This window comes from Pyrus communis, chromosome 12 (assembly GCF_041283825.1).
Source record: "Pyrus communis isolate YQ-2024b chromosome 12, ASM4128382v1, whole genome shotgun sequence".
In the NCBI taxonomy this organism is placed as follows: Eukaryota; Viridiplantae; Streptophyta; class Magnoliopsida; order Rosales; family Rosaceae; genus Pyrus; species Pyrus communis.
Window position 1 is genome coordinate 12,873,538 of NC_142576.1, and position 120,506 is coordinate 12,994,043.

General features: G+C 37.6%; 3 protein-coding genes and 4 pseudogenes across 13 annotated transcripts; 4 read left to right on the forward strand and 3 right to left on the reverse strand.

The window, feature by feature from the left end:
• Positions 1-30,201: 30,201 nt before the first annotated feature.
• Positions 30,202-33,055, reverse strand: LOC137746047 (protein PSK SIMULATOR 1-like). The gene is made up of 2 exons (XM_068486099.2): positions 32,737-33,055; positions 30,202-32,372 (listed from the first exon to the last, which is right to left on the reverse strand). The coding sequence occupies exon 2, from the start codon at positions 32,307-32,309 to the stop codon at positions 30,603-30,605; it is 1,707 nt and encodes a 568-aa protein (XP_068342200.2). The 5' UTR covers positions 32,310-32,372; positions 32,737-33,055; the 3' UTR covers positions 30,202-30,602.
• A 36,471-nt stretch (positions 33,056-69,526) lies between these two features.
• Positions 69,527-72,073, forward strand: LOC137744408 (AT-hook motif nuclear-localized protein 7-like; the record flags this gene model as incomplete). Its single annotated transcript, XM_088680918.1, has 5 exons — positions 69,527-69,965; positions 70,473-70,540; positions 70,691-70,819; positions 71,037-71,198; positions 71,494-72,073. Coding segments are annotated over 5 exons (1,101 nt in total), but the record flags the coding sequence as incomplete, so codon positions are not given.
• A 555-nt stretch (positions 72,074-72,628) lies between these two features.
• Positions 72,629-74,257, reverse strand: LOC148692360 (uncharacterized; annotated as a pseudogene). Its single transcript, XR_015953931.1, has 5 exons — positions 73,685-74,257; positions 73,490-73,571; positions 73,396-73,423; positions 73,054-73,114; positions 72,629-72,998 (listed from the first exon to the last, which is right to left on the reverse strand). The product of XR_015953931.1 is annotated as an uncharacterized LOC148692360 (transcript).
• Positions 74,258-74,457: 200 nt separating this feature from the next.
• On the reverse strand, positions 74,458-77,379 carry LOC137745197 (Tetratricopeptide repeat (TPR)-like superfamily protein). Of its 10 annotated transcripts, none has more exons than XR_015954337.1 (5): positions 77,105-77,363; positions 76,890-76,972; positions 75,211-76,810; positions 74,959-75,107; positions 74,458-74,844 (listed from the first exon to the last, which is right to left on the reverse strand). XR_015954337.1 is itself a non-coding variant. In XM_088681911.1 (4 exons), exon 3 carries the CDS (start codon positions 76,751-76,753, stop codon positions 74,996-74,998), a length of 1,758 nt encoding a protein of 585 aa, XP_088538037.1. In that variant the 5' UTR covers positions 76,754-76,810; positions 76,890-76,972; positions 77,105-77,379; the 3' UTR covers positions 74,458-74,871; positions 74,959-74,995. The 10 variants fall into 10 exon arrangements, 6 of the variants coding, with proteins under 6 accessions (XP_088538037.1, XP_088538038.1, XP_088538039.1 ...); XR_015954336.1 differs by having other exon boundaries at positions 74,458-74,871; XR_015954335.1 differs by having other exon boundaries at positions 75,211-76,972; positions 77,105-77,362.
• Positions 77,380-86,713: 9,334 nt separating this feature from the next.
• On the forward strand, positions 86,714-88,079 carry LOC137744410 (guanylate kinase 3, chloroplastic pseudogene; annotated as a pseudogene).
• A 1,217-nt stretch (positions 88,080-89,296) lies between these two features.
• LOC148692361 (uncharacterized) lies at positions 89,297-112,614 on the forward strand (annotated as a pseudogene).
• A 2,149-nt stretch (positions 112,615-114,763) lies between these two features.
• On the forward strand, positions 114,764-118,240 carry LOC137744411 (cytochrome P450 76A2-like; annotated as a pseudogene).
• Positions 118,241-120,506: the final 2,266 nt, after the last annotated feature.

Genomic DNA, 120,506 nt, shown 5'->3' on the forward strand with positions numbered 1-120,506 from the left:
GAAAATTTGTGACTAATCCAAATTGAAGGAGAGAAGATGATATAGTGACTAATCCATCTAACTCGTTCAACTTGACATAATTAGGACGTTGACTTTCAGTTCTTGCTTCGAGGTTGACTTCCAGTCCTAAGCACCAAAGATGCCCTTACGGTGCGGTTGAACAAGGGACTTCAAAGTCTATGGAACATGGCCGAAGATACTAGACACTGCATCAGATCAGGTCAAATTAGCAGTGTTTCGGACTTGATTGCTCTCAAGCCCAACTTCAGCTTCATGACCCATAGCCATCAAACGTTGCATAGGGAACATGCAACATGTTCTGGGAACTACTATTTTGGGTCCTCCTATTGTAGCAATGTACTGTCTTTGTTCCGTCTGGAAATAATGTTGGGCGGTCAGTTGTGTCTACACTACTCATCACCTGATAAAACACTATCACTCTAAAATGAGAAAGCCCCAAGTATAAATACCCACGTCCACCTTGAACAATCCTTATAACAAAAAAAAAAAAAAAAAAAAAAAAAAAAGGAAACTAGATTATAATCCCTAAATAAGATCTATTTTTTATTAAAGTTGGGTGTAAGAATAAATATTGATATTGATTTTGGTCCTTTGACTTTATATATCACCTAAAATTTAGCTAATAATTATTAACTTTTGTTTTGTTTTATCTTTAGTATTATAAATAGAATATTTTTACTTAATTTGTATTCAATATGGGTACAAAAATTGCTTAAGTGGTAATAGTACATATATGTTTATATGCACCTATATATGTGTATACATAATTTGTGTACTTGTGCATATGCACATAAATATATATTTATGTACCGATATATATGCACCCATATATACATTTGTGTATCTATACATATGAACCTATGTATATATGTTGCGTATATATATATGAACCTATGTATATATGTTACCTATAAATATGAACCTATGTATATATGTTACCTATATATATGCACCTATATGTACATTTGTGTACCTATACATATGAACCTATGTATATTTGTTCCTATATGTATCTATGTATATATTCATGTACCTTTATAATGTATATTGTTTATTGTGTCTGCATATTAATATTTGTTTGGTTTCGTGATTGTATGTATAAAATTTTGAGTATTTATCAAATATAGCAAAAAATTAACACTTAATTTCAAAAATGTCACTTTTTATAAAATCTTTCAAATATATCCAAAATTCCATCTAAATAGACACAAATACCCTCAAATTTAACAACCAAATAAATTAAAGACTTTTTAGCCAAAATGATTCATGACATTGACAAAACTCCTTAATCTGGTCCTTAACAATTAATGGTAATCAATAGTAGTGTTCTTGAATTTGTCTATTGTGAATCATTTTAGTCTTTCTTTGAATTTGTCTATTGTGATCATTTTAGTTTTTTCGTGAAAAATCTGTCAATTGCTCTGTTAGTGTGATGATGTGGGCGCCACGTGGGTCTCACAAATACAATCATATGACGACATGTGAATTAACTTTAAAAACTACTTTATATTTAAAACTAAAAATGATATTAGTAAGAAAAAAGGCGTTGAATGCAGGATAGAAATTATGCTGCTCTCACTTGCGGTAACTACGACGGCGCTCAATGTTGGTGGTGAGGGGGTCGAAGGGGATAAGGTTGTGGTGGTGGAGTGTAGAAGCGAATGTGAAGTTGGATCGGAGCTTAAGGCGATAGTAGCTGAAAAGCCTTTAATTTATTTAATTGTAAAATTTGAGGGTAATTGTGTCTATTTAAGTAAAATTTTGTATATATTTGAAAGTTTTTATAAAAAGTGACATTTTTGAAATTAAGAGTTAATTTTTGGCTATATTTGATACATACTCTAAAATTTTATATAGTTTAATTCTCATTAGCAAAATGATTTGAAAAGTCTTTCATTTTAAATTACTAAATTTGATATGTAGAAATAAAAATTTCTATTTTTAAGGCCTTATTGATGATTAAATTAGGTATCTTAGGAAAAAAAAAATTGAAAATAATAAAAGTGGGCAGGGTATTTAATATGATTGATAATGAGTTTTAATGTTAGGGATTAAAACTAGATTTACAAAAGCATCCCGGTTATAATGAAAAAATAATCTTCTTTAGGTCCTTAAGTCTAAATGCCGCTAAAAAAAATGTCTGAGTTCTCACTTCACATAAATATGGCTCCTTGATAGGAGCATATTTATGCGACTTTGTTAGCTTGTTTCTTTACATTTAGTTAGTTAGTTTCTATTTATTATAGTGATTTAAGCTATTTTCTTGTGTTTGTAGGTTTATGTGACAGCCCGTCCCAGACTTTTCATACCGTAGGGGTGAAATGACGGTTTTGCCCCTAGTATGGTTGTTTCGTTGTGTGGTCATTTTTGGGTTTTGATTGGTTCATTTTGGACCACACACATACCCACACTCATTTCTCTCTCTCTACCCTGTCCCGAGACCCTCTCTCTCTCATTTTCCTACCTTCTTCATACGGACAACACCCAAAACCCTTGGAATCTTCACGGATCGAGGAAACAAACTACATATTTGTGCTTGTGAGGTCCTTAGGAGTTCAACCATACCCATTTCAGGTAAGGGAACCTTCATTTTCACGTCGAACCCGAGAGGTGTAAATTGGGGTACTGTTCATGCACACGTTAATTCTTATGTTTTTGGGAATTTTAAGCTTGTAGGAAGCTTGGTGAGGTCCTTAGGAGGCTCGGGGTGGTTCGTTTGAAGGTTTTGGACGTCGGGATCGTGAGTTGCAGGTTTGGCCAGAGTTGGTGGTGTTTTCCCGGCGAGATTCTGTTGGTTTTAGTGCTTGAAAGTGGTAAGGATTTGTTCCTCTTGTTGTAAGCTTCATTTTGGTACCAATTTTGTGGAATTTGGATGAAAAACGAAGGAGATTTCAAGTTTTGAATTTTTCCCTGTTTTCCGGTGTCGGCGACGGCGCCCGAGGTTGGCCGGAGAAGATGACGGAATATTCCATCAATTTGGACGGAATATTCCTAACAACGTTAATGGAATCAGTTAGATTTAATGGAATATTCCTGACGGCGTTAACTGATGCCGTCAGTGTGCCAGGCACATGCCTGCGCGTGTGGCCGTGCTTTGGCCGGCGCGTGGGGGCGCGTACGGTGTCAGAAAATTATTTTAAAAATATGGGAATGTTCGTGAGGTTGAGTAGATCACGTTGGTGTATTCATACACCCCATTTGAGCATTGTATGAGAAGTTATTTCGTAATGTTGGTTATGTGCTTTAAAATTTATGTTTTTATAGTTGTTTCGCATATAGGTAAGACCTATCCCGAGGACGAGCGCGGTCACTCGAGGCAAGGGGGTTACGACCCTTCTACATACCAGTGAGTGGGCTTTTGGTTTTCCGTATATACCTATATACTTGTGTTTTTCCCAGAAAGTGAAATGAAACGTTTATATGATTTATATGCCATGCATTATGTTTGCCCGTTTAATTATGCATTATTAGTTGCATATATATACATATATATATATATATATATATATGTTTGGTGCTGCAGACGCACAGGTAAGTGCCAGGTAAGTTATGGTTTATGTTTATGTTTAGTAGTGATTTGAGATGCATAGAGAGCTCATAACCTGCACCCCCGGTGTTAGTGCTCCCGCCCAGAGTTGGGCACAGTCCTTCACGTGATGTTCACCTCCTGCACCACACACTCATATTGGATCCAAGTTAGGTGCACAGTCCTGTCGTACAGACCACTTTAGGTGGTTCCGACTCGTGTGCAGGTGTGGTTAGTGAGTTGGAAATCTGAGCTCTAGATTCAGCCATACAGGTCACGTTAGGTGACTCCGGCTGACAGATTATATGGCATTGATTGGCATTACCTGAGTACTTGCATCTTATTTTAAGGCATTTGACATGGCATATTTCTGAGCATGACTTATTTATATGTATATATTATATTTTCTAGGAAGTATACAGGTTTTACGGTGAGGGGTTAGAAATTTGTTTATGAAATGATTTTTGAAATCTTTCTTTTTGCCCACTCACGCTTTCTGTTTTGCGCCTCTCCAGGTTCTAGTTGGCTAGCACTTTTGGTGGCTCCTCAGAGGATTTTCTCGGCTTATCTGACAGATTATCACCAGTGTAGGACCACCTTTGGGTGTGTTTATTTAGTGTTGTTTCTCCCGAACTACACTAGGTCTTCCGTGCTCTGAACTTTGTTTCTCACACTTACGCTTGCGCATGTATGTTATTTACTTTGTGTATAGCTAGGTATGTTTTGATTCGTACTTTTATTATTATTTCGTAGCTTCCGCACTGTGCACATGGTTACGTCACTTCCACGTGACGGCCAACATGCCCTGATCTCAGTTGGGGTGTGTCAGTTTAAATGGCAAAAGAGGCAAGAAAGTGCATTTTGGTGCATTTTAGAGCAGTTTTGGATATGGAATGGATAGCATAAGTATGGAGCAAGGTGGATGGACGAATTTGAAGATCATGAGAGGCTAGGAATGTGCTTAATATCTGGAGAAACAAATTTGGAAGCATTGAAGATAAAGAATCAGCTACAAAGAAGGAACATTATCCAAATTACCTTATCTTATCCAAACCTTATCCAACCTTATCTTATCTTATCTTATCCTAATCGTATCTTACCTTATCTTCAGCTACAAGGGGGATTCCCTATCACATTAAACCACTTCCCCTCTGATTTAAGGAGTCCTAAAATCATGCAAACAAGTAACCCTTTCCCCCTAGGAATCTGCCGCACCTCTCTCTCATTTTCCTCTTTGGTTTCTGCCATATAGCTAACATTTTCCTTATGGATTTGAAGTGTTAAAATCCTTTTTGTAAGCTTACTTTTGTGTTGCACCTAAGCCTATAAATATATGTCTGTGCCGTATAATTCAATCACCACCCTCTACCATCAGATCACCACACCATCCACCACACCTCAAGAGCCTAAATTCAGAAAATCCCCATTGTGCCGTAGCAAGGAAGGAAGGAGGAGCCACTTGGAGCCGTGCTTGCCATTCAAGACGTTGGATTGTTGGAGCGTTTCTAGGTGTATTCTATTCTTTGTTTTCAATGTTTAAATTTAATTATCTTTGTTTTGCGAACATGAGGAACTAAATTCGTTTTGGCTAGAGCAGACTTTGAAACCATGATTATATTTGTATTTGTAATATGAATTGATTACTTCTAGTTGTGATTTCGTAAATTGTGAATGCAATTTACTTAACTGTTTGATTAAGAACTTATTCTTGTGTGTTGATTAAGAGGGCCCGCTTAGTTTGCATGCATGAATTTGATGCTAGAATATAAGAGAGTTTCACCTAATCGTTATGAACTTATATTCATAAGTAATGGAGGTTGCTAGTCACAATCGTGTTAAGTAAATTCCTGGCAGGAGTATCATGTTGTTTATAGTTACGAATGCCTTGTCAATGCTTATGATTTTCACAAAGCTTAATGATCTTTGATTGTATCTCTATTATGATGTTCATGTAGGGAGCTATTGAAGAATAATTTGGTTGCCAATGCGTATTCCATCCAATTCAATGACTTAAGGAAAATATGAGGGTTAATTAGTGTTGTTCACGGTTAATCTGGGGCGTTGAGGTTCATGGTATATTGGAAAAGCAACTGGAAATCGATTTGTGTTGCATATGTGTCATGTGTGGAGAAGAACCCTCTAGCTAGCTTATCACCCATCCATTCATCTAATTTCGTGCTAACTTTGTTTAAGTCTTTAATCTATTTGTTTTTACTTTAAATTCGTCAAAAACCCAATCCCCTTTACTTTGTTGTGTCAAATTAGTTAGAATCTGTCCAACCTTGTGTTTTTAAGTGTTTTGAGTCAAGTTAAAAGTAATTTTCGTCCAAATCATCCTTTAGTGTCTAGTTTGAGTCTATTTGATTGTTTTGTGTTGTTTTGAGTCATTCTAGTTTGTTTTAAGTCAGTAGAGTCTAGATAAGTGTTTTTAAGCTTAGTTTAGTGTTTTTAAGTCAGTTTCAAGTAGATTAGCATCCCTTCTAATCCCTGGCCTAGAACGATCCCTACTTACACATACTACAATTATAAGGTTTAATTTGTGTGCTATTATATATCACATCACTCCTTCCCCGGAGCAATATTCTAGACGAGGCATGATCCGCAACATGGAGAAGCCGAAAAAGAATGGGTTACATGTGAAGTGGAGGCTTGTCGGAGGTGGTGAAAAAAAGCCACCTCGGGATGGAGAAGCAGAAAAGGAAGGTTCGTTGTAAGAGCGGGTTTCCTGAACCACCCAGTTTTACTCCAACTGCTAGATCGAGCATATGAAGAGTATGGTCATGATAGCCCTGGCATTTTAGCTATACCATGTGACGAGTTTTTGTTTGAAGATATAGTTCACTCACTTGGAGGTGGAACAAACAGCAATCAATTCTTTTGCCCCCTTCATGGCTTCCTGAGAAGTTCATCACACTAGACAGATTATTACAGCGGTGGTGGAAGCAGCAGCAACAGTTATCTGCGATCGCTACTATTTCTATTTTCGTAGAAATACCATTATACCAAGCAAGCAGTAGATAGAAAGGTGCTAAATTAAAAAAGTGCATTAAGAATTTTAAGACTTACTGAAAAAAAAAATACGTATGCGTTTTACTGGCCGTTTTCATTTATTTGCAGGTGAAGATGCAATCTCTTTATGTATAGGGAATAAGAAGTATGAGGTTTAACATTTATCCTTGCATATATACCTTTCTCAAGTACAGGATTACACAACAAGGCACATTATAGGATTTAATTTAATATAAGAAACATATTGTTGCCAAAGCCTACTAAGTCCTGGAGGGGTGCAAAACAAAATGTGTGAACGGGCTAAAATAAAGGTTTTTACAAATCATTTCTCATTCGAACATACTAATCCCTTGTTGTAATAATAGTCAAAATCATAATACATGTAGTATAAAAAACCAAACACTAAGGTAGAAGAAGTTCTTCCAAAAAATCGGGTAAAACTCGTGACTTCTCAATCTAAAATCTTCAAGAAAGATCCAATGGGTGGAATCATATATTCAAAGACCAAGCGAACCGACTTAAAATCTTTACTGAACTATGACCGGCCATTATATTAGTGTCCCATTGTGAATTCGTAATACTAAAAAAATAATAAAGTACCATGACAATAGTGAAAATCACATATACTGAAAAGTAGGTATATCACAAATCATCAATAAAACAGATATGGTATGTTTGCTCATCAAACAATGCAAACACACATGCTCGTGTGGAGATATTCTAACATGAAACATGTTGGGTGTATAATGTTTACGTTATAGTACTACAAACATGTGTAGCTGGCGTTAAGCACTCAAATACAAGTCCTATTTTCCTAGTGTAATCGAGGGATAAGCTGGCACCTACAATATATCCAAAGTCAACATGTTCCCCTTCCAGGGGAATTTTGGCCGTTTCACGCCTTCGAGAATTGAAATATTCTAATTTCCAAGATGGGCTGTAACATTAAGTACAAATTTTTATTAGTTTTCTAGTCTAGCTATTTATTTTGTTGCTTAGAAAATTAAGATTAAATAGTGAGTGACGACTCACAACTTTTATAATTGTACTTCTAAAATCCAATTTTCAACTTGTCTCTTTTTGGGTCTTAGACCTCATTTGAATCTGGAACAAAGAGGGGTATGATTTTGACACCACTTTTAGCCAAACGGTCTGCAAATTAAAAAGAAAAAACAATATCCTGTATAAATAGGCAAAAGTGAGAGAGAGAGAGATAACATTTGCTAGAGATAAAAGTAGAATGTGTGCACTGTATCACACTATTTATTTTTGTAACTTTATTGCAAGTAAAGAGGGGGGAGGGATATTGGTATTATTGATTTCACTCTTGATCTTGTGTGTTGTTTGATCAAACGCTACATGCTCTTCATATAGAGCCTTTTACATGTAGAAGTCTACAAGGGAAATTAAGGTATGTTGAAAACCATGCCATACAAGTTGAAAACCATGTCGTCCAACAAAAAAAAAATGATAATACCACCATTTTTAGTCATCCTTTCTTTTTCACTTTTGACTAAACCGTGTGAGCATTCAATTCCCATAGTTTTCACAGCACTCCCCCTTGAATGCCCATATATCAACATCAGTTGCCTCATTAAGACCTTGCTAGGAAAAACCAGTGGGAACAAATTGTAGCGCAGGAAAAAAGTACAACTCTGCTTGGATTAGTGATGTAGTGTTAAGTATGCTTATGTTGCCTTGTTAAAACCTTGATAGGAAAAATCCAGTGGGAAAAATAATAATCGAATGAAAAATAGTACAACATGCATGTGTTCTTGATGCTCCCCCTAATGTGTATCTCCTCCTGATTCTGCATTCTTCAATTTGACGAATTGATAAGCCGACGTAATCCGATGCCATGCACTAGCTTTTGAAACCAGCACTTTGGTAAAGATTTGGTGAATAGGTCTGCCAGATTTTCATTGAACAGATTTATGTGACTTCAATAACCTTGACTATCTGAAGCTCATGTGCATTGAAAAACTTTGGAGATAAGTGTTTAGTCTTATCGCCCTTGATGATCCTTTACACGCTGCATTAAGTTCATGAATGATAGTTGAAGTGTCTGTCTTTGAAGATAGACCATATGGATTCCAAATATGATGGATCATTGATCTTAGCCAAGAAAATTCACGACATACTTCATGTAGAGCAAGTATTTCCGAGTGATTGGAAGACGTAGCAACTAATGTTTGCTTTGTTAAGTGCCATAAAATTCATGTATTTCTATACATGAACACATATTCAGTTTGTGAGCAGGCTTTATGCAGATCAGAGAGAAAACCAGCATTTGCATATCCAACAAGATTATGGTCATTTGTGAATTTCTTGAAGTAGAGGAAGCCCATGTCAGTTGTCCCACGAAGGTATTGTAAAACATCTTTGACTCCCTCCCAATGCCGAATTGTTGGAACAGAGCTATATCTTGCTAACAAGTTGACTAAAAAAGCTATATCTGATCTAGTACATTATGCTAAATGCAATAAAGCACCTATTGCACTTAGATATTGTACTTTTGGACCAAGGACTATCTCAACATCTTTTTTTGGACGAATGGATCTTTCTTAATGTTAAGAGACCGAACAACCATTGGCATGCTAAGTGGATAAACCTTGTCCATGCCAAATCAATTTAGAACTTTTTCAATGTAAGTTGATTAATGCACCAAAATTTCATTAACACAATGTTCAATTTGCAAGTTGAGACAATATTTTGTTTTCCCAAGGTCTTTCATTTCATATTCGCTTTTCAAATATTCAGCAGTCTTGTTTAGATTTTCAGGAGTTCCAACTAAGTTCATGTCATCGACAACTAAGTTCATGTCATCAACATATACTGCCACTATAGCAAATCCAGAGTTTGATTTCTTAATAAACACACAAGGGCAAATGACATTATTGGTATATCTTTCCTTGATTTACTTAATCAGACAATTATACCACATTCATCCAGATTGTTTCAGCCCATATAATGATCACCTTAATTTGATTGAGTGCATACCTCGTAATTTGTTAGTCGTTTCAGGCAACTTAAGTCCTTCTGGGACTTTCATATAGATATGAGAATCTAATTTTCCATATAGATATATATGTGGTGATGACATCCATGAGTCGCATATCAAGTTTTTCTGAAACCACCGAACTTATTAAGTAACGAATGTAATTGCATCCATTATAGGAGAGTATGTTTTCTCACAATTAGTTCTAGTGAAAAACCTTGTGCAACGAGTCCTGCTTTATATCTTGCAATCTCATTTTTCTCATTGCGCTTTCTTGTGAATACCCATTTGTAACTTACAAGGTTTAGCCAGGCGGGGTTTGAACTACTAGTCCAAAAACACTTCACATTTCCAAGGAATTTAATTCTGCCTGGATTGCATCTTTCCACTTAGGTCAATCTTGTCTCTATTGGCATCAATAAAGTGAAGCTGAATATCATGTTTAATATGATTTCAGTGGCTACTGCAAATGTGAACATGTCGTCGATGATTATTTCATTTCGACCCCATAATTCATTATTACATGCATAATTTATGGATATTTCTTTGCTTTCATCTACTTTTGTCTCTTCAGGGACATGTGTCTCATCAATGACATTTCTTTTTCTGGAAGTACAGAATCATAAATTGTGGATTCGTCATTCATTACCTTTTCATGAATGATTTCATTTGGATTTTGATGTGCCTTCATCTTTCTCTTTTGAGGAGCTGAATCTTTTGAACGTGATGGTCTACCATGCTTCAGGCATACATTGGATGAATCGTTTGAGGCCACTTTGTTTTTTCCAATAGGGACATCAATTCTTGCAGGTGCGTTTGCTTATATCTGATTTTGCCACTTTCGTTGCATCATTAATTGTATATGGAATTTGATTAGTAATACTTTAAAGATAAACAATTCTTTTCAATTCATTTTCACATTACGTACTTCGTGGATCGGAATGAGACAAGGTGGGTATATCCCATATTAATTTTCGCTGTTCTTCTGGAACAGTCTTTACTCCCCTTAACGGCAGGAAAACTGTTTCATCAAAGTGACAATCCGCAAGCGATAAAAATATCAACCGTCAAGGGTTCCAAATATCTAATAATAGATGGTGAATCAAAACCCATATAAATACACAGTCTGGGCTGGGTGGCGGTGCAATAGGCACATAAACAACATAACCAAAAACTCGTAAATGTGAAACATTTGGCTGATGCCCTAACACGAGTTGTACTGAAGAGTATTGATGGTTGGCAACAAGTCTCAATCGAACTAATTGACACACTCCAACCCCAATAACACAAGTTATGAGGCCACGATGTTCTGGCCGAAACTAAATTGACCATATGTCCCCATCAGAAGATGACGTCACAAACCAACTTAGTGACAAAGCCATAGTAAGATATTTATGATGTATAAGAATCTAAACCAAAAATGTTCATTAATAAAATCCAAAGCTTCTACATAGTTTACTTATCATCCTCCCCACTTGGGGACACAAATTATCTCGAGGTTTAAGTCCCGTTATTATCTCATCACACCAGAGCAGCTAGAAGTTTTACACAATAGTAAACACATAAACGTACAGTGATATGCATAATCAAAAGTGCGATCATGCAATATTTTACAAACAGGATAAAACTGCAGTAAGTAAACCATCACCTAAAGTTTAGAGGATAAAAGCCTCATTGCCAAGCCCATTCGTAACCACTGATGTTTTCCTTACTCTCGTTACGTTCTAAAAGGGTCGATTAAACAAAACATGAGTGGACTAGTTTTATCACATTTAAAATCATTCAACATAATAACCCCTGTTTCGAAAACACAGTGTTCTAGAAATTGGCCTAGGTGGCTACCTAGGCGCTCCACAGCTGGTTGTCATTCCGATTAAGGCCTAATTGTTAGAAAAATCGGATCACCCACTAAGTGGTGTTAGGCGGGGAACTAAGTGGGGCAAGGCAGCTTTGGGAGGCAGCAGATCAACTAAGTTTTTTGAGATGCACCATTTCATCTTCTCTGCCATCTGGGAAAAAAAAGGTTGCGTAGGTCGAGAAGAGAAAAAGATGATGATGAATAGTAACCTTTTAAAATAACCTAAGGTTAAACGACGTCGTCAGTTGGTTTTTTTTTTAAGTGAGAATTTAATGGGCTTCTGCACACTTTAGTGGGTTTGTCCACCCAAATAGTAAAGTCCAAAATAAACCTAGTCAATTTGTTAATGAGAGTTGTCAATTAATTGTTTATTATACTACCTATTAATTAAAGAACATTTTTTGTGAACTAAAAACTAATGAAAATGGAACTATAGGCTTTTATGAGTAAATATGACATATAATAATAAATAATAAATTTACTTAAATCCGCGTAGGCCGCCTAGGCTCCGCCTAGACGTCTAGGCGCTAGGCCCAGTCCACCGCCCTACTAACACCTAGCGTTTCAATCTAAATTCAAAAATCATACCTTTACTCAATCAGTTACACTAGCATCCACTAGCATAAGTATAACATGCAGGATATACTAGCATCATCTAGCTAAACTCACTACCGATAATAATCAATAATCCTAGCATCTACCAGGAAGAAATATTACCTGCAAATAATCTACAACCAAACATAGCTATACAACATTATATAAGAGACCATGTGGTGAAAATAAATCATCAACGATCCAACGATATTGTCAAATATCATCATAAGTCTCATCAAAGACCGACATAGTAATATGCATCCTCATATAAGACATATGTAAACATATATATATAACGTAAAAATGTTTGGTTCTCGAAGAGGTCCACTCACAGGTAAGTAAAGCGTCCTTCGCCAATAAACTCCTTGTCTAAATCATTTCGATCTTCTAGTAACCCTGTGATAATCATAATAAGGTAAGTTAATTTTCGATCAACATTGACACAAGAGGTCACCGTGACAGTTTACCCGTGGCATACAAGTTAGTTCTCCCAAAATACAGACTCTGTTCTTTGTCAACTGGCTCAAGGTTAGTAGGAACATTATTAGTTTAATTGTTATTTGTTTATTACCTTGATGAGTGTCGAGGCATTAAGAGTTTGGACCAAACAAACAAATTAAATTTAGACTAACCTGGATGTTTTAAATAAAAAAGAAGATTAGATAAAGGCACTACATTAAAGCCTAATCTGTAAACACCCTCCTGAAAACCCTAATCTGTAGTTCTTTCTGGTTCTTCTTGATGAAAAGCTGCCTAAAATTATGGCCAAAGTTGTTGACCCACGAAATCAAGTACTCAATTCTAACCACCTTTTACCTTTCCAAACTAATTATGCTTTACACATGTTTGGATCTCTAATGGAAGGGAAAGAAATTTGTTAGGGACTTCCCTGCCAAGTGGTAAGCTGGGTACGACAAAGCGTTGTTCAATTCAAACATATAATGTATGACAATTTGTTATTTATAACTAGAATTTAGTGAACACGACAAATTTTTAAACGGACGCTACATGCCACTCAACTTTGTCACGTAAGATGGAAGCAAAAATAATAGTTCAAGGGTGGTTCCTAGAATTGTAAGGTTAGATAACAAAAAACGGGGCACTGGCTGAACAACTTACCTTAAATCTAGTGGCTAATCCATCTAGCTATTCAACTTGACATAATTAGGAAGTTGACTTTCATTTCTTGCTTCAACATACCTTAAATCTAGTGAGCTATCAAATCCAATCCTAAGCACCAAAGATGCCCTTACGGTACGGTTGAACGAGGGACTTCAATGTCTATGGAACTTGACCAAACACACTAGACACCCCATCTTTTTATACTGAAAAAGGAGGAAAACTGGTGGCAAACCACGATTATCCACCCCTTCCGATCCCGGAGAGGCTATGGGAAATTTAACCCTGCCATTCGCCACAATCAAGCAGACTCACCAGCTCAAAGTATTGAACCCAGGACCTCCCACATTAGATCAGATCAGATCAAATTAGCAGAGTTTTGGACTTGATTGCTCTCAAACCCAATTTCAGCTTCATGACCCATAGCCATCAAATCTTGTACAGGGAACATGCAACATGTTCTGGGAACTACTATTTTGGGGCCACCTTTTGTAACAACGTACTGTCACAGTTCCGTATAGAAAAAGAGTTGGGCGGCCAGTTGTGTCTACAAATCACATAAAACACTAATTTTTTTATATAAAAAGCCAAATCAGTCTGACACATTTTACCTGCTATTATCTTCATAATATGCAATTAGCAGTTATAAGATACATTACCTTATTGTGTTTGCCCTTAGGCCTTTGCACGGTAAATGAATAGATTGTAGAAGCAAAAATCGGAGAGCCCCAAGTATAAATACCCAAGTCCACCTTGAACAATCCTTATAAAAAAAATGTCTGAGTTCTCACTTCACATGGATATGGCTCTTCCCACGGAGCAATATTCAAGACGGGGCATGCTCTGCAACATTGAGAAGCCGAAAAAGAATGGGTTGCATGTGAAGTGGAGGCTTGCCGGAGGTGGTGAAAAAAAGCCACCCCGGGATGTTCCTCCTGGTCACTTGGCTGTAGTAGTAGGGGAAGCTAGAAGAAGGTTTGTTGTAAGAGCAGGTTTCCTGAACCACCCAGTTCTACGCCGACTGCTAGATCGAGCATATGAAGAGTATGGTCATGATATCCCTGGCATTTTAGCTATACCATGTGACGAGTTTCTGTTTGAAGACATAGTTCACTCTCTTGGAGGTGGAACAAGTAGCAATCAGTTCTCTTGCCCCTTCATGGCTTTCTGAGAAGTTCATCACACTAGACACATGATTACAGCGGTGGTGGAATCAGCAGCAACAGTTATCTGCGATCGTTATTTTTTCTATTTTCAAATTTTTCATATAAATACCATTATACCAAGCAAGCAGTAGATAGAAAGGTGCTAAATTAAGGCAGTGCATTAAGCATTTTAAAAGACATTGAAAAAAAAAATGCACTATACAGGCCGTTTTCATTTATTTGCAGGAGAAGATGCAATGTCGTGTGTATAGAGAATAAGAAGCATGAGGTTTAACATTTATCCTTGCGATTGTATCTTTCTAAAGTACAGGATTAGAGCAAAAGGCACATTATGGGATTTAATTTAATAAAAGAAACCAAATCGTTGCCAAAGCCCTATACCCGATGAGAGTGCTTACAAACAACACAACGCTCACAATCAGCTGTCGTTTGGAATAATACATTTTGATGCAGCAATGCCCTGGTTAACTATATATAAGTATAAAATACTCTGATGCTAAAGGCAGGGGTAACTTTACCCGAGTTTTCTGTTGTTGTATGCTGATCTTCATTTACTTTTTTGCTCAAAGCTTGTTGGAGAATCCGAATATCTAATAGATTCCAAACATTTTCAACAATACCACTTGATAGAGTATGATGCACTTGTTTTGCTGTAATACGATGTGCTTCACTAAACAGCTTTCTACGAGCTTCTTCAAGTTCTAATTTTCCAGTAACCTGCAATGCCATTAACATAAAAAGGCACAGAAATTATACTAAACTTATATATTTATTTGTTATTTTTAATTCAGTGCAGATGTTATGACTAATTAACAGAGACTAACACTAGCAACTAAAGCACTGATGCCCATTTTATGCTCTCAGTACTAGATCACTTATTCGACATGTCTTCCTAAAAGCTTCGCCAACAGCTGAACAAAGAGTTCAAACTATAGGTTACATGTGACGTTTTATGAATTTCCTATCTACATCCTATATAAATGATCATATAACTAAAAGTTTTTTTTTTTTTTATAATTATTATTAAGGAGGGGAGGGGGAAGGTTCAAAACTATTATAATAATTGAGGGAATGAGGGAATTTCGAACCAGGATGCATGGGTGCAAACCGTACACCCTATCCACTAGGATATTAGACCACATGCTCATATGACTAAACGTTGTTACCACATAGCAGGCTCGGCCCAAGTCTAGTGCCACCAGAGTGGTTGTCCAGGGCCCAAAATTGAAAGGAGCACCAAAAAAAAATTCAAATAATTAGGAATAAAAAAAAATTGTCCAGAGCCCAAAATAGGGGTTGGAGGGCAAGACCCCAAGTTTGACAATAAATGGATTGGCCCAAGTTTTGGGCATTAAAGAAAAAAATAACTTAAGGGGGACCACTCGTCCCCCAATTAACGATAAGTTCCTAACACATCTAGCCTTTTTCCCGATTCCCCACCCTACTCTGTTTCCCCACTGCCCTACTGTCTCTGTTCTTTTCTCTCAATTACATTGGCTGCAAGTGCATCATTTTAACTCCCAAAATTCATTGTTTCCCAATTCCCGACTACAAGCTGCTGAGCTGCAGCTTCCAAGCCTAACAGGTCCTTCTCAGCGCCATTCACCATTTAGTGCATTCACCAACCCTTTTGAGTTTTGAGGTAAACTAATTTTTAAAATTTGAATTATTAATTCATAATTTAGTATAAAATTTTGCAAGTGACATAAAATTATATGATAATTGATGTATAGAATTGTTGTTGTTGATGATGAATTGAATTCTTGATAAATTGAATTATTTGATGAGTAATGCTATTCATACCATGTTTTTATATCACATTTCAATACCACCTTAGGTGGCATCTGATGTGGACAGCCACATCATTTGAAAAATTTGCAAAACTCATGAAAATGAAAGAGAAAGACTCCTTGTATACCACAATCATCACTTAATTAACTAGTTTTTCTTAATTATTAGTTTATTAAATAATAAACTAAATTTAAAAATCTAATTAATTCAAATGATGTGGCTGTCCACATCAAATGCCACCTAAGGTGGTATGAAAATGTGGTACAAAAACATGGTATAAATAGCATTACTCTTATTTGATTTCATTTCAAACCCAATTTTTTGGTTCAATTTTATCAATTTTAATAATATCTTAGACTATGTGTTTGTGCTTTTATAATATATATAATAGATGTTAGTGTTTTTATAATATATAATATGTGTTGGAATGATAATTTTGATAGAAAATTTTTATTATATCATATCTAGGTAATTATTGTGACATCCCATCCCGAAATTCAATGTATTTTATTCCCGGTAGCAATGAAATTTCTAAAATGCCTTTGAGATGCCACGTAAGCCATCCACGTGGATCTCAAGTTTCCTTCCACTTTCGTACTCTTCTTTTACTATTTCTGAATAGTACTTATTTTTACGAACAAGTGGCCACAGACATAACTCAATTCGGAATTATAACAACCAAATTATTTTCAAAACTGTGTAAAAATTACCTGAGACAAATTCAAAACTTGGAATTTTCTTTTTGTGTAGCATGCACCACTGCATGGGTCCTTTTTGGGACACTGAATTTTGCCTTCGTGCAGAGATATTGCTGCATGTACTGACCACTTGGGTTAGTGTGTGCAAGTGGACTTCAAAATAATGGTTTTAATAGGTTTTAAAAACCTATTTCCTCTCACCCAATCCTTTAGACATCATCTCCCCGAGAAATTTTTCCATGTACTTGGAATAAATGCCGACTTGGAGTTCCATAAATAAAAATTTGACACGTACATATTTTTCTTATTAAAATGCCAACTATTTCAGAAATTTTCACTAAAAAAATCAGAAGCTTACGAGAATAAATCTGAGACGCTGATTAACCGCCCAGTGCACCAACCTTCATCACCAGCCGGCAATTTAACTTGCGTCATCTATCCCGCTCTCTGTACTTTCTTTTTCTTTCCTCTCTCTCCCACTCTTACTTCTACTACATGGAACCTAAGTATTCTCGGTGAAACTCCAATTCAGATCCGATGTCGCTAATCCCGATCTATTAGCTGTTGGAGCAGCCTGCGTGTTCTTATTCTGGCGCACAAAAAAGAAGAAATAAAAAGGGGAAGGGAGACGGAAAGAAATAGAAAGGGAGAGAGGTGAGAGGTAATGGTAGAATCGGTGGGGATGGTGTGTGACAGCGAGATGGATGGCGTTTTACCTTCTCCTTTCTTTTCTTTTCTTTTTTTATTATTTCAATTATTTTCTGAAAATGAATATATAATGGTAAAATGAGTATTTCAATGAAATTCATTAATCACAGTGCCATTTAAAAAGTGGTGAGACAAGTGTCAGGCAATTATTATTGGGGAATTTCAGGTCACCTTGTGTGACCGGTACGTGGAAAAATTTCACCATCTCCCCATCACCTTTTCCTTTTCTTTTTCCCTCTCATTTAGCCGGATCTCTCTCTCTCTTCCAGCTTTCTCTTGTCACTCTCTCTAGAGCTCCATGAGCTCTCCTTCTCATTCCTCTTCGAACCTTCAACAAATCAAGCTCAAAAATATTATTTTTGGAATCCTTGGAGCTCAAGGAACCCAACCATGGCCTTGCATGCGGCATCGGTGCATGGTGCGAGGTTCTACCATTGAAGCCAAGAGCTTGAGCTCTCAATCTTGAACCCAAGTGATGTTTCTGTCACTATCTTTGTGTTCTTGAGTTTTTCTGTGTAGTTTACTAGCATGCATGCAAGTTTCCACGCGTTTCGAAGTATGGTTCCTAACACACCATGTTTTCCGACGAGTTGTGGATTTTTCCAAGCTAAACCCAACGAAACCTTGTTGTTGTGGTTGAGTTTAAAGGTGCAGGATGACTTCCCACTACCCCTAGGCCACAGGTTTGAGCTTGCATGTCCAAAACCACTTCGAAACTAATGAAAATAGAGAACTCCAACTCGGGCCATCACTTTCAGGCCATTTTCAAACGATCTTCAACAAAATTTTGGCCTTGAAATAGGTAAATCTTATTCCTCTCGTCCTAAGCTTCGTTTTGATATATTATGGGCAAATTTTGGTTGTGAAATGGCTTTGAACAGAGGGTTTGAAACCTCCCCAGATTTTCAGAAAATCTGCAACAAACCAAAAAACAAAAACAAAAAAAAAAGCCCCAAATTGGAAACCGGCCCAAGCCCATACTCGGATCTGTGGGCCAGATCCAACCCGGATCCATTTTTGAAATAGGAGGGAATATTCCGTTAAAGTTAACTGTTGACAGTTAATGGATCAAAGTTGACTTTTTTGAAAAATTGCCTAGGACCCTCCCTAGGGTATTTTGACGCGCTGACTCCGTTTCCACACTCCAATTTTCCAAATTCAATACCAATTGTCTCCAAATTCTATTTTGAGCAAACTAAGGGGAAATTAGGTGTTTTGCATCAATTATCATTAGTTTAATGATTAGTATAGTAATTTTCTATATAGGAGAGGACCACCGAGAGGAGTACCGCAGGCAAAATAGGTTGGGCGGCTACCACCCTGCGACATACCAGTGAGTGGGTCTTTTGATATTAAATATATATATATATATATGTGTGCGTGTGTGTGTGTGTGATTTTTTTTCGCATCTTTTTCTTTACATAATTGATGTCACATGTGATGGTTATCTTCATTTTAAATTTTCTACGCTGTATATTTTTATTAATTCCGAGTATAAAAATGTGGTATGACATCTTTATTTATTATATCTGCTCATTGTTACATGTTTGCACGGTGTTCATTAGTTAGATGTACTGTCATAGGCCAAGGACTAGCTTCATGTGTATGTTCACATGCACCGTTACGTTCGCTTTAGATCCAGAGTTATGTGCCAGCCTGTCCCTAGGTTTGTTGTTTGGACTCATATGTGATGCGCGTAGTGTCAGCTTCACATGATGTAGTACTAGAATGTAAAACCTACACCCAGTGTGACGACCAGTCCCTAATTTTACAATTTTATTAATATTAAAAGAGTGAATTGACGAAAATGCCCTAGAGGTGAGATTGTTGACTTTCGTTGATCATCTTTTCATGGTGTGTACAAGTTACTATTTTATTGTGTTCTTGAAGTACTCAACGGTGCAAACGCGTAAACGCAAGCGGAATTGAATTCGGAGGTACAATGAAAAATTTACGGAACCATGAATCTGGCAAATTATCTTTGTAATAAAAAAAATTAAAAAAAAAAAAAAAACTATTTTAGTTATTTTATTATTTTTATGTTATTTTATAATATTTTCTGATCAGATAATTGTGGCTATGGGGGCCCACATGCCTTACTCACCTACTCACTCACTTCCACGTGACACTTTCTTCCCCACATTACCAAACCTTCCCTCTCAGCTCTTTCTTTCTCCTTCTGGTTTCTCTCTCGCTCTTCACTCTCTCTAAATCTCTCTTATCTACCTCCCCCATTCTCTAATAGTAGACCACACCACCATCACCACTCGCCATTCAGGCGAACACCACCCACGAAACCTCCCCATCACGAACCTAACCCAGGTCGAGACGCATCGTCTCCTCGATGCACAGTACCATCATTGTGCAAAACTCTGATCCAACAATGTTTTTGAGACGGTTTAGTGGTGTTGGACATAGGAATCATGTCGGGGAGGAACTTCCCTAGATTTTCCAATGGACCATTGTGTTGCTGACCTTTTTTTGGCCATGACTGAGACCCAAAACGGTATAACTCGAATCCCTACACCTCCTAGCTTCATTTTGGTATTTTAATGGTGGATTTTGGTTGAGTTTCAAAGTTAAAGGAAGCCGGAAAAGTTTTCCAGCCAAAAATTCGGTGTTCTCCTTCACTGGGTCTGGCGGGTGCAACCCATGAGCCCATCAGGTCAACCCAACCTGGTTAAAAATAAAATAAAATAAAATGCCTTAAGCCCAAAACCTGATCCAAGCCCGACCCAAACCTTTGGACCATTCATCCATGACCCATTAAACCCAGTTGGCCTATTTACCAAATGGAGCTGGAATATTCTCTAGAATTTTTTCTTTGAAATATTCTCTGGAATATTCCTTATGCTAACTTTTTCGAAATTTCTCAAAAACCCTCATAAGCTAATTTCGAGATCCTGAGTTCGTTTTTGACATCCATTTAGTGAAATTCTAAAGTTTTAACGTAGTTGACAACCAAGATGTCTCGATTAACTTTTTACAAAAATTGCCCGGGTCCTTCCTTAGCATATTTTGACGCGCTAATTCCAAATCCGCCGTCTATTTCTCCAAATTCAAATGTTTTAATTGATTTTTACTAATGGATCTCAATATTATGCTTATGTGCGATTACTATCGGAGACTCCGGCTAGCCTAGTTCGAACGACTATGACCTCGCAAGTAACTGTGAGTGAGTCTTTTCTTTTATATAGTATATATAATTGTTAGTTTCCATATATACATTTCATAAAGAGTTTTCTACAATACATCTAGATTAGCATGACGTTTATAAGATTTAGCACATTGATGGAAATTATGAAGTTATGCTATGTCCTACGGGATGCACAGATATGCGTATTATTATTGATGCCAAATTATATTTACTACTATGAATAATATTATGTTGACTAGAATTATCGAATCACTGTGGCATGACTATATTTATGTCATTTGCTCATCATTTGCTACAGCGATGTTAGTACTCATCGGGACTAGGGCTAGTCTTTCACATGTATGTGCACATCGCACCGTACACTCACTTTGGATCCATTGTAGATGCCAGTGATGTCCTAAATTGCTCTAGGCAATTAGGACTCATATGTGCTGCGCATAGCGCCAGTCTTCACGTGATTGTAGTACTAGAGCGTATATCATTGTTACACCTAGTCCTGTTCATGTCAGAATATCTCTGCATGAACTCGTGTGTCAGCATGTGTCAATGAGCACTCGATATGATACAATTGTTTATGTGAGATTATGTGACTATCGAACGTTACATGGTTATTTACGAAATATATTGTGACATATGGAGTTCTTGAGATATTGCAGGCTACAGTAAGTACTTTCATACTATACGTAGTATGTATATTTTGGAAACTATACTTGTTTTACGGTGAGTGGTTATTATGTTTTCGAAAAGGTTTTTACAAAACTTTCTTTTCAGACCCACTCAGCCTTGTATATCGCCCCTCCAGGTATTAGTGGCTAAGCTTTTGTGTCGACAAGGATTCTTGGTAAATCTTGGTATTGGAGATTACCTCGATGGTATAATTTTCATCCTCCCTTACTATACTTTACTTATGCTCTGACAGCACGTGTGAAATGGGTTCATTCTCGCTCACAAGCGCACTCTTATATTTAGGCACTTTTAGGTTTAAATTTATTCACACTTCACTTTATGGCTTCGTCACCCTCCTAGTGTCGGCCAACATAGCTCGATTCGGAGTCCAGGTGGACATTTCGGGTCAAAGTGTATCACCCAGCTTGTTCATGCAGTTACTTTCTGTATGACTTGTGTGCCTACATAGATAATGAGCAGTGATTTTCATAACAATGAATTTTTATTAACTTTCATAGGTGTGATTTTATGATAGCTATTCGTGGGAGTACGAGGTTTCAGTCAAAGTAGCTGACTGTTCTTTGGTCAAAATAGGTTGCTTATGTACTGAATAATCATCCTTTATGGATGAGACATCTTTTATATTTCTGCATTATGCTTTGAACTTCATGTTTTGTAATAAGGGTTACCACCCAATCACGTGTGCACTCTGGTTTATTTAAAGTTTAAAGTTTTCCTCACTTTTGCGCATCAACCTTACTTTATGGCTTTGTCTTGCTCTAAATGTCGGCCAACACATCACAATTCAGATGGACACGTGGACATTCTGGGTTGGGATGTGTCGATTTTTGCAAACAAATTATCGAAGCCATGTCTTTTAGGAAACAACTCTCTGGTAATATGAAAAGGAAAAAAAAAAAAAGGCAAAGGACAATGAAATTACCGAAAGTTTAAGAGTATCTATTAATAAATTTTTTTCTACAAAGAATGAGTCGGTTGAAAATTTGAGAGAAAATGATGTTGGTGAAGAGTCACAAAATGTTGTTGGGAAGTCTCATGATCGTGAAATTGGTGGTTATGTGGAGAACGATGTTAATGACGACTCTCATGACCATGAAAATGGTGGTGATTTAGAGGAACATGTTGGTGATGAGTCTCAAGACCATGAAAATGGCGGTGATGTGGATTTAAATGTTGATGATGATTATATTGGTGTAGAGGAAAATATTCAATTTCCTAAACCTATTTTCCATTTAAACATTTATGATCCAAGAGTTTGGGATGGTCTTAATGCAAAAATGAGAGACTTACTTGTAGAAAAAGGACCAATTCGAGGAATCTCACTTATCCTAAGGACAAATTCTTTAGAAAATTTTCCTCACACTACTTGATAAAAAAAAATTACGACTGGGTGAAATTTATGATAGAAAATGGCTCGTGTACTCAAAAGAGTTGGATAAAGTCGTTTGCTTTTGTTGTAAATTGTTTAAAACAATTGCCTCAAAAAGTGAGTTTGCAAAAGATGGAATTAGTGATTGGAGACATCTTGGTGACAAGCTTGACCAACATGAAAAGAGTAAAGTGCATCTCACTAATTCGAGAACTTGGGTTGGGATGAAAAGTAGATTGACAAAAAATCAAACAATTGACAAAGAATTTCAAATGTGAATCAAGAAAGAGACAAATCATTGGAAACAAGTGATGCTTAGTGAAATGTCTTGCCATACGTAATTTAGCATTTCGTGGAACAAATGAAAGACCTTATGAAGACTCTAATGGCAACTTCTTAGGTTTACTTGAAATGATTGTGGAGTTTGATCTAATAATGCAAAAGCATTTTCGACTCATTGAGAATAAAGAGATTCATCATCACTATTTGAGCCATAAAATCCAAAATGAGTTAATAGCTATTTTAGCTTCAAAAGTCAAAACTGCAATCATTAAAAAAAGTAAAAGAAGCCAAATTTTTTTCTATCATTCTTGATTGTACTCCTGATGCAAGTCATGTGGAACATATGACTTTAATTTTGAGATGTGTTCACTTGTCAAGTAGGTCAATAAATATAAGGGAGTATTTCATGAAGTTTTTAAGTGTGGAAGATACATCAGGACAACAACTTTTTAATGAGTTGCATGTTGTCCTAAAGTCTCTTGATCTTGATATTGATAATGTGAGGGGACAAGGTTATGATAATGGATCTAACATGAGAGGGAAACACCAAGGTGTCCAGAAAAGATTGCTAGACATAAATCCCATAGCCTATTACATGCCATGTGGTTCTCATTGTCTTAATTTAATAGTTTGTGATATGGCAAGTTCATATCCTAAAGAAAAATCGTTTTTTGGAGCATGTCAATGCATATATACGGTGTTTTCCAACTCTACAAAGTGTTAGAATATTTTGCTTGAACATCTTGATGGTTTACTTTGAAGTCATTGTCAACTACTCGATGAGAAAGTCACATTGAAAGTGCTAAAGCAATTAAATCCCAAGTGGCCCAGGTTAGAAATGCTTTGTTTAAGTTGGTGGAAATTACTGAGAATCTCCAATTAAGTAGGGATATAGGATGTTTAGCATTAGGAGAACTTTCAAGTTTTGATTTTGTATTAAGTTTAGTTATTTGGTATGACATTTTGTTGAAGATTAACGTGGTGAGTACAAAATTACAATATGAATACATGCGTCTTGATGTTGTTGTAAAGGCATTGGAATTACTTTTTACATTTTTCGAAAACTACAGAGAAACTGGTTTTGCTTCTGCTATGAGTGATGCTAAAGAAATTGCACTTCATTCGAAAATTGACCCTGTTTTTCAAACGAAACATCATACACCTAAAAAAAAACATCATGACGAAGTTGATGGTAATGACAGGGAACAACAGTTTGCTGAAAAATCATTTTGAACATATTATTTTCTTGTTATAGTGGATATTGCTATTTCTCAACTGAAACACAGGTTTGAACAGTTAAAGCCTTTTGAATCTATTTTTTGGCTTCTTGTTTGATGCACCGAAGTTAATTTCATTGGATGATCAAGCGCTAAAAGAAAATTGTTTGAATCTTGAAGCACATTTGAAACATGGAAACACCATGGATGTAGATGGAGCCGACTTGACGGTACCCGTGACCGTGGCACCTACAGAAAGAAGTTTTTCAAAATTGAAATTATTGAAACCTTACTTGCGAACCACTATGACTCAAGATAGGCTAAATGGATTAGCAATCTTATGCATTGAAAAGGATGAGATTGAAGACTTGGAGTATGATGATATAATTGATGATTTTGCTTCAAAAAATGCCTGACGACAATTTCTTAAAGGTTGAAATTTCAAGGAGCTTTGCTAGGAGTGCTTGTATGTGATTATACTTTTGATTGTCAGGGTTTAGGTACTATGTCCCCTTGTTGTATATTTTCTCAAGTAATATAATGTGGACATGAGGGCCTAGCCCCCCAGCTTCGACTGGGTTCTAGCCCTCGTTAAATTTTTTTTTTTTAACATATGTTTCTGTATTAAAAAAGGGCACATTTTGAGCTTTCGCACTAAGCACCAAAAAAATCAGGACCGGTCGTGACAGATAGAATTGGACACTTTCAATGTCAAGGACCCTACATTTAGCAATAAGAAAAGATCCGAATTTTTATTCAACTGAAAAAAAAAAAAAAAAAAAAAAAAAAAGTAGATTCTGATGTAAAAGAAAAATAAAACCAGAAAAAGACAAACAAATCACTATATATTACGTCAAATTTCTGAAGAAGCAATATAATTTTGGAGGTATGAAAAGTCTCAACAAATGGTACTTTGAAGGACAGCACAGGGGTTCTTTATAAAGGGATAACTCATAGCTAACAGTTTTGTATAGCTGTGTTTTACAGTTATAATTTTAGTTGTAACAGTTTCTGTAACTAATCTCTATGATTAGAGATTTAATTAAGCACAATTAGTCACTAAGCTTTATTAGGAAAGTGTATAAATACTGAGTTGTATTTTCCTTACTCATTAAGAAAGAAATAATACAAGGCTTATTTCTTACATGGTATCATCGCCTCTCTGCTTCACCGTCTCTCGATCCTTCTTCCTTGCAATTTCTTCTTCGATTGGTGCATCTGCAAATTCCTCTCAATTTTTTTTCGAACTTTGATCTTCGATCATGGTGTCTTCGACTTCGTCTCATGTGCAACCTAAAGTTATTGCCCTAAATCTTGCAATTCATTCCCCTAATTTGGCAACGATGAACCCTAATTCCTCAAATTCCTCAATCTCGTCAATTTCTTCCATCACTGTTTAGAATATCAATTGTATGGTTCCTACGAAGCTTAAGTATGACAATTACCTTGTCTGGAAAGCTATCTTCGCTCCAATTTTCTGACGATATAAACTTACCAGAATCATTGATGGATCTGAAGTTTGCCCGCCGCCTTATGTGCTTGATCAATCTGGTCAAAACTCTAGAATTCTGAATCCTGACTTCGAATTTGGTATAAAAAAGATCAGAATATACTGATTTGGATGAATTCTACTCTCCTGAGAAGATTATTCCATTCACCGTCGTATCACATCATCTCGAGAACTCTGGCTAAATCTCAAGCATCGATTTGGTGGCGTTTCTACTACCTATATTCATCAGCTTCGTTCTCGTCTTCACTCTGTTCACAAAGGCGATCTTCCTATCTCAGATTATTTGCAAAGAATTAAAGGCCTCTCTGATTCTCTAATAACTGCTGGAGCTTTTGTCTCTGATCATGACTTGATTGCTATTAGTTTAAAAGGCTTACCTGATGAGTATGAGTCGTTTAATGACTCTATCATGCTCAGGATTTCCACCACAACACTGGATGAACTTCATGGTTTGCTGATCAATAAGGAAGTCTTCATGAATCGCAAAAAGAAATGTGTTGCCTCATCTGGTTCTGAGCCTTTTCAAGCCTTTGCCGTGCAGTCTCAACCTCTTCTTCCTACACCGCCACAGTATTACAATTCTCTTCATGCTTATGTTGATCAACAGTTTAATCATAATGCTCCACCAAAGTTTCACAACAACAATCGTGGTTGAGGATCTTTTCCACACAATAATTGTGGCAATTTTCACAAGAACTTTAATAATCCTTAAGGTAACTTTCACAATTCTAGTGTTAATCATGGCAACTATAAAAACAATTTTAGAAATTGTAACAATTTTGGTGGAAATCACTCTAATTCTTGTGGAAGAACTCCCTGTCAAATATGTCATTCCTTTGATCATGAAGTTGTTATAAGAGAATGAATCATGCTTTTGTTGGAAAAATCCCTCTTGCAAAACTTGCTGCTATGTGTGCTCACACTAACTCTGAGCAATCTCCTTCTATTTGGTTGATGGACTCGGGTGCTACATTCCATATTACTAATGACATATCTACAATTCAATCTCCACATCCATACTCTGGCGAAGACAAGGTGTACATTGGTGATGGACAAGGTATGGTTATCCATCACATTGGTAATTCTATCATTCCAACACCACATGCTAATTTTGGATTGAGTAATGTCCTTCATGTTCCACTAATGAAATTCAATTTACTCTCTACCTATCAATTCTTAAAAGATAATCATTGCTCTTTCACCCTTGATTCTGATGGTTCTGAAATCAAGGATCGTTCTTCGGGGAGGATGTTTTTTCGAGGGCCAGTTAAAGCAGGATTTTGTCCCTTTCGAGGTCTCTCCAATGTGCCCTTCTCACATTCTGCTATGTTCAGCACTAAAGCATCAGTGAAGACCTAGCATAATAGGCTCGGTCATCTTTCTTCTGTTATGTTTAGAAAAGTATTAAATAAACATAAACTTGTTCACAATGGCGACAAGTTTGTATCTTTCTTTTGCACAGATTGCACCATAGGCAAAAATCATAAGCTGTCATTTTCTTCCAGTACTAGTTCTATGTCTACTAGTTTAGAGTTGCTACATTGTGACGCTTGGGGTCCATCTCCAGTTTCTTCTGTCGGTGGTTACAAGTTTTACTTGTTGATTGTGGATGAGTTCACCAAATATACTTGGTTGTTTCCTATGAAAACTAAATATGAGGTGTTCTCTATATTTGTATCTTTCAAAGCTTATGTAGAGAACATGATTGGCAATAAATAAAAATCTTGCGATCAGATTCAGGGGGTGAGTTCACTAGCTCTGTGTTCAACTCTTTTTTTATCAAATAGTGGTATTTCTCATTAATGTAGTTGTCCTCACGCCCCAGAACAAAATGGATGTGTTAAGAGGAATCATAGGCACCTTACAGAGACTACACGGACTCTATTGGTTTCTTCTCAAGTCTCACACAAATTCTAGGTTGAAACCTTCTCTACTGTCCTTTATCTCATCAACAGATTACCAATTTCGAGACTGGACAAATCTCCATGGGAACTTTTCTTCAAGACAATTCCAGATTATTCAAAATTAAAGGTGTTTGGCTGTAGCTGTTATCATTGGCTTAAACCTTATGCTTCCTCAAAATTGGAAGACAAAAACAAGCATTGTGTCTTTATTGGTTATAGTCTTCAGCACAAAGGATATCGGTGCTTAGATCTTCAATCTCAGAAAATCTACATTTCAAGGCATGTATTGTTCAATGAGGGGCATTTTCCCTTTCATGATGTACAGAAGTCTTCTACCTCATCAACACCACAGTCTCCAGTGCATGCTTCTTCCACATAATTTAATCTTTCATTTCCTATATCTTAGCATGTTTCACCATTTTCCACAGTGCCTACATCATAGTCAGCGGCATCTCCATCACTTGCAATATCTCAGCCACCTTTATCTTCACAAGTACCATCTCAGTTCTCTCCACAAGTATCCTCAGCATCTCATTCATTACCTTTGCAGCTAGATTATTCATCTTTAATTCAGCAATTGATTTCTACCAACTCTCATCCCATGAGTACAAGGTCTAAAGCAGGTATCTTTAAACCAAAAGCTCTCTCTGCCACTAAACATCCAATTGATATTGATACTTTTGTGCCTACCACTTATCTACAAGCCTCAAAGCATGCTCACTGGAATCAAGCCATGCTCGACGATTTTCAGGCTCTCAAAAAGACAGGTACTTGGACCTTAGTACCTCCCTCTCCGCATCAAAACATTGTAGGCTATAAATGGGTGTTTCGGATAAAAAGAAAACCTGATGGTACAGTTGACAGATACAAGGCTCGCCTTGTACCCAAAGGATTTCACCAACAAGAAGGTATTGAGTTCATAAACACCTTCAGTCCAATTGCCAAACCAGCGACCATTCGAATTCTATTAACTCTTGCTGTTCAAAATGATTGGTTTCTCAATCAGTTGGACATTAGTAATGCATTTCTTCATGGTACGCTCAAAGAAGAGGTGTTTATGCAACAGCCTCCTGGTTTTATTGATGTTTCTCAGCCTTCATTTGTTTGCAAGCTCAATAGATCTCTTTATGGTTTAAAGAAAGCCCCTTGGGGTTGGTTTGATAAGCTTGGTCATACATTACTATCGCTTGATTTCACTAACTCTCAATCTGATTGCTCCTTATTTGTGCATACATATCCTTCCATTGTGATTGTATTGGTCTACGTTGATGACATCTTAGTCACCAGTCCAAACTGATTGTCAAGCTTTCATTCATAAGCTCATTTCTTGTTTCTTGTCAAAGACTAGTGATATTGACAATCTTATATACTTGCAGGGCATAATCAAAGAAACGCTAAGATTGCATCCACCAATTCCATTCCTAGTACCAAGAAAGGCAATGCATGACACCAGTTTCATGGGGTACTTTGTACCCAAAGACGCACAGGTGTTTGTGAATGCTTATGTAATTGGAAGAGAACCAGATGTGTGGCCTGAAGAGCCGACGTTGTTTAAGCCTGAAAAGTTCGTAGGCTCAAAGACTGATTATAAAGGGCAGAATTATGAGTTGATTCCATTTGGAGTTGGAAGAAGAATGTGTGCAGGTGTTCCTCTGGCTCATAGAATGCTGCATCTTACATTGGGGATGTTGCTTCACAATTTGATTGGTCACTTGATGCAAATGTTACTAGAGAAACTATGGATCACTTGATGCAAATGTTACTAGAGAAACTATGGATTGGAAGGACAAGTTGGGGATAACAATGACAAAATCTGAGCCATTGCTAGCAGTGCCTAGGAAGTTGGGGATGCAAATGTTATTAGAGAAACTATGATTGTTGCTAGACAACAATTTGGTGTTCTTGAATGAGTGATCTTAATCGACTTGTTTAATATTGAAATATCGTACTGAACGTCAAATGTATTCATTGAATAACATGACAGTGTTTCATTGATTCAAATTACGTAAAATACTAACGCAAGCATTGCCCACCTTATTTGTAAACAAATTTGGTGAATGAATTTGATGATTCGAACGTTAATGCTAATAGTGTTATGTCAAATTGTTGCTCAACTTATGTGCTACAGCAACGTTGTATTACAAAATGTGTGAAAGCTATTAGTTGGGGAGGGGGGGAAGTCATAAAGAAGTATGTTGTATGGTAATATTAAAGAAACATTGTGTAGAAAAAGGAGATCAATTGATTGATCAAGCATCGTTTTTGATTAAAAATTTACATAAGAAAAAGTTAATCATCTGGATTTTTCCATGTAGTTGGTATTATAAGGGCCCAAACAATAGGGATGACATGATCAACACAGACAATTTTCTGACCGTTGATATATATGAAGAACATAATTCATTGATACTATTACCAAGAGAGGAGTGATTTCTGTCTTTTCACCTCTTTGACTCCCTTTTTTTTTGTAGTCACTAGATTGAATAGATCAAATGAGTATCAATGGATAAAATTAGGAGTGCAAGAGGTCAAAAGGGAGTGCAGCGATATGTCCCCTTCCGAAAAGCAGAGGACAAAGAGGAGAAAATAACTAAAAAGAAGCAATCAATCTGATTAAATGAAGGTAGCTACGGACATGTCAAAAGATCAGTGCAAATATACCTATCCGTGATGCCACAGTGTTTCGTATTACAAGATAAGCTTTACAAGAAACTGACCGTAGGCCCCCAATTCATCCAACATATGAACAAATGAAAGAATCTTTGAGTTCCAAGAAGAAAAAGTAAACAGCAAAACAGAAGCTAAACGTGTTAATTTGATGCGTTAAACATCTCAAGAGTGGAGTAATTCGATTTCCGATCACTTATAACTACTTCTTGGAAGCGTTGTCTAGTAACTCACGCTTCTTTAAACCACTTTATTGATGAATATCTCCATCTTATAGACCTGTGCAAGTCCAAAATCCGCTAATGCCATCTGCAGAATTTGTTAAGCAATTTCATCCTGCTTGAGCATATAATCATCGTATGGCCGGCTGCCACCAGCATCTCGCATTGCCTTCCTATTAAGTTCATCAACCATGCACATATAGTTCAGACCAATGAGAAGCTCTGTAATTGCATCTTCAGTTTTAGCCTGACTTGCAAAGTAGAGGGTCTGGACCAGAAGCACATTTGTCTTGGAAACTTTCTGCTGCTTCACAATATTGTGGTCAGAATGCCACTGTATCATGTTATGGGCGAGTGGAGCAAGCCATCCCAAGATCTGCTCCATTGCTCGATTCCACTCTCCCGCAAGGGCAGGATTATACACAGATGAGCCCATAGTTTTGGCATATGACTTTAGTCTAGCTCTCATAGCAGCTCTTATGGTTGTGGTCAACATATTGTAAAGATTAGATCTTTCGTCAAGGCTGATCAAGTGAGGTGATGAAGCTATCTTTTCAATCAAAACTATCACATATGCGTAATGGAGAGCTAGAGCAGCATCGCCAAGGGTAGATGGTGGAGCATTTAATAGTGTGCATTTTGAACTGAACAGGGACAGTTTAGAATAGATGCCGTGGCTGAAAGATTGAGATCCCATATGTGTGTACCTTAAGTCATCAAAATGTTTGATACTGGTACTTCTCAAACTCATAGAACCACCCATATCTGGCTTGCAGCTCTCAAGAACAGGAGAATTGCTTCCACCCGTCATACATTCTTTAAAAGGCCGAACATGAGCAAACCGTTTAGCTTTTAGTTGGGAAAAACTTCCATGGTGGATGGATGACTGGTGATGAGCTTGCCGCTGCTTGTTTGTTCTATTCTTGCCAGCATTAAACCTCGGCTTTGTAAGCGACCTCCCAAGAGGTTCAGAATATAACCCACATGGATTACCATCAGATGGATGAACGGAAGAGTGCATAGGAGCAGAAAATGAATGACTGTGGGAAAGACAAACAGAATTGATAACTTCAGAGCTATCCATTCCCTCTCCCAAAGCCATTTGATTAAATCCAAAGACCAGCTTTATCCTCTCTAACATTGTGAAAAGGGATCTTGCCAAAAGTCGGACAATGTAATCATACGTTCTACTCCATGGAGACATATCTTGTAAAATTTTCACTACTTGACGCCGCCACATTACCTTCTGTTGAAACTCAAGCAATTTTACCCGATTTACTTCAGGATTAGCACGCATTCTCCTCAGAGTTTGCTCAAGCTCTGCCAGCACTTCCAGCTCCTGCGATAATTGCATTGTAGCGTCAACAAATTTCTCCATTTTCTTCACTTTCCTCTCCATTTTGCTCCACCTGTAAGCCCATCCAAGCCACTGAAAACCATTCTCGACAGGGTCCTCGAAAATTTCTTCAAAACAGTGATACACAGGGTCAGTGCACTTCTTCCCAAGCCTGACGACAGACATTGCCAGATATCCCAAATCCTCAATTATCTCATTCAGTGCAAGTTCCATCAAGTAATCATCGTTGTCAGACACGAGCCTTCTGACCCCAATCAAGTTAACAATCTCTTCCCTCAACCTAAGCATCTCATTCTCACTCACACTATTCCATAAATTAACCATCTTTAACATCAACCCCGCAATTTCAAATGCCAGAATTCCAATCACCGGCTTGTCAGCCTCCGCCAAACGACTCCATGAGAACCTCAAACTACCAAACCAGGACCCAGACACTATCTCACCCCCCATTTAAGCACATACACCGCAAAGTGCGAAACTAACCCTAAACAGAAACCTCAGTAGATCCCTTTCCTGTCCCAGAACAAGAAGTACAACTATATTATATTGTTAAACAAAAAACAAAATCACAATTTCTTGACCCCGAAAAAACACAGGAATTTCATGGAATTAACCCTAAGTCCCAAAATATATCTTAGCTCAATAGTAAAACCATACACATGGCTCTAACCCTTCATTTGGTTGCTCGGAAAGACATTAAATACCCAAAAATCAAATAAAGAAATTGATAATTTCCCGGGTCCAAAACACAAGAATGACAACATTTTCTTACCAACCAAACAGCCCTCACAGATTCAAACAACAATACACTAACACAAGCATATACACTGGTACTAACGCTGTGCATACATACAGTTACAGTAGGAAGAACACTCACCGTTTTACTCGAACAAGGTGGAAGCTTGACATTGATCTGAAGCGCAGAATTAAACAAACATGGCTGAGCTATAGAAAGAGAGGAAGGAGGAGGAAGGTTTGGGGGTTTGGGGGTTGGAGTGGGAGGGAGAGCGTAGGTTTTGACCGTACGCGCGACCTGCGTACAAATAGCCGCGCCCGCAACGCGGAGAAAAACAAGCGAGACAAAGCTCAAGTCGTAAACAGTCCGAAACGAGTCGTGACCGGTCCAATCGAGGTGAGAAACAGGATTCCCCTTGGGGAATACCACCAATGGTCCATTTCTTTCCATTTTTAGTATTATTTTTGTAAGAGCAATTCCACACTTAAATACTCCGTACGCTAGAGGCAATTTAATTCCTTTAAATGGACGGTAACTATTTTTAGTGAACAGTAATTGCTTAAGTGTACTTTTATTTTTAAATTGAATAGCCTAGAATATTAGTATTAAAATATTACTATTATTTAGTACAAGATAATTTTATTTTTAATTTTGAATAATAATAAAAGATCGGTTGAAAGTATTTGAAAATATTGAAATATGGTGTTATGTCACATCTCGGCCCAGGCCCCCACCACATCCCGGGCTCGACTCCACTGTAGCACGATATTGTCCACTTTGGGCCCTGACCACGCCCTCACGGTTTTGTTTCTAGAAACTCACGCGAGCAGAACTTCCCAATGGGTCGCCCATCCTAGGAATGCTCTGGCCCCCTTTCTCGCTTAACTTCAGAGTTCGTACAGAACCTGATGCCAGTGAGCTCCCAAAAGGCATCGTGCTAGGTAGAGATGGGAATATACATATAAGGCATAGAGCATCCTCACCCCTGGACGATGTGAGATCTTACAATCCACCCACCTTAGGGGCCCGACGTCCTTGTCGGCACACATCCAGCTAGGGATTGGCTCTGATACCAAATTGTCACATCCTGGCCAGGGCCCCCACCACATCCCGGGCTCGGCTCCACCATAGTACGATATTGTCCACTTTGGGCCCCGACCACGCCCTCACGGTTTTGTTTCCGGGAACTCACGCGAGCAGAACTTCCCAATAGGTCGCCCATCCTGAGAATGCTATAGCCCCCTTTCTTGCTTAACTTTAGAGTTCGTACGGAACCCGAAGCCAGTAAGCTCCCAAAAGGCCTCGTACTAGGTAGAGATGGGAATATACATATAAGCATAGAGGATCCTCACCCCTAGGTGATGTGGGATCTTACATGTTAGGTGGAAGAACATAGTTAGGTATTTATAGAAAAAAAATATATATAAATAATTTTTTTCCTTTTTTTGTATTTTAATTAAATTTTTGGATTTTTAATTATTTTTATATAACTTTTTATAATTTTTTAATTGTGGCTGACGTCAGCCTTGCATCACATAGCCTAGGGGCTGGCCTTGTCGATTTTTACCTAGGGGAACAACCGGGAGCTCAGTTGGTTTTTTTTTTTTTTATTTTATTTTTTTTTAAAAAAACGATATTATCTACACTAAGGGATAAGGGAGTGGGCAGCTAGAGGGGTTTTTGGGTGGGGAAAGGGATTTAATTGACTATACCCCAAGGGATTTTTTTGGGCCAGTGCTCAAAGAGAGTTTGGATATTTTTTAACAAACAATATAATTTACACTAAGACCATATTCAACCCTTTGAATTTTAGGTTTTAAACTAACCCAATTCTTCTCAAATGGTTGCGCTTAAAATAAGTTTTGAGTTAAAAACTAAAATTTGAGCAAATATAACCCATAATTTAAACTAGGAATAAAATTGCATGCATTAGCATTCCTAAACAACTCTTATATTAAAGATCAAAGGCTTATTCTTAAATCATTGAATGTGGCCACAATTCTTAAACCATTGAATGTGCCCACAATATCAATAACCGAAGGATAAGTTGAACAACCTAAAGACACGAAAATACGTATCCAATATTTAGATACTTGATGTCATCTTTTATTCTATGATCCTAACATGTCCTTATTTTTTATGAGGAAAAAAATAAAAACATGAATGTTATTTATATAATAATGTGACATTGTCAAGGCAAAATTAAGTATTTTTTTGGATGATTTGGTTGGTGGGTTGATGGGGACGTGTAGTCGCGAGTGGCTGTTCTTGGACATGGGTGGTTTGTGGTTGGCAAGAGCATTGGGAATTTCACTGTGGGGTTGCGTTGGGCCGCCAGTGATCGAGGCCGACAACAACAAAGAAGAAACAAAGAAAGGGTGTTTTGCTTTTGATGAATGTTGAATGTTTTTGTTTGTGTTAGTTTGTTGGTTTTGTTGTTAGTGAATTGTGTTTGGGGTATTTCCAGGCGCATATACTTGTCACCTAAGACAAAATTTGATTAACTTTCCTCTTCTAAACTGGAGATATTATAAGGATGAGGATCCTTTTCAGATCCTCTTTGTGAGGATTTCGGGGATCACGTCATCGTATATGTTCATCGTACATCGTGCGGTCAGTTTTCATTAGGTAATGTTTGTGATGAATTTTAAATAAAAAAATTCAAAATGATTTATAGCCGCAGAATGATAGATGAATGAAAAAGATGAAGTGATTCCCACAATCCTCACAAAGAGGATCCCTATAGGATCCCATTGCATATTATAAGGAGAGGGTGTGAAATGGATTTTAGAGAGAGAGACTTCTCATATCAGATGGTACATTTGTTTTGTTTCGCACTTGGTTAATGAGGGATAATCGACTGAATTTAAAGTTTAAGGAGAAATTGACAACGCCTTATAAGTTCAAGATGCAAATCAGCAAATACTTCTTTTAAAAAAACACAAGTTTTGTCGCGATTTGAGAAGCTTCGACCCTTCTTTCATAAGCCTTTCCCCTAAGTTTTATTGTTTTGGTACTCTTAGCATGGTTCTTAGTTGAAGCACCATACCAACTAACCCTTTCTCAAGGAATCAACCCATAACCATAGCTTGAGGAAGCTCAGTTTAAAACACAACACTCTTTGTTTGAAGTGATGCGTTTGACCTTGTTTTACACTTATATGTATGATTTGATTTACCTTTTTACATTTCCAAATTGTGTAAAGTCCATATTATTTAGTTTTCTTTTTGCATCATCATCATTGATTGATTGCACTTCTCTGGCGAGACAACAGCAAAAGCAAGGGTTACAAGAAGATCTTGCAGCGGAGCGAGTTTCCAATCGGATCCATCATTTCTCTCATCTCATTGCAACTATGTACTCCATATCGCCATTTCAAATGGCGCTCTCACATCTGTATGATGTCGCCATCGTCTCTCTCCTAGGTCTTCTTCGCCATCATCTCTCTCCTAGGTCTTCTTCCTTAGGCTTTTCTTGCTTCTCGAATTGAATCTACGGCCCCAAATCCTCTTCATTAACTACAAAAATCCATGTTGATATATAGTTTTTAGTGAAGACATAAATTAACCACATTGAATAGGAGAACAACACATGGAATTTTAGCTTAATATGACAATTTTATCCTTGACATTGTGAGCAAACCACACTAGAGCTCAAAGGGCTAAGTATTTTCCTACTTTATAAGTCTTGGGTCTTCGGTCCCATACACAAATCAAGGTGTTCATTGGGCCCATGTGTTAGAAGTACGCCCATAAAGCACTTATTTTATGCAATAGCTTTTGAAATACTTATGTAAAACTATTTATTTAGTTTAATGGAAGAGCCATATTTATTGTTAATTACTACTTGATGTATTATGTGTTTAATCAATAATGCAATCCAAGGAATGTAATCAACCCGAGAGATAAGTAATCTAAGTATGTTAGATCAATAAGACCTTTCTCTTATGTTCAATCCCAAACATTTGTAGCCATAGGATTGTCAATTAGGCATTGACAATCCGCTAAGGCTAATATGTGTGATGTCAACTCAATTAAGTGTATGACTTGTCTTAAGTCAGTAGCGTTGGACACTAAGATAAACACATAGGTGCTCAAAAGGTTGTTGAGTACACTGAACAATGATCAACAAAGAGTTCTAACAAATATTTCATGTAAGAACGTATAAGTTGCAATTAAATAGTTTAACTATGCGATTTAGTGGGCGATTACAACTAAATAGTTTAATTGTGCATAGTTAAGATTAATTAATTAGTTAATTAATCATACGAAGAATTTCTTATTGCACATTAAGTTAGCTTTGGGTTTCATGGCCAAAATGAATTTTGGCTTATAAGACCTATTATGCTAAAGTTGTATGACAACTTAAACAAAATGGACAATTAGCCCAATGACTAGAGGGAGGCCGTTTATGCAAGGAGGGAAGGCTTAATTTCAAGTTTGCCACTCACTTGTGAGTGAGTATAAAAGTGAAGTTTGAGCTTTAACCTCATTCAGGTTTTTTTGAGACAAATAGTAAAACATTTTCTCTCTTTTCTTTCTAAGGAGGGCGGCCACCTAGAGGAAGTATAACTAGAAATCTTTCTTCTTTTAAGTCATTCCATGTCCTCTTCACATCTCACCTTGGTGTGGAAACTTAGAGACTTTTCAACCTTTGAAGCTTTGGAGATCGTTTTCACCAAATCCTTATAAAGCAAGGAGCTAAGAGACAAGGAGGAAGGAAACATCCAAGGAGCTAAGAGTGAACTTGAAGGTCACCCATTTCCATGATAACTTTGTGAACACAAGGATGGGCTTCAAGAGTATGAAAGTTCAAGTCCTTCTATTTGACTTTGTAAAGAATCTTGGTTCACCATTCACTAGGCTTTGAATTTCATGGGAATTAGAATAGTTTTTGAGTTCTTGCCTGCTTTAATAGTTATTTTGTATGCTTGTATACTCAAATGCTCTTAGTAAGTCAAAAGTTTTCCTTCACCATGATATCCCACTGCTGCCACTATTTTTTGAAGGCCCAAGAAGGCAGGGGTCGATTCTTCGAAGTTTCCTTTAGGTGTCCCGCACTCTAGTGCCACTACATGCCAGAGTCCTCCCATGGACTTCCTATATCTATATGTGGGGATTGGTCTGCATCATGCTAGCTGAACATAGCGATCTGCCTAGTATGGCATGCAAACTCACCTCCCAACTAACTGGGAGGATAATCTCTTCTATAAATAGCCAAGTCCAATATAGAAATCGGTTATCACCACTTACTACTTAGAATTCTCTATGCTCTAGTTTCTCTTAAACTTTTTTGATTTAGGCATCGAAGGCCCTTGGCGGATACCCTCCCCTTTTTTCTTTGGTGTTAGTCAATTAGGCTAAGGGAGTTTCGTGTTTTGTAGGTGTGATTTCATCAATTCAATCCTACATGAAATTTGCATCACAAGATTGATACTCCAACTATTTATGTAAAACGTTTTTGGAAGCAAGAGTATATGGTACAACTAATGAAAACTTTGCATTCTTGATGGACTATATAGTTGCCTTAGGGCCTTAGGATGACTATGGACCTTCAATTGGATTCGACATGAGCCTAGTGTTGGATCTCGGTCTAGGGATGGTGGTTATCTTTAATTACGCATTTAACCGAATTAGGGTATTTTTCCCTATTGTGCGTTGGATTGAACTACTCCAGTTTGCATGCATATCAAATAAGACACAAAAGGAGTACTTTAGAGTAAAGAAGAGCTTATGCTCTTTTACACCACATTTGATTAAATCAAATTACAACCAAAATCAAATCTACACATTTTCATGGTTCAAACAATTTTGAGTGACGACCAATCACATAGCTCAATTATCATATGCTTAGGTTCATAATCACTTTTTCTTGAATTAATCAAACACCTTAGCTAATTAAACTAGAATGCAGCAATGTCATTTGGTTTTTGTATGCTAAATGAAATGAAAATCTTATTCTCATTCAAAGAGGAAAACCTTTTTTTTTTCTTTTTCCTTTAGCTAATTTGGGCCAAAATGCAAAACGCAAACTTTTGGGGTCATTATGTAGAAACACAAGAGTCCACAACTTCATGTAACTACAACTAAAACCCAAAAATTTCAATAATTTAAAAAACTTCATTAAAGGAACAAAACAATTTGTTCTTTAGTGAATTTGGGCCTGTATGCAAAAACATAAACTTTTGGGTCAAAGTGCAAATACACAAAAGTATCAAAACGTTATTTAATTGAAAGAAAACCCCAAAAAAACACCCTACTTGTTGAGGTGGCCAGATCTTGAAGAGAGTGTGTGTCAAAAATTCAAAATTTTTTTAAGTGTGAGGGAAGAGAGGAAAGTGTGACAAGTGTAAAAGTACTAATCTAATCACACAAACCAACACAAACAAAGACTAAACAAAACTCAGTAATTTTGCGTCAAAACTTCCCAATTTTTTGTTCTTGCTATGAACATGAAAAACACAACAAGAACAATGAAGAACATTCATGAAAACCCATAAGAGCTTCATGCAAATTTTCACCCAAAGACACCCAAAACTATCTTAAAAAAAAGGGGTTTAACTTATTAACATACTAGGGTACTTAGGTTCCTAATGTCACTTTCAAACTCTTTTAATCCACCCATGGATTTGGCCGAATTTCCCCAAACAAAAGGCTCCAACTTTTAGTTCCAAAACTTATGCTCATTTGAACTACATCTACAACTTTTGAGATGACAAATTTTCATGCAAAATTTACATTCAAAGAGGCAAGAATAAAGCTTGTAACTATTACAACATTCAAATCTTAAGCTATGAATAACAAAACCCAAAAGGGTTCACCAACTAGACCTAGGCTCTTAATACCAATCGAAGGAAAATATTTGACAAACTGAGTTCATTAAGCAACATAATGTATGCATTTAACAATTAAATGGCGGAAGCATGCTTGTATGCACTTTAAATCAAAACTTAAACCATGAAATTCAAAGTCTAGTAGGATGGTGAACCAAGACTTCACCCAAATTGACACAATCCGACCCGGAATGTCCACTTGGACTCCGAATTGAGCTGTGTTGGCCGACACCAAGAAGGCGACGAAGCCATTAAGTGTGGTGAAGTGGAAAAATGTGAATAAATTTAAACCTAAAAATGATTAAATGCAAGAGTGCACATGTGAGCAGGAATGAACCCATTTCACACGTGATGTTAGAGCATAAGTAAAATAAAGTAAAAGTAAAATAAGAATTATACTATTGGAAGTAGTCTCCAATATCAACATTTGCCAAGAGTCATCGTCGTCGTAGAATTAAGCCACTAAATCCTGGAGGCGCGAAAAACAAGGGTGAGTGAGCTTGAAAATAAATTATTGTAAAAACTTTTTCGAAAACGTATAACCCCTCACCGTAAAACAAGTATAGTTTCCAAATATATATACTACATATAGTATGAACACACTTATCGTAAAATGAACATATAATATCATGTGCTTATCGAAATATACTGACACACGAGTTCGTTCATGCAGAGGTATTCTGACATGAACATGACTGGGTGTAATAATGATTTACACTCTGGTATTATAATCACGTAAAGACTGACGTTATGCACGTCACATACGAGCCCTAATTACCTATAAAAATCTAGGATAGGACTGACACCTACAATGGATCCAAAGCGAGTGTATCGAAGCAATGTGAACATACACGTGAAGGTTGGGCCTGGCTCGGGCAAGTACTAGCACCATTGTAGCATGCACAATGAGGAGTTAACATAAAATCCCATAATAGTACGTTGTGCATCCTGAAGGATTTACAATGATTTCATAATTCACATCATTACGACATTACCTATAAACGTTAATTTAATTATGCAACGCATATAACATTCCTTATTAAATATATATATATATATATATATGGAAACTAAATAAATATATACTATTTAAAAAACAAAGACCCACTCATATTCATGTTGTCAGGTCATAGCTCGCCTCACGGACTCCAAAAATTCTTGTGATGTGTTTCTCCTAGAAACAAAACCATTTCCGTAAATATATAACATACTGATGTAAATTCATGTATTCGTACAAAGTACGGCTAATAAAGGAACTATTTTAAAAAGATCGAATTTCGGAAAACGGAGGGCGGATTCGGATTTGGCACATTGAGAAACCTAAGGAAGGACCTCAGGTTCCTCCACGCGTCACTGCACACCCTGCCACAAGGTGGATGTGCAATCTATTAAGCACCGCAAGTGCCGAGCCTTCATGTGCCTGCGAGTACAACTGTATTCGTCTCCTTCACGAAATCTGCAGTTTTTGCAGGTTGCAGGGCTAACTTTCAAAGCTCAATTTGAGCTCATTTCTCAATCAAAATCAATGATTCAAAAACTTAAATGAAGTTAGAAATGCAAGGAATAAGTCTATACCTATTTGAGGTCGAGTTGTGGCCGGAGTTGGTTGAGGGGATGGCCTAAAAGTGGTTTGATGTCATAGTCCAATTTCCAGAAATCTGGGGAAATTCGTCCCCGAGTTCATTTCGTGCTAAGCCTTCACCAAAATGTGTATTCAAGGTCAAAATTGAATCCAACAACAAAAAGGGAAGTGATTTACGAGACCCCGAGGCTTACCTTAATTGGGAAAGTCAAGAATCTCTTCGGAAAAATATGGAAGTCTCAATAAGGGTTCGTGTTCGTAGTTCGAGGTCCTATTTCTAGGCTGGAAAGGTGATAAACCTCATTGAATTGGAGAAATTAGGTGGTGGTGGTTTGATTTGCTGGTGTGATGAACCTCATAGAGAAACAAGAGAGTTTGAGAGGGAGGGCTTAAGAAAGATTACAGAAAAGAGGGGGGAAAGTGAGAAATATGAGAAAGATGAGAGAGTCCCCGAGAGTTCTGGAGGAATGGGACATGGGGACAAGGAAGGAATGGGGTGTAGGCCCTACTTGGCACACAGCCCAAATCCACAAAAGGAAAACAGAAAAAGATCTCTCAAAAACATGAATTTACCAAAACGCCCTTCCCACGTGTTTGTATCGTTGAATACTTTGAGAATATATGTGTGTGTGTCTTTGGGTCAAGCCCAATCAATAATTAATTAAGCATGAGGCCTAATTAATAAAATAGTAATGTAGACGAACTTACTTACCCACTTGCTTAAGGAACGTAACGAATAAGTCATTGATATTACAGTCTGCAGCCCGTAATACCGACAACTCACTGTTGTCTCGATAAATAAGTAATAAATTCCTTATGGTAGAAAATTACCATTTTTCCCCTCATTGGGAAATGTGCATAAATCATCTGATTTACGCTCTTTCACGCTCACGTGTTAGTAAGAACATGCACCACCTAAAATATGTGCAAGGGAACAAAGAGTCATAAGGACTTAAATGTCCACGAAGGATTTCCACCTGTCAAGGGCATTTTCATAATTTCTTGAAGTTAGGCAATAAAATAAGTATAAATTCGGGACGAGGAATCACACAAATCACAAAGAAAGTTGAGAAACTTTAAACATTTGAAGCATATCTTTGCTTAGCAAAGGTTAATCACCCATGGGAGAGCCTTCATTCCATTGCATCCTTGCACCTTGGATCCAATGGATGGATGAACATTGTTTCTTGGCTCCATGTTTTCTTGGATTTGGATGGAAGAAAGGATTCTCCAAAAGCCACCAAAGTTAGAGGCCTGTAAGTTTCAACACCAAGGATGACGGAATGAAGAGGATAAGTGATATAGGAGGAAGAAAATGTTAGCTTCTCTTGAGAGAAAGTGAGAACTTGTGTTCTCTCATCTTTCCACAAAGAAACCATAAGGAGGTTAAGGCTATAAAGTTGCATTTACACCTCTTTCCAAGTAAGTGGCAAACTTGTAATAAGTCCAACATCCCACTACCTCTAGCATAGACAGTTTTGGAGATTATTATTCGGCTAATTCCCATTTAATTTTAGTTGTCATAAAACTTAAACTCAATGGGCCTTGTGGACCAAAATCTATTTGGGCCTTAAAACCCGAAACTAACTTAAAACCTAATACGAACCTTTCATATATTAATTAATCTTTTCCATATACAATTAAAATATTTAGTGGTTCTTAATCAACTTCGTTATATCCTTCAATCATTACCTTACATGGTGTGCAATCCAAAGGGTTCCTTTAGGCGAGGTAGTTGGCAATTAGAACTCTTACTAATCGATTGTGAATTGAAACTTACTTTCAACTCTCCCTTCAGTGATTATTCATCTTTAGGGATTCATCTTTCTAACTTCCTTATATCACATTCTCTTAATTATATATTCTTTGGACTTATTGTTTAAGCGTATAAAATTTAATGAGACAGCTCTAAACAATAATCTTTGCCCTTACATTAAAATAGATTAGTTTAATATGTGAAATGTTCGTAAAGCATCATCTTCTGATTGTCTTTAGGGTACTGCAAGGCAAGTTCAATTTGCAGCAAATTTCGATATGAACAATAATTTTGTACAAAGAACCTTCACCTACACCAGGTCTAATGTAAACTGGCTACCCCATTTGTCTTAATCTAGGATGTTTCGCTGTTATGCCATCCAAAAGTCAAATTGTTATTTAAATAAAATGGTAAGGAGATAACTCAAAAGAAGAAATCTTTCTCCCTAGTCAAATCCCACCTCACTATGTGTGGACCACCACTTCCTTATGTTCTAGTCCTAATTGGATAGGGAAGAAGTCCCAACAGGACAAGAAGAAGAAAAACTTCAGCAAGTGGAAATGGTAAGGCTTTCCTGACCAAGTCACATGTTCTTCTCCTTGGTGGTGGTATCCATTAAGTGACGCATGGGCTTGACATGTAAAAAAGGCAATATTGTGAAGGCATCGGATCCATGGTGCACAATAACAAGTAATGAGCTTGGGAAAGTGTGCAACTTTGACTCCGACAATAACACAGTCATTCTGAAAAGTATAGCAGAGTTCCAACATGAGATGAAATCTATTGGGCCATGTCGTCCCTAGAAAAGGGAGCATGTCATCCCTAGAAAAGGCATAAAGTTCAACTCCGGAATTTTGTCTCAAGTTCCATCGAGGTTCCGAGCTCAAATGTGAACCATGACAGTTCTATAACGCAACATCTTGTTACAACATTACAAAAATGGAAGAGTCTCATTTTTTTTTTTTATCATTATCATTATTTAATTTTCAAGTATCGTAGCTTACCTCTATTTGGTATGAGCCATGACTAATTTGATTGTTGATGTGTTCTTGTTTACAACTTATCTTGTGACTCCAATAGAGGATGACCCCATGACTTTGAGAGAAGTTTTCTAGGCCAATTCGCCAAACATGGACCTAGTTCACAAAGAGTTGACAAGCCAAGAAGCGAAGACAAGTTTGGCTCCGTGCGAACCAACACCTCATCACAAGTTTGGCCAGTAGACCTCACATCTGAAGTCTACATGTAATTCACAGTTTGAGTCCTCAAACACTCCAACTGGGGCGGGTGCTCGCATACTCTGGGGGCACTTGAATGATTTACAATGAAAAACTAATTCTTTGGATGAATATTGATACAAGGCCAGTCGAAAATGAAAACTAAAACCGTCAAGATTGTTGTGTCAAAGTTTCATATTTTTTACAAAGCCAATCCTTCCAGGTTTTGGAACAAAGACAGCCGAAGCTACATTCCTATCAGAACTATGTAGTTTTAGGAAATGGATGATTTCAAGGTCTTTCTATATGCTTGGAAAGATAAGAAGTGGACAATATTCCTATTATTTCAAAATTTTCCAGAAGAAAGAACGGTCTCAAATCTGGCAAGTAAAGCAACTCAATAACAAGCCAACTCAAGTAGCACATCACAGCAACATTGCCTACTTCCCAGAATAAATTTTACCTGCTTAGAGCAAACTGGATTTTGTGTCATATATCATCACGAATATACAAATGTCATCTTTCTACAGAATTTTGCGGTACTCAATTACGAGCTACGTGGAAGACGTTATCGTTATTTTACCACTCAGAGTGTAGGTTGGAATTCTCTGTGGGATTCCTCAAGTGCTTCCTCCGAACTCATATCAAACGATGTACAAGGTGCCGTAACAACCCATGAGTTCAGGATATGAACATTCATGATTAAGTTAACGATTAACCTAAGGGTTCCAACCAATTCGAGTTTACTATGATGACCTAAAAACAAAAATCACCCGCAAGCACTGCGTGACAACTCTACACATGTCCTCCTCCACTACTAGCTTGTAATGGAAAAAGACAGGGGCATATATCATATAGAGTAAGAAGAAAAATTTCATAAATCCAAATGACACCTACACCACATGCCAGTTATGGATCCAGATTCCCACACATGAAGTAGTCTGAACGACGAATTACTCCACCTTACTCTTAAACTATTCGGAGTAAGGTGGATCGAAGTAAGAACTCATTCGTAATCTGGTCATGGACTACACAGCTTTCACCTTGAAGTCGCATAAATGGAGCAGTGATGCCACCATCATCCTATTTTGGAGCCTCATCGAGATTGACCATGCTTATTCTGCAAAATATGAAGACCTAATCCAATAAGGAATTAACAAGTTTCCTATGATCTTGGAGTCTTTACAATCTAAGGATTGGCGTGCGTAGTAAGTAGTCACACTCCTATGAGGATACAATATCTCTTCCTAGATATCCTCTGGAAATCTCAAAGGCATCATCAAAGACAAACGAGGAAAACAAGTTGAAGGCCCATCTAACAAATGAACAACCTTGGTCCAAACCATGGTAGCACCCCAAGAGAAAAGTACTGTTAATTATTTGATTGTATACGTGATTAAATACATGTCTAGGATAGAAGATGCAAAGATGAGAATAATCTTTTTTCAGATTCTTGCTATCGTTTGTTCTTTCTTACACCATTCATGGCTATACATGGAATACCCCAAATTCTAGGATTGTGAATAGCTTTAAAATTTTGCGTAATCATAAGTCTAAAAATTCAAAGTAATAATGTCAGAGTACGATTAGAAGCTTGAAAGGCTTGAGCCATAATAAGTGTGATTACGATTAGTGGCCTATGGACACGGGGACATGGCTCATTGATTTGGAAGTTAATGCACCATCAGCCTCTAAAAAGATTATAAAACCAGAAAGGTTGTAGGTTATAACATTCAAACCTGAGCTTTACACCATTCGAGGGAATAGTTGAAAATGCGATCAGACATTTAGATGCATGAAAAGAATGATGGTTGAATTGACAAGTAAAAGAATGTAATGTCTTAATTTAGTTCATGTTGGAACCAAATGCAAAGGTAATTCTTATTTTGGCCAATCCTTTTTGTAACACTGTAATAAATCGGCAAATACGGTCTAGTTTAGGCAGTTAACGACTAAAGATGGAGGCAATGGCAAATCATAGAGGGACCAACCCCAGGCATGTCTTCTGCGAAACAGGAAAACACATCTTTGTTAGCCCACAAGAAATTGGTGAACAATTCTTTCTCTTGATCGATCAATTTTGATCTGATCCTAGCTTTACGTTCTAGTTTATTAAGATCAAGGCTGATATACACAGCGTCCTCATCCACTTTTGACTCTGGAATGTTGTCATCATAAGGGTTAAGATCTAGGTCGAACTCCTTGTAACTCATTTTGTTAACCACCCGTGTGATTGCTGTGCTGATTCATCCATGGGAATGCTAGAACTCCTTTCTCCCTTTCAAATCACATTCATACTTTTGACAGCGCTACAGTGCGCCGCCGCCTAGTCTCCCCTTATTTTTTTTATTCCATTTGTATCGAGATAGCTAAGCAACTGGTGGTATGTTAAGAGAACAGCTCTAATCTTGCGTAGCTAGTTCCAGCCAAGTATGGCGTTGTGAGGAGTCAGGTAGTTCATAACATGGAAGGTCACTAGGTGACTATATGGTTTTGCCTGAACCGCCAATTTTACTGTTCCCAGATAATGAACAAGGGCCTCGTTAAAGGTATGGAAGTAATTTTTCCCTTATTGATGTTGTCGAGAATGCCCATCCTCTCTATTACGTCTTTGAAAATGACATTTACTCCTAATCCATTATCTTCCAGGAGTCAGTTAACCATGGCTTGAGAGATTTTCACCTTGACAACAAGGGCATCGTTGATGGAAGAACATTAGGATGTTACAATCGATGAGTGGTGGTTTGTTGATCGACACCACCATTCGAGGCTTATTACATGCCGTCTTCCTTTCATTTCAAGTCTTCCTAGATACTTATGTTCTCCGTATATGTAGTTGATTATGGGAAGTGTTTATATTCTAAAGCACTGAACTAATCGAAAGTCCCTACTCTTTTTCGACTTTTTGAGTTACGTCTTGGGAGTAGGTCATTTGGCTCAGATATCAACAGTTACTGTTGAGATCTGAGTAGGTGTTACCTTGACAATTGGCTTCTTAAGGGGGAAGACAACATCTTTAAAGGCTTTTACTCACCTTTCGAGGTCAGTGAGTCTTGCCCGTTCTTTGGTTCGTGAGTTTTTTTGAAGATCCTTACAGACGCATGTATCTATAACATACTTTACCATATTCATTCCATGAAGAAACCATCCTCGTTTTGGATTTCAGTGTCGCCCCTAGACGTGGCATAGTTGCAGCATGATCGCTTAGGAGCTGTCTTCATAGGGGTAGAGTGATTTAATAAATAAAAAAATATGAGTTCACTTTCAATCATAGCACCAATTGTTGGAATTAAATTCGCACACTGCGACAAGCGATAGAGATGAACAAATCTGAGCAACCTATAAAAAAGCAAACAACTGTGAGCAAGCCAAAGACCAAAGGGAAAGGTGTTGGCCAAAGGCTCTTTGGCAGTCAAGTTAGTAAGCAAGTATTAAGCTGGGAGAATCCTAAAGGATATCTAGGAATAGATATTGCATCTTCTTAGAAGTGTGATTACTTGTAGCACACACCAATTCCTAGATTGCAAGAATTCCAAGAATATAGGAAACCTGACTAATTTCATATTGGATAAGATATTGCGTCCTCTTAAGAGTGTGATTACTTGTGGCACCACTACTGTTAATCCAGTTCCGCTCAGAGCTATTAAGTCCATGACCGGACTTTTGAGATATTTATACTTCGATTCGCCTTACTCCATTCTTGGAAAATCATAGTCCCACATTTTTCATTTGTGAAAAAGCTCTCAACTTTTACCACTCTTTTGCCTGAAATTCATCATCCTCACAATACTCTCTTGTTTAATTTCTCCATTTTTCTTCAATAACTACTCACTCAAACGTGATTCCTGCTCCCACGGCTAATTATGATTCCCAATATGACCCTGCAATGGTGAAGGTGCGCAACAAGGAAGAAGGTGAAGTCTTTGCTTGCATTCGTCAACACATTTTGAAGGGTGAACCATCTAGTTGGAAGCTTTTCGCAATGTTCAAGACCCTTTGCCTAACCCTTCTGATCCCAAATGTCTATGTACCAGGATCCACCTTTGGTACCTAAATCTAAGGTTAAAATTCCCTCTTTCGCCTTTCCTGAAGCAAGTCTTGAACTGCTACAAGATTGCCCTTTTCAATCTTACATCCGCATCCTTTCATATCATCACTAGTTTTGAGCTTCTAAACTAATGGTATGGGGCAAAACTTGTCATCCAAGAGTTTCGCAAGCTTTACACCATGCGTTAAAGTGATGACCCTCACTACTTTCAATCTTGGTGAAGTGTTAGATGGCATGCTTATATCACCATTTTTCCATTGCGCGATAAGGATTGGTACAAAGACATTCTAGTGGTTGACAGCAACTGGGAAGGTGAAATTTCTGAGCTCAGAGTCTGGAACGCCCCGTTTGTCGTTCTTTGGTGTAACAATGATTTAGAGAGCATCAGTCAATGTCGTCCTCAGCTGATTAATAGGGTCTTCAAAATTATTCCTATCTTACCCAGTGGAAGTGGTGGCTAGAGAGGCCAAAAGTGGCTAAACAATCTCAGAACTCAACGGAGTTCGTTACCTTCACTGGGTTTGACGAATTTCTTGACCTAGAACTTGACTTCAAACAACATGAACCTTGAACATTTCTTGTGGGACTCTCTTGAGTCAAGTGGTGAAGGTTGGAGGGTCAGCCATGTGACAACACATCCCTAAAATTTCGTTTTTATTTATTTTAATCAAGGGAACTGACAAAAATGCCCTAGAGGCAAAGACTTTGACTTCCGTTAACCATTGTTTAGAGAAACGTATGACTTATTCTTTTAGCGTATTTGTGTAGTACTCGTTGGTATGAACGCATAGGCGAAAACTGTTTGCAAGTCCGAATTATAACGGTATAGTTACGGACGTTTGAAATTAGTTACTTACATTTTAGATTATAAATTATTTGAACTCCCACTTTGTGGGAAAGAATCGCAATCAGTTTCAAGGAAAGAAAATAGAGACCAATTAGAAATTAGTGAGAGAGGGATCAACCAATCAGGAAGGAGAAAGAACCCTTCCCTTTCAACCTATGCACAACCCAGTTTCGACTCGGCCAAATTCCAACCAATCTTCACCATTTTTCAGGTGATTCATCTAGATCCACCAACTGCAAACTACTCAGCTACCCTGCTTCCATCTCCACCCAAAATCAAGGGTTTTTAAGGCCTAAACCGTGAAGAACTCCACCACCACCCTTAAGGATTTTCGCGGTTCTGACGAGTTTCAAGGATTTTCGCCGTTCTGACGAGTTTCACCACCCACCACCACCCTTAATCAACTCCACTTGGACCCAGGAACAAGACCCAACCAGTTGTAGGGGCGTTGGAACACCAAGGAAGGAGAATTGAAGCTCAACCATTATAGGGTTTTCGACAGATCGAGGGGAATTTGAGGTATTTCCTGATTGAATTGGCCTTGGGCACAAGTATGAAAGTTGTTCCTATCATTGAGATCTTCATCCCTATAAAATTTGGTAATTTTTAGAAATAGTGAAATTTTCAGGGAAGCCGAGGCGGCGGCACTTGGGCCAAGACCCCACCTGACCATCCTAGGCTAATTTTGATGTCCCAATTCTATATTTGACATCCATTCAATCAAATTATGATGTTTTAGTATAGTTTTGTAGTTCACCACCTAGTTAGCCGCCACGGGGCCCTCGTATACATTGACTATTCGACTATTGGATCGTCACCAAACCTTAATACTTTATAGTACGAAATATTTAAAGACCATACCAACTGATAGATCGGGAATCCGACGTACGGATCTTCCCGAAATGGAGTTGTAAGCTCGTAAAATAAAATGTTGACCGCCACTTGAATTTGCAATTGGTGGAGATCCAACCGTTGGATCGTAATGAAATTTTAGTATGATGTTCTATAAACATAATGTGTATCTTTGGAAGTTATGGATTGAAAATCTAAGATGCGGATCTTTCGGATCAAGTTATGTAGGGTTGTGGACCTTACCATTGACCTTTGACTGACGGTTGACTTTTGGTCAATGGGTTTCAAATCATTCTATAACGTCCTTGGGGATGTTTTTTTTATGTAAGTTCCATGTTCTATAGATAAGAATTCTGAGTTGTGAATTGATATTTGTTCTAGGAGACAATCGTTCGTGATGCCTTGATATTCGTGCTAGGGAATTGTAACACAGACTCTAGGTGAGTGGGTCTTTTCCTTTTTATATGATTGATAGTTTCCACAAATGCTTTTAAATTGATTTATGCATATCATGCCATGATTAAATAATGTTATAAGAAATGTTGCACTGTTGTGAAATGCCCAAAATGATCTTACGGGATGCGCAGGTAAGTTTAAGTGTGAACACGGAAAATTTCTTGAAACAAGAAACAAGAATACGTGTACAAAAATAATATTTTTTGGTGTCTAATGATTTTGGGGTTACGATCTCTCTCAAATTTGGTCCTCTGATTCTATCTTCGTAAGATGTAGATTTATTGATCCAAGGGCTGTCGATGCTTGATCTTGGATGAACGGTTGGAAGTTTCTTCAAGGGCCTTCGGGGCTTTGATCTTGAAGGTTGATGGAAGTTTCTTCAAGGGCCTTAGGGGCTTTGATCTTGAAGGTTGATGGAAGTTTCTTCAAGGGCCGTTGGGCTTGATCTTGAAGGTTGATGGAAGTTTCTTCAAGGGCCTTCGGGGCTTGATCTTGAAGTTTGATGGATGAGCGGATCTTCAAGGGCTTTTGGGCTTGATCTTGAAGGTTGATGGATGAGCGGATCTTCAAGGGCTTTTAGGCTTGATCTTGAAGAACGGTGATGAACGGATCTTCAAGGGCTTTTGGGCTTGATCTTGAAGAACGGTTGGTTTTCTTCAAGAGCCGTCGGGGCTTGATCTTGAATGAACAGTTGGTTTTCTTCAAGGGCTTTTGGGCTTGATCTTGAAGAATAGATGTGTGGATTTGTTTGTTGATCCAAGGGCCGTCGGGGCTTGATCTTGGATGAACAGTTGTTGAACGGATCTTTAAGGGCCTTTGAGGCTTAATCTTGAAGAACAGTTGTTTGTTGATCCAAGGGCCTTCGGGGCTTGATCTTGGATGAATGATTGCCTCAAGGATTTGACGAAGAACGAAGAGTGCTTTCTCCATTCTTCGGGATTCTTGGGAATTTGGGGGTTGGATGCTTGAGAGCTTTAGAGTTTCAAAGCTTCAAGGATTTTGGATGTGTGAGGAGTATTCTCTTCCATTTTGGGAGTAGAGAAATGTATTTGTGAATTGGTTTCCCAAGGTGATCTCTATTCCTCTTGATGGAGAAGCCTATTTATAGGTTTTGAGAGTGAATCACCACCATTCATTTTTTTGGTGAAGTGAGTGGAGGTTGTAGGTGAAGTGAGTGGAGGTTGTAGGTGAAGTAAGTGGATTTTGTAGGTGAAGTAAGTGTGTGAGGTTGGTGAAGTAAATAAATGTTGTAATTTTAATACATTGGTTAACATTTATTTTACCGAAATTTTGATGTCTACATTAAGTAAGGTCATGTTGATTGAAATTGTTGAATCATTGCTTTTTCATATAGAATGCTCATCATTGCTACACCCCGGTGTTAGTGCTTACACCCAGGGCCAAGGTTAGTCCTTCATGTGTATGTTCACCTCCCGCACTGCACGCACGCCTTGCTACACCCCGGTAGTCTTCACGTGATCATAGCACTAGAGCGATTATTATTACACCTAGTCCTGTTGTACATGTCACATTAGGTGACTCTGACTCGTCTGTTCGCATATGACTGATGAGCGATAGGTGCAATCGTATAGGTCACATATTTGGTGCTTGATCCAAAAAATACTTAAACTGCTTTTAGAACCTAAAATCAATTTCACCAAAAGTGTTTCTAGTCATTTTAAAAGCACACTCCTAAGAAAATGGGAGGTTTAGGAGTTAGAAGACTGGATCATTTTAATAATGCTTGTCTCGCTAAATTAGGTTGGAAGGTAATGACTGAGGAGAATAACTGGCGAGTGAAGTTAGTAAAAAGTAAGTATCTTAGAAAGGAAAATTTTATAGATAATAAAATTAGACAAAATCATTTTTTTGCTTGAAAAGTAGGGATGTTATTCTTAAGGGTATGACTGATGGAGGGTGGGTAATGATAAGGACATTTTGTTCTGATCCCACAATTGGGTTTTTCATTACCCGTTGTTCCATCTCTTACCCAATATTGACAACCAAAACATTAATTGGGACTTGAAAGTTAGTGAATTTATTGATAATTTTTGTTGGGACAGGAAAAAGCTTTCGCAAGTGGTTAGTAATGAAATTGTGAGGAAATTTTGTAATATTACAATTCCCTTGCAGAATTCCAAAGATGTGCTAGTTTGGGGTCCAAATACAAATGGTAAGTTCTCTGTTAAATCAGCTACTTGGATTCAGAAAGGGACGTTGACTCAATCTACAAAGCATAAGTTAATTAATAAGATGTGGAATCTAAATATTCCTCCTAAAGTTAAGATGTTTGTGTGGTTGTTCATTCGTGACAGACTTCAAACTAGAAAAAGATTAATAGTCATATTGTAACTAATAGTAATAAGATGTGTCTTTTTTGTAATTCCGTAGACGAGGACCAAATACATTTATTTTTTAATTGTGGTGTCACTAAATTGATTTGGGACCTTTGTTCCATTAAGCTGGGCAATTTGACTAATGCTAACTTCAACTCGACAGTAGACTGGCTAAATTCTTTAAAACATGTTGATAAGGAAGCTCCTAGTGATTTGAGCTTGCATTTGCTCCTTTGTTGCCAAATTTAGAATGACCGCAAAATATGGTGTCACATCCCAGCCCGGGTTATGGTGGGGGCCCGGGCCGGGATGTGACAATTTAAACTGACACACCCCGACCCAAAAAATTCAACTATTTCTAAAAATTACCAAAATTTATAGAAATGAAGATCTCAAAAAGAGGAACAACTTTCATACCTATGGCCAAGGCCAATTTGGCCTGGAAGAGCCCTAATTTTGCTAAAACCCGTCGAAAACCCTAGTTTTAGGTGCCTGTACGACAAGGTCGGAGTTGCCTAAAATATACATGTAGTCATGCCATAACTCTATCATTTCAACTAATACCATAAACTCACCTGAACTTACCTGGGTGTCCTACGTTCACCTATGCACTTCAAAGCATTCACAATAATTATATATAGGTGTATAATTGACATGTTATAACATAGTTGAGTATTTGATTGCATCATGGTTTATCTATATGTAGAGCCCAGGCCGAGATGTAACAATTTGGTATCAGAGCCAATCTTTGGCTGGAAGTGTGCCGACGAGGACGTCGGGTCCTCTAAAGGGGGTGGATTGTAACATCCCACATCGCCCAGGGGAGTGGATCTTATAAGCCTTATATGTATATTCCCATCTCTACCTAGCACGAGGCCTTTTGGGAGCTCATTGGCTTCGGGTTCTATAGGAACTCCGAAGTTAAACGAGTTCGCGCGATAGCAATCCCAGGATGGGTGATCCACTGGGAAGTTCTCATGTGAGTTCCCATAAACAAAACCATGAGGGCGTGGTCGGGGCCTAAAATGGACAATATCGTGCTACGGTGGAGTCGAGCCCAAGATGTGGTGGGGGCCCGGGCCGAGATGTGACAATTTGGTATCAGAGCCAATCCTTGGCCGAAAGTGTGCCGAAGAGGACGTCGGGCCCCTAAGGGGGGTGGATTGTTACATCTTACATCGCCCAGGAGAGTGGATCCTGTAAGCCTTATATGTATATTCTCATCTCTACCTAGCACGAGACCTTTTGGGAGCTCACTAGCTTCGGGTTCCGTTGGAACTCTGAAGTTAAGAGAGTAGCGCGCGAGAGCAATCCCATAATGGTGACCCACTGGGAAGTTCTCATGTGAGTTCTCAGAAGCAAAACCATGAAGGTGTGGTAGGGGCCCAAAGCGGACAATATCATGTTACGGTGGAGTCAAGCCCCAGATGTGGTGAGGGCTCGGGCCGGGATGTGACAATGGTGTTCATAAATGTTTTGCCTATCTCAACAAGATATAAGTTATTGGCTATATCTATGGGTGAACAATATCTTAAAGCCAATGGTAAGGTTTGAGAAGAAATATTGATGATACTTCCACAATTGTTAAATGGCATATGATGAGTAGATATTATATTATATTATATATTTAATCTTATTCTTAGTATATTTTGGCTATTATTTTGGAAGAATTTTGATATTTTGAATTGTATTTTCAATATAGGACTTTCGACTTCCTCTGGAACTATTGACCCTAAAAATTACAAAGCCTACGTGGCGCGTAGGCCGAGTAACTAATGAGCTAACTAACTACGTCCTTCAATTATATGCGGGGCGTGCCAACTCATCGACCGAGCTTGGTCAAGGAGTAAAATTTGTTGATGTTGCGTTGAGCACGTTGCTGACTTCTTGATCTTGCGACTGCGGCTGAGGAAGGAACACGGCTCGACCTTTGAGTTCTAGAGCTTGAATACAAGGCTGCTAGTTTTACGAAGTTTAATATCAAATTCGGCTCTCAGGGTGCCGAATGTAGTAACCTGGTAACACCTCACTTCTTTGTTAACCCACATTTTGTAAGTTTTAACCCCGTTGAGCCTTGTTTAGCCCTTATTCTTTGTTAACCCACATTATCCTCACCTAGCCTAGTTTAGGACAGTCCACACCCTTGTTCTTAAAAGATAGTGAGCATGACTTAAATGAATTCCTTTTGAGTTACATTATGCAAGAAACTGAGTGTGGGGGAGGGAATGTTTGTTCTTAAGTTTATATGTATGTTTTGAGATTCAAAAGAAAAGAAAAAGTTGTGAAAAACGTAGTATGTTATATGTGTTCAATAATGTGGAGTTTGGAATTGATATGAGCATATGGTGTCAATGGTTCTTGCATCTAAGTAGTAGCATTCCTTTCATGAGATCATATTCATACATTCACTTATAACTCCAGAAAAGTGCTTTCTTTGTTAAAACATATGTGAGTATTAGTTTTCATATCTACATTAATCTTCTCACATATAACTAGTATAAGGAGTGTAGTTAGAAAATCTGAGTGAAAATTGAGTGCATGTCTAGTAAGGACTTGAGGGAATTCTCTAAGGCATGTTACTACATTCAAAATGTTGTTTTAATCGATCAATTGTGAACTAGTAAGTGGTGACTGTGATTAAGTATGTGCTCAAGTGTAAAGATGACCAAAATCTGTGGGAATGATGATTTTTAACATGTCATGTGCATTGGAAATCCCTGAGGCAAATGTTGGAAGGTTTAGGTTGTGTTTTGTTCGTTTTGTCTCATTTCGTGTTCCTTTGTTTGTTTTTGTTTTGCTCGAGGACTAGCAAAAGCTAAGTGTGGGGGAATTTGATAGGAGCATATTTAGGCGACTTAGTTGGCTTGTTCTTGTGCATTTACGTTGTTATTTCTTAGTTCTTTAAGTCTTTTAAGCCATTTTCGTATGTTTTCAGGTTTTAAGGGCTAAAGGAGCAAAGAAGTGCATTTTGGAGTCTTTTGGAGCACTTTTGGGCTAAAGATGGATAGCTTATGCTTGGAGCCAAAGTGTTGGACGAAATTGAAGACCAAGTGAGCCTAGAATCGAAGGAAGAAGGTGGAATCAAGAATTGGAAACCAGTTTCCATTATTGGGAGTTTCTATTTTTGAAGGTTTCCAATTGTGCAAGTTTCCATTTGTGAAGGTGTCCATTTTTTAAGTTTCCAAATAATGTTGGTTGCCTAAATCACATGTTCTAGAAGCCCTAGACATGTCCTAAATTGTGCCGCACCTTACCTTCCTTTTCTCTCCAAATTTCTGGCTTTAAAATCCTTTCCCTTTTTCCTTGCCGTGAGATTCTTTCCCATTCCTCCCAAAATCAGTCACAAATCTTGTTTCCTTTAATTCTTGGTCAAAGGCACATTCCTGATTTCTTTTTCCCTTTCTTGCCATGAGTTTAATTCCTTTTCTCTCCCAAAATCTGTAAGATTATGTCACGACCCCTTTCTTAAAAGTCTTAGCCGCACCTATACATTCCCTTTCACTCAAAAATCTGCAAGTTTAATTGCACTTTCCCCTTCTTTTCCTCCCTTTGCCGCAAGACTTAGCCCTTTTCCTTAATTCCTGATTTCAATTACCTATTCTAAAGGGATTTAACTTAATTCCTGATTCTTAGAATTGATTTGGGGAATTAAACACTTACTTATTTCCTATGCAAGCCTTGCCGTGCCTTAATAAAGGGTTTGAGGGTCAGATTAGGGGGGATTCACCATTCGACATCCCTTGGACACAATTCACAACCCCTTGCCGCAGCTTCCTTCTAAACCCTTGACAATTTCTGACCTTTCACAACCCCTTGCCGCACCACCACTCATCTATACACATCCTTAGACCCTTGTGCCGCAGCAATTAGGAGAGGAAGGAGGGCTTGAACGTTTCATGCTTGCAGATTGGGGCGTTCTTAGGTGTACTTCGTTCTTGTTTTCAATGTTTACTTTGTTATTACTTTCTGAGTTGCTATAATCATGAGTGGCTAAACCCCTAGTTAGGGGAAAGTTTGAAGCCATGAACATGTTTGAGATATGAATTGATTTCTTCCAATTGTGATTTCTTAAGTTGTGATTGCAATTCAATTATCTATTTTATTCAAAACTTGTTCTTGTATGTTGATTAAGGATGCATACTTAGTTTTCATGCATGAACTCGATGCTAGTTTATAAATGAGTTTCACCTAATCGTCACAAGTTTATAAACATGAGTAGTGAAGGTTGCTAGTCACAACCGCGTTAATTGAATTCTTGGTAAGAGTATCATGCATTCATAGTTACAATTGCCTCGTCAACACTTATGATTTTCATAGAGCATAATGATCTCTCACTGTATCTCTTCTATGCATTCATGTTGAGGACCGTTGGAGAATGATTTGAATTGTCGCATGCATCATCCAATTCAATGACATAAGGAAATCTGAGGGTTAATTAGTGCATCACGGTTAACCTGGGGTGTTGAGCATCATAGTTAGTGAAAAGCAATTGGAAAATCGATTCATATACAAAAGTGTCATGTGTGGAGAATGGACCTCTAACTAATCCATCCATCATCTTGTTTCCAAAAATTCGTTTTACAATCTGCCTAGTTTTATAACTTGTTTTGTTATTTCAATTTTCGTCAAATCAAAACCCCCCCTTTACTTTCTTGTTCTATAGTGTTTAGAATCTGTTTAGTTTGTGTTTTAAAGTGTTTTGAATCAAACCATAATCTTAAATTCGTCCAAAATTGTGTTTAGAGTCAAAAACTGCCTAGTTAGTGTTTTTAGGCAGTTTTGAGTCTTTTGAACTTGTTTCGAGTCCTTTGAGTCTTTGTGAACGTTTTCAACTTTGTTTTTATGTTTTTGAGTCAGTTTAGAGGTTTTAGCAAGCCCTCCTAATCCCCGGTCCAGAACGATCCCTACTTGCATCTTTACTACAATTTGACAACAAGAGGGTTAATTTGTGTGCTTAACTATTTTCGCATCAATCCCTTCCCCCACACTTGTTTTTCTGCAAATTGTAGATCAAAAGGAATTCCCACTAAGTCATGCTTTCCTATCCTTTAAGAACAAGGGTATGGATAGTCCTAATCTAGGCTAGGTAATTATTATGTGGTTAACAAAGAAAATTGGCTAAATAAGGCTCAAAGGGGTTAAACCTACAATACATATGCAAAGGGGTAAGGCTTTTTGGCTCTGGTTTAACTAAACAACTTCATCTTATTATTTGTTATGCTAATCAATTTTATGCTTTGAATGAAATGGGCATGAGTTCTAGTATTTGGAACTATAGTGATGAAACGCATTCTAAGTAGTAACCAAGCAAAGAATGATGAGATCATGCAACGACTTCAAAAAACAAGAACATCAAAATTAATAACTCTCCAAATAAAGTTTAGGCTCAAGTCTCTTAGGGTTGTAGTGTTAGTTTGAGTCTCTTCCTTCAAGCATGTTACAAAAATTGATTTTTTTTCCTTTTTGTGATTACATGTGAATTTGTAAACGACAACTACAACTAAGCATAAACCAAAGAGCATATCAAACTTCCATCCATGTTTGTAACTTTCTTTAATAGTCATGCAATTAAAAACCAAATCCTCATCATTGTGTTGGAAGGTACCCTAAGACACAAACAAACAAAAAAACAAAATGACTCTAAAAACAACTCTTTTTGGGTTTTTGAAACACTCTTTTTCGATATTTTTTTTACAAATTTTCGGATTTTCTATTTAAGACACATAAAAACACTTGAAAACACACTAAAAACACTTAAAAACAGTGAATAACAACTTAGAAGTGAAAGGTGATAAAATCCCACGAATTTTCTTGAAAAACACTTTATTTACCCCCCCCCCCCCCCACACTTAAACCAAACATTGTCCTCAATGTTTTAAGCATAGACTCACAAACAAACAACCAAATAACACAACTAACAAACACGACAAACATGGCAAAGTAAAAGCAATAAAGAGTAGGGTTTAGGAAACCAAATCTGGTTATGGAGTGTTGAAGCTTCCTAGTTCTTCTGTATTTGCATAGGTTGCCTCCCAAGAAGCGTTTTCTTTAACGTCTTCCAGCCGAACGATCCTTCCTCTTAAGCTTCATTGGGGCCCACGGCTTGGAAGCTTGCACCATCTACGACATGCTCTTCAAAGTTCTCACAGTATGGCTTCAAACGATGTTCGTTCACTTTGAATTCTTGCCCTGTCTTTAAACTTTGAATTTGGACTGCACCATAAGGAAATACATTAGTAACAACAAACGGGCCAATCCATTTAGAACGTAACTTACCTGGAAACAAGCGAAGGCGGGAATTGAAGAGTAGCACTTTCTGCCCTATAACAAATGTCTTGCTACGAATCATCTTGTCATGGAATGCCTTTGACTTCTCCTTGTAAATCAAAGCGTCTCGTATGCTTCATGCCTTATCTCCTCAAGCTTGTTCAATTGAAGCTTCCTATGGATTCCAATGGCTTCAATGTCCATGTTGAACGTTTTGACGGCCCAATGTGCTTTGTGCTCCAATTCAACGGGAAGATGACATGGTTTCCATAGATGAGCCGAAATGGGGACATTCCAATTAGTGTTTTTTAGACCGTACGATATGCCCACAATGCATCATTCAAACGCAAGCTCCAATCCTTCTGGTTTGGCCCAACGGTCTTCTCCAAAATCTGCTTGATTTCCCGATTAGAAACCTCGGCTTGCCCACTTGTTTGAGGATGATAAGGTGTTGCCACCTTATGTGTGATGTTATATTTCTTGAGCAAAGCTTCAATGGTTCAATTGCAAAAATGGGACCCTCCATCACTAATAAGAACTCTTGGCATTCCAAATCTAGCAAATATGTTAGTTTTGACAAAATCTGCAACCACTTTGGAATCATTAGTACGGGTGGCTTTTGCTTCCACCCATTTCGACACATAATCCACCGCAAGTAAAATATAAAGGAAACCATGAGATGAAGGAAAATGACCCATAAAATCAATACCCCAAATATCAAAAATTTCGACACCATAGATAGGTGTCTACGACATTTGGTCTTTTGGACCTATATTTCCAGTTCTTTGGCACATGTTACGCAAAAAGTTCTAGCATCCTTAAATATAGTAGGCCAATAAAAACCACATTCAAGTACTTTACGTGCCATCCTTTGAGTGCCAAAGTGACCTCCACATGCATAAGTGTGACAAAACGTTAAAATTGAATTAAACTCCGATTCATGCACACACCTACGAATGATTTGATCCGCGCAATATTTCCACAAATAAGGATCATCCCACACATAAAACCAAGCCTCCCTTTTAAGTTTATCACGTTGGTGTTTATTTAGGTTGCTTGGAATTTGTTTAGACACCAAATAATTCACTAAATCGGCATACCATGGCTCACTTACCTCAATGGACATCAACTGCTCATCTAGGAATGTCTCTGGGATAGGCATGGCCTCTTCTTCATGCACCATATGGCTCAAGTGGTCAGCCACCACGTTTACACTTCCTTTCTTGTCCCGGATTTCGATATCGAACTCTTGAAGTAGAAGCATCCAACGAATAAGCCTTGGTTTGGCCTCCTTTTTGGTGAGTAAGTACTTCAACACTGCATGATCAATGTAAATTATAACCTTAGTACCAAGTAAATAAGAACGAAATTTATCTAAAGCAAAAACAACAGCAAGAAGTTCTTTTTCCGTTGTGGAGTAGTTCAATTGGGTATCATTCAAGGTCCGGGATGCATAATAGATGACATGTGGCTGTTTGTTCTTCCTTTGGCCTAAAACAGCTCCTAATGCATAATTCGAGGCATCACACATAAGCTCAAAAGGAAGGCTCCAATTTGGTGGAACAATGATGAGGGCCGAAGTGAGCATCTCCTTAAGGTGTTTGAAGGCCTTCTCACACTCCTCATCGAACTTGAATGGTACATCCTTTTGGAGAAGTCGTCAAAGGGGGTTGGAAATCTTTGAAAAGTCCTTGATGAATCGCCTATAGAATCCTACATGTCCCAGAAAAGAACGAACCTCTCTAACCGAAGTAGGAGAGGGTAAGTAGCGTACAAGATCTATTTTTGATTTATCAACCTCAATCCCTTTGGCCGAAATTATATGCCCTAAAACTATGCCTTGTTTTACCATGAAATGACATTTTCCCCAATTTAAAACAAAGTTAGTTTCAATGCATCGTTCCAAGATTAAAGTGAGATTATGTAAACAATCATCAAACGAATCACCAAACACACTAAAATCATCCATGAAAACTTCAATAATCTTCTCCACAAAATCTGAAAATATACTTACCATGCATCTTTGAAAGGTGGCAGGTGCATTGCATAAACTGAATGGCACGCGACGATAAGCAAAAGTACCAAGGGGACACGTGAAACTGGTCTTTTCTTGGTTATCCAGAGCTATGACAATTTGATTATATCCCGAATACCCATCAAGAAAACAATAAAAAGAGTGACCGGCTAACCTTTCAAGCATTTGATCAATGAACGGCAAAGGGAAGTGGTCCTTCCTTGTGGTGGCGTTGAGCTTTCTATAATCTATGCAAACTCTCCAACCTGTTTGGATACGTGTTGGCACAAGCTCATTCTCGGCATTCTTCACCACCGTTACTCCAGATTTCTTTGGCATAACTTGAACTGGTGAAACCCAACGGCTATTCGAGATAGGATAAATCACTCCACAATCAAGTAATTTGATAACCTCTTTCTTCACAACTTCCATCATTAGAGGGTTGAGTCGACGTTGAGCCTCTTAAGTTGGTTTAGCTCCCTCCTCTAGAAGTATGCGATGCATGCATGTTGTAGGGCTAATTCCCTTAATATCGGCCAAGGTCCATCCTATGGCTATTTTGTGCTCTTTCAACACTCGAACCAATTTCTCCTCCTCCATTGCCATGAGTGATTGAGAAACAATGACGGGCAACGTTTCTTTGTCTCCCAAATAGACATACTTCAAGTGACTTGGCAATGGTTTAAGTTCAAGAACGGGTGCCTGAATCACTGAAGGTAATAACTTGTTAGTAGAAACGAGCATTGAAATTGGGTTTGGGGGCTTACTTTGATATTGTGGCGATGATTCAAGTGCAACCACCATCTCACCAACTTCATCATCAAGCAAGGCCAGGTTGGGTGTTAAACCCAATCCTTCAGCAATTGTTGTTTCAAGTGGGTCTTTGTCCAACGAATCAAGAAAGTCATGCACCAATGAATCAAATACATCAATAGAGAAACAAGAATGATCATCTTTAGGATATTTAATATTTCAGAAAGATTGAAATCAATAACTTCCCCATCAAATTCCATCATTAAAGTCCCTTTGAACACATCGATCTTGGTGCGGGCTGTTTTCATGAACGGTTTCCTAAGTAGGATCGGCAATGGTGTAGAATGGGTTGAATCTTCCATGTCAAGCACGTAAAAGTCCACCGGAAAGATCAAATTGTTAACCTACACCAAAACATCTTCCAAAACTCCTTTTGGATAGGCATTAGAACGATCGGCCAAATGAATAATCACACCATCGTTTTTAAGCTCTCCTAAATTCATAGATGCATAAATTGAGTAAGGCATGACATTAATTGAAGCTCCTAAGTCTAGCATAGCATGTTCAAACTTAGTATTTCCAATAACACAACAAGGAATTGTAAAACTACCCGGATCTTTGCATTTGGTGGTAGTTTTCTTTGTAACACTGCCGAAACATTCTCACTTACCTGGACCACCTCTTTGTTCAAAATCCTCTTCCTTGTTGTGCAAAGCTTTTTCAAGAATTTAGCGTACTTAGGAACTTGCTTGATTGCATCAAGGAGCGGAATATTGACTTGAATTTTCCTAAAGGTTTCCATAATGTCCTTCTCATTCTCTTCTTTCTTTGATTACCTAAATCTGGTAGGAAAGGGCACATTTAGTGGAATAGAACTTGACAAAGTCGAATTTGGACTTACCTTGGTGATGTTGGATGGTTTTGGGACAATAGGTGGCTGCGGCAAGGTTTGTTCCACCCTTGCCGTGGCTTTTGCTCCTTGTTCATCCTCTTCTTGCAGCAGCGTGTCCTTTTCTTGGCTTGTTTTGGACGGTTTTGGGGTGGTTCCAATCTCCTTACCACTTCTCAACGTGATTGCCTTGGCGGTTTCAAAACCTCCCTTCGGATTGACGATTGTTGAACTAGGCAATTTACCTTCCTCTCTGAATTGGCCCATGAATTCCGCCATTTGCCCTATTTGTTTCTTCAATTCTCCCATCTCCTTTGCTTGATTTTGATAGCCCTGCGACAAGGTAGTTAGTAATTGAAGAACATTATCATTATTCATTGACAAACTTAAATTTGGTTGAATAGGTTGAGATTGTGGGAATGGTTTTTGATATATCCCAGGGGATGGTCGAAATCCTCCTCTATTGCCGTCAGTTTGGGGTTGTTGAGGCTCCCTCCACTTGAAATTTGGGTGATCTCTCCATCCCGGATTGTATGTATTTGAGTATGGATCATTCCTTTGTGGATTTTGGCCTTGATAACCTATGGCATTGGCGCTTTCCCATCCTCCATTCTCTATCAATTGAGGACATTGATCATTGAGGTGCCCTTGCATAGAGCACATGCCACACACACTTGGTGTACTTCCTTGCACTTTGGATCCTTTAACAACCTGAGACACAAGGCCGAAAGTTCTTTGATTGTTCGATTGTCCGCCACCATGCTTGCTTCTTCTTCAAATTCAGATTCAGAATCTGAACTTGAACTAGGTGGATTAGGTTCTGGTTGCTTCCTCTTTCTTCTCAAAGTTCGTTCAAAATCGTCGTCAAAATCCAATATGTTTGCACGAATAGGTTGAGAACGACGAGTCATAAACTAGTACCTGAAACAAAGAATAAAAACAAATCAACAACCAATTTAAAAGGCACAGCAAACTTAAACAAAAAGACACAAAGACACAAATTAGACACTTTGACACAACACAAACAAAAGGGATTAGCAAGTTTGCTAATCCCCGGCAATGGCGCCAAAATTTGATGTGAAAATTAACTTGACACACAAATTAAACCCTATTTGTGACAATTGTAGTAGATATGTAAGTAGGGATCATTCTAGACCGGAGATTAACTAGGGATGCTAATCAATACAAATAAGACTCAAAAACACTAAACTAGACTCTATAGACTCAAAATTAACTTAAGACACTTAAAACAACAACCAACAATCAAAAAGACTCAATTCTAGACCTAACAAGTGATTTGGACGAAAATAGGACTTAACTTGACTCAAAAGACTCAAAGAAAACATATTTTAACTCAAATAATAAGACTAAATGAAAAGGGGATTGTTTTTGACGAATTTAAGACTTAAAACAAAAACTTTGAATAAAACACTTTGTAAAAACGAATTTGGGTGAATTAAATGGGTGAAAGGCTAGTTAGAGGGTCCTTCTCCACACATGATATATGCATACAAACCAATTTCCAGTTATTATTCCTTTAGACTATGAATGACAACGTCCTAAGTTAGTTGCATCGCACAACTAACTATCAGATTTTCCTTATTTCATTGAATTGAATGAATACGCATTACAACCAAATTATCTTTTTCAAGTCCTTTATATGAAACACATAATAAAGATTTATATCAAAAGTCATTAAGTTTTGTGAAAACCATAAGTATTGACAAGGCATTTATCACTATGAAACGCATGAGACTCATACCAAGGATTTACTTACTGCGATTGTGACTAGCAACCTCCACTACTTGTGAATATAAGTGAATAACTATTACGTGAGACTCCCTTATACTCTAGCATCAAATTCATGCATGCAAATTAAGTGTCGACCCCCAACCTACATACATAAACAAGTTTTAATAACTTAGATAAGCAAATCACATTCATGCCTTAAGAAACAATAACTGGACGTAATCAATTCATATAAAGCATATAATCATGGCTTCGAATTCACCTCTAACTAAAAAGAAATTAGTTCCACATGTTCATCATAATTGAAAACCAAATTAACATAAACATTGAACTAAAACTAAGGATATAATACACCTAGAAACACTCCACACTCCAATGGCATGCACGGCACTCCCTTGGATGGTAGATTGCATAAGTTTTCTTCTCCTTCCTTCCTTGCTTGCGGCACTAGGGTGATGTGGTGTGAATTATGGTGTTTGATGGATGAAAGTATGAATGAATGAATGAGTGAATGGATAATTTGAATGGTGCGGCATAGGGTTGTATTTATAGGCTAATTTATGCACAATTTCTTAAGGAAAAGGATTGCACAATCCAATGGGAAAAGGGTTAAGTCTTGGCAGAAACCAAATGGGAATGGAATAGGGGATACACGGCAAGGTTTTAGGGACTTCTAGAAGGATAGGTGCGGCACACATGTAGGAGGAAGATAGGGTGTTCTAGAAAGAGTATTTAGGGTAGATTCCTAAACCTAAAGGGACAAGAACACATGGCATAGGTACAGAGGAAGGATTACAACTCCTAAACCTACAAGGAATGGCCTACATGCGGCATACAAAGGGATTAGGCTTCTAGAATCTGAATTAGGTGTTTAAATGTATAACTAATCCCTTCTAATTAGCTAGATTTAAGGCACAGCCTGATTTGGATAGGATAAGATAGGATAATGTTATAGTTAGGAAAGGATAAGGTTGGTTAGGATAGGATAAGATAAGGTTGGATAAGGTTCCTTATTTCTTGCTATTTCCTTATCTTCTTTGCATTTGAACTTCTTCCTCCAGATTTGTAGCCTTTCCTAGCCCCTCTTGACTTCAATTTCGTCCATCCATTTTGCTCCATAGTTAAGCTATCAAATCCATGCCCAAAACTGCTCCAAATAGCTTCAAAATGCACTTTCTTGCTCCTTTTGCCATTAGGACCTAAAAACATACGAAAATAGCTTAAAAGACTAAAATAAATAGTAATTAACTAACTAAATGCAAGGAAACAACATAACTAAGTAGCATAAATATGCTCCTATCAACTTCTGGCATGCTTAGCTTGACTTCCATGTTCATTACCTTTCTGCGCGCCTCCTCTCGCTGAATAGTAGCACAAACACTAGAGAATGAGGGCACATCAGGGTTCATCAGAATGTGACTTCGAAAGTCTTCGAACTCAGAACTGAGGCTTGCCAAAAGCTGGAAGATTTTGTCTTCCTTAGCCTTCTTTATTAGCACCATAGCATCAATGGTGTAGGGACGATAGACATTCAATTCGTTCCACATGGTTATTAGCTTTCCAAGATGTTGCACGAAGGGTTGTCCTTTGATGTGATATAAACTAGCACACAAATTAAACCCTCTTTTAGATGGTTGTAGTATATGAAAGTAGGGATCGTTCTAGGCCGGAGATTAGGAGGGACTGCTAATCTACTCAAATTAGACTCAATTACACTAAACTAGACTCTAATCACTTAAAACAAACTAGAATGACTCAAAACAGCACAAAACAAACAAATTGACTTAAAACAAGACTAAAGGGTGATTTGGACGAATTCTAACTTATGTTGACTAAAAAAACTAAAAAGAAACCAATTTAAACAGATTCTAACTAAAAGACACAAAATATAAAGGGGGAAGTGGTTTTTGACGAATTTAAAGTAAAAGCAAACAGATTTAAAAACTCTAAACTTTGGACGAAATTGGGTGTTTTAATGGGTGAATGGCTAGCTAGAGGGTTTATCTCCACACATGACACATATGCATACAAATCGATTTCCAGTTATTATTCCTATAAGCCATGAATGACAATGCCCCAAGTTAACCGTGAACTGCACAAATTAACCATCAAATTTTCCTAATTTCATTGAATTGGACTCAGCGACGCAATCAAATTATTCTTATCAAGTTCCTTATATGAACTGCATGATAGAGATACATAGCAAAGATCATTAAGTTCTATGAAAACCATAAGCATTGACATGACATTCGTAACTATGAACTGCATGATACTCCTGCCATGGATTTACTTAACGTGATTGTGACTAGCAGCCTCCACTACTTATAAATATAAGTTCATAACTATTGGGTGAAATTCCCTTATATTCTAGGATCAAATTCATGTATGCAAACTAAGTATGCATCCTTAATCAACATACAAGAATAAGTTATCAATCAAATAGATAAGTAAATCGCATGTTTTACGAAACAATAATTGGAGGAAATCAATTCATATCAAACATATGTCCATGGCTTTGAATCCATCTCTAGCTAAAACGAGTTTAGTTCCTCATGTTCGCACTTAAACAAAGATAACTTAAATTAAACATTGAAAGCAAAAGATAGAATACACCTAAGAACGTTCTAGCAATCCAAGCTTGAATGGCAAGGCACGGCTCCAAGGGTCTCCTCTCCTTTCTCCTTGCAAGGCTGCGGCACAAGAGAGATTTGTGTGTATGATGGATGTGTGGTGTGAATTGTGGTGAGAGATGGGTGCTTTATGATTGCTGCGGCATAAGGTATTTATAGGGAGAAGGGAAGGCATGGCAAAGGCTAAGAATGAGGGGAATTAGGACTCCAAATCAACAAGGAAAAAAGACACTTCTCATTCAGATTCTAGGGATGAAATGGAATGGTCCTTGCGGCAGGAAACATGGCTTCTAGAAGGGGTGGATGCGGCATAGATTTAGGGATAGGGCTTTGGCTTCTAGAAACCTGATTTGTAGGTATCCTAATGTCATTTAGATTCCTCCTTGCAGTTGGAATTAAGGTGGGATAAGATTAGGATAGGATAAGATAAGATAAGGTTAGATAATGTTTGGATAAGATAAGGTAGTTTGGATAATGTTTCCATCTTCTTAGGTGATTCCTTATCTTCCTAGTCTTGACTTAATTTCTTCAACTCTTGAGCACATTCCTAGCCTCTTTTGATCTTCAAGAACGTCCATCCACCTTGCTCCATGCATGTGCTATCCATTCCAAGCCCAAAACTGCTCTAAAATGCTCCAAATTACACTTTCTTACCAACTTTGCCATTTGAACCTGAAAACACACGAAAATAGTCTAAAACACTCTAATAAGTAGAAATTAGCTACGTAAATGCAAGAAAACAAGCTAACTAAGTCGCATAAATATGCTCCTATCATCCTTCTTGTTGCAAGCCAGAAATATCTCTCTTCAGTTGGAAAACACAAGCTGAGTTGTTCTGGTTTCCATACATTTCTTTGAGATTCTTCCAAAGATGCATGGATGACTCAGCATAATTGAAAAACTCATCAATTTTTCGCTCCATTGAATTGAGCAGCCAAGACATAACCAGTTGGTCCTTGCACAACCAAGCATCATAGCTTGAATAAGAGATCTCAAGCATTGGAATGGCCACATTAACATAGCCGAGTTTAGATCTTCCCCCTAGAGCTAATGTAACAGCCTTTTCCTAGGCAAGATAATTAAACTCGTTTAAAAGAACTGAACTAAGATGTTGGTTTGGGTAGACATCAACATCAGAAAAAGATGAAGGTGGAGAAATGTGGGAACTTTCTCCTTCAAGATTTATAGAGCTTTGTTCAGCCATAGTTGTGGGTTGAAAAACAGCTCAAAGAACAATCAGAAAAGTATACAGAAACAGGCCTGTTAGGGTCACTGCTTTGATACCATGTTGTAATTGAGAGTTTCAATATTCATTCAAATCATAATTTGTACAAGAGTACTAATTAGTATATATGTACAAGAAGAAAGGAACATACTCCTATGTCCCCTTGATTTACGCCTAGTCCTAGTCAGCTAATTACAATCCCTTGAATAAGGACAAAAGGTAACCAGCTAATTATAATCATAATAATACAAGAAAGATGATCCTAGAAACCAGCTATAGATTGAAGGAACGCTGGAGCAATGCCCTAGGAACAAAGGGTATCATATTGGACAATGGATATAAGCCTATGAGATTGAACAGTGGGTATAAGCCTTAACCTTAGTTGACTTTCTTCTTCCAATAATCCTAAACATATCTTCTATCGGCTCCTTCTTCTATGTCTTCTTCTTCATCTTTGTCGAGCCTCGCAACAACCATTGCTGGATGATTGGAAGAGTCGCTATGGAGAAAGAAGATGAGAATGCAGAGTAAGAAAACAAGCAGGGTTGGGTTTCAATGGATGTTAGCCTAAAAATTGTTCACGTAGACATCGTGTGGCAGAGTAATTGAATGGAAAGTTGGAAAATCTAACGACAGGGGTAATTGACTAATTTTACAAGTCCTAGAAGGTAATTGACTAAAATTAAAGTTCAGGGTGTAAATTAACATCTCCTTACAAGTTTAGGGATAAATTGGTTAATACCCTATAAAAAATAACTTGAAATGAAAGCAATGTTTTATCCTTTTTATGGGATCTTGCCATAAAAAAAAGGGTTTGCTTATTTTTGTTGAAATTTTCTTTAGTTTCTCAAAATTATTTATTTTTATTTTTACAAATGACATTATTAGTGAGTTAAATTGTTAAATATTAGGAGAAGTGAGTTGGTTGGGATAGAACTCACCTAAACGCATAAACAATATTACTTTATGTCAATGTTTTAAAGCATCATATGCTCTGAAATTTATTCTTTTAAATTTATTTTCAGAATAAAATAGAAAAATAAAACTTCAAAGTTGAAAATTACAATAATATGGTAATTGTAAGATCGTATTTCATTAAACAAGGAAGATTTTATACCTTATCAGATGAGTCAAATCACGAATATTTTCACTCAAAATTTTATTTTGATATGCATAAAAATTAATAACATGAAAATAAGAAAAGAAAAGAAAATTTAAAATAACCGAAAACAAAAAGAAGAAAGGTATAAACAGTCTTAAAATCACTCATCAATCATCATATTTAGTGTAAATAATATCTTTTATTAAAAAAAATTAGGATAAAACCGTAATCACACTCTCAACTAGATAAACAGAGCTGATGGTAATTTTGTTGGATGGGAGAGACATTGGAAGTCCAGACAAGAAAATCTGAAAGTAGCAGTTTTCAGTCTTTTTCTCCTCCATTAATGGAGGGAAGAACGTTTGTATAAACTCTCTCTCACATCACCACCTTCTACTTCTGCCGCCATTTCATCAGATTCTCTGTTTCCTCCTCTGTTTCTCGTTATGGAGGAAAAGTAAAGCGCTTTTTCCGAGTCACCCCCAGTGACTCAGACGGTGGGTATGTCCATGGTGGCCGCGGCATACCTGTTTTGGAAACAACCCAAGTGACAGATATTGCAGCAGCAGCGAGTGTTGGGAGTGGTCATTTCTCTGGGAAGAAGAAGAGAGGGAGGCCCAGAAAGTATGATGCAGACGGAAATTTGAGGCCGGGGTATAATAGTAGTAATGACAAAACTAAGGGTGGCGCTGCCCCACCGCCGCCGCCCGGGTTTTATCTTTCATCCCCTCCGTCCTCTGAGTTTTCATCTTCTTCCAAAGAAGGAAGGGGGAGGCCTTCTGGATCCGGCCACTGGCAGATTTTTGCTTCTGTGGGTAAGTTTATCAATAGGAAGGACTAGCAGTACTACAAAGTTTGAAGCTATTTTTTTATTTTTTATTATTTTATCTTTTTTGGTTCTCTGTGTTTGTTTGTTTGGTTACCGAGAAAATGCTGTAAAAAGGAAAGAAAATTTGAGTGGGATTAGGATAATGTGCTTGGTGCTTGGTTTGGTTGATACTCATTTGTGTTTTGTTTTGTTTTTTTTTTCTTTTTTCTACATTTTCTGATGTATAACGGAAGACGTGAGACAGAACATAGCACAATGGCGTTCTAGGATTCATATAGTTGATACCATTTAGTGGGAAAAGGCTTTGTTGTTGATGTTGTTTCTGATGTATAAAGCTCAACTTATCTACCTAATAGAAGAAAAAAAGGAACCTTCGTTTATTCTTGTTAAATTATCTTTTGTTTTCTTGTATTTTCTCACCAACCAAACAGACCCTTTCTGGCTAAATAGTTCATTTGGATACTAGGAAAATCAGCCTCACTTATTTTGGCAGGAGAGTTGTTTGCAAACACAGCTGGTGGGGACTTCACACCACGTGCGGTTAATGTTAGCACTTGGGAGGTAAAATTTCCTCTATTCACTCATCCTCAACTGCAAAAATTCTTTCGTGTTCCCGAGTATCCTATACTCTCTGGGATTTTCCGCGGTTTAGATCTTGTGGGTTGCATGAAAAAACTGACAAAAGGGTACATAAAAATTGTGGGAATGCAGGATGTTACAAGCAAAATATTTTCAATTTCTCAGAAGGGTCGAGGCGTTTGCGTTCTCTCTGCAAATGGAGCTGTTTCTAACGTCACCATTCGCCAACCGGGTTCTTCTGGCGGCATTCTCACCAATGAGGTATAATCTCACATCTCCTTCTGTCAACATCACTTGGCCCCTTTTCTTTTTTGGTTGGAATTGCTTACAAGTAATATGTCTTAGGAATTTTTAACTACAGTTTTGCTGCTTTCTGCTATTTGATGCTGTTTTTTCTGCAACTGTAGTCTTTAAAATGTATGTCATTAGGGTGTTTGATTTGTTTAGCATCCTGTAAAAACATTCAACTTTCTTGCAGGGCCGCTTTGAGTTATTGTCTTTATCTGGGTCATTTACAGTCACTGAGACTGGTGGTGTAAAAGGTAGAACTGGCGGCTTGAGTGTCTCCTTGGCAGGCCCCGACGGTCACGTTATATGTGGTGGCATTGCTGGTGTGCTAACAGCTGCCAGGCCTATCCAAGTAAACTCCTTTCTATTTGAATTGCGAAACATGTCCTTTTCATTTTCTGACCATAATACCAAATTACCCTCAGGGTAGCGGTATTCCAAGTCAATCGCGCGCTGACATACGTTTTAATTTTCCGCCATGGCAACACACGATTGGCTTGGGATAAGCACAAGGGATTATGCATTTTAACTAAAATAATATCAAATGGATACCAGATGCATAAGATCAGGAAGCTTGATGCCAAATGGAAAATAGGTCAGATTGTGGTTGGAAAAGGTTTTGACAAAGTTGTGTTGTTTGTGGTTAGATTGTGGTTGGAAGCTTCATGCCAAATGGATACAAGGCTCATAAGATCAGGAAGCATTATCGTGAGCATACAATAGGTTCCCCAATCTCATCTGCTCCAAATACAGTCACAGCAGCAACAGCGACATCTCAAGCACAGCCTAAAACTGAAACCAGACTGAACTCGACATCCCCTTCACCGGCACAGAGCCATGGAGGAGATGCAGATGAAAGCATGATTCAAATGCACAACACCAATGTTATGTCCACTAATGCGAGCTGGAATGGCGCATCTGTTCCTGGTGTATCTGTAACCGGTGCTTAGAATAAGGTACCTATTATATGTATGCTGCAGAGTGATGAAGCTTCACCGCAGATGGGAAGACACAGCAGGACGTACATCAAACTAATCATTTTTTCATTTTTACTGTGGTAAGATGGAGATTTTAGTGACAGTAGTGGATAGTTTCAGCTTCAGATTGTAGGAAAACAGAAACATTTGCAGCATCTATTTTAGCTTAACATGCTGAGATAATGGTTATCAATTCAGTTAAATTCTAGTAATTCGGATTTCGATTAAATTAAATTACTGTTTGAAGAAATTGGATAACAGTTCAACGTATTGTATCGTACAAGTCTTATTTAGTGGGGTTAGACTAAGAGTAAGGCCAGTTTAGTATTGTTGTTGTTGTTGGTTTTTTTTTTTTTTTTTTTTTTTTTTGACAAAAAATTGCTTCACTTTAAAGTTAAACAGTAAAAAAATATTTGGTAAAAATAAACTTATTTTAAAAGTAATGACCTTTAGACAACCGCTTCTAAATAACTTGTAGGTTATTTTTAAAGCTGCTTTAATAAAAAAAACAGAGTTGAGCCTTTAGAATATTTTTTATTTCTGTAATAAGCTTATTATTTTAAAAAATGACATTACTTATACTCCTAAACGCTGCTTTTACATTGTTTTTCATACTCAAAACACTTTTAAAAATACAGTTTATTAAACGCTCAACTACTTTATTTTGCAGCTAATTATCATAAGCAATTTATTAAAAAAGCACAGCAATCCCAAATGGCCTTACCTCAAACTGAATTCCGATCTTGTTGAGTCCAAGCCACCAAACGGGAACAAAACAAACTGGCATGCATGCATGCATGAAATCTAAAGTAGAATGCTATACTCATACAACTCCCAAAATCAAAGGCATACAGCTGCTGAAACGGCCAAAGATCTGTTCAAACACAGGAAGGGGAAATAAAAAGCAAAACATAGCACTCACAATAAAATCGAACATTCAAACCACTCGAGCTTCTTCATAACAATGGGAGCAATTTTTGTAATATCTCAATCCTTCTGAAAATGGTTTATAATCTTGGAATAGAAACCCCAATCAGAATGTTCAGTTGTAATTGCAGGTTGGCCAAAAGGATGCTCTTTCACATACGAAGTAACATCTTCTGCATCCGCCGGTCCATCTAAGTAAAGCCTCAACTCACCCTTGGCACCCAATCACAAAGTAAACTTCTGAGTAACTGAGTACATTCTGTAACAACAAAGCAAAAACAGTGATCAAATCTGACTCATCACCCAAAGCCATGTTGTTAACTTGGTCAACCTTGTAATCAGTACAAAAGATTGCTGTGTTAGGCTGCAGACGAAAAACAATACAAAATTAGACAGAAAACAACAATCTCATCACCCGTTTCATCGTGCACTAACACTTCGATTTAATATCAAAGGTCAAGAATAAAACGCTAAGCGCATTCATTTATTGTCTACTTTTGATATGAAATATGAGGCTGAGTGAACATACATTCATTGGTCACCTAATAACGAAGAGAAAGAGTGCATTTCTGCAATCTCAGATTTATGATTCTAAGAAACATTAAAATTAATAGTTTATTGACAAGAAAATTGTGTATTACTTACAGGGTTTAGCAGAGCCTTGTAAGGATAAAACAAAAATGGTTGACAACATATATAGAAATGGTAAAAGTGGGATTGACATGTGTTGCTTGCTTACTCCCTTGCAGAAGACCATATGCCCACCTCAAACCTTTCCAGGCAAAATTTCATGAAACCCTCACAGTAAGGCCCCTTCTACACTAGTAGTGTAAGCACACAGTAAGATTATTACGGACCGATCAAAGCTCAATTTTGTTAAAAGAAACCCTTTACATAAACATGTAAGAAGACAAATGATTTAGCTAAGGGACACCCATAAAGCTTTCATAGGCGGCATCTGGATGGCGATATTTGGGTATCTTGGATGCTTCATCGCGGTGTACCCTATGGCAAAGCAGTCCTCCAAGACTAAGAACAAAAAGCTTCTTCCTGGGACCAAGGTTCAGTTTCTCCAAGAGAGGCCACATCTTTCTACAGTGCTTTCTTCAACTTCAGCTTCACCGTTCTCGTCAGAACGTTCGACTTTGTTCTTCATCTTTTCTGCCATATCTTCGGTATACGTATATGCATGCAAGATAATCAAAACCAATAAGTTAAGTTATATTATCGACAGACGGGCACAAGGGGTTGGATTTATATAGCTGAGATTCGTGGCAGTTGAAGTACTGTTGGACGGATAGTTTTCCAAGGTTGATAAATATGTATGGGAAAATATGAAAGGGGCCGTCCGTATATTTCCGTGACGCTTTGGTTTCTGAATATTTTGATTATATATACTGACGACGGCACGCAGCCTAGTGGTCTCGCATTTATTGAGCTTCCAAGGAGCGGAAAAATAAACTAATTTAGGTATCCCATATCTTCTCATACCTTGGAAAAAAAAAAAAAAAAAGAGTATACATACATACATATATATATAAGAGGATAGGATAAAGGGACAAACATTTTGACAAATATTTTCTATTTTTAACCCTTTAGATCGATCACATGACATCCAAGGGCTCTTATTATTCATTAAATGACATGGATGCTTATGTGGATTTTCACTAACATTAAAGAAAAAATAGAATGAAAAGCCATAAAATCTGAAATGAATTAAAAATAAAATTAAATAGGAAGAAACCCTATGAGCGTGCAAATAAAATGAAAAGCCATAAAATCTGAAAAGGAATTAATTAAAAATAAAATTAAATAGGAAGAAACCCTATCCGCATCTGTCTTTTTTATATAATATTAGCTCCCAATCAATAATTTCCTCCTAGTTTTCCGCTCAATCAGCCTCTCCACAAGCTTGGCCTCACTCTCCGCCATCAAATTTATGAAAACGGACGAATTCCCAAGAATCTTCCTCAGAGTCTGAGCACCCTGGATGTCAACTTTCAAAACAATGTCGTACCCTTTCCCCAATTCATCCCTAATCTGCTGTTTGGGAATCCCCAGTATCCATTAACTCAGACTTTCATTCGAGCTTTTCTGTCATAAACAAACATACAAAACAAGCTGCAAAATAATCATCAGCCGTAAAACAATTGAAAAAAAGCCACAAATCCACCTACAGAAGTTTCTAGTAAAAAAGAAGTAACTTACAGAAGTTGCAAGGAACATATCAAGATGACTTAGAACATCACTTTTCTTCTAAGATCTCCCCTAGACATGTTTCAACGAAATGGTTGTTCTCCCCGCCAAGCTTATTGACCAGAGAATAACATATGTGTTCTTCCAGTGTATAACCTGCCCTAAACATAAAGTCTAAAACAAGTAAAGAATCATCCAACCTGTCTCTTTGTGAAAGACATTCAACTAGTTTCCCAAAAGTTTTCCGCTTTGGTTTAAGCTTACTCTTTAACATGTCTAAGAACCATTCCATTCCCTCTGCAGCATCTCCTTGATCACACAATCCAATGATGATATAATTTTGAGTGCCGAAAGTTGGTTCCAAACCTCTATTCTTCATATCATTCCACAAACTTTTTGCTTCTTGTACAGCTCCAACCTGACAAAGCTTTTCAATAAGTGGGGTGTAGGAGTAAGTTGATGGTTGTAAGCCTTGAGTCAGGAGCTCTCGGAATAAGTTCGTACTTTCTACTATCTTGCCTTCCTTACAGAAACCTTGGATTAGAGTGTTGTATGTAATCAAATCACGAACAATACCCTTATGGGGCATTTCAGTGAATAATCCATATGCCTCATCGGTCCTTCCATGTAAACATAGTCCTCTCATCATTGCGTTGTAACTGACAGTGGTTTCTTTATAACCACTATCACACATCTCCTTGTATAAGATCTTCGCCTCTTCAAAACTACCAATCTTACAGAACCCCAGAATCATTGTATTGTATGTGTACTCATTTGGACGATATCCCTTCTCAATCATCTCAAACCACAGCTTCCTAGCTTCCCCAACATAATCCATTTTGCAAAGACCATGAATCATGGTAGTATACATGACAGTATCTGGGGCATAGCCTCTATCCTTAAGATCATTGAAAACCCGTAAACCCTCACGCCCCTTTCCTTTCTTACACAGCCAATTGATTACCTCCTGATACGTATGATTGTCTGGGTCACAGTTCTTTGAAATCATGATGTGGAGGAGTTCAGACACTCGAGTATAATTCTTCTCCTTACAAAACCCAGAAATCAATTTATTGAAAGCAGCATTTCCAGGGACTAGTCCATCTACCAAAACCTGCCGAAGAAGCTCATATCCTTTCGAAACATTGTTATCAACACAAAATGCTTGAATGAGATACCCAACAGTCTCAACATCAGCTACAACACCACATTCTATCATTTCTTGATACAATATCCAAATAATATCAATCCTCCCCACTTTAAGGCAACCTGACAAAGCCGCATTCCAAGTCGTTATAGACAGGCACACTCCAGCCCCTTTCAACCTATAAAACACATCAACCGCCTCCTGAACATATCCACCCTCGCAAAGACACCCAATATAACTTTCTAATGAAGCAGGTTCAGGGCTAAAACCGGTATGTCCAAGAAGCAATTTTGCAGCATTGCAGGCCTTAGCCTCCACGAGCGCAGTGAAAAGCGCATTACATGAAACGGGGTTGGGCGAAAACCCATTCTGAGAGCTCAACCAGAAGAAAAACCGAAGCGAGAAAAACACATTCGTTTGGTGCTTCAAAAGCTCGGTGAAAAATTGGGGGTCAGTGAAATTAAAAGAAGGGTAATGGGATGGCAGAGTCTGCTCCCATCTGGGTTTTGTTCTAATAATCTTACAAATCTGTTGAGAAATTTCTGTAAAGTCAGAATCTTTGGTTTCGGTTGTGAGGTATCTGATTTGGGTATTTGGGTTTTGCCAGGCACGGTGGTTGTGGCGGAGGAAGATTAGGATTGACGACGGAGCTCTGGCCATGAACTATTAGCTCTGTGTGTGTCTCTCTCTCTAGCTAAGAATTGAATCAAAAACTCTCTGTTGACATGGAAATGAAGCTCGAAATTATTGCACAAATGGTGGGAAAAAAAAGTTCAAAGTGTGAAGTTTCACTTACTGGTAAATGGGTTTTGAAACAGAAAAGTGCAGACCGCAGAAAAAATCAATTGCATCCTCTACAGAGTCTACACGGTCCGAAGCCTGCACCCAATCAATACAAAAATATCAATTACGATTACAATTACAAGTCAATCTAGCATACATAAGTCACAGAAGCACTGAATCTGTTCCAAAAGACAGAACAATGAATAATTAAACCAAATTATAAAGAACCTGCACAGTAGCAGAGGTGAATAGACGAACACAGCAGCCATATGAGAATACCAGAAAATTGACCCCAACGGAAGTTGGGAGGCTAATAAAAAACCCCGACAAGCATAGAGAAAAACACTTCAAGCCGGTGGCTGAAAACACAGATAGAGGAGGGCTCGGTGCTATCTGGCTGAGGGAGGCTGCGCTTCAAGCCTTCAAGTTCAACGATGGAAGGAAACTGAAATGAGGAGGTGCGATGCGACATGGACTGGAGAACCCTAAAAACAATAAACGGCACAGATCAAATTTCAAACAATAAACGGTTGAAATAATTCTCTTATAATTAAAAAATAATATATATATATATAATATTTATTTTCGGTTCAGCATGGGATTACCGAAAAATTGGGAAGACAATACCGAATCTCATACCGAAATTTCAGGATCGGTTCAGTATGTCATACCCAGAATTTTAGGAATTTTGGTTTGGGATTGGAATTTTTTCGGTTTGGTTTGGAATTTTCAGGAACTTTTTTCAACCCTATGACGTACCATGAGAGAAGACGACGTCACGATAGTTGTGGTGGAGGTGAGACTGTGAGAGAGATTGGAGAGGAGGAGGAGTGGTTGACGGCAGTGACTGAGAAAGAGACCGAGTGACCGAGTGAGAAAAGTGAGAGACTAAGAGAAAGATTCCAGTCGCAAGTCTTTGTTACCGCAGGAATCCACTCTGGTGTGACCAAGTCCTTGTGAACTCGGATAAGCATCAATAGAAACAAGCCACGTGGATAACGATTTTAATTGAAAAACTAATTCTATATTGTTCGGTACCGAACCAAGAACCGAAACCGAATCGATCTTGTACTCATACCAAATGAACCAGAAAAAAAAAAAACCGAACCTTCGGTTCGGTTCTCGATATTTTTTGCCCATGCCTACCATTAGGTACTACACCCTAATGCTCAATCATTAAAAATGATCCTTAGGCCTGGCACACGGGTCATGTCTGTCGTGTTCGTGTAACACCTGTTATCTTAACGAGTCGTGTCATGTCACACCCGTTATCTTAACAGGTCGGGTAAAATGACTCGACCTGTTATGACCCGTTCAGAAAAATGTATTTTTATCCTTAAATTTTCACATACCACACATTGCCACATAAATATTACTTCAAAACATTAAAACACATTTGTCGTTTAAGTACTACATCTACACTTGAAAATAAGAGCCTAATAAACAAACATCCATACACTACTAGTCTATTACAAAATATTAAATGTGCAAGGATATGCAAAATGAAAGAGTTTTTGTTTTCAAGGTTGTGAAGCCTTTCTCAAAAGTTTAAACCTTGTCAATGGAACTCAAAGCTTGCATATTATTCCTTTTACAAAATTCTCAATTTTCATCGATCATCATGGCATAAGATTTTGTGGTATCCACTAGTGTAAATATTTTAAATTGAAGATCGAATTCGTTCATTGTATTCATATAGGGTCAAGAAGTGTACCCGTAAAAAATCATCAAAATCGAAGTTAAAATAACCGTTAAATCGTGATTTTTTGTCGATAACCGTTGAAAATTTTTGTCTCGTTACTTGAACTCTGAATGTTTGTTTTTTGCAATTTTTGGCGTATGCGATCTTGAAGCATATACAAACAAGTTTGATGGTTGGATCGTTGAAATTATTTTCATAGAATGCGTATCTCATCAAAATGATAGATTCACTAACACTTGGAGTTTATTTATACTTTCATTAAGTATAACATAAGATTTTGTGGTATCCACTAGGGTAAATATTTTAAATTGAAGATCGAATTCATTCATTGTATTCATATAGGGTCAATGAGTGTAGCTGTAAAAAATCATCAAAATTAGATTTAAAATAACCGTTAAATCGTGATTTTTCATTGATAACCATCGAAAAGTTTTGTCCCATTACTTGATCTCTGAATGTTTTTTTTTTTGCAATTTTTGGCGTATGCGATCTTAAAGTATATACAAATATGTTTGACGGTTGGATCGTTGAAACTAGTTTCGTAGAATGTGTATCCCATTAAAACAATAGATTCACTAACACTTTAGAGTTTATTCATACTTTCATTAAGTATAACATAAGATTTTGCGGTATCCACTAGTGTAAATATTTTAATTGAAGATCAAGTTCATTCATTGTATTCATATAGAGTCAAGGAGTGTAGTCGTAAAAAATCATCAAAATCGGAGTTAAAATAACTGTTAAATCGTGATTTTTCATTGATAACCGTCGAAAAGTTTTATCCCTTTACTTGATCTTTGAATGTTTGTTTTTTGTGATTTTTAGTGTATGCGATCTCGAAGCATATACAAACAATTTTGACAGTTGGATCGTTGAAATTAATTTCGTAGGATGCATATCCCATCAAAACGATAGATTCACTAACACTTAAAAGTTTATTCATACTTTTAGTAAGTATAACATAAGATTTTGTAGTATCCACTAGTGTAAATATTTTAAATTGAAGATCGAGTTCATTCATTATATTCACATAGGGTCAAGGAGTGTGGTTATAAAAAATCATCAAAATCAGAGTTAAAATAACCATTAAATCATGATTTTTCAATGATAATCGTCGAAAACTTTTCTCTCATTACTTGATCTCTGAATGTTTGTTTTTTGCAATTTTTGGCGCATTCGATCTCGAAGTATATACAAACATGTTTGATGGTTGGATCATTGAAATTAATTTCGTAGAATGTGCATCCCATCAAAACGATAGATTCACTAACACTTAGAGTTTATTCACTTTCATTAAGTATAACATAAGATTTTGTAGTATCCATTAGTGTAAATATTTTAAATTGAAGATCGAGTTCATTCATTGTATTCACTTATGGTCAAGGAGTGTACCTGTAAAAAATCATCAAAATCGGAGTTAAAATAACCGTTAAATCGTGATTTTTCGTTGATAACCGTCGAAAATTTTTCTCCCGTTACTTGATCTCAGAATGTTTTTTTTTTTCAATTTTTGGCGTATGCAATCTCGAACTATATACAAACATGTTTGACGGTTGGATCGTTGAAATTAGTTTCGTAGAATGCGTATCTCATCAAAATAATTGATTCACTAACGCTTAAGAGTTTATTCATACTTTCATTAAGTATATAGTGTAAATATTTTAAATTGAAGATCGAGTTGATTCAATGTATTCGTATAGGGTCAAGGAGTGTAGTTGTAAAAAATCATCAAAATCGGAGTTAAAATAACCGTTAATTTGTGATTTTTCATTGATAACCGTCAAAAAGTTTTGTTGCATTACTTGATCTTTGAATGTTTGTTTTTTGTAATTTTTGGCTTATGAGATCTCGAAGTATATACAAATATGTTTGATAGTTGGATCGTTGAAACTAGTTTCGTAGAATGTGTATCACATCAAAACAATTGATTCACTAACAATTAAGAGTTTGTTTATACTTTCATTAAGTATAACATAAGATTTTGTGGTATCCACTAGTGTAAATATGTTGAATTGAAGATCAAGTTCATTCATTGTATTCATATAGGGTTAAGGAGTGTAGCTGTAAAAAATCATCAAAATCGGAGTTAAAATAACCGTTAAATCGTGATTTTTCTTTTTATAACCGTTGAAAAGTTTTGTCCCATTACTTGATCTCAAAATGTTTGTTTTCTTTGCAATTTTTGGTGTATGCGATCTTGAAGTATATACAAACATGTTTGATGGTTGGATCATTGAAACTAGTTTCGTAGAATGTGTATCCCATCAAAACAATAGATTCACTAACACTTAAGAGTTTATTTATACTTTCATTAATTATAACATAAGATTTTGTGGTATCCACTAGTGTAAATATTTTAAATTGAAGATCGAATTCAATCATTGTATTCATATAGGGTCAAGGAGTGTACCTGTAAAAAATCATCAAAATCGGAGTTACAATAACCGTTAAATCGTGATTTTTTTTTATAACTGTCAAAAAGTTTTGTCTTGTTATTTGATCTCAGAATGTTTTTTTTTTTCAATTTTGGCGTATGCGATCTCGAAGTATATACAAACATGTTTGACGGTTGGATCATTGAAACTAGTTTCGTAGAATGAGTATCACATCAAGTTTAATGGTGCGTGTGTGTGTATATATATATTTATTAAGTAGATTTAAATCTATATATTTTGTACGTATAATTGACCGGTACACGGAATAGTACATCACGTGTCATTATAAAAATAGTGGGATATGTGTGATAAAAAGTTAATAACTTAAAAAAATAAAAATTCTCACCACTTTTATTAAAACACATGGTGTACTATTTGTGTTCCCGTTACAATGAAAAATTTCTCAAGAAAAAAAGGAGAGAAAGAGGTAAATGACGTACACGTGTCAAGAACACAGCTGTTGGATCTTATCCTAACAATAACAAGTGCACACTTGAGAGACCACGGTGGAAAACCCCACCGTACTAGTAGCAAGCAAAATTGAAAATACCACTGATACGTAGATTATACGCACACAAACTAAACCCTATTTGTGACAATTGTAGTAATGATGTAAGTAGGGATCGTTCTAACCGGGGATTAACTAGGGGTGCTAAACACTTGATTCAAATAAATAAAACTAATTTTTAAAACACTTAACTTACTTAACAAGAACTCAAAACAAGTACACAAGACTTCAAATACTCGAAAACACAAAAATAAAACAAATACGAATGATTAAGACTTAACAAAAGATGGGGGGGGATTGTGTTTGGACGAGATTAAATTAAATGGACAAATTGTAATTAAAGGCAAAACGTAAATATGAATGTGATGAAAATATGGATGATGGAATAGCCAAGGGGTTCTTCTCCACACATGTTACACTTGCATACAAGATTGATTCTCAGTTGGTCTTTCGATAAATTATGAAACTCAACACTCCGGGTTAATTAGGTCCGCTTAAATTAACCGTCAAGTTCTCCTTAAGTTAATGAATTGGATGGGTTAGCGCAACGCAATTCACCACATACTCCAAAAGTCCTTTACGTGAAAAGCACAATAAAGATACAATCAAAGATCATTAAGCATTATGAAAACTATAAGTGTTGACGAGGCATTCGTTACTATGATGAGCATGAAACTAGTGCCAAGAATTCATTTAACGCGATTGTTTATAAGCAACCTCCACTACTTGTGAATATAAGTTCATAACGATTAGGTGAAATTCACTTATATTCTAGCGTCATATTCATGCATGAAAATTAAGCGCGCATTCTTAATAAACATTCATAAATAAGTTATCAATCAAACGGTTAAACAAATTGAATCCACAACTTATGAAATTCCAACGAAAGTTAATCAATTCATATTGCAAATATAAACATAGTTTCGAATCACCCCCTAGCTAAAGGGGGTTTAGTTCCTCATAACTTTGAAATCAAAGAAACCCCTAAACATTCCAACAACTCAAACTTGAATTGTATGAACGTTTAGGCACTCTTCTCTTCCATTCCTCATACGTACAAAACAAAGAGAATTAAATTTAAACCTTGAAATCAAAGAAACACCTAAACATTCCAACAACTCAAACTTGAATTGTATGAACGTTTAGGCACTCTTTTCTTCCTCGTTGTTGTAGCACAAGGTCTAAGGTGAGCTTTGGGGATTATGTGAAGTATTTTGGAGGGATGGGAAGTGGTTGGATAGTGGCTGCAATGGAGGAGAAAAACTGCACAGAAATGGAAGGATATGCACGGCAAAGGGGAAGTGTTTGTGTTGTGAATTGTGTTGTGAATGGAATGGAGAGATGGAATGGGGAGTGAATCAATGAAATGAATGAAGTGTGTGTGGTTTATATAGGGAGAGAATGGGTGAGAATGTGGCTGCAATGCATGTGAAAAACAGCTAGGAAAGTGGGTGGAAAGCTGGAATTGCACAAGGGGAATGCTGGAAAGTGGAAGGGATGCACGGCATGGATGTTTTGGTGCATGTGTTGGCTGATTTGGTTGTTGGGAAAAACATGTGTTTGCATGTGAATGTTGTGAATGGCAGCTAGGGGAGGGAATATATGCATGTGGTGGCTGAATGATGAAGAGAAGTTGCTGAAAAATCTAAGGGAAAGGCACGGCATTGAAGGTGTTTTTGTGTTGGAAATGCATGTGATTTCATGTGTTCAAGGATAGAATATGGCTTGGATGATTAATCCATGGGATAGACAGCTAGGGGGGAACATATGCATGTTGGAGCATGAATTATATAATGAAAAGTGAATGATTAGTGCTCTAGTGTTAGGACAAAGGTGCAGCTGAAATGAAAAGGGAAATGCAAAGGGAGTTTGAAGGGAAGGCACGGCATGGATGTGTTTTGGGTGTGTGTGTGTGAATGTGTGGCTTAATGATTAAGTGAATGAGTATGTGGATGCATGTGGATTAAAGGGGTGTGAATGGTGGTGTAATGATGAAATGAAATGGCTAGAAAGTGGCAAGGGAAGGCACGGCACAATGTTGTTTTGGTTCTTGAAATGCAAGTGAATGCATGTGAGTGCAATATGAAAAGAATGACTAATTAATGTATGTAGGGTGCAGCTAGGTTGGAAAGGTGTGGATTGTGGCTGCAATTTAGGGAAAGGAAATAGGTTTAATGCATAAATAAAAGGGCAAAGTGGCTGCAATGATGAAGACAAGCTGGAATTGATGTGGAAGGCACGACAGAGGATGGTTTCTTGATGGTTTTGGGTTTGTGATGCATTGTTTGATTGGGCTAGAGGTTTTGCATGGCTCAAAGGTTTGTTTGATTGGGCTAGGCCCTTTGTTTTATGTCCCAAAGAGCATACAAGGCCTTCAAATTCGTCCATCATCTTAGCTTCATGGATAAGCTATCCAATCCATGCCCAAAAATGCTCCAAATAGCCTTAAAATGCACTTTCTTGCTCCCTAAGCCCTTAGAACCTGAAAACACACAAAAGAAGCATAAATGACTAAAATAACTAGAGAAACATAACGTAAATGCATGAGAACAAGCCATTTAAGTCGCATGAATATGCTCCTATCAACCACTAGGTCCCATCTTTCCCTCTCTTTTTTGTTTCCTTTTCAGCTTTTCTTATAATTTTCATTTTTTCCTCTCTTTTTCTTTGAAGGATGGCATGATGCATATTAATTATTATAGTTTTTAGGGGTATAAAATTTAATATATATATATATATATTTATTATAGTTAATATTTTGGGGGTATAATTATTATAGTATATATAATTATTATAGTTAATTTAATATATATATATAGATATATATATATTTATTATAGTTTTTAGGGGTATAAAATTGTTAAGTTAATATATATAATTATTAAAGTATTTTTGTAGGGTTATAAAATTATTAAATTAATATTCTGCTTATTGTGTATCGTGTTACCCACGTGTATACCCGAACCAACCCGTTATCTTAACATGTGCTTATCGGTTTACCTGATAACGATCTGATTCGTTATCGTGTCGACCCGAACACCTGTTAATTTCATGTCGTGTCATGTCGGGTTATCAGGTCGTGTTAGAAATTGCCAAGCCTAACGATCCCGACCAAAGATTTGATGATGGCCTTTATGGGAAAATCATTTTCCCAGTTGCTATGGAGATGTCACTTTTATGTTTCATTGTAAATATTCTTTTGGGTCAACAATCCAAAGGCAATTGGCCTTCTCATCATGTATGAATAACATATTAACTAGTTATCACACATAAAAGATAACATCATCAACAATTTTTACTATCTTTTCTTTTTCTTTTTGTCTTCATTCTCTTGTTTATTTCACTTAATTTTTATTACTTTATTGAATGCAAACGCAAATGCTAGAAAAAAAAAATATAAAGGATTGAAAGGTAGAAAATAACATGGGAATATTATTTCCCATAAATAATTTGAAGACTGGGAGGTGCGAAAACTACAAATTAGTGTATAAGCTTCTTACATTGGTTTTAGTGTTATTGGTTACAACCGATTCAGTGGAGAGTGCGTTTTCGCCCCTCTGCCTGACAATTCCTGGCTTTGCAACTGGGCATAAGATGAGCTAGCTGGAAGTGGAGGCAGCTAGACACAAATAAAATAAAATAAAAAACAAAAAACAAAAAACCAAAACTCAAGTGCAAATGCACCCATTGTAGTTCTATTACTACTGTTAGGACTAGGATTTTATCACAAAAGGTTTAAATATTAGTTGAAGTGGGGTTGAGATATTTAGTCTCTCCTTTTTCTCTATCTCTGCCTAATGTGGGATATTTCAACAGAGACTAGTTACAATTATTATTATTATTTTAGTAGAGCGATAGTATGAGTCTGTTAAATAGTTATTTGGTAAAGAAAAGAATCGATGGGGATCGAACCTGGATTAGAAGTTAGTTATTATTTATAAATGAGGCAATTAACTAGTGTATTTTCATGCTATATATCTAATATATAGGTTTTTTTTTTCCCATGAACTATGCATCATATTAGTATAGTTTGATTTATATGAGTATTTTTGGTTTAAAATTCTTGTGGGAGTTTAGCACGTCGCCCATCCGTAGGAAAATTCTTGGACTCACCGGCATTATTTGGTAGCCCTTCCGAACACCTTCAAGCAATCATTGGTTGTTGCTGAGCAAGTTTATAAGCACTATTTTAAAAATTATCACTGGTCCGGTTTAGGTGTTAGACGGCTGGTCACCATTCCGATTAATACCTAGGCGTTTGAAAATTAAGAAAGGACACGTAGACCTGCTGAGGCGCCCACCCAAACCCACCGAGGTCGCGACTCACTTAGACAAAAAATAGATAACTTTTCATTTTGCATTTTTATTTTTTTCGATAAATTGTAAGAGACTTGTTGCATACTTAATGGACACACTTATATCCTTGTTTCCTATGTTTTCATTATGTTCCAATACTTCATAATATGTATGTTATTCTAAATTTTAGTTTATGATGAAATTATATATATTGTAAGTATAAGTAGACACTTATTTACACGAAATATAATAGATTTACTTAAATTTGTTTAGGCGCCCGCCTAGTCTTCCTAGGTGCGCACCTAGGCCCCGGCAAGCCGCCTAAGCACTAGGCCCCAACCTATTGCCCGACTAGCGCCTAGCATCTTTTAGAATCTTGTTTACAAGCTACAATGAACTTTTCTTTCTAGGGAGGTTCATGGAGGCATTGCATAACTATTCTGCCATTAATCCATTAATGACACATGGCTCGACGAGAGTGGTTGAAAATATATTTTTGCAAATAGTAACCATTTTTATCCTTTTAAAACGAGTGGACTTGCACAAAGACAATTAACAGTTCAAAGTGAATAGTAAGGACAATTTCCATGCCTTGCCCTTTACTCTTGCATTTCGAAAACGGGTGGATTTGCTCTTACGGGAAAGAAGATTCGAAAACAAGATCTCAAGTGCATGGACGAATTTTTTTAACCAATTGAGTTACAAGTCACTTGCCAATATAATAGTCCATTAAATTTCACATAAGGAGAGTAACTTATATAAACGAATTTACACTTTCGTAACGTATCGTTTCAATGAATTTCATTATTTTACTAAATTAAAACGCCACGTAATAGTAAATATGTTCTGTATATATCGTTTTCTATAGACAACACACCCCCTTAAATTGCATGGTGCCGCCGCCTGCCATCCTTTCCAAGGCCCCAAGCCTTGTTGCTGTTGGTTCGGCTCAGCCTAAAAATGAGCTTATCTACTTTAACCGATAACCGTAGAGCTTCAATTCCATGCTATGCTTCCCCAACCTCGTATAGTGCACCCCCACCTTCCTTCCTCCCTACTCTCTCTCCCTCTCGAGGTTTCGCAGATTCCTCACCTCCTGTATCTCTCGCTCTTCTCCTCCCTCCCCTCCTCCGCCGCCCCAAAATCCTCCCATCCCCCAATTCCCTCCACCACCCCTACCCAAAACCCACCCTCTCACTTCCCTCCAACACCCGACCCTTATCCTCCCAAATGGGCGACGCCCGCCGACCCTGTTCGGTTCCCATTCCCTACATCGAAAAATCCGACCGCTCCGAGCTCTGGAGGCCTCTCTGGGATCGGCCTTCAGCTCCGAGCCGCTCTGGCCCAGCCCAGCCCCCTAATTATCGTCATCAGCGGCCCAAGCGGTGTTTGGAAGGACGCCGTCATAAAAAAGCTCAAGGATTCCAACGAGAACTTGCATTTCGTGGTAATGGCGACGACCCGAGCAATGCGGCCCGGCGAAATTCACGGTAAAGATTATTACTTTGCGAGCAAAGAGGAGTTTTTGACAATGGTGGAGAGGAACGAGCTTCTGGAGTACGCGCTGGTGTACAGAGACTATAAGGGGATTCCTAAACAGCAGATTAGGGATGAATTGGGGAAAGGGTACTACATTGTTTTGAGAGTTGACATCGAGGGTGCTCAGACTCTGAGGAAGATTCTTGGGAATTCGGCTGTTTTCATAAATGTGATGGCGGAGAGTGAGGCCAAGCTTGTGGAGAGGCTGATTGAGCGGAAAACCGAAGGACTTATTGTGAGGGTTGCGATGGCTAGGGAGGAGGTGAAGCATGTTAAGAATTTCGATTATATGGTGGTGAATGCGGAGGGGAGGTGGGACAATGCGGTTAAGTTGGTGGAGTCCATTATCGATGCGGAGAAAGCTAAGGTGCAGCAGAAGAGTTGTGTGATATAGCTGCGGAGGTAAATGTGGTAGCAGGTCGAATTTGAATGGACTAGTTTCGCGTGTGGAAGAATGCACGCAAGCACCCAATGATCCAAGTTGTAGTGGTTTTATAGGAAGTTGTTTATTTTGTAACAATTTGAATGTGAAATTTAGGACCTAGGAAAATCAACTGCTGTAAGTAGTTGCAGTTCACAGAATCACAATGCGTGTTGTTCATATCTTTATCGGAGTTATCTTTATTAAGCATGTATCCACACTAATGATCCTTGAGCATACATTGTTAGGTATGGTCGAATTTGATGCACTAATCAATGGAAGGTAGGAAATATTCAGTTTCATTGGAGATGTTTGTGGCACCAACTTTTAGTAAAATGAGTTGGTTACGAGATAAGCTATAAGAAGTGACATTCCTTTTGTTGCTGTACAACCCTTTGATAACCAATCTGCTTGGCTTTGCTCTTTTCCTGTCTTGGTATATTAGCCGGACCTCTAAACAGGTGAATTAGAGAAATCAACCTGTTTTAGCATTGCATGTTTTGGAATGAAATCTGTTTCCGGTCTCCTTGCTTTCAGATATCATTTATGGTCGTTAAAGGTCAAACCACGTCTGCTCAACCTGCCTATTCACCATCTGCTGCTCAAATGGTTCACAGAATTATCTAGTTTTGTTTGTCATTTCAAGGATGCAAATATTTACTGCGTCGCTATGTGAAGGCTGTTAGTTAATCTGGTAGCCATTGGACATGGATCTGTTGTGTTGTAGCTAGGCTTGTTCAACATGCATAAGGTTCCTATTTTAAAATAGTTTCTGCTCACCGTTTGGGTTTCTTGGTCAGGTAGCGATGGTCCAGAATTAGATTTTGCATCATACATTTAATTTTATATTTTGCAATGTTTTGCAATGTATAGACTGCTATGTTTCATGATGATGTTTAAGTATTTAAGTTCATAATTCAATCCTACCCCATTGTCATCTCTTTGTTTGTCTTGAATTCTTATTGATTAAGACCCACTCCAACCCTAGTAAGAGGAAGACTAGGAGGAAATTATTGATTAGGAGCTAATATTATAAAAAAAAGACTGACGCGGATATCTCTAGAAATTGTCATAACAAAAGGAAGATGCTTAGCTCATTTTTTAGACGTTTGATGTGCATAAAATTTCTTTTGTGGTTACTAAATTATTTTTGTACATGGATTATACTGTGATTTGTAGAAACGACTTTTTTAGAACATATTGTTTTTTGGAAAAAAAAAGGAAAAAGTAGAAGTCGACGTCTCCAAGCTACGAGACATGATAAAGTGGAAAGTTGAGAGAAAAACACTAAGCAATTTCTTGAATATAATCAAATCTAATGGTAAAAAACAGTTCTAACGGTTGAAATTTAAATCAAACGGCTAAAATAATTAAAAATATATATTTAACTCAAAATTTACCCCAAAAACTCTATAAATACCTATGTATTTGTTCAAACATCCACACAAAATTCACCTTTCTCCCACAATTCTTCCAATTTTTCTTTCTACCATTTCTTCCCATTTCCAAATTTTTCAAGATGGCAAGAGAGCATATTAGAAGTCGTAATTGGACTTGTGAGGAAGATGTTGCTTTATGCTTTGCATGGGTTTCTATTAGCGAAAATGGTGCAGTTGGCACAAATCAAAATAAAAGGGTTTTGTGGGATAAAATCGTTGATAAAGTCCATGAATACTGTAACGCCGGTGGGAGGAAAGGTGGTGGTGCTTACGATCAGTGGAAGGGAAGTTTGGAGAGAGCCGTGGTTGACATGGCTAGTGGATGGAGTGCTGTAGAAATTGTAAGTTTTTTTGTTGATATTTTATTTGTCATGTACATAATATTATTTTGCAACTAATTGTTTTTTTGTATTTTTTGCATAGGGTGACAAAGCAATGGCAATTTACAAGACAAGAGTAACACCAAAAAATCAACCTTTTAAGTTGCATCATGCTTAGGACATTCTCAAGGATTGTCCGAGGTAGGCAACCGATGCGGACCAACAATAATGGGGAATATTATTTCAACGTGAAGCCACATCGACAAATGATGTCAATGAAGGTGTCGATGAATTGACCCCAACTTCTTCTTGTGCAAGGCCGCCGGTAAGAGATAAGCAAAAGGAAGCAAAGAGAAAAGGGAAGTTCCAAGATCCGATGAATGCACAAATTGCTACCAGATTTGCAAGATTGACCAACTCTCGGCAAGAAGGAACGGCCTGAATGCGTTCGGCCATGAAGGAAGAAGGGGATAAGGAGCAAGAAAGGTTTGAATGTAATTTCATGATGGAGGACCTCAGCAGATACACTCCAGAGAGGAAGAAGTTCTTACGTGATAAGCAACATGAAATTTTGCAAAGGCATGCCACAAGGAGTATATTTCAAGATGATGAGTCATCTCAAGGCTGTATCCCAAGTCCACCACCAAGTCAATATGGTGGATGCCATTATTAAGTTTATGTAGTTTATGAATTGTCGTTTGTATTAAGTTTATGTAGTTTATTAATTGTCGTGTGTATTAAATTTATGGCTTATTAATTATTGTTTCTATAAATCTAGATGCCTTCAATAATTCAAACGACATTCAATAATTTTGACAACGTACTAGACAAAAGACTTTGCACAACAAGACACTTCAATTTATTACTAGAAAATACCAACATAGTACACTTAAAATTATTACATAAAAGAACAACATAGCACACTTAAATTTAACACACGAACACATTAATACACCAACATCATCAATTTAACACTAGAAAATACAACATAGTACACTTAAAATTATGTATTTTGGTATGTATTTCGTGTGTGTCATGTGTTTCACATGTTTGGTGTGTTATACATCTCTATCATGTCTTCTGTATGTGTTTTATATGTGTTTTGTGTGTCTTGTGTGTTTCATGTATTTTGTGTTTATACATCTCTATCATGATTTTCATATTCTTCAGTAGTGTTTCATAAGTTTCATATATTGATTAAGTGATTTTTCAAAATTTATCGGAATTTAGATATTTTTAGGTTAAAATGTTCATAAAATTAATTTAGGATAGTCTACATAATATATTTTTTTAAAGTTAATTAAAAAAAAAATCTAAATTCATTCTTTAATAATCTGGGGCTAAAATTTTAGGCCAGAAGGGTTGGAGCAGAAAAGCTGTTTCTGGGCTAAAAATTTCAAGTTTTAGCCGAAGGGTTAGAGATGGTCTAAGAGGAAGACTAGGAGGAAATTATTGATTAGGAGCTAATATTATATAAAAAAGATAGATGCAAATATCTCTAAGAATCATCATAACAAAAGGAAAATGCTTAGCTCATTTTTTACAGAAGTTTGACGCGCGTAAAATTTCTTTTGTTGTTACTAAATTTTTTTTGTACATGAATTATACTGTGATTTGCAGAAACGATTTTTTTTAGAACATAATGCTCTTGGAAAAAAGGAAAACGTAGAAGTCAATGTCTCCAAGCTACGAGACATGGTAAAGTGAAAAGTTGAGAGAAAAACACCAACCAATTTCTTGAGCAGGCACCACCCCTTCTTTCTTATTGGTTTTCTTTTAGACTAGCCTCCATGCACGCACGTGAAGGCATTTTTTGAATCACTTTAGAAGAAAAGTCAAATATTTGAAGTAAATGAATAATCTTAGATCATGCTAGAAGAAACCCCTCATAAACCAATTAAAGCAGCTGAATTCACATAATAAAATCAATTTCTATAGAATTTACATTAAGAATAGAGAAAATAATATTTAATAAACAATTGATTGAATCAAATTATTGCTAGCCCATTATAAGACTAATCCCACCTCCATCCCCCTTAGCATAGATAATATCGTTTATTACAAAAAATAAAAAATAAAAAATAAAAATCATTTGACAACTAATTTAATCACATTATTATCCGCGTGCGAATAATTTTTTTTATAACCGACATTATACAGATGTCTTGAATGTGTTTAAAAATAGATAAATTGAATCACATTATTGCTAACCTATTGTGAGGTACTACTTAAAAAAAAACAAAAAAAGAAAAACCAAAAAATAATTAATTATTAAAAAAATACTATTAAAATGATGAAAATGCCCTTGCATTAATTTGGGATGCCTTTGAAGTTTTTTGTTTTGGGGGCATTTTTGTCCAATTATTTTTGGTAAAGCATTATGACACCAAACAGTATTCACCTTTTGTGATGGCTTTTATATATAATAGATAAAGTGAAAAGTTATAGTTTATCAAAAAAACAAAAGTGAACAGTTATATGTAAAATACACTTTCGCTTATTGAAAATAGGTATGCTTTTGTATCTTTAAGTTGCTTTTTATCAATTTTATTCTAATAATAATGTCATGTATACAAAATTTATGCATAAATATTACATGATTGGTACAAGACGCCATAGCAACAACATCGTCATGATATGAAAGTTATTATCTAACTTAGGATGTTCAAACTTGTCTCTCACTGTTCATCTTTTCTTCTTTGTTTTCTCTTTAATTCTCAAATATTTCAATGTAGTTAATATAGTATCAACGGCAACATGTGCTCCACATCACCCATTTATGTTATCCACGAGCTAAGTTTGAAAATTTCTGACATATAAAAGGAGTGTTGAGAATGAATCTCATTTAAAGGAAAATATTGCTCTAATTAATTTCATTACCGCAGTAATCAATAAACTAATTAGTGCAAACAAGAAAGAGACGTTGAATCCAAGGCAAGAAGAGCAAAAATTTATTTTCCAACAAAACGTAACAAACTTAGGAGTTAAATACAACAACAACAACAACAACAAAGCCTTTTCCCACTAAGTGGGGTTGGTTGTATGAATCTTAGAATGTCATTCCGCTCGGTTCTGTGCCACGTCTTCTGTTAGATCCAAGTACTCTAAGTCTTTTCTTAGAGTTTCTTCCAAAGTCTTCCTAGGTCTTCCTTTACCCCTTTGGTCTTGAACCTTTGTCCCATAATCCCATCTTCTAACCGGAGTGTTAGTAAGCCTTCGTTTCACATATCCAAACCACCGTAACCGATTTTCTCTCATCTTTCCTTCAATTTCGGCTACTCCTACTTTACCTCGGATATCCTCATTCATAATCTTATCATTTCTCGTGTGCCCACACATCCAACGAAGCATTCTCATCTCCGTTACACCCATTTTACGTACATGTTAATGCTTCACTGCCCAACATTCCGTGCCATAAAACATTGCTGGCCTTATTGCCGTCCTATGAACTTATGGTTAAATAATGAGGAAAAATACAAAAGAAAAATATGACGTTCACTTTTTCCTCTCCATTTCCACAGAACAAATATGCTCCCCGAGCTCATTTTCCTCCCTATCTGTTCATAAATCCTTCCCCTCATCCTTTGACCATATCAAAATTCCATCATCTACTTTTGCAGCACAATCACATTTGATCAAAAATCGAGACAAGGAAAGAAAGAGAATTGGAGTTGAGGATCACCAGTGTTTCCACGTCATCTAGAATAGCTAATATCGCTTAATCATTTGCTTACTTTTGAAAAACCAAAGAGGAAGAAAGAGCAACATGGTGGAACATAATAACTCAGGAGAAGGTGAAAGAAGCATTCGTTTGCAGATTGAGGCCAACAATAAAATCTTGGTTAACATTATCAAAAGAATGGTGACAGATAGTCTGGAAAAGTGGCACAAAAAGTTGGGAGATACTTTGTGGGCCTGTAGAACTTCCAAAAGGGCAGGAACTGGGACTACACCTTACTCTCTAACCTTCGGGGCAAGATGTCGTGATTCCCATGGAGATTAATGTAAGTTCGGTCAGAATTCAGAACCAGTTTGGGCTACACAGTGAAGAATACATAGAGGCTATGTGTCAAGGAATTGAAGATTTAGATGCAGCCCGAATTGAAGCCTTAAAAGACGAAGGTCGACATATATAGAGATAATATCAAGTGGTGGTACTTTTTACCCTTGTCGACAAACGTTTTGATCCCGCAATTCCGGCTTTTTGAAATAGTGGCGCCTCTTCGATCTCTGAATACGCCTCTTCGATTTCTGAGCAGGCGCCCCTTCGATTTCTGAACGACGCCCCTTCGCTTTCTGAACGACACGTGGTAGTGCAGATGCGGCTCCTTTTGACAAAGCTGCACGCGTCTTCTGAAAAGCAGAGAAAGCGTCGCCGAACTTTGCGCTTGTCGGCTAAAGAAATGTAGTTGCGGTGATGGCCTCCACGTGTTGTCTGAAAAGAAGAAATCTTTTGACAAAGTTGAACGCGTCTTCTGAAAAGCCGAGAAAACGTCGCCAAAATTACGCCGGAAATTCCGGCTTTTTGAATCGGTGGACGCGTCGCCTTGGCTTTTTTATTGAGCTATCGATCACCACAACAAACACTCTCTGAAGATTTCCCATTCTTGAAGATCGACTCCGGCCCTTTGAAATTTAACTCCATCCCTTTTCTTTGAACACTTTTGAAAAATGGCAAACTCATCGAACCTTAGCTTGGAATTGAGCCTTAGCAGTGATACGGGCGCGCCGCGTCAAGGTAACGTATGGCGCCCTTCTTTCTTATCTTCTAACGGTCTTCTTACAGGTGAAGACTCCGTGATGCAGGACGCCACAACAGCTACAATAGTAGCTAGGAACCTCCTCACTTCAAAAGATAGTAGGCTGCTGTCAGGACGGTCCGATGAGTTGGCCGTTCAAGAGTCCCTCGCACTTAGTGTTCAGTGTGCGAGTTCTGTGTCCAACATGGGCCAACGCCTGCTTGCCCGCTCCCGTCAGGTGGAATCATTGATGGCAGAGGTGGAGAGTCTTAAGCAAGAGATCCAGCAGCTTAAGTACGAGAATAGAAGTTTGCATGTGCTTGCAAATAACTATTCGTCGGGCATGAAGAGAAAGCTTGATGAGCTGCAAGAATCTGAGGGTCGAATTCACAGTGACCGTCAAAGGCTTGCGGCTTGTCTCCAGAGGCACCTTTTTCCTGGATCATCGAGCGCTTGGCCAAGTATTGAGGCCTGGAATGCTCTAGCTCTGATGCCTTCCGCTCCGATGGCTTCCGCTCCGATGCCTCCCGCTTCGATGCCTCCCGCTTCTATGCCTTCTGCTTCTATGCCTTCCGCTTCTGCGCCTCGTAGTGGGGCTTCACGTAAACAACCTTTGTGAAGCTCCACCTTTCTCTATGTTTAGTATCTCTTTTTTTTTTTTTTTTTTTTTTTTTTTTTATTTATTTTTTTATTTTTTATTTTTTATTTTTTTATGAACATGCTTTGTTTTATTCAGTGCATTGGGTTGCCTCCCAAGTAGCGCTTTCTTTTACGTCTTGCAGTCGGACGAAGAACCCAATCACTCCAGGATATGTTCACGAATCGGATGAGAACTCCGAGTCATGAACTAGTACCTAAAACAAGAAACAAAACAAGATTAAGAATCTAGAATAAAAACAAACGAAAATAAAACAATCCAAGGGATTAGCAAATTTTCTAATCCCCGGCAACGGCGCCAAAATTTGAGGCGAGATTTATACGCACACAAATTAAACCCTCTTTTCGTCAAATTGTAGTATATGTATAAGTAGGGATCGTTCTGGACCGGGGATTAGGAGGGATTGCAAATCACTTGGAAACTGACTCAAAAACGTAAAAACACAAAATAAATGTATTTCTAACTAATCTAACACTTTAAAATAAATGGGGGATTGGTTTTGGATGAATTTAAACTAAAACAGAAACTTGGAAACAGATTATAAAAACGAAATTGATAAAATATAATGATGAAAAACTAGTTAGAGGGTTCCTTATCCACACATGAACATAAGCATATAATTTGACTCCCAGTTATGACTTCAACAAACGATGAATGACAATGCTCCAAGTTAATTAGGTCCGCTTAAATTAACCTTCAGATTTCCCTAGATTCATTGGATTGAATGGGATACGCATTACAACCAAATTATTCCTAATCAAAGTCTCTCACATGGAATACGCATGATAGAGACATTCAACAAAGATCATTAAGTTCAACGGAAATCATAAACATCGACTAGGCATTCATAACTATGGGATACGCATGTTAATCCAGCCTAGGGTTTACTAAACACAATCGTGACTAGCGATTTTTACTACTCATGAATATAAGTTCATAACGATTAGGTGAAATTCCCTTATATCCTAGCATCAAGTTTTAGGCATGCAAATTAAGTGTCGACCCTCAACCCACATACATAAACAAGTTCTTAATCAAAACAGGAAAGTAACCCACATCTAAAGTTCATGAATTCATAACTGGAGTAAATCAAATCATAACCAACATATGTCCATGGCTTCAAATTCGCTTCTAACTAAAAAGAAATTAGTTTCACATGTTTAACATAATTGAATAACAAGTTAAATTAAACATGAAAACAGAAACAAGAAAAGAAAGAACAAATGGATGGAATTGGATGGAAAGTTAGCTGCGGGGTTCATCTCCACATATGTTATACTTGCATAATAAAACGATTTCCAATTGCATTTCAACAAATCATTAATTCTCAACGCCCCGGGTCAATTAGGTCCGCTTAAATTAACCGTCAAGTTTTCCTTAAGTTAATGAATTGGATGGGTTAGCGCAACGCAATTCACAACATTCTCCAAAAGTCCTTTACGTGAAAAGCACAATAAAGATACAATCAAAGATCATTAAGCATCATGAAAACTATAAGTGTTGACGAGGCATTCATTACTATGGAATACGCATGAAACTCGTGCCAAGAATTCATTTAACGCGATTGTTTATAAGCAACCTCCACTACTTGTGAATATAAGTTCATAACGATTAAGTGAAATTCACTTATATTCTAGCGTCATATTCATGCATGAAAATTAAGCGCGCATTCTTAATAAACATTCATAAATAAGTTATCAATCAAACGGTTAAACAAATTGAACCACAACTTATGAAACGCAATTAGAAGTAATCAAATCAAAATGCAAGCATAAACATATATTTCGAATCACCCCCTAGCTAAAGGGGGTTTAGTTTATTATAACTTTGAAATCAAAGAAACACCTAAACATTCCAACAACTCAAACTTGAATTGTATGAACGTTTAGGCACTCTTCTCTTCCATTCCTCATACGTACAAACAAAGAGAATTGAATTTAAACATTGAAATCAAAGAAACACCTAAACATTCCAACAACTCAAACTTGAATTGTATGAACGTTTAGGCCCTCTTCTCTTCCTCTTTATTGTAGCATAAGGTCTAAGGATAGTTGGTTTGGGGGAATGGAAGTGTGGAATGGAGTGAGGAGTGATGGAAATGGAAAGATGGTGTTTGGATTACAAGGGAACTCACGGCAACAAGGGGGGGGGGGTTTGGATGTGTTTGTGGTATGTACAATGGAATGGATGTGTTGTGTGTGGAATTGTATGAAAATGAGATGTGAATTGAATGGGTGAATGCAAGGGTATTTATAGGAGTAGTGGAGGGAACATATGGCTATGTCATTTGTAGGTGAAGTAGGTGGATGTTGTAGGTGAAGTAGGTGGATGTTGTAGGTGAAGTAGGTGATAAGTGATAAGTGTATGATATGTTAAGTGATAAGTGAATGATTATGATAAGTGATAAATGAATGTATGATATGATAAGTGGTGAATGATATGTGGTGAATGATAAGTGGTAGTGTTTAAGTATTTAAAATAGGGAACAAAGCCCTTCCTTGCATGGCAAGGAAGGGAGACACAAGGAAACACACGACAATGTCCTAAGGTTGCTAGGAATGTTGTTTTTGTGTTCTAAAATGCGTAGGAGTTTTCAATGATGCTCAAACATGAGGTCTTTTTAGGATTTAACTTTCCTACTTCAAGTCTTCAATTTCGTCCATCCTTTTGGCTCCAAGCATATGATATCCATTCCAATCTCTAATTTGCTCCAAAAGGCTCCAAAAGGCATCCTTTTGCATACTTTGCCCTTAGAACCTGAAAACACACAAAAGAAGCATAAAGAACTAAAATAACTAAAGAAACATAACGTAAATGTACGAGAACAAGCCATTTAAGTCGCATAAATATGCTCCTATCACTACACAGTGAAGAATACATAGAGGCTATGTGTCAAGGAATTGAAGATTTAGATGCAGCCCGAATTGAAGCCTTAAACAAGATTCAAGAAGGAAAGAGAGCTGTTACCCGAGCGTACAACAAAATGGTAAAATTGAAGACTTTCTAGGAGGGATACCTAGTATGGAAGGCAATCTTGCCCTTAGGAGCCTAAGTGAGGGTCTCTGGGAAATGGAGTCCGACTTGGGAAGGCCCTTTCATTATTCATCAAGCTTTGGATAGGGGAGGATATTACTTGGCCGATTTAGAAGGAAATTCATAGAAACATCCAGTTAATGATAAATTTCTGAAGAAATATCGTTAGACTATATGGGATATTAGGGATTGTTACATCGAAGAGGGTTAAGTAGTTTGAAAGGTCTAAAGACAGTTAGCATATTCATCACAGTTGAGTTGAAAAATGAAAGAGAATTTGATAGGAACATATTTAGGCGACTTAGTTAGCTTGTTTTCTTACATTTATGTTGTTAGTTCATAGTTATTTTAGTATTTTAAGCTATTTTCGTGTGTTTTTAGGTCCATATAACTAAAGTACCAAGAAGGTGCATTTTGGAGCCTTTTGGAGCAAAATTGGACTTGGAATGGATAACATATGCTTGGAGCAAAAGGAATGAATGAAATTGAAGACCTAAAGATGTTAGGATTCCTAATCAAAGTAGGATTCCTAATCAAAGAAGGATTCCTAATCAAAGAAGGATTCCTACTTGAAGTAAAAAAGTTAAGCCAAGGTTTCCTATTTTGGTTTGACCTTTCCTAATCCTAAAAGCCCTAAGTTCCAGCAACATTGAAGGTCTCTTATTCATTTTAAGACACAAACTAAACCTTCCTTGCACCATTCTAACCTTTGTCGTGGCACACCTTACCCTTTCCTTTCCTTGTCGTGCAAGAGGAGTGCTTATTCCCTATTTTGTGTCCCAAGATCACATTCCTTTTTAACCATAGTCAATGCTGCACCCTACATTCCTATTCTATTCTAAATCCTTGCCTAATTTCAGCCTTAACTCACATTCCCTTTCTTATTCTTCCTTGCCGCAAGTTCCCTTCCTTTTCCCTTTGGATTCTAACTTTAAGTCTCATTTTCCTTGTGGATTTGGGTCTAATTCTTTCCTAAACTATGTAATAAAAGTTAAGATCCTTTCCCTCAAATAAATAGCCTTTGCCGCACCCATAGAGAAACCTATTGACTCATATACACAATATGCCATCATTCACTCACACACCACCCGTTACCGCAGCCTTCATTCACTCTTACACCATTCCCATACTTTTATACCTTCAACCACACATCCATACACCATTCATATACTTGGCCGCACTCCTTTACCAACCCAAATCAACTCCTAACCCAGAAACACATCCAAAATCATCCCTAAACCCTTTGTGCCGTAGCAGAGCAAGGAAGAAGAAGAGAAGAAGAAACCTTGGACATTTTTGCATTCAAGTTGGATTGTTGGAACAGTTTTAGGTGTAATCTATCTTTTGTTTTCAATGTTTAATTTAAGTTTTCTTTGTTTTGTTGTGAACATGAGAGGCTAAACCCGTTTTAGCTAGGGGAGGCTTTGAAACCATGATTATGTTTGTGATATGAATTGATTAATTCTAGTTGTGATTTCATAAATTGTGAATGCAATTTACTTAAACGTTTGATTGAGAACTTATTCTTGTATGCAATTTACTTAAACGTTGATTAGGGAGGCCTACTTAATTTGCATGCTTGAATTTGGTGCTAGAATATAAAGGAGTTTCACATAATCGTTACAAACTTATATTCACTAGCAGTTAAGATTGTTTTCACAATCTTGTTAAGTTAAATTCCTAGCATGAGTATCACGATGTCATAGTTACGAATGCTTTGTCAATACTTATGATTTTCATAGAACGTAATGATCTTTGATTGTATCTCTATTATGATGTCATGTAGGGAACTTTTGAAGAATGCTTTGGGTTGTCGAATGATGTCATCCAATCCAATAAATAACTAAAGGAGAATCTGAGGATTAATTAGTGATGTCATGGTTAATCTGGAATGTTGAGGTTCATGGTTTATTGAGAAAGCAATTGGAAATCAATTTGTGTTCAAATGTATCATGTGTGGAAAAGAGTCCTCTAGCTAGCTAATCATTCATAGTTTTTTCCCAAATTCGTCTAAACTTTGCTTAAGTCTATTAGTTACTTGTTTTTATCTTAAATTCGTCAAAAACCCAATCTCCTTTACTTTGTTGTGTCAAATCTGTCCTATTGTGTGTTTTTGAGTATTTTGAGTCAAAACCAATTCTATTTTCGTCCAAATTAAGTCCTAGAGTCTAGTTTGAGTCTATTTGATTGTTTTGTGTTGTTTTGAGTATTTTGAGTTTGTTTGGAGTCATATAAGTTTAGTTAAGATTCTTTGAGTTTGTTTAAGTATTTTTAAGCATATTTTTGTATCTTTGAGTCAGTTTTCATTAGATTAGCAATCCCTTATAATCCCCGGCCTAGAACGATCCCTACTTACATCTTTACTACAATTGTCAATAAGAGGGTTTAATTTGAGTGCTATTATTTATCACATCAAATTTTTGAGCTCGGAATCTGATTTTGAGGAGGAAGAGGAGCCCACAACAAGAGAGGAAGAAGAGGCACAAGTCATGGCAGCAGACAATCATACAATCAAGGAGTTTTCCGCCTCGGGAATGGATAATGCCGCACCATTGTGCATCCTATACCCTAGGGCAGCTCAAGATAAGACCGATGAGCTTGAATTGAAGTTTAGTTTGTTGCACCACATCCCAAAGTTCCATGGGCTGTCCATGGAGGATCCAAACAAGCATTTAAAAGAGTTCGAGGTGGTGTGTTCAAGCATGACTCCAATTAATGTTGATAGTAATATTTTGAAGATGAAGGCCTTTCCATTCTCTCTATTGGAAAAGGCTAAGGATTGGTTATACATATTAGCACTTGGGACTGTCACTTCTTGGGAAAGCATGAAGAGAGCGTTTCTAGAGAAAAATTTCCCTACTTCAAGAGACATTCTCTTGAGGAAGAAAATTAGCGAAATCCAACAAACCCAAGGAGAGTCTTTTCCGGCGTATTATGAGCATTTCAAGGCCCTTGTCGCATCATGTCCTCAACATCAAATGAAGGAGAAGCTTCTACTTCAATATTTCTATGAAGGCCTTCTTCCAATTGAGAGGCAAATGATCGAAGCTTCAGCTGGAGGTGCATTAGTGGACAAAACTCCTATGGTAGCCAAGACCTTAATTGCAAACTGTGCTTTAAATGCACAACAATACGAAGGAATTGGGCAAAGAGACCCCCCACGGCAGCAAATACATGAGGTAAGTTCCACATCCGACATTCAATCTCAATTAGCTAATCTTACTTCTATTGTGTCTCAAATGGCCGAAGGAATAAGGATACAAGGACCAAGTGTATGTGGCGTATGTTCTATCCAAGAACACATTTCTGAAAAGTGCCCTCAATTGATTGAGAATGGGGGATGGGAAAGTGCAAATGCTATTGGATTTCTAAGCCAAAATTAGCCACAGAATGATCCATACTCCAACACATACAATCCGGGTTGGAGAGATCACCCAAATTTCAAGTGGAGGGAGCCTCAACAACCTCAACAACAAGGAAGATTTAGGTAGCAACCCCTAGGCTTCTATACCAAGCCATACGCACCAAATCAAGCCCAAACACAACTTGCCCAAAACAATCAAGGTAAGTCTTTGGACAATGATACACTTATTAAGTTACTTACCAATTTGTCTCAGGGGCAAGAGAATCAAGACAAAGCAATGCAAAATCAAGACAAAAGGGTGGACCACTTGGAGAAACAAATTGGGCAGATAACGGAGTTTGTAGGATAATTCCGAGACCAAGGAAAACTCCCTAGTTCAACCATTGTAAATCCAAAGGGAAGATTCGAATCTGCCAAAGCAATCACATTGAGAAGTGGAAAAGAAGTTGGCACTAATCCAAAACCATCCAAATCAAGTTCAAACGAAGATGAAAAGCTGCAATTGGAAGAAGAGGGACAAAGCCAAGCCACGGCAAGGGTAGAAGCACCCTTGCCGCAGCCACTTAGGGACCCTAATTCATCCAATTCATCTAATTCGGCCAATATTGGTAAGTTGGGTTCAAATTCTATTAATTCTAACCCTATTCCATCAAATGCTCCTTTCCCTCACGGATTTATGCAAGCAAAGAAAAAGGAGAATGACAAAGACATTCTTGAGATGTTTAGGAAGGTACAAGTCAAAATTCCGCTCCTCGATGCCATCAAACAAGTTCCCAAATATGCCAATTTCTTGAAGGAACTTTGCACCACAAGGAAGAGGGTTTCGAATAAGGAGGTGGTAAGGGTAAGTGAAAACGTTTCTGCTGTTTTACAAAAAAAAGTTACCTCCAAAGTGCAAAGATCCAGGTAGCTTTACAATCCCTTGCATTATTGGCCAAACTAAGTTTGAACATGCTATGTTAGACTTAGGAGCTTCAATTAACGTCATGTCATACTCTATTTATGCATCCATGAACCTAGGAGAATTGAAAAACGATGGTGTGATTATTCAATTGGCCGATCGATCTAATGTCTATCCAAAGGGAGTTTTGGAAGATGTTTTAGTGCAGGTTAATAACTTGATATTCCCAGCGGATTTCTATGTTCTTGAGATGGAAGAAACCGCCCATTCCACATCCTTGCCGCTCCTTCTTGGGAGGCCATTCATGAAGACGGCCCGCACCAAGATCGATGTGTTTAAAGGGAATTTAACGATGGAATTTGATGGGGAAGTGATTGATTTTAATATTTTTGAAACCATGAGATTTCCTAATGATGATCATTCATGCTTCTCTATTGATATCTTTGATTCATTGGCGCAGGAACATCTTGAACAATTACATGAGGATGCACTTGAAACGGTCATTACAAGTGGAATAGAATTGAACAATCAAATGGCAGCACCAATTCCACCCCACGGCACCAATCTGGAATTCTATGCCGTGCCCCTTTGTGATGATGTAATTGAAGTGGTGGCTGCCTTAGAGTCATTGCCGCGGTTCAATTGTAAGTCCTCAATCCCAATTTCAATTCCAATTTCAACTAACAAGTTGCTTCATTCCATAGTACAACCACCTACCCTTGAGCTTAAACCATTACCAAACCACTTGAAGTATGTTTTCTTGGGCGAACAAGAGACATTACCTATCATAGTTGCTTCCTCACTCACGGCATAAGAAGAGGACAAGTTGGTGAGGGTTCTAAGGGAGCACAAAACAACCATTGGGTGGACTTTGGTTGATATCAAGGGAATAAGCCCTACTACATGCATGAACTGCATACTCATGGAGGAGGGAGGGGGCTAAACCATCTAGAGAAGCTCAACGCCGACTTAACCCTCCAATGATGGAAGTCGTAAAGAAGGAGATTATCAAACTCCTTAATTGTGGCGTGATATATCCCATCTCGGATAGTTGTTGGGTTTCATCGGTCCAAGTAGTTCCAAAGAAGTTCGGAGTCACAGTGGTGAAGAATGAAGAGAATGAGCTTGTGCCCACACGTATCCAAACAGGTTGGAGAGTTTGCATTGATTATAGGAAGCTAAACGCCACCACAAGGAAATATCACTTCCCTTTGCCATTCATTGATCAAATGCTTGAAAGGTTAGCTGGTCATTCTTTTTATTGTTTTCTTGATGGTTATTCGGGATATAATCAAATTGTCATAACTCCGGATGATCAAGAAAATACCACTTTTACTTGTCCATTTGGTACTTTTGCTTATCGTCATATGCCATTTGGTTTGTGCAATGCACAACCACTTTTCAAAGATGCATGGTAAGTATATTTTCTGATTATGTTGAGAAGATTATTGAGGTATTCATGGATGATTTTAGTGTGTTTGGCGGCCTCGTTTGATGATTGTTTGCATAATCTTACTTTAATCTTGAAAAGATGCATGGAAACTAACCTTGTTTTAAATTGGGAAAAATGTCATTTCATGGTAAAACAAGGCATAGTTTTGGGTCATATCATCTTTAAAAAAGGAATTGAGGTTGATAAATCAAAAATAGATCTTGTATGCTACTTACCCTCTCCTACTTCGGTGAGAGAGGTTTGTTCTTTTCTTGGACATGCAGGATTCTATAGGCGATTTATCAAGGACTTTTCCAAGATTGCACAACCCTTTTGCCGTCTCCTACAAAAGGAAGTGTCCTTTGCGTTCAACGAGGAGTGTGAGAAGGCATTCAAGCACCTCAAGGAGATGCTTACCACGACACCAATCATAGTCCCACCAGATTGGAGCATGTCTTTTGAGCTAATTTGTGATGCATCCTATTATACAATAGGGGCTGTTTTGGGCCAAGAAGAACAAGCAACCACATGTCATCTATTATGCATCCTGGACCTTGAATGATGCTCAATTGAACTACTCTACCACTGAAAAAGAACTTCTTGCCGTTGTGTTTGCTTTAGATAAGTTTCGTTCATATTTACTTGGCACTAAAGTTGTTGTATATTCTGACCATGCAGCTTTGAAGTACTTATTCACCAAAAAGGAGGCCAAACCAAGGCTAATTTGTTGGATGTTTCTCCTCCAAGAGTTTGATATTGAAATTAGAGACAAGAAAGGGAATGAAAACGTGGTGGTTGACCATTTGAGTCGTTTGGTGTGCAATGAGGAGTCTTTACCCATCCAAGACACATTCCCTGATGAGCAATTGCTATCCATTAAGGTAAGTGAGCCTTGGTATGCCAATTTGGTGTCAAAACGAGTTCCAAACACCATAACCAAACACTAACGTGATAAACTCAAGAAAGAGGCACGGTTTTATGTATGAGATGACCCATATTTGTGGAAATATTGTGCGGATCAGATTCTTCGTAGATGTGTGCATGATTGTGAGTTTAATTCAATTTTAACTTTTTGTCACACTTATGCATGTGGAGGATATTTTGGCACACAACGCACATCCCTTAAGGTGTTAGAATATGGATTTTATTGGCCTACAATCTTTAAAGATGCTAGAACTTTTTGTTTAACTTGTGATCATTGTCAAAGAATGGTCAATATAGGTGCAAGGGATCAAATGCCGCAAACCCCTATATTCAATGTTGAATTTTTTAATGTTTGGGGCATTGATTTCATGGGTCATTTTCCTTCTTCATATGGTTTCACTTATATTTTGCTTGCGGTTGATTATGTCTCAAAATGGGTGGAAGCAAAAGCCACCTGTACTAATGATTCTAGAGTGGTTGTAGATTTCATCAAAACTAACATCTTTTCTAGATTTGGGATGCCTAGAGTGCTCATTAGTGATGGATGGTCTCAATTTTGTAATTGCACCGTTGCAGCGTTGCTCAAGAAATATAATGTCACACATAAGGTTTCCACACCTTATCATCCTTAAACCAATGACCAAGCCGAAGTTTCCAATAGAGAAATCAAGCAAATTTTGGAGAAGACCGTTGGGCCAACAAGAAAAGATTGAAGCTTGCGTTTGGAGGATGCATTGTGGGCCTATCGTACGGCCTACAAAACACCCATTGGGATGTCCCCTTTTCGGCTTGTCTATGGCAAACCCTACCATCTTCCCGTGGAGTTAGAACACAAGGCACATTGGGCTATCAAAACATTCAACATGGACATAGATACGGCTAGAATTCATAGGAAGCTTCAATTGAATGAACTTGAAGAAATTAGGCTTGAAGCTTATGAGAATGCTTGCATTTACAAGGAGAAGACCAAGGCTTTCCATGACAAGATGATTCATAGCAAAACTTTCTCCATAGGGCAGAAAGTGTTACTTTTTAATTCTCGCCTTCTTTTGTTTCCCAGTAAGTTATCTTCTAAATGGATTGGCCCCTTTGTTATTACTAATGTTTTTCCATATGGTGCAGTTCAAATCCAAAGCTTAAGGAATGGCCAAGAATTCAAGGTGAATGGGCATCGTTTGAAGCCATATTATGAAAGTGTTGAAGGGCAGATTTTGGAGGAGGTAACCTTCCATGCCGTGGTTTCCAATTGAACCTAAGAAGAGGTTTCGTCCGGCTGCAAGACGTTAAAGCAAGCACTTCTTGGGAGGCAACCCATGCATTCAACAATTCATTCAAATAAATCAGATTTGCGTTCCTAAACCCCTCTTTCTTTGTTGCTTTTATTTCGTCATGCTAGTTAGTTTATGTTGTTTGTTTGAATGTGAGTCTTTGTTTGAAACATTGAGGACAATGTTTGATTTAAGTGTGGGGGGATAAACAATCTATTTTTGCATGATTTTCGTGGGATTTTATCATCACTTCTAATGTTGTTTCTCACTGTTTTTAAGTGTTTTTAGTGTGTTTTCAAGTGTTTTTATGTGTTTGGATCAGAAAATACGAAAATTTTACAAAAAAATTGCAAAAACAGTTTTGAAAACCCAAAAAGAGTTCTTTTAGAGTTGTTTTTGTGTGTTTGTTTCTGTCTTAGGGTACCTTCCATCACAATGATGAGGATTTGGTTTTTAATTGCATGACTATTAAAGAAAGTTACAAACATGGATGGAAGTTTGATTTACTCTTTGGTTTATGCTTGGTTAGAGTTATAGTTTACGAATTCACATGTAATCACAAAGAGAAAATTAGTTTTTGTAACATGCTTGAAGGAAGGAACTCAAACTAACGCTACATCCTTGAGAGACTTGAGCCTAAAACGTTCTTTGGAGAGTTATAAATATGTGATTTCTTGTTTTCTAAAGTCGTTGCATGATCTCATCATTCTTTGCTTGGTTGTTACTTAGAATGTGTTCCATCATTATAATTCAAAGCATGATATTGATTGCATAACATACAATAAGATGAAGTTGTTAGTTAAATCAAAGCCAAAAATCCTAACCCTTTTGCATATGTATTGTAGGATTAACCCTTTTGAGCCTTATTTAGCCTATTTTCTTTGTTAACCACATTATCCTCACCTAGCCTAGATTAGGACTTTCCATACCCTTGTTCTTAAAGGATAGTGAAGCATGACTTAGAATGAATTCCTTTTGATCAACATATTGCAGAAAACAAGTGTGGGGGAATGTAAAAGGGCACGGCAAAGAAAGAAAACAAAAGAAAAAAAAATGAGAAAAGTTGTAAAAAGAAAGAAAAAGAGTTGAGAAATAAGTGAGAATGAACTCACAAGTATTGGTTGTTGAAGAAAGGGTCCAAAAGTTTGAATTTGACCCTAAGTGTTGCATGAATCTTCCCTTGTGTTTAAAAGTTAATTTATGCCATCAAAAGTGAGTTTAAGTGTGAATTTCATTACTTTGCTTCCTATTGCTTTAAGAACCTTTGTTTATCATTTACCCTTCTTTGTTAGCCAATACCTTAGCCTCATTACAACCCTTAACTTTTATCTTGATGTTACGTGTTCAATATGTGGAGTTTGAAATTGGTATGAGCATATGGAATCCCTGGTTCTCATTCTAAGTAGTAGCATTCCATTCATGAGATCATATACATGTCATTGTCATAATTCCAGAAAATGCTTTCTTTGTTATAACATATGTGAGTGCTAGTCTACATGTTTACATCAATGTTCTCACATATACCTAGTGTAGGGAGTGTAGTCAGAAAATCTGTGTGAAAATAGAGAGTATTCTAGTGAGGAATTGAGGAAATTCTCTAAGGCATGTTACTACATTCAAAATGTTGTTTTAATTGATTAAATGTGAACTAGTAAGTGGTAACTATGGTTAAGTGTTTGCTCTAGTGTAAAGAGAGCTAAAAACCGTGGGAGTAGTGTTCTCTAAATGTGTCATGTTCATTGGAAATCCTTGAGGTAAATGTTGGAAAGTCTAGAATGTGTTTTGTTTTGTTTCTTTTGTTTCTTTTGTTTTGTTTTGCTCGAGGACTAGCAAAAGCTAAGTGTGGGGGAATTTGATAGGAGCATATTTAGGCAGCTTGTTTTCTTACATTTATGTTGTTAGTTCATAGTTATTTTAGTATTTTAAGCTATTTTCGTGTGTTTGTAGGTCCATATAGCTAAAGTAGCAAGAAGGTGCATTTTGGAGCATTTTGGAGCAAAATTGGACTTGGAATGGATATCATATGCTTGGAGCAAAAGGAATGGATGAAATTGAAGACCTAAAGATGTTAGGATTCCTAATCAAAGTAGGATTCCTAATCAAAGAAGGATTCCTAATCAAAATGGGATTCCTAATCAAAGAAGGATTCCTAATCAGAATATATTGAAAGCTTTAAGTTACTGGAGTGCTTAATCAAGTAGTCAAGGAGGGAATTTATAGTGAACAGTTGATTAGAAATTGAATTCATGGGTTAGTGCAAGGGTCTAAAGTACAACGGTTGTTTAATTAATGCAAATCCCGAAGGAAGGTGTGCACATGAGATGGTTGTTCAATCATTATTAGCACCTTGGGTTGCAAGCTTAACAACGATTAAAGGGGGCGTTGTTTGGGTTAATATTTAAACTTTGGGCTTCAAAGGGAAGGAAGCCTAATTAAGCTCAATAAAGAAGGTTTGCCCGAAGCCTAGAGTCAAGCCAGGTCATCCATCTCAAGTCAAAATGACAGCCCCCATTAAATGCAAAGGCTAGGTGCTTACAAGAGAAGTGACAACCAAGGGAAATCCACCTACTTCTAGCCCAAAAGTACTTTTGGATGGCAGAACATGTAAAAATGTTGATGATTAATTACCCTTTAGTTACTTTTGGGTAAGAACAAAAACAACACAGTTGGGTTAATTGGTCTATAAAAGGAGGAAGAAGGCCCAAAGAAAAGGACACTCAACCAATCAAACAAACAAATATACAACTTGTTTCTCAGTCAAGCAAATACTCAGAAAGATGCGCTTTGTCCAAATCCTGCACCCTTTTCAGCCTTAAATTTCCCGTAAAAAGACATCTTTTGTCTATGTAAAAGCTTTGCTACTTTCCTCCAAATGTTGTAGTATCGATTCTCTTATGTAAACTTGTTTACCCTTCATCCCTCTTTATTACTCAACCCTTTGTAACTGCAAAGAAAAGAGATTGCAAAAAGCTTTAACCTTGCTCGACAAGGTGAAATCTTGCCTCGACTCTCTTTGTTTTGGCTTTTCCATTAATAGATCTGGTGTTATAATGTATCCCTCAGTATATATGCAAGTCATTTTCGATCTCCTAATGATCCGAAGTTCTATTAACTCTCAGATCTGGTTCACTTAGTACTTTTACTATCATAAAAGTAAATGAAACTAATGTCTCAATCAGATCTGAATCCCTACTTTTTAAAAGCATACAAGACAAACAAAAATCCTTGATCTCAAGGCATAGAAAAGAACTTAATGTGGACTTAACCCATCCACAATAATCCTTTGATGATGAGAAGTCAGAGTAACTTGGGGCGCAAGTAATCGACTTAAATACACTCATTCTACATCAGCTATATAGAGATGGTAGTGGCATGCCTCAACACTTAGCTAGTTTTGGTTGTGAGCCTCCCGGCCTACATCTAAGGCCCGATAAAGGCAACTTTCGAAACTAACTCTGTCTTTTTCTTGCAGCCCGATAAACGAGCGAGATCCCGACAATCAACTCCTCAGGGAGCTGTGTGCTCGAACCAGAGACCCTTCCCAGCAAAATTCCTGCCTGAACAGCAGCTTCCGTTGGTCTTCCAACTGCACAACCGATTCCAGTACCAGAGAAAATGTAAGATCTCACATTGCCTAGGGGAGTGATCCTTATATGTATATTCCTATCCCTACCTAGCACGAAGCCTTTTAGGAGCTCACTGGCTTCGGGTTCCATAAGAAATTCGAAGTTAAGCGAGTAGTGCGCGAGAGTACTCCCATGATGGGTGACTCACTGGGAAGTTCTTGTGTGAGTTCCCAAAAACAAAACCGTAAAGGAGTGGTCGGGGCCCAAAGCGGACAATATCGTGCTCCAGTGGATGTGGTGGACCCCGGGCTAAGATGTGACAATTTGGTATCAGAGCCTAACCCTGGCTGTGGTGTGCCGACGAGGACATCGGGCCCCTAAGGGGGGTGGATTATAAGATCCCACATCGCCCAGGAGAGTGATCCTTATATGTATATTCCCATCCCTACCTAGCACGAGACCTTTTGGGAGCTCACTAGCTTCGGGTTCCATGGGAACTCCGAAGTTAAGCGAGTAGCGCGCGAGAGCACTCCTGGTGACCCACTGGGAAGTTCTCGTGTGAGTTCCCAAAAACAAAACCGTGAAGGCGTGATCGGGGCCCAAAGCGGATACTATCGTACTACAGTGGTGGAGTGGGCCCTGGATGTGGTGGACCCCAGGCTAAGATGTGACAGAAAAAGTTGACCCTTTTCGCTCTACGACTAGCAGTGCTCGAAAAGACAGCAACCGGCCTAGGAACCCTTAGTTTCATCTAGGCAACAGTGGTTCTGGTAGGCGGTTTCGCCATTGTATTGGACCAGACCGACTTCTGGTTCATCACAATCATTTTGCTGATAGAAAGGACACGAATTTTTAGCAGGAGCCATGAGTTGGAGTGGCAGCACCAGGCCACATAGTCCATAACCAACGCTGGTATCAACAGCTTTCGTGAGCTGCGAATCAGCTCAAGTGTTGTGATCCACAGCATCAGAGCATTTTTTAGGCCTGTACAAAAACTTGCATTCAGGAAACAAAGTCAACGCAGCAGAGACATTACGAGGATTAATGGAAATTCAGAGTTATCGCAAAACTCTGATCGTCAAAGGAAGATAGTCCGGACTTGGACTAGCTCGGAAGTCCCTCTCCTGCCTTACACGCAATGGATTTTTCACGCCAAGCATATAAGTAAGCTGCTTTACTAGCTCCTGCTCCTGCCCGCCTTATCATGCGTGGCTTTTTCGCTGCTGAAGCTCGTGAAGCACAACTATGGAGAGATCGCAAAGGGGGACACTGACAAGAGGACCAGGTAGTCTCCTATTAGTATTTTTTATTCGTTAGCATTGGCATAAGCTCTGTTGTTTCTTATGGAGAATTCTTACAGTGAGTTTATGTTAAGCTATTGTAAATTGTTGGAGGAGGTGAACAAGGAGTGTGATTTAGGGCCTTCGGGGTTGGTTTCGATTAGGAGGTTTTTTTATGATGCGTATTCGAGGTGTGTTGATGGAACCATTTTTTATGGCTTGAAGATGGATATGGTCACTTTTGAAATCGATTTGTTGGGTTCGAATTCCCCCGATGAGAAGCTCATTGGAGCGAGATTTCTTCAGCAGTTTTCAATGAACCCACAGTATTCAGATGATACATTGCAGAAGATTGGTATAAATATTGCAGTGATTGAAAGATTGGTTGAGATTTTGAATTGGACAGATCAAGAGGAGGAAGAAGCAGCACAGATTTTGTCAAAACTGGCTGGCAAAAATCAAAACTCCATACGGGTAGCTGGAGTTCCCAGCGCAATGGAATCAATCTCATCTCTGCTCCAAATCTGCAGGAGCTCAAGGGGTGCAGCTGATGAGATCAATGAAAAAAGATCATTTCTGACCACCCAAACTACGAATTCTTGACATTCAACCACTTGGGATTACTTATTTTGAAGATACTTCCGTGTGTTCACGACAACTGTGGGAAGATTGGAAACACAAGAGGCATTCAGCCCAAGATCATAGACTTTACACATGCTGACGAGAGGCTTCTAAAAGAAGTGACTGATATCCAAACGATCAGATACTGACATTGAAACGATCACTCCAGTTGGTGAAGAGGCTTGCAAGCACAACCTGAAACACAAGAAAGAACCTAAGGTGAAATCTTTCGGAGATAGTTTTCACAATCAGCAATATGAGAGATATTTTGAGATATGGAGAGAAACATCCAATGCTGCAACAATTGGGAATTGAAATCTTAACAAGTTTGGCGCTGGAAGCAGATGCAACTGAGAGAGTAGGTGGAATAGGTAGAGTTCTTAACGAGTTGTTCAACATTTTCTTGAACAAGGGAATGCTGGGGAATAATAAACAGGTGAGGACAAAAGCTGGAGAAGCGCTGGCTATGGTGGTGTTAGAGAGCAAGAATTATTGTCTGCGGATAATTAAATTGGGAGTACTTGAAAACCTCGTTGAAGCTCTTGAGGTTCGATTGCTTCGCGTGAATGCTGCTAGGATTCTTAGGAATCTGTGCACCTACAACAGCTCAAACTGTTTCCACCAGCTGAAGGGAAATATGAATGCAGCACCTAAGTAAGTTCTTCCTTGCTACATTACCTACCTCTACTTTTATTCGGTACTAACATATGTTAAGTACGAGTAATGTTTTCTTGCCGAAGAATCAGATATATATAAGTTTGACAAATCGAGTATAACATGTGACTAGAGGCTATAGGTTTTTTTCTGCACTAGAGACTCATTTCTTATTCATTTGGCTTCGATTGCAGGTCCTTCGGGTAATCACTTCAGAAGAACACAAACTGCAGGAAGCAATGGTAGGACTACTAGCAGCGCCGGTTTTAGCATTCTTGTCTCCCGAAGAATCACGCCTCATGTTTAAGAAAGCCGGAATCACCGAGGGAGAAGTGGCAAATGAACTAGTCCAGATTCTGAAGAAGTTCAGGCATCCACCGATCAAAGTTTCAAGAATAAGGAGGTTTTCCATAGAGCTGGCAATCTGTATGATGAGAGACAAACCGGAAAATGTCCGAGCTTTCAGGGATTTGGGGATGGAAAAGGAGCTGGAGTTTGTGCCAGAGACAACCGCAGAACTCGAAATCTTCAACATTTTCTCTGGTACCGTAGGAATGAGCCAGCACAGCACGACAATCCATTCGCTGGTAAAGACTGCTTTGGGGTTGCTAGCTGAAGGATGGAATGAAGCAGCATAATGCAGTATTCATCAAATTCATTACATACGTGGAAATCAAAATAATCTTGTAAACATGTTTGCCTTTTAAGTTCATCAAATTCACTTAAAACACGATTAAATTTATGTTTATTTTTTTGGAGAAAGTTCTTGTACTGTAAATTAAACTGTAAATGCGATTATATTTGCACGAATTATCAACATTCAAATTTCTACTTAATCAAGGAAGTTGTTGCCTTCCGTCACGACATTATCAAGAGCGTTCACCCTTACACCCGAAGCTCCCATCCATTATGGATAGAGGATTTGTGATGCAGGTTCTGTCGATGGAACCCTTGTACGAGTTTGATCTTCCGGTCTCGAATCGTGGGATTTACTTACTGAAGTAGAAATAGACTCTGTTTTCAAGGATCCCAAGTGCCCAACTGAAGTGGAAGTAGATTGTGTCTCCAACAGCTCTCGCTTCTCTGCAGTAGATGCATCATCTGGCTGGTCATCTTTTTGCAACAAATTTAAAGAATCAGGGGTATCCCAGGGCGGTTGTTCCTCTGCCTGAGGGCCTCTCATTTCTAAGTCTTTTAGTGATAACATCACTGCTTCCATGAACATCTGATGATTTGGACGAGTTAAATGTTAATTTAAATTCAGCAGTCATTCAAAAAGGTCTTGAATCCAGAACTCATCTAGGTCAACTATATGATTCACCCTTTCTTCCTCATCGACATCACTTGGAAAACCTTCCAGGTTATCAAGCTGTTATTCTACATATCGATCGTCGTCCATCGTGGTTGGAACATGGGGCCCACAAGGACTGCCATTCGCGAATTCAAAGCTAATCATATCTGAAGATGATGGGCCATTATCGCTTGTCCATCCTGCACCACCATACATAATCAAGAAGTTTAACTCTGTTAAGCTTCTAGTTAACAGATAGAACCAGACAAGATGACTTTGAACTACTTGGGTACAAAAGCGCCATAAAAATTGGGAGCCACATCATGTATCAATCCGTCACAAGTATTAGCTAGAGTGGCGCAAAGGTTTGTTTTTAATTAATTTGAGAAATTATTTCAGAATACTGATCAAGTGATCAGGCACATGTCATGTTACGAGGAAGAAAATATGGGATTTTGGAAGCAGTTTAAGAAAAGAAAAGGCAAAATACCTTGGATTCGGATTGGCCAGGTAAAATCATAGAAGATAACAAAAGAAAAAAAAGAAAAAAGAAAAGTTAATCCACCTGCAGAACAGTAAACATCATTCAAAATACTTTATTCTGTATTTCCCCACTCTAACAGTTGTAAATATCCGCGTACTCCCTTTATAAAATATTTTTTTAATGCAGCGTTTTTCATTTGTGCGAACAAAACAAGAATGAACTAATTACTAACCTCCATCCGACTCATGGGTCTTCTTGAAAATTGAGTAAGAAAGAGGTAGAACAGCCTGTGCACATGAGAAGTTAAAGAGAAAATGAGGCACTTTAATCACCCGTAGCAGCAGTTGAACATCCGTGATCATAATCAGCTGTGTGCACACTTCTCCAACTACCCTGCAGGTAAAAAGCAGTCAACGTTTGAGAAGGGCTGTGAACGTTAAATCTAGCAATTTTTATACAATAGAAACTTACAGCCAGATGAATTGCAGTTTTATTTACCTTACCAAAGGTCTCTTGTAGAGTGTCAAAAAATGTTTCCACAACCTCATCCTCCAGGGGTTGCAAAACATTGTGAAAAAGATGTTTATAGAATCAAAGTAGAATTGAGGTCGTGGAGAATTGTGATCTCCCTCAAATTTGATGATGTTTTTGTCTCTCTGCAAAGTTCGCATTTACATAAGGATATTTGGAAGACAGATTGATGAAAACATGTGTTCCTATTTAAAAAAAAAAAAATAAGAATCTCTTCCCTTAAAAGGTCTGTATATATATATATGTTAAAAAAATAAAGGTGCAAACAAAGTTGCTTTTAAGTCTTACCAAACTTGCCCGTCAAAGTCCAAAATCTATGTGTATAAAAGCTATCTCACTAGATCGCACTAAAACTTGTATACGAGAGAAACCTTCCCTTCATCCTATGCATGCAATTTGCACACAATAATCTGATCAGGCATTGATGTATTGGTGCAAAAAAAAAGAAAAAAAAACTTCATTTCTTGAGTCCTTGACCGTGATGGATTGGCCTTGGAATTTTCTTGTGTATTCTATCATTTTATCTTTACCCGCCCTGCTCTTCTTAATCCCCCGGAGATCATTAAACTTGGGTCACGATCGGCTTCCTCCTGGACCACCGGGACTGCCCTTGTTTCGCAATATGCATGTTTGACCTCGGCACAATGCCACACAGGACGCTCGCTGAGCTAAAACACAAGTTTGGTCCTGTAATTTGGCTAAGACTTGGCGCAAGAAACACCATGGTAATTCAATCTGCTAAAGCTGCCGCCAACCTTTTCAACAACCATGACATCTCAAAGGTTCATTAGCCTTAGCCCCTTACGGCTCACACTGGCGTGTGTTAAGGCGGTTAGTCATGGTTGACATGCTGGTGAACAAGCGCATCAATGAGACGGCTTTCATAAGGAAAAAGTGCCTTGAAAAATGCATGGAGTTCATGTGGCAAGGTTTGTGTTCCTTATGAGCTTCACCCTTATTGGCAACCTCATGCTGTCTAAGGACTTGGTGGACCCGAATTTGAAAGAAGGGTCGGAGTTATTTACAGCAATGACTGGAATGATGGAGTGGAATGGGCATGCCAACATGGCAGATTTCTTTCCATGGCTGAGGTGGCTTGATCCGCAAGGCTTGAAGAGGAAGATGAAAAGGGATCTCGGAAAAGCTTTAAAAATTGCCGCTAGGTTTGTGAGGCAGCGCATGAAAGATAAGCAGCTGGGGTGGAGTGAGAACTAGGGATTTCTTGGATGTGTTGCTTGAGTTTCTGATCATGATGTCAATATTTTCATACTGGTAAGTGATGATAAGTTTTATTTATTTATTTTTTCATCCAATATAGAGTATATAATTAAATACCTTAATCAAGTCCTAATTAGCCATATGTACTTATCATTCTATTAAGTTCATAAAATTGGTGCTAATTACTTCAAGTTTTGAATTATATTAAAGTTGGGTTGAGATCACATAAAATGTTGTATCAACGTCATACATAAAATTTTTTGACCAATCGTTCTGTTGAATATATGTTCAGTTTAATTCGGCCATAGTACATGCTCTACATCACCCAATTATAATTTATAACTTCTTAAACTCATCCAAATCCATGTAACAAACGTGTAGGGAGCTGTTACATTGATGCTGGCTTCAAAAGATTTTAGAGGATAATCCTATTTAATTTTGTGATGGTTTGTCGAATTGAGGAAAGCACAATGTCTAAATTGGAAATAGTAGTTTGCATCTTATAATGAGTATTTTAAGGTATGGAGAGGTTAAGGACCTTCCTACAAATACCTTAAATGTTGGGAAATATGCTCAAGTTTTAGCATATTACTTACAAAAGTCCTAACATATATATATATATATATATATATATATATATATATATATATATTGAAGACTTGACCTTGAAAAACAACTACTCTCATATGAAGAATAATTTCATAAGATGGACTGTGCACACCATTAAAGATAGTCAACCTAGTAATGGATCCAATTATTAAAGGTTAGACTAAAGAGTAAGTTGATCATCGAGGAGAATGAGGCTAAAGCCAACATAACTAATGAATTAGCCGGGCAGAAACCTAACTTAGTTGATTGAAGATCCTATGGTCTAAGTTCAATAGGCAAACTGGTTGGGCATGATTTAAAGAAGTTAACACACTATATACCTCATTCCTATGATGGAAAAAAGGTGTTGTAGTTTTGGGTGTACATATTTATACTTAATGACATTGACATCTTATAATAAATAAGCGAAGTAGAGAAGACTAATCTTAATCAACAGTCACTTATGTGAGAGTAGAAGTGGGATCACTTCTATGAGAATAAGATTGCTAAATTCTCTAAAGCACTTATGAATCTAGGATTTTTCAGGACCAAAATGAACACAATCTTAGGAACCATTATATATTAGGATAAAAGATGTGTATTGGTTATTGTCTTAGTTTACTATACATGGTGAACAGTTCAATGTCTCCTATACACACTACTTCACTAGTAAATCTGATAAGTATTCACCAGGGTAGGTTCAAGTTCAAAAGACACCTCTCTTGATGCATCTCTTGTTCGCCTGTGTTCTCATATTCTTCTAATTTTTTATTCATGTAGGAGATTGTTGGAACTTATATATTATAATTATTATAATATTTTATTATAAAATTTATATGAAAAATAAGAGTCAATTAAGTGTTAAAACTTATGTATCAAAGGGTGCCGCAAGGGGAGCAATCCCCTTTAGTGATGTATCTGTTGAAGTGTATTACTTAATTACCTAAACCCCAAAAAGATACATCTCTTAGGCATACAGTATATTGGGTTCTATAAATGCTTAAGAACTGTTGTCTCTGAAAAAAAAAAAAAAAAAAAAAAAAAAAAAAAAGAGTTGAGTTTTCTGCAATGTCTTTTTATCATTGTTAGCCAAATTTTGAATCGTGTTTTAAAAGTAAGGAATATATAAGGTTTGCCAAAGTTTGAAGATTGCGGTGCTTCAACTTCATATTCTATTGTTAAATCCTGAGAGACGGACTCTTACCGAACTACTAGCACAAAGTAGGAACGAAATTCTGTTTTTAGGACATTGCATTTATGAAAGTCTCAATCTCCAAGTTTGTCATTATTTCTTACTCTCTCTCTAGTTTATATTAACCTTGTGCACAATTAATGTTATGATTTACTTGATGACTTATCATTAAATTTTTTTTTATTATTTTCATATTTTCTTATATTGCTCCAACATATATATTGCATTCTTGAAACGACACTTTGCTTTGTCACACATATTTGGATTTAGATGCACCAAACGGCTTAATCTTTCTGTTCAAAAGTCGCCACAGAATTCGTAAACTTATACTTCTGTTGAACAGGAAATATTTCTGGCTGGCTCGGAAACGACGAGCAGCACAATAGAATGGGCACTGACTGAGCTGCTATGCAACCCGGAGAAATTAATCAAGGCCAAAGCTGAGCTCACTCAAGTGATAGGTCCAAGCTGCAGAAAGATTGAGGAGGGTGACATTGAAAAGCTTCCATACTTGCAGGGTATAATTAAAGAAACACTGAGATTGCATCCACCAATCCCATTCCTAATACCAAGAAAGGCTACGGAGGACACCAAATTCATGGACTACTTTATACCAAAAAACACGCAGGTTTTTGTGAATGCTTGTGCAATCGGAAGAGACCCCGACGTGTGGGATGATGAGCTGGCGTTGTTTAAGCCGGAGAGGTTCATAGGCATGAAACGGGACTGAAGGGTCAAGATTTTGAGTTCATTCCATTTGGAGCTGGAAGAAGAGTTTGTGCAGGGTTGCCACTAGCTCATACAATGTTGCATCTCACTTTGGGGATGTTGCTTCACCAATTTGACTGGGAACTTGGTGGAGATGTTACTAGAGGCAACATTGATTGGCAGGACAAGTTAGGGATAACAATAAGGAAGTCTGAGCCTTTACTAGTAGTGCCTAGAAAGTGCTTGGTATAGTCACTCAACACTTGGTCAAATGATGTGGCGGGCCATAGGTTACAATAAGAGGTGGAGGATGGGCTAAGCCACACAATGAGTTAGCAATAATGAGGTTCAAGTTCGTCTTTAGAGAGAATCGAACCTGATACCTCTTACTTACAAGTAAAGATAAATATCGCTAGACCGTAGTACTAAATGGCAAATTATACAGTCGTATTTGTTAAAAATAATGATGTGACCGGTGATAAGTTACCGTCTTACCTATAAAAAAAAAAAATCAAGTTCAAAGTGATCTCACATGTGTACAAATGAAGAAAAAATGTCACATTACGTGCATAACTAATTATATATTATCTCAAGGACTATCTTGAGAAAATGATTTCTGCACTATCGTTTTATGTTTCTGCACTCTTTTGTTTTTGTTAGCTGGGTTGTCCTTGTCCTTAATGGCCAAATGCATTCTCAAAGTCCAAGGGATATAACCAATTGTACGTTGCCATTTCAAGATCACCTGTTGGTAGATGTATAACAAAACTTCAAAGTTCAAACCTCTAAAGTAATTGTGTTATTTTTAATCTAATAACAATACAGTGGTGGAAAAGAGTGTTGCCCTTACACCATGACATGGGTTCGAACTCCGTCGGCTCCCTAATCTAACAACTAATCTAATAAATCTATCATTTGAAAAAAAAAAAAAATAACATTACAAAATCTAAAAACTGGGTAAATTTTTTGCATCACAGCTAAGAACAGATCGTAATAAATTCAATAATACTCATTATTACCTTAATTAAACACTAATCCAACGGCTATTATTTTTAAACTTTCCCTTAAGATCTATCTAAAAATTAACAGAAAACTTTGCCCACTCTGCTCACGAGATTACAAATACAAATAAAGTTTCCTTCATGCTTTGCACTTGCACACAATACTGCTGATTTTTAGAGACAAAAAACGTTACAATGCTTCATTTCTTCAACTTAAGCGAGTGGAGTTTTCTTGTATGTTTTATCATCTTCTTTTCACCAGCTCTGCTCTTCTTGATCTGCCGGAGATCATCGAAATTGGGTCGCCATCGGCTTCCTCCCGGACCAAATGGATGGCATGTACTCGGCAACATGCTCAACCTTGGCACAATGCCACTGTAAACACGAAAAAAGTCCTGCAACAAGAAACAAGAATAACGTGTACAAAATATATTTTTTTGTGTTTAATGATTTTGGGGTTACAATCTCTTTGTAATTTGATCCTCTGATTCTATCTTCGTAGGGTGTAGGTTTATGGATGAGCTGTTGATCCAAAGGGTCGTCGGGGCTTGATCTAAGGATGAACGGATGATGAACGATGAACACTTTCTTCAAGGGCCGTCGGGGCTTGATCTTGAATAACGGTTGTGTGGATTTCTTCAAGGGCTTTTGGGCTTGATCTTGAAGGAGGATTTGACGAAGAACGAAGAGTGTTTTGCTTGAGAGCTTTAGAGTTTCAAAGCTTCAAGGTTTTGGTGTGATGTAAATTCCTTTCCTTCTCCTTCTTTCTTTTCTCCTCCAAAATGAATGCCTTGGCTTCCTATTTATAGAATTCCAAAACTTGATTTTTGGATTTAAATAATCAGATGAAATAAATCATTTCTTCCATGTATTGACACGTGTCCTATTTGATGACTTTTCCAATTTATTTCGATTTTTTTGTTGAGTTACACGCTACATGTAAAATTTATATGATACGTGAGCGTTGAAATTTTAATTATTGGTCAACATTCATTCCACCGAAATTTTGATGTCTACAAATGCCCCCACTTCAAGGCGCGTCGCATACATGTGCTTGTCACGTGTAGGAGATGCGTTTTGAAGTCCCTTAATGTAGATGTCAACCCAAGGGCCGTCGAGGCTTGATCTTGAATTGGGCTGGAAATTTCTTCAAGGGCCATCGAGGCTTGATCTTGAGTTCGACTGGAAGATTTTCTGGTTTCCTCCAATCGTTGATTTTCCACAGGCTTAATCTTGAACTGGGCTGGAGAATTCTTTTGGTTTCCTCCAATCGTTGATTTTCCTTTGTGCTACTCTTGAACTGGGCAGCAGGATTCTTTTGGTCTCCCCCGAAGGTCTGAGCTTACTCCTTTTTTTCTGTTTCTTTGTTCAATCTCTCCAATTCGTATTGAAGAGGGTTAGAGGATAGCTCAGCATATGCAGTTGTTGCTTGTCTCCACATGCTTCAATGTATCATTTTCACTTGCCTTACTTGCTCCCCTTTGCAGAAGTGGTATTTCCTTATGCAGGTTTAGCAT

What these genes read in the sequence shown, in the direction of transcription:
- LOC137746047 (XM_068486099.2), bottom strand. Translation starts at nt 32,309, where the DNA reads ATGGGGGGTGAGATAGTGTCTGGGTCCTGGTTTGGTAGTTTGAGGTTC.
- LOC137745197 (XM_088681911.1), bottom strand. Translation starts at nt 76,753, where the DNA reads ATGGCCAGAGCTCCGTCGTCAATCCTAATCTTCCTCCGCCACAACCAC.